This window comes from Abrus precatorius, unplaced genomic scaffold, assembly GCF_003935025.1.
Source record: "Abrus precatorius isolate BTA unplaced genomic scaffold, Abrus_2018 Scaffold5, whole genome shotgun sequence".
Classification (NCBI taxonomy): Eukaryota; Viridiplantae; Streptophyta; class Magnoliopsida; order Fabales; family Fabaceae; genus Abrus; species Abrus precatorius.
The window spans coordinates 397,669-507,759 of NW_020874395.1; the positions used below are offsets into that span (position 1 = coordinate 397,669).

Below are 110,091 nucleotides of genomic sequence, written 5' to 3' on the forward strand. Positions count from 1 at the left end.
TTGGTAAACGTAATAGTGCTTAAAATTATATATTGATCAAGTCAACAATTATAAACAGGAAGGAATTTTTATAATGACTGAAAACGTATTTGAACTTTAATAAAATAGCCATGTTTATCGCATTGACATGCATTTGAACGAGGTAATCTCAACCAGTTTATGTTTGTCTCTGTGTATTTGAGAATGGAATAATGAGTTCAACAGATGAATTTAACTTTTAAAGAAACTAAGGAAAAAATCATTTTCCGTTTCGATAACAAAGCTATAATTGAGTGTGGTCTTTTTCTGAGAAAGAAGAGAATTAGTCAATGATTCGTACGTTTTTATAAGAAAAATGATAATAAGCCAAAACTTTATTAATTATCAAAAAGTTTCGACTCATCTTCCTTTCTTTCAAGAAAAATGATAATCAGACAAAAACTTCATTGTCAAATAGACTACAAAGTTTTTATTAATATGATCAATTCTTCTGATTAATTTTAATAATTAAAATAAAAATTATTAAAAATACTTATTATATATAAATTTAAGAATACAATTACTTCAAATTAACTCTAAAAATTCACGTTAATACAATCGACAGAATACCGATAAAAACAAAAAACAAAATGGATAAAGATAATTGTAAGTAGCAGTTGCCACATTCATTGATATTAAGGCTTCATGGTCCCATGTAGACAACTAATCTCTTATGTTACAGCTAACAAGGAATGGGGTCTCCATGTGCCTCAAAAATAAAGGAAACGATAAAACAACGTGGGAATTTCTTCCCCCTTTTTTTATTTATTTTTACTTTTAAGTTTTAATTTCTAAAAGAATATTTCAAAAATAAATTTTAATAATTAATAATTAATAATTAATATTTCTACAACTTCTGGCTTGGGTACGACCGTAAGTCCTTATTATGATATTGTTAAACTTAAAAAGATATACTATACTTCTTTTAAATTTACAGTTGGGATTCTTTTAAAATTAAAAAACTTATATTTTTTTTAAAAATAAATCATTAACTCTCACTATTTATTATACATAATTAATATAAAATTAATGATAATAATTATTCTACTTATGATAACACATTCTGTACTTTTTTTAATTAACAAGGCATCACAGAAATTATTTATGACAAAAATATATTTTAATAAAAATATATATTTCAAATTAATTTATATACATATTTAAATTATATTTAACAAATTAAAATTAAACTTACACAACCTTACACCAAATCAGACAAGTCAATGTGAGTATTGCGTATCTCACAGGTACAAATCCATTGTCTTTTTGGTTGTCACTCCTAAATTGTGTGGTTGTCGACCAAACAATATGGTCTGAATAACCACACAGAAAATATCAGAGAATTTTCTCAACTGCACCTCACAGGTAATAAAGTTTAGAATTTTATTATTTGTATTACTAATTTTATTCATTTTCATATTTAAGTTTTATTAACTAATATTTTAAGAGTATTAGTTAAAAATTAATAAATAATAAAATTTTATAAAGCAGACGAACGATACGATATAAATACGAAATATGATAAATTTTACAGTTATGAGACGATAGTACAACGTAAAATTAATATAAAATAAAAATGTAAATTATAAGAAAAAGAACTTATGCTTTAAAAAAATCATCATAGACATATTTAAATGTTAAATTTTATTTAATTATTATGATATTTTAATTGATATATTTAAAAAATAAAAGTAAAATCTGTTAAAATAGTGTAAACAAAATCTTTATGTTACAAATTATTTATAGTTATATGTTAGAAATATTTTCGAAGAAAATTCAACGTACACTTACAGCAATCAAATTCAATGATAATAACATGCATATATAATAGCAATATGCATTCAATGTAGTCTATAACGACCTGGTATTCAAATGAAAAATCTTTTGCATCTATAAACACTGCCAAATAATTTATTTAATCCATTGGTAATTTTTCGGATTCTTTTTTGATATATAGTGTTTAAAAATTATATATATTAAAAGAGGATGTTTTTGAAAAAAAATTATAAAAATATAAAACACAAAATGTACAAATACAGTAATATTCATCAACTAAAAGTTATAAAATTTCAAAAATTATCAATAATAATATTTTAAAAACTTTTAATATTATATATATGTATTTGTGTGTATATATATATATATATATATATATATATATATATATATATATATATATGTTCACATTAATATCTGAGTGTGAGGGTCATTGAAATGGTTATGAATGCCCATAAAAAATTAGGTCTCAGAGTTGGATCTCAATTGGCGGATGGGTGTTCTTGAAGAAAAATATTTCAATACTTAATTAAGTGATTGAAAAACTTAATTTAGTAATAACAATAATAGATCACAGATCAATTAAGTAACAACAAGGATGAATGGCAAATGTAGATGAAGATTACCTCTAGTTTTTAGGGGATTTTATTTTTAATTCTTTTATTTTTTTTATATAACTTTTTTTTAAAATACATTTAACAATAATTTAATTATTAATTTTTTATTTTCATTTCAATTTTTGGAATAACTTATTTTTCTTTTAGAACTTTACATTTCATTGTTATGCTTTATTATTTTAAGCTTCATTATTCTTTCATTATCACATCTTTAGTGTATTTTAAATATTATAACTTTTTAGGTATTTTTATCACTTCAAGAATTAAAATTTTACACTTCTAAAAATTAATTTTTGGAATTATTAACAAGTTTTAAAAATAAATTTGAAATTAGGATTCTATGTAACGTCCTTATTTCAAATTTAGTACATATAAATAATTTTCCTTGAAGTAATTACTACAATTTAATCAAATATTTCCATTTAAATCAATAGAATAGTGCAATAGCATAAAACTTCCGAAATTACCATAATCAAAAGTAAAGAAAAAGGCTATACATAAACTTTACAATACAATATATTAATTTACAAACTGTATATTTGAGTATTTACAAATGAAAATAATAATTACAACACCAAACACTATAGAAAGGATCCTAGAGCAGCCTCAATTATACTTATCTCCAACATTCTAACTCTCTATCTCGGCTAGGTCTTCGGAGTCTAGGTCATCATCAGATCCCAGATATTCGTCGTTAGAGTCAGCTCTGACCTTTGTCCCCGTGATGCACTCAAAGGTCCAACGAGTAGGTCTTCCTAGAGAGTCGTGGTCATGGTAGGTGTATAAGTAAGTAAGGGCTGTTGGGGTTCTAACTGTACCTTTATACATATATACACATAAGGTTTGGTGTATCCTACTCCTAGGGAAGTCGAATGAAATACTACAAGCAAAATCCATCTCTATAATGACATAAACCCTAGGGTCATTTTCTACTAATACAGCAAATTTAAAATGATTTACACGCTGGTATTTATTAAATACGTAATTTAATCTAAAGTCTACAAAACTATCTATCGGCCTAACTCTTTCCGACGAATTCATCATCCTGATTCCCTGAAATTATTAGTAAGAATGAGCATATATCTTATCATTTAAAACATAATATTACTTTAAAGACTAACATAACAGCACAATCATGGTCATGGAATACAAGGAATCATAATAACATAAATTTCAAAGCAATATATTAGACATACACATATTCATAATTATTATGTTACTCTCTTTCGGATACGCACATTCAGTGCACTGTGATCACAATTATACGATGCCTCCAGCAGTTCTTAAGATCTTACACAATTAGGTAAATAGTCGTCGGTTAACCCATGTATACGGATACAACGTATACAATAACGGGCTCCTTAGCAAAGGTATAGTCAGGAGTCTAGTCAGGAAACGAGTGTGAGGCTATGTGGCGCATTCGCTCTTAGAAAGAATGTGTACACATGCGTGAATGTCGCTCACTACCCTACATTTTTCCCAGATTTTCTATCGCCTCTAGACTCTATACCCTCAGTGTATCTTTGTAACTATTCACACTAGAATCATTCAGCTTCTTACACATATCTCATACTCCCTTTTGTACTAAACTCATTATTCAATAAGAAATCGTGCTTAGTAAAGCGCTTCCAAACTAAATTCCAAACAAACGGACTACTCAAACATATCATTAACACCCAAAATCAGCCAAACATATTTTTTTCATAATAATTCAATGTCTATCAATCATAAGAATCATACTAAAACACATACATAAAGTACTCTCATGGTTATAAAATAATTATTATGCTTAAAATAACAAAATAGAGCTCTCTTTACCTTGAGACGAAGTTTTGAAAGAGATTTTGTGAAGGATTTAAGGTGAAAGGACCCAGATCTTCCTAGATATCACAAAAGAGAACATTTTGAAAAAAGAGAAACTTAGAAAACACCCAAAAAGAGAAAACAAAGCTCCAAGAACTTACTTGGAGTTTATTAATGAAGTTCCCAAGCTTGGATTTGAAATAAAGTTGAGGTTTTGGAGAGATTTTTTGAGAAGAGAGGGTTAAGGGTCGAGAGAACAAGGGAGAGCTCTTAAATACCCCTAGACTCGCGACATTCTCGCTACAGCGAGCTATTTCTCGCTATAGCAAGCCCTTCTCTCGCTGTAGCAAAAAAACTAGACAAAATTACACTTTGCTATCTGTCATTCTAGTTACAGCGAGAGCTCCTCGCTACAACGAGAGAATTTTAGCTATAGCGAGAGAGCATCAGAATGCCTGATTTCTGGACACTCTTCTCGCCACAGCGAGATATCCTGCAACTTACATCATTTAAACTCTCTAAAATTCAAATAACTTCACAAATATAGCCAACATTCAATGCTATAATAATAAATATAAGAACGAGGATGTTACAAAGCGTGCTTAACTTGGAGCAATTATGGGATAAGTGACCTTCTGTAAAGTTTCCGGGAAGTGTGCGAGTGAGGACAAAGCACACTAAAAAGTCTTGTATTGATTTGTGGGGACAGTTGTCAATCCCGAATAAGTTGTCAGGCTGCTACATTCTAGATTTTTTATAATTATTTTTTAGAATTAAGTTTTAAAATTATTAATCATTTCTAAAAATAAGTTTTTAAAATATGGATTCAAAACTTTAAAAATTTAATTTTTAAAATTAAGCTTTTAAACTTTTAGAAATTAATTTCTAAACTTACCAACCATTTCCCAAAACAAAATTTTGAAAATATCACTCTATATTTTCAAAATATAATTTTTAAGATTGATTTCTTACAATTTTAAAAAATAATTTTCAGAATCATTAATTATTTTGAAAAAATAAGTTTATAAAATTAAGATTTTATAGTTTTAAAATCTTAATTGTGCCTACGCAATCCCTTATCATCCTCCTGCATGCAACCACCCCAATAATCAGAGTATGGTGAGATTAAGGAGTAATTTCTAGAATTGTGACGAAAATTCAGTGATCTTGTGAATATGAGTGGTCAAGAATCAGTTAAAACTTTTAAATCGATTAAAAAATCAAAAATAAAATAAATAGTTAATAAAAAATTATATTTGTTATGAGATATTGTTTGGTTTATAATTTTTATATTTAAAATTCAACTAAACTAAACTATAAATATACTAAATTTAATTCGCAAAAAAAACTAAATTTATAGTTACTTTTTATTTATTGTTATATAAATGCTAAATTATAATATATTTTATTAAATATATTTCAATTTTTAAAAATCAAATTATTTTTACTTGTGATTTGTAATTTAGGCTAAGTTGTGATTTTTTTTAAAAAAAATTAATACTTTTAACACAAGTTTCTTACACATTTTTAATGTATTTTTTGAACTCTAATTAATAAAATTTCAGTTATTTTCTATAAGGCTATAGTATTATTCCTTTAAAAAATAATCGATTCAATCTACACTACAAAGGATTTGATGTTATTATCAAATTGATTTCAATTAAACAACAAATTATTTTGTTATGTTTAAATAGGATGATTTTTTATCATATAATTAATCCAAATTAAACTATGAACATTCCAAGCTACTAGTGAAGAGCTACTTCAATTGTGACTCAAAAATGATAAACTTATGAAGAGAATATCGAAAATAAAAAATAAAACATAAGAAATTTAAGAAGTATGGTGCTCGTTTTTAATGGGGGGCCTCTTGATTTGATCTGCCAGGGAGGGAGACGACGCCATGCTTAGAACTTTTATTTTGTTAGGTGACAAAGGACGAAGAGGCCTCAATAATTGTCCTATCCATATTTTGTTCACATGCCTAGTATGGTGTAACTCAGTTGCTTATTTAAACAAAAATATTAAAATATGATTTCAAAATATTATTAAAATCTTTTGCTTAACTATCTTTTTAGGAAACTGATTAAATTATTAAAAATTATGTTCAAGTTATATTAAAAATAACAAACATATTTATTAATAATCTTCTAAGCTTTATTTCGTAATCAATGTATATTCTTAGAACTCATTTAATAGAATAAAATAAGATATAAAAAAAATAGAGACTTAAATAAGATCTTAATCTTCTAAAAATTTATATTTTTTTATTTGATCTCTTATTTTAAATTATTTTCAAACAAATTCTTCAACAATTATCGTTCATTCTCACCCATTATCTACTTATATGACATCTAAATTATCTCATATAATATGACATGAAATTTATATAAATGATATTTAGACTTTCATTTCCTTTATTAACTTACATAACAAAATAAGTTAATAAATTTACTAATAAAAATTAAATAAAAATAAAAAATAATTTTTAGGAGGGTAAATTAGAAAAAAATTAAATAAATAATCATAATTTTCTTAACTAAAAAATATAAATTAAATAAAAAATACGATACGATAATATTCATATTGTTATACAACATATTTTTTTGCCATGTGTTGTTTATACAACAGAAGACCTTGTTGCCCTGTCAACATGGACATGTCCAAGGCCCAAAATACAATGTATCACGGTGGGCTATAAGACAAGAAGTGAAGTGCATGCATCATCGTTAACTTCGAATTACAATAACCACATAACTGTTGTCTCTGAGGGGCCTTTGAAGTGTTATATGAGTGGGGGTGGGTTCTTTATTGGGTTCAAACATATTATACTGAGATTTGCTTTTGTGATCACTGATAAGGGTGCAAGGTTCATCGCAATAAGTATATCCAACGGTCCTTTTCTCCACAATAGCTTGGTTTTATATATGAATGAGACATTTTCTAGCAAAGTTGTTTTATTTTCTAGGATACAATTAATGTTTATATGTATCAGCTTTGTTATGGTTTAAGTTGAGGAAAATGAGAGTGATTGATGTTTATATTTAGGTGTGGGGGTCCTGCTATTTATAGCGGTGATTAAGCTGAGAGTGTTTTTGTGCATGCAATCATGCATGCATGCATGCAAGGTTCTCCACTTAGAGATAAAACGTGCAGCTGTGCTCTATTTTATACCATGTTTCTATACCTCTCTACTCAATGCACAGCTCAAGCATGCAATCACACATGACTACTCGTTACCATCCTTTGACCACGATAATGTTGAGGACACTGTAACCTACAGTGATTTTAATGAACAAATATTTGAATTTTCATTAATAGATCAGCTAATCAGTATTGTAAACCATGGGACTTTTCCTTTTTGAAAAAAAAAAGGCATTGAATGGCTTAGTTGATCACGTAAATTATCACCATAATATCTATTAATATAAAGTTAACAGTGATAATTATTTTATGTATAAAAATATATAAAGTATTTTCTTAATAAGGCCATCATATAAATTACTTATATTTAATTAAAGACCATTCGAGAAAGTTAGCACCCACAAGTCGCTGCCCCTTCCTTACAATGCTATCCTGTTACAAGCTGCAAGCTTTTGAAGATAAGTTGAACATGCATAATCTTGAATTACTACATCTAGGGTCACACATTTAAAATTCTATTTACAAGAATTTATAGAAAATTATGAAAATATTTTTAATTTTTAAATTTATTTTAATAATTTTTCCTATAATTTATTAAAAATTTATTTTACTTTATATTAATATATTTTATAGCTGAATTTATAATATAAACTATTTTTATACAATAATTTTTTAAATAGATATTTAATTAAATTATAATTCAACCACGTTATCTTTAATACTGTAAAAAAAGGTATAGTCCCTGCAATAATGAACCTCTCAACCGTTTGTTCGATATATCCAAGACTTCTTTTGGCACCATCTCATCTAGTAATTGGAATTAAATGCCCACCATCACTCAACTCCACAAAATGTTGTAGTAACGATAGTATTAATTCATTAGATGCATTGAAATTCCGTATATTAATATTATTTTATTAAAAATTATATAATATCATTGATTTTAATGTATTAACAACATTAAATATTACAGTTTTTATTAAAAATTTATTATGTATTAATTTTTTATCATATATTTTTGGCATATATTAAAAAATTATTGTATAAATATGTTGATATTTTTTCAAGTTACGAAGTAAACTTATTCTCTAATGTTAATCTCACTCTCTGGCCGACACCCCATCCCCAGCTCCATATAAGAAAATGGCTTCTTGAAACTATGAACCAGAATTGATAGAAGTAGAGATATATCCATCAAACATCGATACATACCTAATTACCCTTTCTTTATAAAAAATCTATCTTTCCCCCATAGCGGTAAGATGATTGAGGTTATAAATAGGTTAATATTGAGTCATTTATTTGCAATGAATGATAATCAATCACATAATCAGAAATTTCAAATTGATAAACTCCAATATTTATGCCCATTTGTTTGGGTTAAAAAAAGCCAAAATAATTCAAAACGTACCAATTAATATATAATTAGTCTAGCAAGTGAAGCAATAAATGAAGGATTAATAAACTATTCATAAAGCATGGAAACCAAACTTGTGAACAGGAATAAATATATCAAGCTGTCTAATACAAACTTATAGACTTAATTTTAAATTTTTTAAAAGACTTAATTAATTAAATAAGCTAAATTAAGTTTAACAAAAAAAGTTTATTAGACTCACTAGAATAGCTTATTTAAAATTCATAAAATTTATGATAATATATTAAATAATTTTATATAAAATATAATATTATATTATATTAAATAAATATTAATTTGTATTTATGCTGTCTGAATTATATTTATTATTAGTTTGTTTTATTTATCATCTTTTTGCGACTGTATTTATATTATATATAACCCCTTTTTTATTATTTTTTTAAGTTAACAAAAAATATTTTTTAAATTAAAAATAATAAAATATTTTTATTTAAAAATTTCAATACAAAGTAAATTATTAAAAATATTAATAAATCAAAGTAGAATGCAAATAAACTTAATAAAAAAACTTATGACAAATAATAAATTAAATTTAAACTTTAAAATTATTAAATAAGTCATACCTATTTAAACATAATTTAAACATAATTACATCCCTGATTATGAACTTATGGAATGATGCACCTTATGCCAAAAGATATTTATTTCATTAATATCGATGTAAATAGGAATGTTTATCGGTGCTTGCTAAGATCCTGTGAATTTGAAGAGGTTTTCATTAAATATTTGTCATGTACTATTGTATGTCAGCAATTTTTGTCTATTTTTAAATATAAGATTATGCAAAATATTTATGTATAAGGATTTGTTCTAATAATAGTTGTCTTCTTCTCGTATTTTTTTTCTTGTACCATATAGAATTCTCATGTTTTCAAATTATTATTTGTTTTATTAATGATTTATTATTAGTTTATTGTTGAAGATTGTCTTTTATTCCTTTTTCCTTAGCATCTATTGATGCCACCAGCTATATTTTGAAAGGTCCATGATTTTGGCTTCTTGCATTATGATCACAGTGCTATTCAATTTCTGAACTATGAGGAGATGCCACCACCACATGCATAGTGCTGAGGTTGATTGTGTTAAACTATAAATCAGAGGTATTGGTAATGATAGCCGTGAAAAGATGAATATTTTATAAATGCATTTAAGAAATACTTTCGATAAAGATATCTTTAATCTAAAAAAGCAGTTTAACAAATAAAAATGAATATAATATATATTTATTATTTTTTACTTATGGGCTATTATTTTTTTGTGCACATATTTTAAAAATGCACACAAAAACATATAAAAGTAGGAAAGAACATTGCTCAATAATAATAAAAGCATGGCAAACCTACCGTATGGCCTTACAATACTTATGGACCACTTCCTTAAACGCATCTGACATCAAAGGGATAGCTTTGATATCGAAGTCGGTGTAGCTAAACAAAATAGGTTTTATATTTGTTTGTGTCGATCTTTTGGATCATTTTTAAAATTAAAAATATCATCATAAAATCATTAAATTAGGTATTCTTCCTCTTTCAATTCATGTACTTTGAACGTTAAAATAAAGCATTAATTTCAAAAAAACAAAAATAGTAAAGTTACTTGAAATTAACGATGAAAATACCATATCAACTAAAAAAATCAATAAAGGTATTTCGTGTTTAATTTATATAATCCTAAATGTTATAACTTTTCAAAGAGCCAATAAAAATCTAACAGACTTATCCAAAATCAATATTAATCATTTTGGTGCAATATAAACCAATATAAAACTAGTCTTATAACATATGCAAAATGTCTAACGTGTAATAATTATAGTTGACTAAAATTTAATAGTAAAAACATGACAAACTCACAGCTGGAACCTTGTGGAACATTTTCATAAGCAACAAAATTTAAATATAATACTTTAAATACTGTTGGTGTTATTCTTCAACAAAATTAAAATTTTATTTTGATAATATGAATAATAAATTTATATTAAAAGTCGGTGTATTAGCATTAAAAGTTGACATACATTATTAAAATAAAACTCCAATTTTTATTGAAAAATAGCACTAATAATATTTATAATATTTTATTTTATTTTTTCTTTTACCCCATATATCCTTATTCAAAGCTGATGTATCTGATTTGTTAATTACTCGGTGCAATATTCTCGACTAAGCTAGTAAACATGACAGTTTTTTTTTTCTCTCTCTCTCTCTCTTGAGAATGTTAAATCCTAATTAATTTGAGTTTAACTTAATCTGTTTAGAAAGGTAATTTTTTCGACCACAAGTTTCTGATTCACATAACTCAAACTCGAAACTCAACTTAAAAAAAAAAAAATCAAAATCCTAGTGATTTGACTAGCAAAAATTACTTGAGACAACTTTAAATATATTTGAGAGCAAATATTTTTTAAAAAGAATATCATATATTCAGAAAAAACAAAACAAAATATCTCTTTGCATTTCTCTATATATAGTGACATTACCATACAACGACAAGCCAAGCCATCCACATCTAAATTCCTCTCACTTGGGGCATATCAAGGACAATGGCTATGTTTGGCTATGCAGTCATAATTGTAACATTCCTTAGCTTCCTAAACTTCTTCAAACGTAGATTCTATTGCAAATGTCCCCTCTTAACCGATTATCCTATCCTTGGCATGTTACCACCAGTCATCTTCAACTTGGGGCGGATCCATGATTTTTTCACTGATATTTTGAAACAAAATGGGGGCACTGGGGTGTTCACAGGACCATGGTTCACCAAAATGAACTATTTGGTCACGTGTGACTCTAACAACGTGCAACACATGTTGTGCAAGAGTTTTGACAACTATGTCAAGGGACCCGTGTTTCGTGAGATTTTTGAACCTTTCGGAGATGGGGTTGTCACTGCTGACTCAGAGACATGGAAATACATTAGAACTATGCTCCATTCTTTGATCAAACAAAGAAGGTTTGAAGCGTTTATTGATAAAACCATTCAAAAGAAGGTGCAAAAAAGCTTACTTCCAATATTGGATCGTGTACAACAACAAGGGACTGTGGTGGATCTTCAAGATGTTTTCAACAGGTTCACATTTGATAACATATGCTCTACTGTTGTAGGACATGATCCTAATTGTCTTTCCATTGATTTCCCTGAAGTTGCAATTGAGAAGGCTTTCAACGAATCTGAAGAGTCAATATTCTATAGACACACTGTGCCAAGCAGTGTTTGGAAGTTCCAAAAGTGGCTACAAATTGGTCAAGAGAAGAAGATGACAGAAGCAATCAAAACGTTTGATCAATTCATATACTCATGCATAGCATCCAAGAGAGAAGAGTTAAGCAAATGTAACAAAAGTGAGATGGCTGAAGCTCCCTTTGACTTGCTAACAGCTTTGATAAGTGAAGAGAGAGGACAAATGCATGATGCCAAGTTTCTAAGGGATGTTGCATTTAACTTTTTTGTAGGGGGAAGAGAAACCATAACTTCAGCTCTTACATGGTTTTTTTGGCTTGTTACTACACACCCTTTAGTGGAAGCCAAAATTCTTGAGGAGATCAAAGAAAAATGTGGGGCTAATGAGGGTCTTTTAGGCATGGAGGAGGTGAAAAAGCTTGTTTATCTCCATGGTTCTCTATGTGAATCTCTAAGACTTTTCCCTCCTATACCTATTGAGCGCAAGCAAGCAATTAAAGGTGACATACTTCCTAGCGGTCATCGTATTAATGCTAATACAATGATATTATTTTCTTTGTATGCAATGGGAAGGTTTGAACAAATATGGGGAAAAGATTGCTTGGAGTTCAAGCCAGAGAGATGGATATCTGAGAGAGGAGAGCTTGTTTTTGAACCATCTTACAAATTCATTGCTTTTAATGCGGGACCAAGGACTTGTTTGGGAAAAGATTTATCATTTGTACAAATGAAGATTGTGGCAGCAACTATTCTGCGCAAATATCGTGTCCAAGTGGTGGAAGGTCATCTTGCTACCCCGAGCCATTCAATTGTTCTTCTTATGAAGAATGGTTTTAAGGTTAGCATCGCAAAAAGAGAAATTTGATGGAAGAATATAGATTTGATGTGTACAAGTAATTGTGTGCATGTGTACGTGTTTATCAGCAGTGAATTTATTATAGTATAATAAGATATGCGGTTGTTGAGCTGGGAAAATATCTATGGAAATTACCCTTTTTAGTGAATTCGTGGATCAAAACTTTACTGTCAAATCCTTTATTAGAATAATTGAATATATTTCTTATTTTTATTGACTTGTCTCCATTATTTTATTTCAGTTAATTAGTATTGCTGAGTTTATTAACTATAAATTCTAGAATTTGTAGGCTTTTTAATTCTCGTATAAATGAGAGTTACGCATGTTTTAGTGCAGAACAAAATATATGTGCCTTTTTTAGAATAAAAAAAATCAAACATTTGCTTAGAATATTTTAAAAAAATTGAAGTGCCTTACCACAACGCAATTAAAGACTATCCACCTAAAAGAAAGTGCCCATTCAATTACTGCCCATCTCCTGCAAAATTTATTCTGAGTGGGAAATTTTGAAGATAAATTGTAGATACTGATAAGTAGAATTTGCATCATCTCAGCAAGTTGTTTTACTTATAATACTAGATAAATATCCATGATTTACAAGATAAATTAAGTGGTTGAATTCGCTAAATTGGGAATATTTAAGTGAAAATACCACCATCTTTTTACCGTAAATTTAAGTAACCACAGCAACAAAATTTCTGATTTAGAGTATATTTTCGGCACTACAGTCCCATTTCTGACTCACCATTGCCACCAATTTTGAGTTAACCATCATATATATAATGAAAGAAAAGATCAAACCTTCAAAATTTATGCTAAAAACATACTTTTTTTTATCATAAATTAAAAGTATCTCTCACTTAATTAGCACTCACCAATATCATCTCAAGATACACCTGTGAACGTGACATTATGAACCAACCAAAACTCGAATTTTAAATAATATTAGCTTAACTTCTTCCTCTGCTTCTCTTCCTCGATTATTTTTCTTTCTCACAGGCTTAGGCATGATGATATGGAATCTAATGGGCTAAACAATAATCTTTTGGGCCTGAAGGATGTGAAACTAGAGGGTAATGGGATAAAAAGATGGCAAGAGTCTAATATTTAGAGCTTATGTATCTGTAGGAAGCTCAATTCCTATTCAATCAAGCTGCACAACTTCCTTTCGTACAAAGTCTTGAATTTGCATGCACACCATGCTAAAGTCATTTTGAATTAAGAGATGAAATTTTGATAAAAAGAACTACATCATGTGATTAATCTTTCTATAGCCACTAAAACCACTTAATTTGAGTTAGTAAGTTCATGTTATGAAGATTTTCAGGTTTCTACATAAAAATAGAAAACTATATTGACTTAGGCTACTTCATTTTGAAATAGGGAATGACTCTTAAATCTTCTAAGTGCACGAATTCTCCACAGTAAATTAGAAATATTAATCTTTCTAATTCATCATGGTTCGAGTCAATGACTTCGTATGATAAATAATTCATAGTTTATCATACTTGTTTAAAATTATATTATTTTGGTAATAATCCTCAAATATAATAAAACTGTTTAAGAATAAGACATATGTGAAGTTTTTATATTAATTTTTCTTGTTCAGTAATCAGTATCATTATTTTAAATGAACTATATAATTTTAGTTGTTTTTCTTTAATTAATTAGTACTATGTTTGTAATTATACTTCATTATTTGAAGGGTCTAGTTAATAAGTGTCTTAAAGACATTAGTTAAAGAATTTAAAGTAAACATTTTTCATTAAAAATCACATTGAAATGAAATCAAGAGAGGTGCATTGATAATATTCTTTAATAATTTTTTTACTTGTAATTCCTTAATCAATGTTATAATAATACTAGTTAGCATTATCTTATTTGAGTATTAAAAAATTATATATACAATTATTTTCATCTCTTATTTTATTCATATTTTCAATATATATACATCTCTCTTTTTTTGTCCAATAATATATATATATATATATATATACATCTTAAAAATACATCGCAAAACTAAAAGGAGCAACTTTTGTGGTCCCAATTTCATTGTTCACAAATTTGTTTCTAAAAAAGGAAAAACTTTTAGTTGAATAGTTTTTGGTTCTCTTTTTCAAGTAAATGTGCAAGTTGTTTTTTGAAATGTAGGTAAAATGAAGTCATAACAATCTTTCATGACCAGTTTCTCTTTTCTTTTCTTAAAGGTCATCAATTTAATGACTAAATAATTTGTAATTTTGTATACAGTAGGTAAGTGTTACTATTACTAGGATCTTCGCATGAAAAAGTCTAAATAGCACTGAGATTAATTATTACAGGTTGAAAACTACGAATGACAACTCTGAATTAATCACTTAAACATTAGTAATCAAATCTTTACTCCTGCAAAACGAGCATGATGACCTTCACTCTTTCTACGGTCAAATCAATTATTCATATATGCTAATCAAAACTCGGTAGTGCCAATTAAAGTCAAATACAAAGCTTTTTATAATTGACTTTCTTGATTTAAAAATATATATTATTAATCATTTAAGTAGAATATGTTGTTTTATATTTAGTTCATTTTTTTCCATTTCATTTGTTTTTATTTCACTTCAATATCCAAAGGGTCGCTATGGCAGAAATTCTCTTTCTGTATTACTACTCAAAGTTGCATGTTAAGGGTCGGCAAAACGTGCTACTTAGTACGTATACGGACACAGATTGGGTTTTATTAGGTTAAATTAAAAAATAAACTTTTTATTTAGATTTTAAAATAGAGACTTAAGCATGACTTAAATCTATATTTTGCATTTAAATAAATTGATTTAATTCGAATCTGATTCAGAAAACTCTGGATGGGTCAAACAAACAAAAATTAATTTGAACCCAAAATTACAATGTAATTTTTTTAATTGAAATAGTAAGTTATATTATTTTATACAAGTTGTAGTTTTTTTAATTTATATTTAGGACATAATGAATTTTTATCAGAAATTACAGAATATTACAAAAATCATTGTATTGATAGTGTTAAATAATAATTTTTAATAAAATTACTATTTATTTATTTCTTATTTGTGTCATAAGGCACATATAAAAAACAAGTATATTGACTTTGTATTAAAACTAAATAACTATAAAAATACAATTCAAAAAATTTACTTTCATGTATTTTATATATATATATATATATATATATATATATATATTATTTTTTATGTGTATAAATGATGTATCAATAGTTAATTTTAAATTAATCTAAACTTTTACCTACATGATTTAGGATAAAAAATTAATCTAATTTTTTGTTTTAAGATAAAATTATCTAATAAATAATTATTAAATGATGTAATTAAGAGTGTGTTTAAGGGCCAGAAAGAAAGGATTATGTTTCTCTCGTATTTGGTGGCATTTAAATCCCATGCAATGCTTTGGATATTCAGTAATTGATAGTACCAATCTCTGGAGCTGTTTTGTGTTAATAATGCAGATGTTGGTGACATTTATAGTGCATAGGAACTCTGAAAGAGCATTATTTATTGGCCTTTGAGGAAAAATAGTTGGCTTGAACTTTGGTTTGAATGTGTTGTGTGTTGGAGCTTAATTGGGTCTATATGGTACCCACATTCATTTTACTAGTTTTGGGCTTCACTATTTCTTGTACACATTCTCGTTATTTTCTTTAATTAATTTAATTGGCTTTTCAAAAGTAAAAAATTATTACTTAATAATAACTTATCTCTTTTTTTAAACTTAATTACTTAACCTGTTAAACACGTACATGTGTTTTCTACAATTTTTGTTTTACCCTTTTTCATACTGTATAGTGCCGCTTTTTTTATATATACACAACATTTTAGTCATGAAAAATAAATTTTAGTTAAGTTATTTTTCAATATTTATTTTTATGAAATTATATTCCTCATTAACAATTAATTAACTGCATACGTATATACGAGCATGTGTGTGTAATTAAGTTGTATATTGCACAATAACTAGACCTTTTGTTATCCTCAACTTCAATGTTTTTCATTTTTATTTTTAATTTTAATATAAGTCAAGCATGCCGTCTATGACTAAGCTATGCTTCCAAGTCCACTAAAAATTCTTTTTACATTCTACATAGAAGCATTTGTTTATGTAAGGTCAATTTTCAGGTAAACAATATTAAATAAATTTTGTAATCTAAACTTTTAATTTGTGCCGAAATATAAAGTTCATTTACTATATATATATATTGATTCTTTTAACTTTTATTTGTGTCCATTCATGGTTCATCCCTTCTAGAAAGCATTAACACGGTCCATAAAAGTACAATTCAAATGATGTTGACTCTATTGTTCTAACCCAATTTTTTTTTTTTCCAATAAACATCGCTATATATTAGCACATGGAAGAAGAAAAATTAAATTAGTCATTACCAAAAAGGATTGATCTAAATTATAATGAATGAAGATTATCAGTATGTTTGAATTAGATAGTAATCAACATTACGGGGCATTTCTCCAACCAAACTTCATGTTTTTCTAGAAAAGTAAGTTCATCAGAAAATCAAATCTATATCTTGAAAAATTGGACATATAAAGTAGATGAATATCAGAGTAAAGAGCTAATAAAATCTTCTTCTTTTTTTCATGTCCTATACTGAAATTACGGCATAGTTGATATGACTGTACCAAATTATTACAAATCACTACTAAACATATCTTAACAGTGAATCTTTTATGTAGTTGGTTTAAACTTTAATTATTCCAAACAGTGATTATTTTTCAAAAGTGATGATGTGACCTTAAAATTTTTTTCCTTCTTAAACAAGATGAGATTGTAGCATAACATCCTAGTCCACGGCATGATAGCAGCAAGAAGAATGAAAAGTCCAAGGTGCCAACCACACTCACTCTCTCTCGGTCTCCTTTCCCTCTCATTCTGTCATCACCATTTTCCACCCAAAACCTTAATACAACAAGAGATTCATAAAACTCTTTCTTGCAGAGCAGAAAGAGTAAACTTACAGACAGCATAATAAGCATGGATTGCAAACATGGTTCTCATGATAACAACAATCCATCATATGTTGTTACCTTAACAATCACCACCCTCTTGTTTTTCTTCCACTCAGCACTATCTGATCCAAGAATCACAGAAGTGGGGCGCTACTGTGGCACACACAAAGCACCATCAAATGAAAACTACCTCCCAAGTTTCACTAAAGAAATGGAAAGGCTTTCAGAAGTTGTCACTAACCACAAGTGGGGCACTCACTTTGAGAACATGTCAACTATTCCCATATATGGTTTGGCACAATGCTTTCAAGACCTTTCACACATTGATTGCCTTCTTTGCTTTGCTGCCTTACGCACAAAGCTCCCTCGATGCATCCCTTCAGTGGCTGCACGCATTTACCTTGATGGTTGTTTCCTTCGCTATGACAACTACAGTTTCTACTCAGAAGACACTGACCCTTTAAGGGACACTGTGAACTGCACCTCCCAGTATGGTTCTGTGGTTAGTGAAGCTGAAAGGTTGAAGCTTGTTGAGAGTGTTGGCAAGGTGGTTGACAATGTGGTGAGGGTGGCAGTGACTGAGGGAGGAGGATTTGCTGTTGGAGAAGGTGAGGGTGCTTATGCCTTGGCAGAGTGTTGGAAAACTGTTGGGAAAAAAGGGTGTAGAGAATGCTTAAAGAAAGCTGGAAATGAGGTCAGAGGGTGCTTGCCAAAGAAGGAAGGGAGGGCCTTGAATTCTGGGTGTTATTTGAGATATTCCACTGTTAAGTTCTACAATCAAGGAGGTGAAGCAGGTGAAGGAGATGGTAAGAGTGTTACTCCCTCTAGTTTGAAATTTTTTTACTTGTCTTCCTGGCTGAAAACTGAAGTCTAAATGGGAGTTTTCATTATTTTTTTCAACTATACACTTTCAAATTCCTTTTGCTGTTTATAGAATGTATGATAAATGGAGATGAAAAGAAGATAGAGATGAATTTATTATTCTATCGTTGTGATTAAAATTATTTTCAACTTTCCTACACTGCTAAAACTCTTAGGAGGTTAGTTGGTGGCTAAACTTTTTCTTGATTAGATTCCTAGATTTTAGTTCATGGGTGGTGCTGTGTGAGAAATAAATTGTTCTTTTTCATTTCTGTCATTTTCTCATCAACCAAGCAGATTCATGTTAGTCATAATGTATATGTTAATGTACTTACCTATGTTTTCATTTTTCAGTGTCTTCAAGGAAACAAACCATCATAGCAGCGGTGTTAGTTTTGACTGCAGTTGTTGTGCTCTCTCTTGCTGCCTCTTATGTAGCCTTCACAAAATTATCAAACAGGAGAAAAAGTAATATTCTGAAAAATATTATTGTCAATTTGTCATGCCAATAAGATATATTTTCAAATTATTATTAGTTAATTTGTTCTGATGTATTTCTTTTTCTCCTGAGTCACTCAGAAAACAATTTTGTTCAGATTCCCACATCCTTAAAGAATTCTAGCTTGTATTACAAATATGAAACTCTTGAGAAGGCCACGGATTATTTCAGCACTTCAAGAAAAATAGGCCAAGGAGGAGCTGGTTCTGTATTCAAGGGGACTCTCCCAAATGGGAAAGATGTTGCTGTAAAGAGATTGGTTTTCAATAATAGGGAATTGGTGGATGAATTCTTCAATGAAGTGAATTTGATTAGTAGAATAGAACACAAGAACCTTGTCAAACTATTCGGTTGTAGTATTGAAGGCCCTGAGAGCCTCATTGTGTATGAGTACTTACCTAACAAGAGCTTAGATCAATTCATTTTTGGTAAGTTCCCCTTCTCTCATAGTAACTCCAAATGAAAAGATTGTACTATTTTTCCAGCTAATTTCTTAATTTCATAAAATCAACGAGCCAATATGTAAACTATGGATGAAGGGTACAAGACAGGTCAAATGCTTATATGTAGTTTATAGGAAGTGACACATTAATCTGCTTTGCAGAGAAGAACAAAACAAAGATTCTAAAATGGGAGCAGCGGTTTGACATAATTCTTGGAACTGCAGAAGGACTTGCATATCTTCATGAAGGTTCTGAAGTAAGAATCATCCATAGAGACATCAAAAGCAGCAATGTTCTTCTGGATGCGAACCTCATCCCTAAAATTGCAGATTTTGGCCTTGCCCGGTGTTTTGATGCTGATAAAACGCATCTAAGCACTGGAATTGCTGGAACACTGTAAGTCATTGATTTTAGCACATGATATCAATAAAAAGAAAGTGGCAGTGTTAGGTGAAAAAATCGAAGTTTTGATTCATTTCTCCAAGTCCATAGCATTAAGTTTAACAACCCCCCCCCCCCCGGTGGGTATAAAGAAACCATCCAAGACATAACCTTGAGCTGGTAATTAAAATTTGTCTAGTTTTTGTTTATTTCTTTAACAAGTTTCATGGTTTTAAATGACACTAGCTTTTTCATTTCTTGGAGCAGAGGTTACATGGCTCCTGAGTATCTTATTCGAGGACAACTCACAGATAAAGCTGATGTTTTTAGTTTTGGAGTACTTGTTCTGGAGATTGTAAGTGGCATGAAGAATAATGTCTTCCGTGAGGATTCTGGTTCCCTTTTGAATACGGTAAGACTAGTGCCTAATTGGCATGAAACTTAGGATAAGCCTCATTCATGTTCTTTAAAGCTAATGGATTCATATTTATGATTACCAATGTAGAATATTGTCCTTTTGGCATCAGGTATGGAGACTTTACCAATCAAACAGATTGGCTGAAGCTGTTGATCCTTGCTTGGGACATGATGTTCCTGCAGAAGAAGCATCAAGGGTGTTTCAAATTGGATTACTGTGCACACAAGCTTCTGCTTCACTGAGGCCATCCATGGCTCAAGTTGTTTGCATGTTAAGTAATTCAAATTTGAATGTCCCTATACCAAAACAGCCTCCATTTTTGAACTCTGGATTGGTAGATCAAACAGCTTCATTAGGTTTTAGCACAAACAGTACTTCATCAAATGCATTTAAGAAGATTGGCATGTCCTACAGCTCCTCAGAGTCTAGTACACGCAGCTTAGTTAGGCAATCAAGAAGTGACGAAACAATTGAGGAAGCTTGATTCCCAATAATTCCAAGGTTTTGAGAGCCCCACACACACAAAAAAATGATAGGGTAAACAAGTAAAATTAATGACAGAGAGGCTGCACATTAAGTATATAGTTTAACTAGTTTTATATTTATATTCGGCATGTAAAAGCTTGTTAGAATTCAGATTCAAAACTAGAAGTTAATGCTTAATTACTGGTCCTATATCCTTATCCATGCATCATGACTAGTATTATAAATATTAAAGACGAGTTTTACTTCCCAAATTTACTAATTATATTAAAGATGACATAGTTATATTAATAAAAGGAAATGTTATGATTAATAACATTATTGTACTAGAAACATGTCGTGCATGCAACATTTTGATTCCCTCCAAGCCCCACTTGTCTCTAATAATAAATGTGGGTTGGATACCATTATTATTCTGGTATTGAAGTGAAACAGGATATGGCTGCAGTATCTGATTTTCAAAATGACAATGATGTCGAGCAACTCGATTTGAACAACTGCTAATTCTCATTTCTGATGCAGCAGCTTGTGCGTTACTTGTTGATAGTATAAGTCAAATGTGTAGTTTGGCATGTAAGGCTTGGTTCTGCTCACTTATTATGAGTTATGACAATTTGACATAAGCACGGTCTAACCACCTTGACGGAACAGCAGGTCGAAATTGGTCAAAGTGAATTAGTTCGAGTTGCTTAAAACAATTCAAAATTAAAATCAAACCAAACACAAAAAATCTTAATTAATTTGGACCAATATTTCATCAGACACGTAAAAGGTTTGGGAGGAAAAAACCAGAAGTTGTACTTGCTTATAGGGCCAATGCTATTCTGTATCCTTCAAAAACCAACCAACACACCCACAACAAAACACTACTCTTAACCTTTAGACCATTTTTGCACTCGAGTGGTCAAGTGTAGGTACGTTTTCATTTTCTAAAATGCTAGTTTGGTCGATCACTGTGACTAATACTTGCATTTTTAATTCAACTTATTTTGAAGAAATACTAATTTACTTTTGTCAATTTCAGAAGAAATCATTATTTCTTCAAAAGTAATCTCAACAAGCATGTGCGTCGTCTTTCTAAAAAAACTTATACTAATAATGTCTTCAGAGGGTTTTGTTATTAAAGAATAAATATTACTACTAAATTAAATATTTTGTACCCCATAAACTTAATTTTTTATTTTATTTTTATTGTTAAATTCTAAACAAATGCTCTGTAAACACTGAGTTACACTTAACTCACTTTAAGATTATGCACAACGATAAACAAGATGTCATTAAATTCTTCAACTGTAAAAAATATAAATTCATTTTAATTATATACGGTTAATACTTTTTTTTCACTAAGCGAAGCATGCATTGAAAGAGAAAAACAAAATTAAGGGAAAAAAAAGTGTCAGTATCTTTGGTAGGCCAATTTAATTAGAAGAAATAACCAGTCCTGTCTAATTCATCATTCATCCACTCTAGCAGCCCCATTTTTTCTTCTTCAATGTATAACGTGATTTTAATAAAGCTACAAAGGGGACAAAGCCAACAGAGGATCGCCATATTCCACAACCCCTGAATGATTAACTTGTTGATCACAATAGAAGACTTGGGAAAGGGAAATCCTTTAAAATGAGAAGTACTTCAGTTCAACACAGAAGGACTGCTAAGTTTAAATTAGCAGACTACCTTGCTATGTTGATCTCACCAAGATACTTTCAAGTCTTTTTCTAACAAAAGAGAATGCTTCCCAAGATGATAAATGTGGCAGAGTCCACCAAGTACCAAGAATTCCAACCAAAGTAAACTTTTGACCTTTTACTTCAACTGCAGCCAAGCAAAGAAGCTTATAGTCCTGTACTTCAACTTTGCTGGCGTATAATGACTGTAGATAAAAGAATCACCAGATGTCAGATGCAAAAGTCACCAAGCAAAAGTGTTCCAAGTCGAGATCAGTATTCAGTGCATGAGTAAGATGTTATATGTCCTGTGTTTTGATGTTAATATACACATTACAAATTCACAGTTATGATATTTGTTCTACCGATGCAGAAAATCTAATATTAATATACATTATTGATGCTTAACATGCAAACTATACTGGGAATATATCATATTCCTTTTTTATGCCGCTAAATAAAATCTATACTGGTAATATACTTTTGAAACGGAAATCATATAATAGTAAATAAATAAGCAAAGAAATTTGGCAAATTATCAAATATTGTCAATATTGGATAATGTAAGGGTAACAAGGAAAACAGATACAGAACCGAGTGCGAGTGGATGACCTCAAGCAACAAATAACAACATAGTATAGTATCGTTGAACATGCCCAGTTAGTTTGCTGAAATACTTATGTGATGAAGGTGAAGTATAGTTTCCCCAATTTGCTTTCAGAAGACCACAGATAAATAACAACGCTGGTATAAACAATTGCATTAGCTTTTCTAAAGTGAGAAAGTAAATGCGTATCTACCATTCACATGAATTAAAGTTGCTCATAAACTTAACTCACTTTATATCAACGGTAGATACACTTTTACAACTTCTCACTTTAGAGGAACCAAATGCCTAAACAGTATATAATTCAGTTTTACAGGAATGTCAAAGAAAATTCAATCATTCCGTAACTTTATCATAAAATGATATTAGATATACAAGTAATATTAGTGAAAAAACTGAAATAGTTTATTAGATTTCCATACTAAAAACTTGATCAAATATAAGGGATGGTCATGCACCTACCTTTACTTTAAGAAATCCAGTTTCTTGGTGCATATATTGTTGGCACAACTGCAATATAAGAAATATAAATCAAAACGTTGTCAAGTAAAATAAAATCACATAAACACTATTCAATGTTCTAAAAAAATATTCAAAATATAAGAGACATTAGGTAAAGAATAAGGTCACAAAGATTCTTATAAAATTTACTTTTACCCAGTTTGAATAAACTCCTCAATAAATACTTGTAGGAGTCAAAAATTAAGTAGTAAAATGAATCAAACTCCTCCTATGAGTTAAAATCAACTTATGTTTTTCTATTTTTTTTTTTTAATTTTCATTTAACTTTTCTAAAATTTGATATGTATAAGTTATTTTTAACTTACGAGAGGAATTTCATTCATTTTTCATATTGATTTTTTTTTTCTTATAAGTACTTATCTAAAAACTTATCCAAATTGGGTCTTCGTCAAATAAAACTCAAGTGCTATTGAGAAAAACCAAGTAGAAAAATCTTAAGGAGGTCAGAAAATTTCTGACAGAGATATTCAGGTATATTGTGTTCTACGCTTTCTCAAACTATTAATGTGACATCTGACCTGATCGACAAAAATATAGACAGAGAAAGGATTGGGCTTGGTGCTGATGAGGAATAAGGTAAGTTTAATGAATAATATTGCAATTGGGTCATCCAAGTTTGTCAACACTGTGAGAAAGAAAAAAACAGGCAGCCAAAATTTCCTAGCCAATTTCCACAAGCAGTGCACATTTTCTTCCTCCTCTGAAAGGTACTGCGAGTCATGATCATCCACCAATGCATCCCCAGCTACTTGTTGCAAATAAAAAACGCTGGTTATTGAAAGAAAAATGGGAAAAAGGGTAGGGAGGACAGTTACTTAGAAAATAAACAGAAATACTTTAAGTACATATTACTAATCAGATATGCAGCTCACCATCCATGGCATGAGATATAATTGGCGCAGAAGCAATTGACACCCCTAAAATGCTTCCACTGCACATGTAACTGCCTGGAATATGCACCAACAACCCTATTTAACATAAAAATTGATAACATTGACAAATAATCAAAGGAATGTGCCAACTTTCAAGACTAGCATATTTCTTTTGTGTATCACTTCAAATTCTTACAAAATGACTCTTAGTTGATCACCATTCAATTCACGCACCGTGCTTCGTTGCCACACAAAAGAAACTCATGGAATCAAAACCATCACATATGTTAGCCTAAAGTAAAAACCCTGCCACAGCCGAAATGAAATGATACAAAAATAACCCTGATAAGCATAGAAAACTTCATTTCTAGATAAAGGATACAAACAAGGACTAGTTTTGTATGGTACAATTTCTATTCAACATTGCCTCTCTCTAGAAACTTAAGAACTTCTAGCAAAAACTAATAAACCATATTTAATATTATCTTATCAATTTCTAGTAGAAGGAACTTATGAAACCAAAACTTATATACAATCAACCCTACGTTTTCATCAACAAAATATTCACATTGAAAAAAATCAGTTTAAATTAAAATAAAACGATTCACCCAAACAGTGTATCTCAAAAGCTTGAGAAGTGGAACATAGAGAAACAGTGTATCTTCATGAAGAAATTGAACTGATGAATGGGGCAACAGCATAAGAAAAATAAAGTAACAGAAACAGTTAAATTTACCAGAAAAACGGAAATTACGGAGGTAGTTGGCGGCGAGGGATTGAAAAATGAAGGCGCGTTGGGAGAGTGAGAGTTTGAGGTTCTTCACTTTCAGTAGGGTTCTTACGGAAGCGAATTTCAATTTGTCGTAATCTGAATAAAAAATTCAAAACAAAATGATAAGAAACGAAGAAAGTGAAATCGAAAGCGCAGAAAGTGAAATTAGACGAAGAAGAAAGGGAAGAGTGGTACTGGCAGTGGAAATAGAAGTGAAGTGGTTCAAACGAAAGATTGAAGAATTAGAAGAGTGAGAAGAGACAGTAGCAAATCTAAATACATTTGTTAACTTCATTTTCTTCCTCTTCTTTCTTCTTCCTCTCTTTGCTCATGGAGCACCATTTTACATACCCTCCTTTATTTACAGTTTACATTTAAATTAACTCTTTTTTTAAAAAAAGAAAATAAAATGATGCAAAATCCAAATTTGAAATTAAAAATCTTAATACTAATCACGCGTATAAATATTAAAAAAAGAATACTATTATTATTGAATTGGTACCTATAATATAGATATTCAGAAATTGAACAAAATTACTTCAGATAAAGATACAATCTTCATAATTAAAAATTAAAAGACCACATTAAAGAATGCTAAATTAGTAATTAGGTATCACATTTGCTACCTCAAGAACGATGGTATAGGAAGGCTGTGAGCAGAAAATAAGGTTTTTTTATTAGTAAGTTTAATCATAATAATCAGAAAATAATTAGTAATCGTCCTTTTATAATTTAATCATTCACAAATCATGTTCCCGCAATTTCTCAACTTCGAGGTTAATAATATATTGTATTTATTTCTTAAAAAATGCTAACAATTACCTTTAAATATTGATTAAAAGAATTATAAAAAATAAAAAAAACGTGAAGGTGTTATTAACGTATCCCACTAAGTGTGTATAGTTAATACGAATGTCCTTTTGCAATATCTAGGAGGTAAGGTGGATTCTTTATTTATTTATTTTCTTGCTCAAATCTCGTAAACAAATAAATATAGAGAAAGATGGGTAGTTTCTTGATGATTTGGAGGAAGAAAATATAAAAGCAGCTCTAATCATAGAAGTCATGAAGGACCAAACAAGGGTATCAAGTTAAAGGAATTTTTTATTCCTCCTAGGATACATATTCTTTTCCTTAAAATAGTACTCCCTACTTTTATATGATTATTTCTCTTGATTTAATTTTTGATAAAAAAAAATTAAGGTAGCTGCAAAAGAACATTAATTGATCAAACCATTTCAATAAACAAATTCAACTTGACCACACATTAGGGATGCATTGTATAGTGGATAAGAACATAATGCTCACAGACGAGAAGATGCATGAGCACTCATTGAACAATCAATTTCATGTGTCATTGGCTACATTGGACACTCCAAATCTACTACTTCAACTCAATGTTTCACTACATTTCCAACTGAATTTACAGATTCTCTTGACTTTCAACCTCATCTACCTTTGTAGAAACAGCAATCAAATCAATTTAGTTTCACAAATTAGTAGAGCCTGCATTTTCCAGTCCCAGCACAAACTGAACACTCGTCAGCATCTCCAGCTACATGCTTTACGCAATGATTGATCCTATCATTCACGACATCCTGAAGCAAAAGATTGTTCAAATTCAAAATGACATGTATAAGGGAAAAACTTAGGTGCAATTCCTTAGGGCCTGTTTAGTTTTTAGAAATGTTTTCTGTTTTCACTTTTAATTACAAAACTATCACATTGTCTTCATTTTACTTTTGTTTTCTAAGATTTGTAAGGAAAACAAACCAGAAAATAAAATTTATTTTCGGCATTTCATGAACAAATCTTAGAAAATAGGAAACATAATGAAAAAAGAAACATTTCTTGAAACCAATCAGCCTTTTAACTGCTTTTAGTGATATTTTGGCAAACAAAATTAGAGTTTTACTTCAATAAACAGCACCCCTGGAAGAAACATAGTAAAAAATGAGAAGCAAAGTAAAAATTGACAGATTTAGTTGGGAAATCATTATTCAATCGGTATGGTCAGTTACGTCCTTAGATTTGAAATTTGCCAAAAGGCACATAGTCATGGGCTATCCCTTGGTTGAGGCAGTCCACCAAGCTTCATTCCTGAAGCAAACAAGCCATGATTCCTAAAGCACTCTTGGCATAGCTTAAAGTCACCTTGAAGCAGTATTGTAACACCAAAGGGATTTGAATTCATGCCATGCTATGATCAAATCAAGGCTACTAAAGAGAGAACCTTCAAATCATTAAATACACTCCAATTGATTCATCATTCATAAAAGGTAATTTTAAATAAAAACTTTTTTGACACGACATTAAGTCAAATCAAGCTGTTGGCCATGACAAAAAATACAATCAAACTTGAAAGATAGAACCAGAACAACTTAGTGAGTGCTTTACAAGTTCAACTCGGTATACTTAGTATTTAATAGAACAAATGTAAAAGATTTCATACCACAAGAAGCTCATGCAGTCCAAGGGGTGCAGTTACAATATATGACACACCAGGGTGCTCCTTTGCTGCCTCTGCACTCAAAGATGGAATATCCTGCAGAATATAGTGGGAGTTTAAAATTTTCACCTACTTTCAATCTTCATCAAGTCAAAGAATCATATTGACAATTCATAGACAAGTCAAAGTTCTTTTGCAGACCTACCTGACTCCAATGCCTTCCAGGAGAAAGAAAAAAGGGACTGACAATAATGCGGTTTGCACCTTGTTGAACGCAAGATTGGAAAGCGTCTCTTATTGATGGTTCTGCTAATTCCTGAAAATGTATAACATAATTATATGAAGCACCAAGAATTTTGGTCTATGGCTACAATGGTGTTATGAAGTGAAAAGTGAAAAAGGTGGCTAAATGAACAAAGAAAATTGTGCTAGTGCTATTGTTATCACTACAAGCCAAATCTAGCTTCCAGATCAAAATATGTAAAAAAGGGTAAGAAGCTTAACTCTATTTCCTCATGAAGACAAATCATGTTTTATTATACATGCCAAACAATTCAGGGAAAATGCTAAGAATCCTAACAATAGCAGCTCAAATATCTATCTACTATCATTCACATTCTATATATTTTCATGTTGTCTTTGTTAACTTAACATGAAGGAAAAACTCAACAGAATTCAAATATTACCATATGAGCAGGCTCCACAATCTCGTACCCGGTTTTATTCTTAAACATTTCCACAAATTCATCTGAGAATCAAAAGAAGACAACTTTTAGACATGAAATTAAAGCATCCCCAAGTACATAACAGATTTCAAAAAACTCATTAAAAAAACAATAATTAAGCATAATTTAACTTACTAAGCATGAGATTGGACTCTTTACGACGTGACCCATGATCCACAATTATGACTCCATCTCCACGACCAACCTCACCAGAGTTGCCTCTAAAGCCACCGTTTTGGGTGCTCAGACACAAAAACCTGCTCAAATTTGAGGACTTGAAGGGTACCCATCTCGGGTTTGTACCAATTTCACTTGCAGAAACACTGTAACAGCAACGAGTGGAAAAAAGAAGAAGAAAAAGAAGATTTTGAGATGAAGTATGCAATGAAAAAGAAAAAGGGTATTGGGGGAATCAAATTGAAAGCAGGAAGGGCAAGAACCTTTGGATTGGGAAGGCATGGGAATGAAGTGAGAGAGACTTCATCAGCATCGTTGACCAAAGTCAACACATGGGAAGCGCGATGGTGTGTGCCCCGACGGAGACTCCACCGGCGACGGTGAAAGAGAAGCAGAATCCCTCTGAGAAGACGAAAGATAATGGAATTTTCTTCTTTTGGTATGCGAAAGGTAATGGAAATTTTTAATATTGTAAACTGAAAAATAAATTGAAATATTAAATTATACAAACCACTTGTGTAACATTAAATAAACCTATATTTCTTTATTTTAATTAAAAATTGTTGTACAGTTAATTTTTAAAGTAGTTATTATGAACAAATAGAGATTATTAATGCTGTGGTGATTTATAATTAGATAATAGTGTAATAAAAATATTGTCAATTATTTAAATTAATTTTTTATTATAGTTTGTGTAACGTTAAATGAAATTATGCATTTGTATCATTTTTAATAAATTTTCATTATTAGAAACTATATTTCAGTGTTTTACGACATTATTTCAGAAGAAAAAAAATAGCTATAACAAATTTAGTGCAAACCTAGACAATGACACGCTTGAGGTGGTTCTTAGTCATATATACAGTTTCATTTTCAAGAGTTGGACAATAAAACTCTTCTTGATCAAGCAATTTTGGAATGAAGCCCAACAATCCTTTGGAAATGAATCATGTTAGGCCCAATACAAATCTCCATTTCGTCAAAGGGGAATTCAAGAATATATTACATTCCACAAAAGAGAATGTTATGTACAAAAGCTAAACAATGGTCTCAAGTAGCAACCAATGACTCCCAAAAAATGCAATAAAAGTTATATATGTCTTAAAAAGTCTTCTTAACTATTATTATGAAAATTTATATTAAGATATATTAAAAATTATAGAAGTAAGTACATTTGTATCTTATTTATTCTTTAACCAGTATTATTAACACAATTGTTATCGTTTTTTTTTTATTAAAATAAAGAGTATTCTCTGGAGTAGCAAACACACAACGAAGCCCATTAAGTGAGAGAGGGTTTGTCGCATATGTGAAGCAATGTGTCTAATGGACAAAAATGAAAAAACAAAGTGTGAGGGACAAAGGCACTTCACAAGAATCACTTATAGTGTCATTATATACTATCATTGCTCTCTGTGTTTCTGCCTCACCCTCATCAAATTTACATTAATGCTTACAATTCTTTCTTACTTATTAAATGCTTCTTTGCTTGTCCCACAAATACCATTTTTCACTCGTCATCTCCACTTATTTCCTCCTTTGCTTGCATTTTATGTCAAATAAAGATGATAATCTGAAGGAAAAAAATAAAAATAAGAGGGATATGAAAGGAAAATGAACAATATAAAATAAAATAAAAGTTTGGAGTGACGGTGTAAGAGGTGTTGGCCCATAACATTGATGGTGAAGCTATGAAGAAAGTGGGGTCCAAAGGAGAGGGAAAAGGGCAATTAAGTCAATTCAGATGCCACCCCATGGCCAGTTTTGTTTCTGTGGGGACAGAACAGCCGCCACAGCCCGCAAAATGCGGGCTACAAACATTGTTTGTGTCTGTCTTCGCAGTTTTGGCGCCAACCGACTTTGGTTCCAAAATTTTTCCAATCTCACGGGCAGTTCGGGCAGAGGGGGTACCAGGATGTGACTGAAAGAGGCTCAAACCGCGTCACACCCAAAATAAGCTACAAAAGAAAATAAAAATTAGTCAAATTTAAGAGAGAGAGAGAGACAGAGAGAAGAGTGTGTGTGTGTGTGTGTATTAAGAAGCACCATTCACTATTCTCTATTGGGTTCCAAATTTAGAATCTTTCATATGCTTAGGATTCCTCAGAGACCCATGTGTACGTGTCTCTACTCCTTCCTTTCTTTCATACATTGGATTCCTCCTTCTTTGCCTATTTATCTCTTTCCATTCCCTCCTCCAATTAATACTTAACAGTTAATACTCTCACCCTCCCAATTATGTCCACCTTTACACCCTTCCTTTTACTTCTTTTCTTTATATTTCGCCATACAAATTCAACTTGCCACCAATTATATGTTATATAGTACCATATTCCATTATACTATCCTTTTTCCCTTTTGTTTTGATTCAAAATTCATCCCCGAAGAAAAATAAATGGATTAAACTAAATGGGTGTTTGAATAACAACAATTACTAAAAGACAAGCATGGATACCCCCTTCCCCAAACTAAGCACCCCTTTTTGATGCTTTGGGTGATGTAACCTTGTTCGATCTTTATGTGTCCTAAGGTTCAATTTAAGGTGCGTGGAATGTCTGTGAGTTGCATATTGGTAGAGCAATTATTCAATCAATTCATGGTATATAATTTGATTTACATTAAGCGAAATTGTAATAGAGCATAGCATAATTGATAATTCCAAGTACTTGATTAATTGTTGTGGCATAGACTAGAGAGTAGAGAGAGGACCAGGCTACAATCCGAGGTGACAAGTCACGTCATTGCATATGCTACTAGATTGGGGCTGAGAATCCTGGCATACTGCTAAATGCTAATCAGTGACTCCACTATGTGTCAAAACTCTTCAGGGCTCTGTACTTGCACATTAATTTCACCCATACCATTCACATCTCTCTTGTTGACATCATATTCCTCATAAGTAAATACTGCCACTGCATCATGGACTCCGGTAAGTCATGTGTATGGAAAAGGTAATTTACAAATGCCACCATTTCTTAATTTCTTCATCTCTATTATTCAAAAATTATCTTGTATAATCACAAACCATTAATTGGGTCATGAGTCATGCATAATTTATGTGATTTTTATTTTTTATCTCACGTGATTTACTTTTTTTTTTTTTCTTGTCTTTGAAAATATAGGTATATCCCAAGAACTGGTTTTTTTATAAAATTTATAAATGGCCTTGAATGACATGAGCATGTGTCAGCATCGCTGTCTGCTACTGAGCACAATGAACTCCCTCTGCTACCGGTAGTCATCTACTCGAGAAATGCCAACAAGAGAAGCCACGCAAAAAGGAGCGGGAGAAAAACAATGCAGAGTTTTGCAACAGTTACTTGTTCTGAGCTTTTTTTCTCTCCATAAATTATTGTGTAAGTAATATATATCTCTATTTTTTGAGGTCAAATTACCCTGTAAAGAAATTATTAGTCATTAAACCTTGCAGCCAACTAACAATCATCATAATCGATTATTCAAATTAATTTGATGGAGGAGAGATGTTTCATGGAAGAATAATTCTAAATCTTTTTTATATAATACTCTCTTAACTATCATTAAATTGACAAATAAAAAGTATTAAAATTTTTAACGTTTTAATATATCATTAAAAGTTTTTTATGTTTTTATTTAATATTTTTATAAAGTATTAAGATGATTGTTAAAAAGATGTTAGACAGTGTATATATGCACTTGATGGAAACAAGAGGCCTGTGCCAGCAAACAATTTCCTGTTTCATTTTGTTAATAGTACTGTGTGGTTCTTAGCAATTTAATAAAAAGAATCGTATTACAAATTAACACCCAAAATGGCAGTGATGAAGGTCGTAAACATAAAAGATATTATTGGGTAATGCATAGCATAATTTTGTAATTTATTGATTTGATTGATAAATTAATAGAATTATTATATAAATAAATAAATTAAGAAAGTTTTAAAATTTTAAAGAAATAACTTTTAAAAAGTTGCTTGAAATAGTGTCTAACATCTGAATGCTTACTGCTGATAATTATTTATCATTTTTACCTTTATTTCAAAATATATATATATGAAAAAGAAATTGAATTTTATTACCTAATTATTCATTATAGATATGCATGGTGTTCGAAATATATAAAATTCATCTTAATCCTTCACATGCCTTGGGCCCCTTCGGATACGTGAAAAATCACATTAATTTCTAACCAGGAAAAACAAGTTATATATGTATAAAATTCAAGGTTCGTTTAATGACTAAAATAAAATAAAGATGAATATAATTAAAAATAAATAAATAATACAAATAAGACAAAATTTTCTTTTATCTAGTGTGTGATATTCATATATATATATATATATATATATATATATATGAAAATATTGTGATTGCATAATATAAGGATAAGGGTGAAAATAAAGTGAAGATGTCTATCATATCTTTCTCTTTTCTCAATGTAGCACCCTCTTTACAATAATTTATGACTAACGAACAAAATAAAATAAAGTGACCAGATAAGTTTTTCTTATCCTATTCTGATTCATCAAACAAAATATTAAAGTAAGATAAACTAGCTTATTGGTTAATAGAAAAATATTCAAGGTGTAAGACTTACAAACTATATTTATTTTATATATATCAGTTTTCATAAATTTATATTTAAAATTGTTTTCAAATATAAAATACTTTTAAACCTTAAATTAACTATTTAGAATATTTAATTGGTCAATATATATCAGCTGGCGATAACTCATTCTCTATATGTGCACCAAGCTAAACTTCCATGAAGCCGAATTCCTAGAGCAAAAAACACAAGTAATTGAGATTAGAATAACATAAGTACAATATATAAGAATGAATGGTAAATCTCATCTCATAAACATGTCATGTACCAACACATGTCCATTTGTGCCAATAGTAAAGTAATGCAAAGGTTAGATTACGTGTTGGGAATAAGATTTTATTCAACAACAGTGTACATGTGCTTTAAATTTCTATTTTATTTTTTGTCTTTGGATATATTTTGGGTCCCCCACAAAAGAATATTTAGCTCAAGGTCGTATAGCTCCAAGAACTAGTTAAGAACTTTTACAATATTGACAACCACTAACTCACTTCTCCGGAACTGCAAAAACAAAATTCAATCAACGATGGACATTATACTTCAGGAGTTGTTTCTTTGATGAAAAGGACTGATTGGTTACTTCCAATTAGGAAAAGCGAAATCGAAAGCTACAAAAATGTTCCTTTCTAATTTCTCTCATGAAAATCACTAGTATCTTAGCATGTGAACGTACGTGCATGTGCTAATCAATCAATTTGTTGCCAATGGTTGACGAATGGTTCTTATTTGTCAATCTAATATTGCAAAAATAATATTCATAAAACAAGATCAAACCCATGATAAAAGAAGAGTTGAAAATTATTATTGTTTTTCATAGGGAAAGAATCAAAGAATGTTGGTTTGTCTATCCTTTTAAGTGAAGTAGTAAAAGCTCACATTATAGTTGTGGGGCGCTAGCTATTTTGTAGACTTAATTGGAATTTAAATTAAGGTAAATGATTTTGACAGTTAGCAAACATATTTATTTTGTAAAGTTATAACAAGGTTTAATATTATAGTCATGCTAACTAATTTGGCGTGTTACTAAGAATGTAATCTCATAAATAAATAACAAAAACAAAAATTTCATTAGACAATGAGTTGCTTCCCGGAAGGAAGCAAGAGGCAAAGTCAAAAGTAACATCAAAGATAAAATTTTCTAAGAAAGCATCAAGAAACTGCCTCATGTGGTGCCCATTTAGGCCATCATGGTAGAAACACCATTGCATATCCAATTCTAAAATGACCACAATGTGACAAAGTAATAAGACCTTAACATTTACTACAACTTTACTGTGTGCTTTCTTAAAAGGATCCTAATCCCTAGAAACCTTTCTTATTATACAATACCAAGGAGAACCTCAGATTAGGTAAACTCTATCATCATCACCTTTTAAACAAATCCCTTGGTCATGCGAACCGTATCCTGTCTACTCCTTAAACTATTTGAGATTCTGGTACATGATAATAACATGCACAAAAATCTTATCCACACAAATCTAATCGTACCTAAGATCAATCACTAAATATATATATATACAAACGTCAATGGCATTAATTGCAATGCTTAAACCATTTATTTTGAAACAGTAACAATCACATAGGATTCTAATGCACTACCCTTAAGTATTTTTCTCTTTTAATAATCTGAGGACTATTATGAGGGACTTGACCTTAGCCGTGGCACGCAAGGCTAAGCAAAGGTGTGTGGGGGCATGGAAGAAGATTAAAGGAAGAGTGGCATAAATGTAAAAGGAACATCAACATGGGCCTAATAAGGTTGGAAGAGATTGATTTGTCAGTCAATCAATTTGTGCAACATATCTTGGCCATTAAAAAGATTTTCTTTTACTATGTTTAAGGCAGCTTTTGGCTAAATAGCGAGACATTTTGACCCGTGTACAATACACGCTTGTATCTGTGACTTTGTGTATGGGGCTTAGTGGAGAAAAAAAAAAAAAAAGTTAAGAGCCCCTAGAAGTAGTAGGAAAAAGGTAAGAAGTTGCAATTTTAACATTGAAAAAGCAAAACCCTTGACATTTTTCAATGAAAAGATTTGTTTATTTTGTGTAAAAATGATATTAATCAAACATTTTAGTTTAGATAACTTTAAAAGAATATTTTGAAGACGTAATTGTTACTAAATTTATACACTTAATATTTATGTATCTGGGTTAATTAGTGTTTAAAATAACTTTAAAAAGCCTGAAAGAATTTTTGCTAGAAGAAATTACATCACTCGTTTCTCGAGATATCTGGCAGTATGTTGAAGGAGAGAAGGATAATTTGTGACGCAAAGAAAGAATAAATCAGAAAAAGCTTCTGAAGAATAGAGGGGTAGGGCACGGCATGTTACAATAGTACGCATAGTCAGAGGAATGGGGATGCACAATTTCATCAAAATCAAAATTTGTTAACTAACTCTGGAAGAAACTTTTAGCTGTCAAAAAACAAAACATGAACTTCCTTAGCCATGTATGTGAGTGTTAATGGTTAAGTAAAATAAATTGGGGCATGAAAATATTAAGGTTGTAAGATTAATCCCTTTTGGTCTAAACATACCAAGTTAACCTAACATTTTTTTTATCAGCAAAAACAATGTTATTACAACCTAGAGTACCAGAAGTACTAGAAGGAATACACAGGAGAAATAAAAACAAAGCAACCTAACAATTAGGAGTCCAGCAGCACAACAGATTTAATTAACATAAATAGAACCAACCTAGGTCAAAAACAGAAACAAAAGCTGCACAGAAGACACTCTTCAAAAGTAAAGATTTGCACAAGAATGGAATCGCTCCTCACAACACAGAAGTGCAAGTTAACACTGCACATAGCAAGCACCAGAAACCCAGAACAAACACTTTGGCCATGGCTCAACTCTCACTCTATCTCCACGCTGAAATACTATTAGAAGCCCTTAAATAGTCAATATGGTTAAAAAAATAAGCAAAATATTTAAAGCTTCTCATTAACCAAAAACAGAACTGAAAAAACTACATAGCCTCTAATCAAAATCAAAATAAACAAAAACAAAGCAAAAGACTAGCTTTCTAACTTCTAAATATCAAATTTTTTTCCTCCTTTATACACAAGTTCTTGTTTCATCACCTAGATAAGAGGAGAGAGAGAGGAACAAATAATCAGCATTTGAGAGGAAAATACAAGTACATAGAAAACCAGAAGAGAACCCCTCAAACTCAAACCTCCCATTTTTCTAAAACCTTGTTTGTTAGTAGAATAAGCTCAAATCATTTAGCTTTTTCAACATGGCACTTGAACACGGTTTCCAAATCAGGAGGTGTGAAGAACTCTCTAACACCACCCAAGTTGTTACACCTCGACGGTCGCCGCTTCCTCGGCGCCGGCGGGCACGGCAACTTCTCAGGTATCCGAGCCTCTTTCGCAGTGGGCGTCGTTGAACAAGCTTCTTCTTCATCATCACTAAGGTGCTTCGTGTTTATGGGCTTCAGAGACCGAACCGCGATGCCCGCAATTACCCATTTCTTAGAATCCGAATCCAAGCCACTCTCCATCTGCGTCTTCTTTGAAAACCCCATCAAATCAGCGTATGAAAGGTTTCAGCTTTCGATTATGGGTTGATTCAAACAACCGAAAGGAAAAGTGGGTGTGAGTTAGAATATGAAAAGGGTATGAAAAGAGGGAATTTTGGGTGGGAATCAGAACAAATGAGGAGGGAAAAATGGATGCTAAGGAATCAGAGGAAGAAGAAGGAATAAGAGAAAAGGGTTTTGTCTTAGGTTGTTTGGTAGAGAGAAAGAGAGAGAAGAGTGAAAGGTTTGAACTTTGAATGGAGGAAGCAACAAAGGGAGAGAATAAAAGGAGTTTTGAGTTTGAGTTTCCGTGGGAAAATTGAAAGCAATTTTCCAAGAAAAAATAGAGAGAGAGAAAGGAGAGCCCGGGATTTTACGGGCAGCCCAAATGGGGGGCTGAAGGTGCATTTTGGCGCCAAAATTTCATTGGTTTGGGCAGCAACGGCTCTTTTTCCCGCCTTTAGTTTTTGAGTGAAATTCCAGTTTTAGCCTTCTATTTTCAGGTATTTTAATTAAATAAAATAAATTTCTAGGGAGTGGTGTTGGGGCAGACAGTCTGGGCACGATGACCGGCGTGACAGGGTCAGGAGGGAAGGAAGGCCGTGCGACGTCGTTTCCGCAGCTGATAACGTATCTGTGTGAAAACTTCATACCCAAAGTGGGTCCCTTTCCTTTAATTAACTGTAGAATATACATTCATCACTCAATGAATTACACATGCACGTGCCCACCAACTATGATATTCAATCACTCAATTCAAAGCAACACATCTTATTATGTTTTATAAGTTTTGCAATATGGTAAACATAAATTAAATACTATTAATTATTTTTACTCCTTTACAAAATGTTTACTATTAATTTCTGTATTAATACTAAACCCTGATAAACAAGAGTTTAAGCAACAAAGTAAACCATTTTTTTAGCAGGAGGCATGACAAGTATGATAATTATCTTCTATATGTTGAGAATTTTAACAAAATAAAACAGTGTGTCTAAAGAATTCATGATTACCAATAGAGGCAACAAACCAACAAACAATTTTATATATAGTCAAATGATTAGGTTCTGAAAAATATCAAATGAGAGTGGATAAAGTAATTTTAGCTGAGTTTTTTTATTCAGAAAATCATTAACATGTTTACACTAGCTTATGTTCTCATTTGCTTTCCTTGTTAATTTAAATCATAACAAAATTATTTAGTACTTGACACATTATTTTAATACATTATGTTATTACAAATTGCAATGGTTATACTATCTCAAATAATATATTGCTTCTATTTTTATTTATTTACATATAAATTTAAAATTATATTAATTATTATTCATTTGATAATATATATTTACTTATTTATTAACATGTACAAAAGTGTACATAATATACACTTATATATAATTTTTTTAATAAAAATCACATAATTTAATATGGTTCAATACATTGGTATTATTAAATGATGTCAAATTTAATTAAAAACTTATTAATTATTTTTTTGATAAGTACAATTTTGCACAAGTTAAGAATTTTAATAAAATTTTTACAATTTATTAATTTCAAACTTTATGATAGAGTTTAGATATCTACAAACAATATTTTTTTTATTACAAAAATATTTATTATACTCTGATATAATAATAAATGTTTATTTTTATGAAAATTTATTTTATGTAGATTTAAACACAATAATTAAAGTTGATAAAATTGATTAAAATATCCTATCTAAATATTGTTATTGAATATATTTTTTTAATAAATTAATCTAAAATTTATAAAACTCTTTTATGTATATATTTCTTTCGTAATATAAAAGAGAAAGAAATGAAAGCAGTTATTTGTTTAAAAATAATTATTTGTTTTTTCTTTTTTTTTATCATTTTTTATTGATATATAAAAATATATACAGCACGTAACAATAAAAACAGCTCACTGAATTTCAACCAAAAAATAAATATAGGGCTTAATTAATCTCTTTACTGTAATAAAAAAATATTATATTTAATATTTTTTTTTAAATAAATTATTAAAATATAATTCTGAATGAATTAAACAAATAAAAATATTATTTTTTATTAATTTTTATTTTTAAGTGATTTCAATTTATTAGAGTACATGTCATAATATAGTATAATTTTATCTTAATCAGGAAATAATATTTAAAATTATTTTAAAATAAAAGATAAGTTTATTGTTTATATAGAAATTACTATATTTGAAATTAATCCTAAAGAACTTTATTTAAACTTACAGTAAGAAAAGAAATAGTGTATTAATATTTATTTATTAATTATTAAATTAACTAACAATTGTATTAATTTAACCATATTATATGTCAAAAACTTAACATTAAGTGCAAAATTGTCATGACAGGGATATAAACTTTAAACCCAAACAATCATGCGCCAGCATGGCCAAGCAAAATATATTGGTGAAACCTGTGCATTAATCTTTATGTCTCAGCTTCTCCATCATCTTAATAATTTATAAATTAACTTTAAATGTAACATTTTTTACATGCATCAAACTTGTATTAAAGAAAAAAATTTAAACATGAAGTTATAAAATTCATATATTTTATGATTTTATTAAAAAATATAAATATCTCTAAATATAATATATTAGTAATATTAAATATATATATTTTTAGCTTTTTCATAATGTATTGTTTATACACATTACAAAAATAATATAGTTTATAGTTATCAACCCTAGACATGTATAATGTGAAGATTTTGGCATATGTGCGAAACCTATCTTGACAAGGAGTAAATGCCTACTACTACTATGATGTAGCTAGAAACAATGGTGTCCATTTCAAATAGATCATTAGCGTGTTGTAGTATATATATCCAAACAAAACAAATGGAAGGTTTTATAAGGTCGATCACGTTTCAATAAATTTGGGTGGTCCATTATACACAAGACCTGAAACACCTTCTGCAGCCACAACAGCAGCTGACAAAGCATGTGGCAGTACAACGAACCCATCCCAGCTTGATCTACTCCTTAGACGAAGCAATAGAGTCAGAAGCTAAGGTAACATGGAAAATTTGAAATTTCAAGACACCTCAACTTTTCAAATAAACAGTGCATGAAAGAGGAGATGAATGCGGACAAATTAATTAGCCAATTGATTGCTTCCTAATTAATCATCATTATAATTGAGACATACCCCGTGTTAAAAGTTGTATGATAAAGTTGGATACAAGAAATCTCCTTCTGTGTTGAGTCAAAGGTCAAGCATTCAATCACTTTAGCTAAGTCTTCACATTTAAAAAAAAGTCAATCATCAAAAGAAATGATTTCGTTTAAAGATTTACAGTATTGCATGTAATGATAAATTATAAAATTTAATATGTTTCCATTACCTGCATCTTCTTAAAAAGAACCATACATTTTGAGGAATGGATCCTCTCACATCACACCTACACTGTTGAAATAACTAAATTGTTTATTGAAAAAATTTATTAATTATCAAAGGTCAGATTTTAAGACTGTATCATGTCAAGTTTCTTCTACAACTGAGAAAATCATGATCTGATATTTTGGTATGAACCAAATTGAAGGGACTGTACTGTAGTACACTATATTTTTGATAATCTAGCTACTTAGCTAGCAGTATTGCCCCCACATAATTCGACATGACATTGGTTTGGCGTACCGACCAGAGGAGGCGACGCGTACGGTGGAGAAATGCTTGTAAATTGTAACATGTAATTTAATACTCTCATTTAATATTTTCCATTTATTAGGGATATTTTTACGTGTGCACCTCGCTGTTAAACAGTATACTCTGATTACAAACGAAATTTACATGACATTTCAATCAATAACAAAGAGGTAACTTATAAAATACTCTAGTGGCAAAATGTAGAAAGTTGGACATGTGTCTATATAGGAGTTTGTGAACTCCAAAAATGGAAAACTCAAATATGAGTTAGTCCAATCAAATAACTTAATCAATAGTTGATTTTGAGGATGGGTGATGGAAGCAAGCTTATGATGAAAATAACATACATAATGAGGTGAATGAAAAGTAGCTAATTAAACAAACAGTGTCAAATTAAGAGGGTTAACAATAGCATTAGTTTGATGTCCTAGGGTTGCCGTTGCAACCCAATGATCCCATAATTCTCGGATAAGGATGACATATAGCCAAGTGGAATAGTCCGAGAAAACAACTAGATTTCATCGATCATTATTTTAGCAAGAAAACAAACTACGAATTTCCATGATCAATGTTTTTGTCAAACAGATTTCTAATCATTATAAAAAAAAAGGGTTTGTTGACTTAATTAGAATGTGGTTAACAGCTAGGTTTGAGGTAAGTATCTGGTTGTACATACATATATACATATCAATTCTATAATACTTTATAGAACATAACAACGAGACACACTCACAAAACATAACAAACCCAATTCAAATACCAACATTTTCTCCTCTCTTTTTTTTTTGAATGACTCAAAATCTTTATAATTTTAAAAAAAATTCATTTTTGGAAATGAGATTCCGTAGTCGAGTTTGAGTTTGTTTGAGCAACCATACGAGTGATTTATAGGATTTTTTAATAGGGTGATTTTGAATTCAAATGAATCTATGTTTGTGGTACATTTTAACTCTATTGTCTATACATTTCTGTGGTTAGGTTTCAATTTGTACACTTGATTTGCCTTTACCTATAAGACCGAGTAAAAGAAAGTACATTGTATGGTTTCCAGCATGGTCCAGCTAACATGAAGTGGAAATACTTTGAACTCCCCTCAGACTATGTTATCCTGATACACATTAGGTTTATTTCCCTAGTTACAAGTTTTTGGTTCATAAAACTTCGAACAATGTAGTTAGGAAACAAATTCTCAGCTACAAAGCTTCAAAGTGTATGTTTGTACTGGTTCTACTAACATATTATTTAGCTATTTTCATCCATAAATTGTTTGAAACAATAAGCATGCGTTGCATCCATGTAATCATATTTTTTTATCTCTGATTCTACAGAGTTTCTCAATTATTAGATTTTTTAGCAAGATTATTACAGGTCTTGATATAATTATACGACGTTCTCTTAACCATATTATCATACCTCACTTAATTACAATAAAAGATTTTAAATAACTATAGTGAACCAAATATTTTCTTAGACGCTGCATGTAAAAAAAAACTTATGCATTCCATCTCCTTGAAAGTTCTTACTAATTTGTATACTAATTTGTATCTATTTCTATAAGTTTATAAAGATATTATATAACTAACTCGTTATTTTCTTAACTAATAAAAGTTTCACTAATTTTCTCAGCAGTGCACAATAAATTGGAGTAAATTACTCCAACTAAATAACATGTCGACTCATATTGGCCTAGTGGGAATTCATTGTCCAGTAGGTGATATAATAATAGGTTAGAGTTCATCTAACAAGTGACTTCTATTTCTCAGCATGAATTCAAGGTGTCAAAATGGACAACCATTTGAGGTAACTCGAATAACCTAATAGTAATATACACTGCGTTGGCCTATTTTGCATTTTGAACTTCTCATGTGGACCACACCCATCATGATAAATAATTGTCAAGAATTTCATCAATTTATAAAAATATTAGATAAAATATATTAATGTAGGAACATGGTAATTGTAGACTATTTTGACTCGGATAAAAGCTGGATTGGGCTATAATATATTGTTGGCCCATGGCTAATCCCAAAATAGAGCTCCAGCACGCTTGTTGGGCCGTTGGACCTGTTTGTTGTTTCCGAGCTTCTTGGGGCAACATTCTTTTTTTTTCTTTTCACACTCTTCTTCTTCTACTACTACTATTATTATTATTATTATTATTTATTTATTTTAAAACATTCCTTTTTTTTATCACAAAACAATACATATTGATTGATTTTTCATTATTTTCAAATTTAGTCTGAAAGTTTGTGCTTCTCAAAAATTATGGAAACATACATAAAAATGGTTAATTCTAGAGGTCTAAAATTCTAATTTTAGAAGTTTGTTTTCATAAATAGTTCAAAGTTATAAAAATATTTTTTGAAAGTATAAAAAATTAATTTTAAAGTGTAAATTTTTAATTTTAATTTTAAAATATAAAATTTTATTTTTAGAAACTTATTTTTAAAAATAGATAATAATTCTAAAAATTAATTTTTAAAAGTGTATACTATTTATTTTGGAATTTTAAAAAAAAAAATAGCTAATAGTTCTGAAAATTATTTTCCAAATGTGTATAATCTTAATTTCAGAAATGTAGAATATTAATTTTAAAAATATATTTTTAAAGATTAATTTTCATATGTATGGAAACCTAAATTTAAAAAATAAAATTTCAAAAGTGTAAAATTTTTATTTTTTAAATTTATTTAAAACATATTAATAAATTTGGAAAATAATTATTGAAAGTGTTGAAAAGCTAATCTTACAAATTAACTTGTAAATGTCTAAAGTATTTTATTTTAGAAACTTATTTTTGAAATAGTAAGCATTCACAAGTCGATGAAAATATTTTTTTAATAATGAATCAAACTTTCTATGATACAATAAATGTATCTAAAAAAATATGAATATGTTTAAGTCAATTAAAAAAGTTAATGAAAATTAATCTATCTTATAAAGAAAGCCTTAAAAATTATCTAATAATTTATATTTCCTTATAATTTAGGGGAAATGATAATTATGAATGGAGAGGAACATGAAATTGAATAAAAGTTGTTCCCGCCAACAGAGGTAAGTAAGCGCTCTTGTGTTTCATGTAATGGCGCCTAAACGGTACCAAATATATTTCTTCCCCTTTTCGGATTCAAATCCCTAATTCCCATTCTCAATGCAAATGAACACTCCAAAATCGCGATCACTCTTCACTCACATCAACTCGAGAGAGCTCAATGCTTTCCCAGGTTCTCTCTCTCTCTCTCTGTAAAGCTCAACTTCTCAGTAAACGACATCGTCGTTTTCTCACTGTGTTTCTCTTTGCAGTTCGCAAACGACCTCGCATGGATGGATTCGTCTCTGGCTTCAACGAGATCGGAGCCGTTGCCGTTCAACACAATGCCGAAGACACCATTCCCCTTTCTCTCTCCTTCTGTAAGGTACTCGCTACTAAACCCCATTCTCAACCTTCATTTTTTCACAATTTCTCTATTTATTTATTTGATTTTTTTTATCAATGTTCTCGCAGACCTCAAAATTTTCAAACATCCTCGCTTTATCCGATGAGGATGGATATGTGAGCTTGTTCGATACTCGACGTCACTTCCCCGTTACTGCAACCTTTGAACAAAACGCAGGTCTTTTTCTTTTATTGTGTTTCGTTGTTTGTTTGTTTATTTTGATTTTTAATGTGTAATAAATATGGAGGTCACGGAATTTTGTTGAATCTCAGAGGAAGCGAAGATATGCGAGTGGGTTTCGCATCTTAATGCTGTTTTTGATGTCTGTTGGATTAAGGTTAGCCACTGTTTTGCATTCATAACACGTTCACTTTGAGTGTGTGTCAAATATGAGTGGATTGAGTTATTTGTTTTCTAGTGTCTCAAATATGGTTTACATTTCTTTGCAGGATGATACCCAGATTCTCACTGCCTCTGGTGATCAAACGGTGAGTCATCATGTTATTGTTATCAGTTGTATTCTCGCTTCACAAGCTATTTGCTAGATTTAAGTAGTAGTTGATTGTTGGCATAATATTTTACAGAGCTTCCAATAGATACCGATTTCATCATCTTTGTAATTGGATATATAGTGTCTTGTAAGTAGTTTTCCTTCAAGCTAATTTTGTTTTGAACGCTCTTATGGTGCACCTTATAGATGAAGGTATGGGATGTTCAAGAAAAGAGATGTCTTGGAGTGTTGACGGGGCACACGGGAAGTGTGAAATCTGTGTGTTCTCATCCAACTAATGCTGGTAATTATATTTAACTTTATCCGCATCTATGTTTGTACACAACTCTTGATTTTCTGAATCTGCAAAGTGATGTATTAGCTATTAATATTCATTTTAACTCTAAAATTTTTCAGATATTATTGTCTCTGGTTCAAGAGACGGATCCTTTCGTCTTTGGGACTTGAGATGCAAGTCCACATCTAGGAGTACTTGCTTCTATAGTTCAATGGCTGTCGTCAATGGAGCACATCTTTCATCTCAAGCAAAACGAGTTAGGAGGGGAAAGGTTAGTTTCTGATGGTTTATTGTTCCTTCACATTTTGGAAAACTTACTTTTCTAATAACTTTTCTTACTTGGCAGGCTGCTTCAATGAGCATTACATCTGTTCTTTGTCTCAAGGACCAAGTTTCCATAGCCACTGCAGGGGCAGTGGATAGGTTAGTTTGAAAAATTACCCATCAAAATAAAGATTAGATTTTCTGAAGCATTTAGTTGAATTAATTGATCTTACTAAGCAATTGCTTTATTTATTTTAGTGTGTTGAAGTTTTGGGATACCAGAAATTTGAGAAGTATTGTCACGCAGACATGTCCATGTCCTCAGTCAACTGAAAAGGTTAGTTGGAACTGTGCTTTAAAGTGATGATATGTTTTCTTTATATACAGTTAAGAAGTTGTCAAGGGAATAGGATAAATTGGACCATGATTTCTAAGTTTAGTAAGAGGTTATATACATGATTATGGTCTCAATTATCAAAATCATAATCACCATATCACTCAAAATGTATGTAGAAGTGGTAGAAAATGCCATTAGGATGTCCGGACAGTGTCAATTTTCTCACTCTTTTTTTGTGTTATATTGGAAAGCTTGAAATGATATGGCCCTGAGTCTCATGAATGCATTGTTCATTGTCATTTCAGCAAAGATTACATGGAATATCTAGCTTGTCCCAAGATGACAGTGGACTTTTTCTTTCAGCCTCCTGCATGGATAACCGGTATCATCCTTTGACAGATAAATATTTTATTCTCGTGAAGCAAACCGTGAATTTAATGTACAACAAAACATTAAGTATTCCGTTTCTTCCCTTTTGCAGAGTTTATCTATATAACATCCTTCAACTTGAAAAGGGGCCATTGAGATCTTTTTCTGGATGTCGAATAGAATCATTTTTTGTAAAGGTAAGAATCACACTTGTATCTTGGAATTTTCTGCATTCAGTTTCTGTCACTACTGACTCTTTTTGTCTAATGTCTGTAATTCCAGTCTGCAATTAGCCCTGATGCATCACACATAGTGAGTGGTTCTAGTGATGGAAATGCCTATGTTTGGCAGGTAATGTTTCTTACTCAAATGAGCTACTGTAAGTTTGATACTTAAGATGCAGCTGTGATCAAATTTCACGTATCTTTCAAAATTCAGGTTGACAAGCCTTTGGAAGAACCTACTATTTTGAAAAGTCATGACGGTGAAGTTACAGCAGTTGACTGGTAAATGGGCAATCTAGCGTGGTTCTAGTTCTCTTTTAACATGTGTTTCTAATCTTGTTTATTTGACAGGTGTTGCTCTGAGGTTGGCAAATTAGCAACGTCTTCTGATGATTTTACAGTAAGCAAAAAGCTGTTTTCTATTATTTGCCTTGAAATCGTAGTTGAAACCAGATAGTGCATATTATTTGCGATGTCTTTTAGTTTAGTATTGTCTATAACCCATTTTTCTAATGGTGCCTCAAATCGTTTCCTTCTGCTTTGTAACTTCTCCCAATGTTATTTTTAGGTTCGGATATGGAACAAAAACAGTTATATCTCCAAAGCAAAGTCTGCTTCTGCCATTCGAAGAAGGGTAATGGCAATGCCTAGTATAGAGTGCAAAATGCTTTTAAATAATGAAGAAATGTGCCCCAAGTCAAGTAACAATACTTTTTTGTCCAATGAAGCCCCGCAATGCTCAATTAAGCCAGCCAGTCCAATCACACCACTTAAAATAAATGTATCAGAAGACCATACGAACCAACTTTCATCCGGCTTAGATCTAACTGCACCGTCCGAAAAAACTCCAGAATCTGCTTGGAAGAGCCCCTCATCTGTATTGAACCCTCCATCCTCCCTAAAACGAACTATCCGGGACTACTTTTTAGCATCCTCATGAATCTTAGAGACTTACTAAACCGACAAGATTTTGTTGTCAAGTAGCAATTTTTGCACATAATCCTCCTGTTTTCAGGTCGCATGAGTGGCTTGGAATTTCTTCTACTTGGGTAAGGTTCTTTTTCTTAGGTTTTAAACAACTTTTGTCTGTAATTTTAAACTTGTGGTAAGACATTTGTTGTCGTTTCTGCAGGTTATTTGAAATGTAAAGGGCATAGATTGTCGTTCGTTATAGCAACAATATTTTAACTCCCAAATTCGGATAAAGCTGGGGAGGGCATGCAAGCAAAAAACATAAAAAGCTGGACAAATGTTTGCTTCAGCTGTTTTGCTAGAAAAAACGTGGTGTGTGCTGTATTTGCTTCATGTGATTGTGCATATAAATTCTGATTGTCAGGTTTTGAGAAATACAATTAAGATAAAAGGCGATGCCCACTCAAATACAATTTATAATGTGAATTAGTGAACTGTATGAATGGAAAAACATGACACGGTATAAGGAGCTTAACTTGTGCCTTTAGCTTAGTAAGATAACTTAATCCTTGTAGGTGCAGTATACAGTGATGAAAGCACTGATTCGTAAACATAGTTTTGGTTGCCAATGTTGGCAGTGATATTTCATGAATAGATATATTTTTCTTCATAAACAAAGGTCAAATTGCTCAAATGGGTCAGAGCAACACCTAATCTATCTAAAGGGTGGATGTATGGGGTCATTAGGAGCTTGTTTGTGGCATACGAAAATCATGAAAACCGCACTAAGTTTGATCAGAGTATCGTTTCAATTAAAAGCTTCACTAGCACATGAACTGCCGCTGACAATCCAATGGCAATGTTATATCATCTGATTAAATGTGAGAAATATTAAGAGATGTCCGCAGTGGCTTTCTAATGATTACAATGCGTTATAGCCTTTAAACAAGCCATAGTAACTCTACCCAATGATAAAAGTGATCCTCGCTGTTTAAGATGAGGAACGGTGAAAAATTAGACGAGCATGAAATATATAAAGATATTAACTAATTGGTACACTAACTCTTCATTTTTACCATTCATTCTCCCACTTTTCGGGAAACAGTACAATTATTAAGGTATACGAGTCTTTCCTACTTTGAGTGCAGTACTTTCATTTTTATTTAAATAAAAATATAAAAAATAACAAAAGTTTTGTAAATTTTGTTTAAGTGAATTTAGAATTGGTGAAGGGAATGGGAGAGAGTGGGTAGGTATGGGAGTTGGGTTGAAGAGAGGAAGAGGAGAGTTGGATAAGAGGAAAAGAGGTTGGGACAGGGAGCATAAGAGTAGAGAATGGAGACATAAAATTTACTTAAGCTAATTTTGTGTTTTTTTTTTTTGTTATTTTTTATATTTTTGTCTTTTAAAAAAATTGAATTGAAAACTTATTTGTACCACAATAGAAAAGAATTTGAATTCGTTATATACATTTTTTTGGTCACACTGTAATATACCTTTATCTAAATGATAAACGAGATTTTTTATCATACATTTGTAAAATTACAATTTAAAGGTTAAAGTAAAATTTGATGAAGAGATGATTATTTTCCCTAAAAACATAACATGAGAACATAAATATATTTAGTTTTAGAAAAATGTTAATGTAAATCTTTAAGATTAATTTTAAGCAATTAAAAGTGATAAATTTTTATTTTTTAAGTTTTTGGTCACAATTTATTTTTTTTCATTTGACCCTTCAGTTTTCATAAAATACTCTTTAATTACAAAAGTCTCTTCTGTTTTTTTTTATTTGGTTCTTCTAAATATTATAATTTTCTGTTTAATCCCTTAATTTAATAAATAAAATGAAAAGTTCATGCATTGTAGAATAATCAAATGACAAATTTATGATATTAGAGGCTAAATATAATTTTTTTATCTTAAAAAAAGCAAAAATCACAAAAGAACCACTAGTAAAAAATCTATATCGTAAAAGAATCATTTGAAAAAAAAAAACAGGATTAAATAAAAAAATCACAAATTTTTGAAGAACTAAAAGCTTAATTAAGTTGAAAAAAATGTTGTAATACTAAACTATAATCAATAATTTCGTTTTTATTAAAAACTTATAATTAATTGTTAATGCTTAAAATCAATTCAAAATTCTAATATTAATAACATTGTTAATTTTAAACCAGTGCCAATTTATTAACGGGAGAATGAAACAATCAAGATAACTTGAAGTGATTCTGGGACATATAAAAATAGTTGTAACAAAATCACTTGTTAAATGCAAGTCAGAATTCATCTTCACTATTAACTTTCATACAATAATTACATGGAAAAAATTTTAAATGTTACACCTTCAAAAACAGGATTCTCTCGAAGGCATGATACTTATTGGTCAGTATCTTGGATAACAAGATTCTGTCCAGTTCATGATACATCTTGTAAGTGTGTTGAATAATTACTATCATAATGACACCATAATATAACACATTACTGGTTAATGTACAACTCTTGCTTAACTATGGAGTAGCATCCAATAAAGTTGGTTGGTTCCACAACGAATTGTTCATGAAATGTACCCATCCGCTTGCTAGGAATATCAATTTCAAGATCCTTAAAGTTTGGCAAGCCCTCTACTTGAATGCCATCTCCACATATGAGGAACTGATTTCCAATTATAAAGGATCCTGATACCCTGATTGCAACTCTGTCTTCGCCGTCAGCCCGGCATTGAAGCCTCTCAACAACATGCACCAACTTTTCAGAAGGCCAGTCACCAACTAATGTAGTTCTAATACTTGATAGAGCTGTAAAGATATTACTTGGACCACAATGTTGTTCCCCAGAGAAACTACAAAATGTAAGAGATGATGTTAGTGAGTTTATAAAAAGTCCTCATCCATTCTACATATTCTAAACTGATTAACCATAATCTACTAAGTTTGACCAGGCCCTTAATATAATGCAACTTCCATAAATCAATAATATAAATTTATTTTTAGATACATACCAGAGCTAAATTAAGAACAAAAATAGCTGCCCATATGGCTGCAAGTATCTTTCAAGTGAGTTTTTATTTTCTACTTTTTTAGCATGTAAAAAGTGTAAACTGTTACAAATGACAAATTTTCTTGATGCAGACATAAAACATGCAAAACTGTACACACCTGAATATTGAGCTTTCGCTGTATAAGCTCTTTGTATGTTGCCACAAATCATCAGGTCCATCAAATAGCAAGTAATAATGTATTGTCAACATCTAGAGAGTAACAAAAATTATTGTAAGTACCAATTGAAATCTCTCTAAAACCTTGAAATTTTAATTTTTCTCATTGTGAAAAGAATGCTGGAACTAGTCATTTCATTTCGACAGAGTTTGATGGACGACTAAAAACATATAAAACCATTATGTAATGCCTAAAATAATTATTATAAGCTTTATCTCAGTCTCATTAAACCAACCTATGAAAAGTGAAGCTTCACAGCAAACAACATAATAAAATAATTGTGTTTTCTCAAATAATATAAAGTGGCAGCCACTTACATCTGCCAAGTCCTTCATTCTTTGTGTAGGATCAAAAACACTTCGAACAAATCCTGCTAAATCTACCTCGGCATTCTCATACTTTGTGATAAAGGGGTGCAAAAGCAGCTGCAGAAGGGAACACCAAATTATCAAGTTCAAACCATTATGTAATGAGGTATCTAACGACAAGATTGACTTTGTCAGTTGTATGTAGCGGTTGGAACCAATATGTTCCAGAGAAAACATGAAAACGATCAACTTTCTACCAGGAAAGAATGGAAATGATGAAAAGAAAGTAACCCAAAGGAAATAAATGCATGTACACCAAAATATTGGTGTTTTAAGTAGAGTGATAGACAAATCATTCGTCAGCCTGCCCTCATAAATAGCATACTACAGATGCTAGACACCATGCTCATATCATCATATTAAGGATTATCTCATTTCTCTCACCTGCTCTGCTGTTGGCCTGATATCTGGATCCTTCTGTAGGCAAGCATCAACAAAGGAGCAGAATTCAGGTGAAAACTTGTTTTTTGATGGTGATGGTGATGGGTCATCCAGGATCTGTCACAAAATTAAGTATAGTTATTTGCAAAGAGAAGAAGTACTAGTGTGCAATCAGATTACAGAAATGGAATAGCCATTCATGGGTATCCACTAATTTACCATGTACAGGAAAAGAACTTGGCATTTATAAATGCAAAATTGGAAGAAGTTATTTTGAGAAGTTTGGATGCTTTACAATACATATCATATGAATTATCTCAATTTTCTTAAATTTATGGCATTGTAAGAGTTCTAAATTAGATATTTTTTATGTTTTCTTGTTTGACAAGTGACATGAAAAAGACATGCAAAATAAAATGGTCAGCAAGGATGTTCTTCTCAAACAACATGCATATTCAAACAAACAAAAGGAAACAAATAATATCAATAAGCCACATTACCTGCAACATAAGATTTACAGGACCTTCATTAGCCGTGTATGGGAATTCCCCTGTCCCACACTCAAGAAGAGCAAGACCAAGGCTCCAAATATCAGCAGGATAAGAATAGTTTTCATTTCGAATTCTCTCAGGTGACATATATGTAACAGTTCCAACAAATGTAGCACACTGCAAAGTAGAAAGTTTTTATGAACACGAACTACTCAGAATGGTTGTAATAATGACAAAACAATAAAGTTTACATTTGCAAACAATTTTACAGAAGCAATAAGTGACAACAAACTAAGACTGATATAATTTACTAACCATTGCCACTGAATTCTCTAAGCCAGCACTAATGCCAAAATCAGTAATTTTTGGCTCCCCCTTGAGATTTACAAGTAGATTGGCAGGCTTTATGTCTCTGTGTACTAGATGTCTGACTCCATGCAGATAGCTTAGACCCTTCCAAAATATAAAAGGCCAAGTAGCATATTTTAGTGTTTTCTGAAATTAAGAATTCAAAATGAAAATATAAGTTTATTTTCCTTACATGTAGGAGTTTCTGAAACATGGATGATAGAATAGGCTCAGGTATCCTTCTATGCATTCGCAAGATATCTGCAAGTGATCCTCCATCCATGTACTCCAAAGCTATGCTTATCTGTCCAGAGTCTGGGGTGTAAAATGCCCCATGAAATTCTACAAGACCCTGATAACAAGGTGCTTCACATAATGTCCTTATCTCAGTAAGGAGCTGCTGCCTTTTCTCCTAATTGGCACAAAGAAGCGCAGCCATTAGGCAACATGTGATTATTTGGCCTTTTAAATTTTTGGGAATGTTGAAGGGGCACTAGAGTTTGATATCATTAATTATTGCCACATTGCTCTTTTATCCATTTAAAGGCAGACATTACCAACAAAAAATCACCCAATAAAGTGTCTAGAACCTCCAAATAAAAACAAGACAGATCAAAGAGTGCATTACCCACCATCAACCATATACCACATTTTAACACCCAGGTAACATCTCATGTGGTGGGTACTACAGTTCATGCTTTAGCATCAATCATAATTAGGACTATAAAGAATTAAAAGCAACATGAAAAGGCACAGTCCTATACCAAATAAGAATCAAATTAAAATTTTACACGATGAATTATGGCAAAATGCAACAAGAATTAAGGGCAGGGGGGAATACCTTCTCAAAGATGTTGATCTTCTTCAGTGCTAGAATTCTATGAGTTGGTATATGAATAGCTCTCTGCACAACACTACTGGCACCACTACCAATTGCTCCAAATATTCTCATCTCGTGGGAAGCACACCTATACGTTTTCTCACTGTGATCAGTTTCATCCACAGACCGAGAAGTGCACTTCTGCAACCCAAGCTCATTGATGTTGTAAACACCATATGATCTACTCAACAAGTTCACAGTTCCACCATCTGATAGCTTCTCAATTGAATAAACCAAAACACCCAAAAATTCAAAAACATCAATCATCTTAAACAAAACCATTCACACCCATTTCATCATTATCAAGTGTACTAGCATGTTTGAAACCGCATTTAAACACGCTTTAATAAAATCACGTTAACGTAGAACCTACAATTAGTAGCGTTGGAATAAACGTTTATCTATTACCAATCAAATTTGAATCCAAACATATACTACAATGCCTAAAAGCCCAAATTCACACTGAAGAGTAGGGAGAGAGAGAGAGAGGCTTACTGTGTAAGAATCACAAGGGTCCAAGGTTGAACTTGATGAAAACCCCTTGTCAGCATCAAACAAAGGTGCAAGCTTTTTTCGCAATTCCTCCAACCCAGACATTGTTACGAGTATTCACATAAAAAAATCGAATGTTGTCTCAAAAAGAAACGAACCCAATGTGCCTCTGTTCTTTTTCCGCTTATGAATCTAAGGCGAAAAACAAAAAGAAGAAAAGGGAACTCAATTTCAAGTTTGCACATGCAATTGAAGGTTTTTGCGCGTGTTATTAGGGTGAAAAGGAAAAGGGAAAAGAGAGTTCGTGAGATTCAAGGTAGTATTTCGGAGAATAGCAAAGCGATGTTGGCAAAGTCGTGGATTTCTGTCTCCAACACAAAATCGAATATTTGATATTGAAGGTCGTTAGTTATTCATATTATGAGTATTTTCTTTCTTTTATCTTTCTAATTCTAAATTTAAATGCATGTTTAATATACCATTTTCCACCACCAACCTGTAGTCGCTGATACAGTGTAATATAATAAGATAAAAATATAATAGATTTTAGTCTTATTTTATAAATGATATATATTAAAATAATAAATATAAATATATTATATTATAGTATATATTTATAATTTAGTCTTTTTAATAAAATAATATATAATAGAGTAAGATAGAATAAGTTTATAATTTTTTTTAATCATATTTTGTCGGTTAAATAAATATTACCGTATTTTCTTATTCAACGAACTTGTTCTAAATCTTTTACTTTGTTAATTTAAATTTTAGAATAACTAAAATCTGATGCTCTATAAAATATATAAATTTTTTTTATCCTTTCATTTTGAAAATATATTTGAAAAATGAAGGAAAAAGTTAAAATTGTCTATGAAAAGTATACACAAACATTATCTATATGTATATTTTGAATAGTTTTGTCAATCGAACGAGTCTTAATTTGTTTTAAAGACTAGTACAATAATTTTCAACTAATCCTTAAATAAAAATTTAAATTTTGGGATGTAACCTTTTTTTATAATTTTTAATATGTTATGAAACCTCTTATATGATCTATATACATATTCTTTTATTATGTCGTAAATAAATTTATCACTTAAGTTAAATTAATAAAAAAAATTAGTTTTTTTTTTTTTTTTTTGCCTTGAGGGTGCAAAGGCACATGTATTACTTTGTTTGGATCTTACATTTGGGCTAAGAGCTAAATTAGCCAACTTCATAAGAGAGGTTTGGAACTACTTGTGAGTTATCCATGACAATCTCTTTTTAAATCCCCCTTCCTCCTTTTTTGGAATTTTAATCCTAAAAATTCTTCCAAAAATTTATATTTAGAAGGGATTTATAATTTTTTTCAATTAAATTTTTTATTGAATATGTTAAAGTTGCTTTCAAAAAATAAATTCTGTAAATAATTTTAAATTATTTTTGAAATTTAATTTCGGAAGTAAAAAGAAAAAGTTATGAGTGGTGCAAATAAAAAAAAAATGGGGGATGTGAGAAAAATTGGCCCTTAGGTTATGATAGATTATAGGACTTTGTTTAGGTTTTTTTTTTAAGTGATTTATGATATTATTTGAAAAATAATCAGTAGTAATTAGGGAGATGAACCCTCCACAACAAGGCATATTGAAGCTTAACATTAATGCAAACTGTTCTAATGGTAGAAATTTTAAGGAATCATAGTGGGTATATCATCTTTATATATATATATATAAAATTCAAGACTTTAGTTATCTATATCGGTAGATTTCAATTTTTACATTCACCTCTAAAAGTATGTAGTAAAACATATTAAATATTTCTTAACTATCGCATATAAAGTAAAACCCATTATCATGTTGAAAGAGGAAAATTCCTAAGTCACTATAGAGTGCATGCTAAGAAGGTATTGGTTATGGAGCATTACAAATATTTTATTATTTTTTATTCAGTAAATAAATTTAATTTAAAACAGTGCAAGTGACACATTAATCCTTATAATTCACTTCAATTAGATCAAAGGCCCCTCACCCAATCCAAAAAGACCTAACTTTGTGATCACTTTCAAGAAATATTATGGATCCAAAGCATCATCTCTAAAAGCAACATACCATTTATACGTAACTAGATAAATCAAAGAACAATAACCCAAATTATGCACCAAGCCTATTTTACACAACCCCCCCTCCCCCTGATTTAATACCTGAAATAGACCACATATATCCTATTAAGTGATTCCAATTACTTTAACAAATTTAATATTAAATATTTTTTTTAATATAATAAATACTTCAGTCAATATAAACAGAAAATATTTTTATTTTCTTTATTAATAACTTAGGACTTGTTTAGGGTGTGAAAAATGTTTTAAGTGTTTTTTAAATATGATTTTAAAATAAAATATGTTCAACTAACAAAAATTTGAATTAATATTTAACTAAATTTCAAAACAGTTTTACCTCAATTTAAAAAAGTTTCATTTTAAAATTTAAGTTAAAAAAATTATTTAACTATTATTTCTCTTAAAAAGTATATAATTATCGTAATTATTAGTAGTATTCCACAATCCTCACAATAAAAATTATTTTTGTTTAATTATAATTTTTGTTATTATCACTATTATTTCCATAGTTACTATTATCATTATTACTACTGCTATTATTGCATTTATCAATATTATTGTTATAATTTCTGTTATTACCTTCTTTCTTTCCTTTTCTATTTTTTTTTTCACTGCTAACGAACTTAAATTTTAACAAATAATAGTTTATGTGATTTAAAATTAACATTTAATATCATAATTTAAGAGAAAAAAAATTAAAACACACAAAACTATAAAATTAACAACTGATTTTAATTAAAATAAAAACTGAAAACAGTACATAATAGACCTTACACAACAGGGCCTTTATTAGATAATATTTGTCAATTCTTCTATAGTAAAGCGAACCACAAAATCTTTGTTTGCAAAATCCTGACAAGCACGCATGCAGGAAGAATAATGAAAGAGGGTATTCCACACTGTTAAATATTATAGCTTTCGAGAATGATAATCGATAGTGGTGGACTTTACTTCACAGATAAATGGGCATTGATTATTTGATGAATCATATACTATTGATTGCTTATGACGAAGCTCTCCATTTCTTGATGCCCATTCATGGCATGGCGGCAAAAGATGAACAACCAAACATATATAGGAGATGGTGTATGATAGATTACAAAAGTAGATTCATGTATCTTATTTAAGGATCTAAAAAAGATGATCAAGAGTTTAATAATTTAAGCTTAAATTCAGCAATCATATTACACCGACACGCTTTAACTAACTTAGATATAACAATGACAATAGTAATTAATAAACAAAAGCATTAATTAAATGGTTGAGGGCTTAATCACAACATGGGTGCGAATTTAATAATATCGAAGAATAATGATTGTTATTTGAGTATGTTCAAGTGGTCAGCTCACAAATCCATGATCCAATTTCTAAAACCATATTTCTTCTCTCTGTGATTGGAGAACATTTCTACCTTTTTGGCCTTTCGGCAGTGTCAAGTCGTATTAATTACGGTCCCTTTCAAACCCCTCTAACAGGAAAGAATGAAAAAGGGGAGAAAGGATCAAAGAAAATTATTATGGATACTTTTTTTACGTCGTGTTATGGTTAAGCATATATTGTAATAAAGTACAACGCATATTATGATTATTATGGCACTTATAAGCACATCAAGCCACTCCTGTGCCTATAAGTTTCTTGGTTGGTTTTGCTAGTGAATAGTTTTCAAGAGTATGGAGCAGGTAGACATTGATTATTTGTTAAATTATGTATAATGATAATCTACCACCCTATTAAATTTGGACTATTAACTAAAGGTTGTGAAGTATTATTATTATTAGGGCTTGCGTACGTATAATATTATCAAATAATGGGTGAATTTACTTGCTTCAATGTCGGTAAAGTGATATATATCCTTTATAATTTTAGTATGGACTATATGCAAGGGAATAAAAAAGTAATGTATTCATATTTAATTTGATTCAATTTATTTTCTAAAAAAATATTATTATTTCTCTACGATTGATCTTATTCAAACATTAGTTAAATCTCCCTCTGCAAATTTCTGAAACATGAACTTTTTTTGTGAATGTATAATCTTAAATATGGTTTTTCTTGCATGTGAAGTAACCTTAAACATTTATCTCGAGTTTCATTTCAATATTACAGAGAATTTTAAGTGTCACTAATAAAATTGCAAATAAAATGTGAATGAAAAATTTTCACATAAAAAATAAAGAAAAGTGCTAAATTAGTGTCTTGAGAGTATGACATTGGTTTAAGAAATAAAAATAAAAATATTTTATTGAAAGACACAAAAATTTACTCACCATCATATTTTTTTAATACATTTTAACGTGTGATTTAATAAAAAAAGATTAATTAACTATCCTTAAATAAGAATATATAAACTTACTATAAATTTTAGGTTGAGACTTAGTGTTAAGTTTACAAATATAATTTCTTAGAAGTTTAAACTTTAAACTTTAACCTACTTATTGAGTTTTCATAACAACGGTATATATATATTGTTTCTTTTAATTTGTATACTAAAACATACTCAATAAGAATATATGTATGTTATGTATTTTTTATTAAAAATCATAAAATATTACATGATCAAATATAATAATAAATACTATAATTTTTAATCATTTTTTTTATTATGTATATATCCATAGATACCCATTAAAAAAAATCGACAATAGTAACAATAACAGAAGGGATTGTGATTTGGAATAAAACTCCCAAAGTCTATTCCAAGAATTTCAGTTCTGAACTCATACGAGAAAACATAAATTGGCTATCAGCAATATTGTTTATGATATTTGGCTACGTTGAGGAATCTGTTTGCTGATAGATGAAGTGATGAACAAGTGATAATCAATAATGAAAGCTAAACAGTCATTTTATTTTCTATGAGCTATCAATAATTGAGGACAACAGTATATAAACAATTTCAGAGTCGACAGAGATTTCCATGAGATATCTTGGAATATCTTTATAGAAATGAATCCTTAAATGTGTGCCCTACAAAAAAGAAGGACGGCAAAGGGGAAGAACCTAATTTAGTATGTACCATCTCATAAAATAGTTAAAAGTCGATAATATTCTCCCACCATTATTTTGGCTTGTCATGTTTGTTTGGATATCCATCAGTCAATGTTATGGATGCAATGAAGAACTATGGCTTCACGTTTTGCACAGTACAAATATATGTACCATGGGAAAGTTAACGACTCTATATCATATTATGTATATCTATATTATGTATATCTAATAGCTAGCTTAGTAATTAATGTGTGTTTAATCATAAAATATTGAGTATATCCTTTTATTCTTATATACATTAATTACTAAATTAATGTTTTAAAAAATTTATCATACCTCTTAAAGATTTTAAAACGAAATTAATTATACTAATTCATCAAAGATTATTTTGCTTTACTACTTAAGTCCACTATAAAGATAAATCTGAAGTTTTAAATCTTTAAAGAACTAGCTACTTAATTCACTATTTTTTTTTTTAAAAAATAATATGATGGCATTTTAAATTTTCAGTTTTTCACCCATTAATTTAATAAGCAAATTTTGTTGTAGAATCAATGTGTGTTACTTGCTTTCACTTTCAATTTCCTACTTTTAAACTTTTCTGATTTAATGCATAATCTCAATATTTGTATAATTTATCTAAATATTAAGTCTCTTAACATGGTCAATAGTCGAGCAATGGCCGTGCCAGATCTTCAAGTCCCAAAAATATGTCCAGACAAAGACAAGGGATTAGACTAATTAACCTAACTCTCGCCTCATGAATGGCAATGCCTCTGATATCAGATGATTCAGCTTTAGTAAATTGTATATACCCACTCTTCTTTTTATGACTTTTGATTTTAATCCAGCTTAGGGAACCTAGATACCTATATCTAAAGTATGGGGGAACAAAGGATGCATGCTTCCAAACTGAAACATCCTCGAAATGTTTCATTGCCTTATTTATGAAAAAAAGAAAAAGAAGAATATGGAAGAAAGGAAGAATAACAATTACTATCTGCGTAACGATAAATAAAATGAAGAAAACTTATGATACATGACGATCTTATAAAAGGTAAGTTTTTTGTTTTTTGTGTTTTTTTTTTCATTTTCCAACTCTATCACTCTCTTTCTATTCTCTTCACTTCAACATGTAAAAAGAAGTTTGATTTTAATATAATGAACTTAATATTATTTTTAATTTTTAGTTTAAATACATTTGCAGTCTTAATATTTAACATTAATTTTTAAGTTGATTAACTTACATAAAAAAATTATAAAATGATCATTGTATGAAAAATTATTTTAAAATGATCCTTGCTTTTAGTGGATGTTATAATATCATTATTGTTCATCTCTCTTATCCTCTTATTGCTATTTTATTCAAAGCATCCATGGCTTTTACTACCGTGAATGAACCTAAGGCTAGTAAAACAATGTTCGTGGAAATCTTTATGATCATGGAACTTCACCCCTTTTTCACGAACATAATCTTTCCAAATTCTAAAGCTTGTTTTTTACTATTTTTTTTCACTCACAATCTCTCGAAATCTATATAGGACATCCTTCATAAGATATTTTCTTACTTTTTTCCCCCTAATCTCCACCACCATCCCTATCGCTCCTTCATAAAAAAAATCATCTTATCATATTGATAAATGAATTTATTTGAAAGTGTAAAATAGTTTTGGGTTGCTTTCTTTGTTTCTTGTAAGTGATGTTTGGTATATGATTTTAGTTGTTAATTTAATTACTTGCAAAGCTAGCTAGCGAGGAAAGGAAAAGGTGCTCTATTAATGGAGGTTCTACAATAAAAAAATATGTGTTGATAACTAAAACTCTATTTACTATACTTGAAGAGCATTGATTCTGTAAACAATTCAACACAATAGGAAAAATGTGAAAGGAGGATGATTAGTATACACGGTGAAGTTGGTTATTGATATGCGTGAAAAGGACATTAATCGAAACTAGTTGAAAGATAGAGGAAATTTATCAAAACATGAGTTGCAATGACAATGTTAGAAGGTCCACTAAAGACAATGACTATTTTGAATTTTTTTTTTATATATATAAGGACCGTTTTATAATTTTTTCTTATGTATAGATCAACTTAAAAGTTAATGTAAAGTATATAAATAAAAAATGTATTTAAATTTTATTTTTTTATTATGATGTATAATTATGTCGTTTAATAATTTTGTAGTCAAATTTTGTTATTCAACTTTTCATTATTTTTATCATTTACTCAATCAATTAGATATAGATTTTTGAAAAAAAAAATATTGAAAACTCAGTTTTGATGATGATTGATACGTTTTTTTAACATGAACAAATTTGTGTACTAATTCGAATAAATTACATATGTTTAAATTATTTATTTAATTTGATTTGTTCAAGTTTAAAGTTTTGATTGTGATTGATTTGTTCTTAATGATATGCTGCAACTAAAAGGGTACTCCATATGTTAAAATTTAAGTATTTAAAATACTTAATTTTTTTACCAACAACAATCATTTGTATTATTTAATTTAAATATTTATATCACTTGATAATCAAGAAATACTTTATGGTATTGCTTTATTTAATTAAAGAATATCTTAATAAAATATAAGTAAATTTTATGTTGTATCAACTATAGTGGAGATAATTTCTTTTACTTTATCTTAATTAAGATCCAGCTTTAATGAGAAAAGAACTACTCTCTAACTTTTAGAATATCCCAAATATGTTAATATGTCAAAATAGTGTAAACCAACAACTACAGTAGCACGTATCAGGCGAGCTAGCAGCAACTACCATTTAGAACCAACAATATTTCTACTATTATTACTACGGATTACATATTTTGGAACCTGAAAATTCCATGAACTAATGAGGTTGATTTCTAAAGCCTAATGTCATTCTTACGGCTATCAAAAGTCATGAGACATGTTGCCTATAAATAGGAGATATCATTCAAGAATCATATGCGTTGGATGGGAAAAAATCATGCAAGAGTAGTTCAATCCTTGCAACACCCATTCTTCTTTTCAAATATTGAGAGTTTTACACTTGGCAGTTTTATTCTAGAGAGTTGAAATATTGAAGGTTAAATATAAGAGAATTCTTTATTTTAGTAGAAAAGGAAGAGAGTATAGATAGTATTTTAAAAACCTTATTTTAATAAAAATATTTACTTTTTTTTTTTTTTTGTAAAAATAGAGGAGAATTTTTGTTATGCCACTCCTTAGAATGGAGATAACAAACTATTATATATTTTGCTTTGTGTTAAAGTAGAGAGGGATTTGTCGGAATTATTGTAAACAAAAATTTGACATGAAACAAGTTAACAAAATCTCAAATAACAGCTTGAGATTGGACTGAAATTGGATAAACCAATTATGCATATTTTTTCTCTTTATTTTGTATTATTTTGTTGTGTGCATATTATTCTTGGTTTATTTATATTAAAAAATTTCTTTATAGTTTTTTCGTTGTTAAAAAATCAAATTACCCCTCTTTGTTCTTCTAAAAATGATTTGAGAATTTTTGAAGTCAAAATTTCAATAAAATTTAGAAAGCTTAATACTAATACAGTGAGATTAAGAATTTGAAGAGAATAGAACTTAAAAATTTTAATTTTTTCTAAAATTATAATGTTTTGATCGATGAGTTGTAAGTAAAAGAAGATGTTAAATAATTTAATGGCTTTATTTTCTATTTTCTTTTAAATAAGAAGTTAAAAATTTATTAAAAAAATAAAGAATATATTTTTAACAATGAAAAAGTTGAAAGACTAAATTCAAGTAAAAATTATTAAAAAATTAAAATTACACATTAATCATAATAGAAGAAGTAGGATAATTATGCTTTAAATATATATTATATTTTAATTTCTTATTGATACTTTATCAAATGTTTATTTACGTTAACATTCAATTAAATGAGATATCAAACTTAATAAATAATATAACATGTCATTAAATGTAAATATAATTTTTTATAAGACCGTACATCCAAATTACTTTGTACCTCTTCATTTTGTTTCAAATGGGAACCTCAAATTAATGAGCCAATACATAAAAATTTACCTGAAGATAAGACGCATTTTTTTTTAAATTTCAAACCAGGTTAGATACACCTTGTTTTGCTTTCGATTACATACAGAAACTATATATGTATGCATATTATTTATACATAAACTAGCAAGTGATTAAATGGGGTGGATTATTGCAAGTTAACCTTGGATATTCTTGTACAGTGTTTGGTATTATTATAAAGTTTTCGTCATAGTCATTCTTTTTCACTTTGTTTCCCCATTTTGCTTTCTTTTTCATTCATTGTCACTGGAAATGCTCTTTGCCTCCCTATGCCCTCATGTCGTTTTTCTGTTGTCACTGTATTAATTTGCGGGTTTCTCTCATCTTGTCTTGCAACTAACTAGGGTTCCTCTATGAACTCTCACATCCAATAGTAAATTTTCAAGAATTCTCTCTCAGCTGGGTGGTGGCAGACTTTTTCTCTGCCAATATTAAAGAATTAATAGATCTTGAAAGAGCAACCCTTCTGCATTAAGGTAAAGATCGAAATTACACATTGTTTGTTCAAAGAAAGCTAGCTTCACCAGGTATAGTTTTTGTTCCAATTACCTCCTTTTTCTTGTTTTTTCTTTGGAAATTTGCCAAATAAATTAATGTTCTAAGGTTGGATCAGGGCTTTTAGTTTTTGAAATTTTCGGAAGGTATGAAATTCTGGGTGATTGGTGTACCATCCAACGGAAAGAGTTGAAAATAGAGAAAACTCCACATGTCCAATCCATTAACTAAAAAGATACCCGGTTGGTAGGTGTACCTTTCTTGGCCTTGTAGCCACTTCCAATTGAACATCAATTACCCCACAGAAGGCTACACCTACGGTGGATCGGTAAAGAAAAATTAAGAAAGGTTAGGTTAAGGAAAGCAATGTCCAAAATAGAGATTGAACTTGAAGTGAAACTAAGAACAATTAATAAAACTTTGCCATAGAATTATACTTAATATTTTATTTTTATTTTTATTTTCCTCCCTGGTCCTTCTGTCCAAAAAAGGGAAAAAGAAAACAAGAAAAGGGTTCTGGGTATTGAGAATCTATTAATAGTGGCATCCTGAATCAACGAAGACCGCTTCGGCACAAGAAGTTAAAAAACATAAAGTTGATTTGAAAAGTATAGCAGCAGCAAAGTGCTTTAATAACCCAAGCAAAGTCATAACCCTAAGTTTAATTAGATGTATTTATGGGAGAGATTAAAACTCTTAAATAGGATTATTACTATGCAATTAAAATTCAGACTGACAATAATTATTATATATTCCCAAGTTTGAAATAATTATATTTATGCTGTGGATATAGATTTATGTATAATAGAGTACCATTGTTTTTAAAATATCATTTAGAAGCTTGAATGTTGAGAGTACTACTATAGTTTGTAATTAAGTAGTTGTTTGATTTAATTGAATAGTATACACTGGATTTTGATTGTTGGGCAGTGAAGATCATGGCCTCTTCTAGCTACTCCAATTCACCATGTGCAGCGTGCAAGTTTTTGAGGAGGAAGTGCATGCCAGATTGCATTTTTGCCCCATATTTTCCACCAGAAGAGCCTCAAAAGTTTGCAAATGTTCACAAGATATTTGGTGCAAGCAATGTGAGCAAACTCCTCAACGAGGTGCAACCTCATCAAAGGGAGGATGCTGTGAACTCTTTGGCATATGAAGCAGAAGCACGAATAAAAGACCCTGTCTATGGTTGTGTTGGAGCCATTTCAGTCCTCCAAAGGCAAGTCCTTAGGCTCCAAAAGGAACTCGATGCCACAAATGCTGATTTGATCCGCTATAGCTGTAATGAAATGCCAACTACTCATCAAGCTGGAGGTAGAAGGACGAGTGATGGAGTAGGAGGTTCCTCTCATGGTTTTTATTATCCTTCTACTACTTGGAACAATGATCCTTGTGGAGACAGCTACCCAAGAGGTGATACATAACACACATAACAGTATGTGAGTTTTCAACCCTCCCTATATGCATCAATTATGCTAGTGATCAGGTATTATTAAATTTCAAGTTAGCCATTTAGGGTTTCTATAATATATATCTTGTAAATTATATATTGGATGAAGGGATCTTAATTATTCTGTATATATCTATGTCTATATATTTATATATGCAGTCAAGGTACATATATATGAGAATATAATATGGCATGTTATTTAACTGGACTTCCCTCTTAACTACGTACCAAACCGATGAGTGAAAACTTGTCTTAATTAGTTTCTCATTGGCAGCGTGACATATTATGTTCTTTAATTTTCACCCTTAATTTCATAATTCTTTTCAGAGAAAATTAAATAACCTAAAATATTAAAAATGCCCCCACAGATTGCAGTCCATACATACTGATTGGCTTATTTAAGTCTAAGGTGTTAGCCAAACAGAATCTTATTGGTCTACCATTTTTTTTTATTATTATTTTTATCTTCCACAATATATATATTTGGCCACCTACCTTTTCAGGCATGCACTGCAGTTTCCATGTACCCATAATATGAATTTATTTATTCTTTAGGTGAGGATCTCAAAATGGCCTTTACTAGATATCTAGAATAGCTACACAACATGTGTCTTATATACTCATTACATATCTTAAACTATATATGTATAAAGGCTACATATGTATATAGCCTACATAAAAAGGAAAACAGAACTTAACTTACCTTCCATGTTGTGTTTCCATTTTCCGATGTTTTCCTTAATATAAGACTTAAGAACAAATATTGGTAGTGGGTACATGCCATTCTTTCTACCCTTAATTTGCTGTATATATATAATTCACATTCTGGCTACGTCTAATGAGTGTAGTTTACAATATTAATATATCTAGCATGAGGGAAGTTCATAACACTAGACATATGTAGGTAATTCAACAAGATTGTGGCTAAAAATTTATGCTTAACTTATTTTTAAATTATAATACGAAAACTAGCAAGAAAGTGTCGTGACTTAATTCTGTTGATAAATGAAATTTATTCTTTCTCAATTGTAATTAATTATATAAAATTTATTCGGTAATTTGTATTATCTAGCATTACTCTATTTAAAAACTGATTCAAGAAAAGATGCTTGTTCAAGTTTTATATGAGAAGGATTCTGAATCTATTGTTACTCTTTGAGACATCTTAATAATGGTCAAAGAACTGGAACTGTTAATTTGTTGACTTTCTATGTGTCTTTTTAACGTGCTTTTTTTTTTTCCTAAAAAAGGGTTATAAAAAAAAGAAAAATATTATTGATATGGGAGATGTTTCCGCAAAAGCATTTCCATGTCCTCCCTCTGTTTCAACATTATCATTGTAAGTATCCAAGTAAATATGAGTGGCACATATGCCAAGGAATATTGGATCCGCGAAGGGGAGTGTTCACGCATGTGATCACAATTGGGTCATTCAAGTTTCAACCTACTAAGACAAGTAACGTGCATGTTGCTCATATATTGCCCAAGTTTCTTTTTACAACACTGTGTTTTGTAAAATTTGTATACTTATTAAAATTAAATTCTAATGAACAATCTTTGTTGTCATAAGTGACCATAAAGAGCTTGGTTCAAATTGGGGTAGTTACATGTTAATTGTATCACATTAAATGGATCTACTTAGATCGATTTATATATTAGTTGAAATTTAATGTAACTTTTTAGTGAGTCTTATAAAATAAAATGTTATTAGCACAATCATTTACGTTACATATGAATGCATCAAATAATTATGCTTATAGTTCTGTTTTGAATTTGATAAGAATTATCAAATTTAATCATATATATGGCCGGTGTCTATATCCATGGGGAAAGAGGAGATAAGATTTATCGTCTCTCTTTGGTAATTTAATGTTGACTCCATAAAACATTTAAAAACCTATAAGGGTCATTCACCAATAATTAAGTCGAGTAATATATAACTAATGATTTAAAGTGCATATTAGGTTTTACATTGACCCTTTAATAATTGTCTAAATTTAATTTTATTTGGATTATTGTTTAAATAGTGTAAATAATTATTATCGGTAATATTTTTGTCATATTATATTATAAACTAAATGAACAAACTTTTTTAAAAAAATTCATAGACAGAAATCATAGAGTTGTCTCAATCCTTATTATCGGATAATATCTTTTTTAACATCAATCAACATACGCAGAAGCAACTGACAAAAAGTAATTATAGGGGTGTCTTTTTTTTTTTGTCAAAAAGATATGTATTAATATTTGAATTTTTTTCTAGTGTTCATTATTGAAAAGGGTTAATCAACGGTCTTATTTTAGAAACTAATTGAAATTCGTTTCATATTGCAATTTTGCCTATGTGAATGTTTGACAATTAATCATTTTCTAATTTAAAGTTAGAAACTTACAACAAAAATACTAACTTTGCATATAGAAAAATAGGTGGGAGGAATTAATGAGAGAGTTTAAGTAACCTTTTGTTGTTGGGCTGTCAATCAAATATCGAGGTTTGTCGAATTGAATCTGACTTTGACTATTGATGAAAGTCGAGGGAGGGTTCTGTTCTTAGTCTTTCGGTCGATGTTTGATGTTTGGTGGTTTCTCTTTTGTTGTTTGTCGACAAGTGTTAAAGCTAATATTAGCCACATTTTGAGGATTATAAAAAGTGATTATGGCCTTAGCTCTTAGGGGAGAGTAGAGAATAGAGATAATAAATCATCTTCAGAACCAAAAGATGCCCACTGTTTCTCTTTGTCCTCCAACACCCACCACGCCAATATTTACAAAACCTTCCCTTTTATGTTAATTCATTTCACCAAAACCAGTTAATTAGTAAAACAAATGGGTCTCTGAGTTTGTAAGCTGCAACATTTTATCATCAAAATTATATAATTTATTGATAACATGGCAGAAGCATTTTTTGTTCTTGAGTTTAACAGTGAAAGTGATATTGATAGCATTCCCTCACAAGATCAATGGGCCACCATATGTGTGATTGATGGATGAGACATAAGACATGCAAAAAATTAAAGCCCAACGAGGTTAGGGACGTGCCAGATGACCTATGAATCCTTTCATGGGGTCCCTCCTCTTATCATCTCATTTTTTTATTCACTTGTGAGTAGAAAAATTCACACGTCACAGTAATCCAATAGTCAATTTACTATTTTCTTTATTAGTTTTTATAATTTTTATTAAATACCATAAAGTTAGAGGAATAATATCATTTTTTAAAATTATTATGGTTTAACCCCACTATAATATCGACTACTGACACAATGGTCTTTAATGACACTTAAAGTATGCATAAATCCTAATATTGTGTTACCTATGGACATGCTGATTTTAATAATATTGAGTTTTTAATTTAACAATTGATATATACAAAGATATATGATTAAAATTAATTATATTATTAATGACTCCAAATAAATAATACATATACACTAAACACTAAAAATACTCAAAATCAAAATGTTTAATATAATAAAAAAATAATATAAAAGATAAACTGTCCTTAAGTAAGTAGATTAAAAGTACTCATAATGTGTATGTTCGTAACATGCTTCTTAAATTTCATGAGCCTAAATAATTTAGTTTAGGCATGAATTAGCATGTAATTTATATTAATATACTTAATAATTAATTATTTTTTACAATTAATATTTTTTGCAATAAAAATACTTTAACTCCAAGCATTTAACACTAGTAATTGTATTTTGTTTTTGGTAAAATGCAAAGTACTATCTATTATCACAAATAAATTTTCAGTGCCTTAAATAAAATGCATAGTACAATATCGAATTTCCAAGTAGCACGAGTAGTAAAAGCAATAAATTTTACTTATACCGTAATTTTGACCCAAACAACTATTGACATAAATTATTCTTTTAATAAATTGTAAAAAAAATCATAATCCTGAATTATTTTTATAAACTCTCCATTTCTAAGAATACTCTTAATTTTTAGAATTTGTAGCATCAGTCAATTTGATTTCTTGATATTATAAAAGATAGTTTAATTCATATTTTTAATTGATATTATATTACTAGTTAATTTAATCTCTAGAATTTTTATTATTAATTTCTCAACGTTATCAATCGGTCAATATAATTCCTAAATTTTACAATTACCGCTATATATATATATATATATATATATTATTTTTTTATTTTTATTTTTAGTTTGATTTTGGTCAACAGAGTAATGGTTAGGTAGGTAACACAACCAAAAGAAATGAACATCCGAGCCCAAAAGGCCAAAAGAGAAATGTGGGTATTGTAACCTCTCACTTCCTTCACAAAAAGCCATGCCAAGCCCAATTTTTAAAAAAAAATTCCATTTTTTATTAACTCATTTTATTAAAAAAATAATAAATAAACAACGATAAATATTTTTACAATAATTTCGGCACAATAGTAATTTTTTTTAAAAAAATTGTGAAATATTTTTAAAATATATAAAGAACACATATAATTGATATTACACATATTATATTTCATTAAGATAAATGTTAATTAATACTTTTATTTAGTTAAAAATTAGAGATATAAATTTTATCAATATTTTTTTTATAATTTCAATTAGAAAAATTTTAAATTTTTTAAACGATATTTTAAAAACATTAATCAACAAGAACTTACATAATTACAAAAACAATACTGAAATTTAACTCTTGTCCTCTATAATGTCATAGAATTTAACCAAAGGCAACTTGAAACCTGTTTCTCATGCAAACCATCTACTCACCATGTCACATGCACGTGTCAACACCCCACAACTCCACCGTTCTATAAAACACCACCACCTCATCATCCTCCTCCTCAAACCCTCACACCTGCATTAATCTCTTCCATCACCCAAACCCTTCCATTGAAAAAAGAAAATCTTATTCTTCTCTTTATCATCAATGGCTGAAATACGTACACAACCCCATCAGGTGCAAGTCCACACAACAACAACACACCGTTACGAAGGAGGTGCCACCACCCAACCCCGTTATGAAGGTGGTGTTAAGACCCTCTTCCCTCAGAGAGGCCCTTCCACCTCTCAAGTTCTTGCAGTTGTCGCCGGTGTTTTCATAGGTGGCACACTGCTCTTTCTCTCCGGCATTTCGTTGATCGCCAGCCTAATTGGGTTGGCGATCACAACACCGCTTTTTATCCTGTTCAGCCCGGTGTTAGTTCCGGCCACCATCACCATCGGGTTAGCGGTGGCCGGAGTTTTAGCATCAGGCGCGTGCGGGTTGATGGGGTTAATGTCATTCTCGTGGGTGATAAACTATGTGCGGCAGACGCAAGGGACGGTGCCGGTGCAGCTTGATGCGGCTAAGCGGCGCGTGGCGGATATGGCAAGTTACATGGGGCAGAAGACAAAGGAGGTGGGGCAAGACATTCAGACAAAAGCACAGGAAGCAAAGAGAATATGAATGATAATTTGAATATGACGAGACAAGACGAGAAAATGGTTTCAATTTAGCACGTGTATATAAGTGTGTGGGAATTAAATAAACCGTAGTGTAGATGAATGTATCTTTAGTGCTTTTGGACTTTGGAGCTAGTCTTCATTCGTGTTTATAAGTTTGTGTTCTAGTCATTGCTTGCTTTGTCATGCATGCATGTGTCTGTGTTATTTAGTTCACTTGCATTTAATTGTTGAATTTAATGTGCCATTTCTTGCGTTACCACAATTTTCTCACCTTCTTCTCTGGAGATTAATCTCATATGGACAATATTCAAGACATATATTTAGTTTCTTTTTTTATTGTTAATTACCCATTTCAGAGTGAGATAGCTAGGGAGATTTTTTGAGGGAGGAAACAAAAAATCTTTGAATCTCCATTTAGCTATGCACATCCAAAATGTGAGAACACTATGACATGACCTTCAATTCTTCAAGAACAATGTTCCACCAATATGTGCGTGTGTTGTTGCTGCTCCAGCTGAAGGAAAGAAGGCCCTTAGCTTATCAATACAACATAATAAAATGAAATATATGAAGTTATAGACATCTTACCTGATATCGCAGTGCTGAAAACTTTGCAGTCATGTGTCTTCGGGTTCTTTAATGCATAGGAATATTGAATTTTTAAATTCATATTTAATGCAGTGGACATGAATATAATGGAATTAAGTATTGCTTTATGGAATGGAATGAGATGTAATTTTATAGTACTTTTATCCCAGATGCATTAATTTTAATTATTAAAATTTTCTATACTGTTAAATTCTATAAATGTCATGATAACATATCAGAGGAATAATACAATTTTTTTTTGAAAGAGCAGATTTTTAAATTAATATTCATTTAGTACTTGAACGAGTTGTTCTTTATAAATATTTTTGTACATTAGTTGTTCATGATTTGTATATCCTGGAAATTCTGTTTCTAAAATATTTTTCTTTTTTCAATTTCTCCTTTTCACTGAATTGGGAGTTGAGTTTGTAATTCCGTTTCAGGTTGAAGGCAATCAGGCTCTTATTGTTTCAATTTTAATGTATTATCTACACAATTACAATTTATATTAAAGGGTGAATATAAATATGTGAATTGTTTCTCTTCGAGTAGTTCGTCACCCCTTCGATTGCTGGATATGAGACCGTGAAGAGTGAAGATAGATAAGTGGTCACATCTCATTTACTGCAAAATAATTATCAGTCATTAGTACTTTAATATTAAAATAATCTTTTAAAATTATTGATATAAATATTTAAAATTTGCATTAATACAATATATTATATTAACAAATTATTTCATTAGTAACTATAAGTTTAATCCTAAAAAAATGGAGATTAACCTTCAAGGGGTCTCTCCCAGGTCCCCATCCTTCTTAATTTTCATAGTTATTCCTTTGTTGTTAGATTTTTATTTGTGTAACCAAACTTTTCTTTACTAAGAGAATGATGTAATTTAGTTGTTGAAAATATTTTGACCTTAATTTAGTCATTCTAGATTTTCAATTTTTGAATATCAGTTGTTGGCTTAATTTTTTTGGATGTTTGATCACCATTTAAATATTGAGTTTACCTATGTTAATGCCAGGAATTCTGAGTAAAATATGTACCAGTTTCTTTCAAACATTACATCATTTAAGGACAGTTTTACTAATGTGGTTTTACTTAAATTTCATAGAACTTAATAATCCTATTTTGTTAATTTGATATAAGAAATTAAGCTTATTATCAGTGTTTAAGTAAAGTTGTTCCACCAAAAGAATTTAGATTATAACAGAATTAGAAAGCTTAACCATCAATGAGAACATTAGAATTAAGACCACAAATTAATCAATTAAGGTGACTCAAACGATGCAATTTCTATTTGTAAGGTACTTGAATTTATACTTCATAAGAAAAAGTAAATAAAAATCGTTTAAATTGTGAAGTAATAATTGTAAATAATTTTGTTTATTATAAATAATAATTTTTTAGTCTCACCTTTCTACGCTTCATATAACTTGAAACAAATCCTAATTAACATATTTAAGAAATTTAATTACTAATTGATTGACATAATATTTTTACCTATTATATTCTTTTAAGAGGGAATATTGTGCGAGTCCTTCTTATGCTAATTGGCGTGTTGGTGTTGTGAATGTGAAGACGAAGCAGAGAGTGAAAGTGATGGAGTCTTACGCTCCTCTTCTGGAGAAGACCCGAGTCCCCCAACCGGGGCTCCAAAAGTTGGCCGTCGATTCAATATTTTCGAAGCTCCGATCAGCGCCCAAACACCTCGACCCGGAATCCGAACCCGGAAGACACGCCATTTCTCACTGCCTCAACTCCTCTTCCCCTCACGTCGTCGACCAATCCGTTCGCAACGTGTGTCGCCTCGTAACCGATTCCGTCATCTCCGTCTCCCGCGCCTTGCTGGAGCTCCAATCCGCTCTCGAAGGATCCGACCCGAAACTCGTAACCGTTTTCGTGAAGGGATTGGGCTTCCTTGTTCGCTACTCTTTCCGCAGCAACAATGCCTCTTCCGACTTCACTTCTACCCTCACTCACCCCTTCGTTAAGGTCTGTAACTCACCGCAATTTCCACACATTATCTACTTCCATATGTATACACATATAGCTATGTATCTGTACGTGTATATTTCACTTTCATATTTATTGGTATATTATGCAAAAACAGGACAAAAGATAGTTGAAAGTTACAGTAGGTTTGAAATCACGTTGAAAAACCTCATAACGTGGATTTAACGCAGAAGTTACAGCCAGTAACACTGAAGTATATGTGTATCTATAGACATTTAAACATGAATTTAAACAAATTATTATTATTATTATTATTATAAATCGCTAAGAAGAAAATTGCAAAGAATTTGGAAAAGGAAAATGATACTTTCATTACGACTTTTGTAAATAATATTTATTGGCCATAAAGAAAAAGTTGCGTTGGGATGGCCTGGAGTTTATCTTGCATGAGAGTATGGGAGGAGTGTTTTGAGTAGTAGTTTGTGTAAGCATGGTTTTGCTCCAAGAAAAGGCAAAGCAAAAATGACAGAAATTTGTTATACTTGGTTCTTGGTGTGTAAGTAAGCTGCTGATTCTTGAATGAAGTGTGATTTATCTATTTTCTTACCCTTTTTTAATGTTTGGCAGGTGTTGTTGTGTCGGTCGGAAGTTCAATCTGAACTCCTGCGGCAAGTGTTGCTGTTTATGTTGGAGAATAAGCGTCTGGAAATGGTGCAAGTTTGTGAAATTTTAAGGCCCTTGTTGAATTTCTCAATCATAAAGTTTTTAGCTTTGGAATCATCATCCTCCTCATTTGCGATGCAACTGGTATCGTCTATGGCAGCATTCTGTTGCTCCTTTCCGCATGAGTCCATGCCTGTTTTTAAGCTGCTAATGGGGTCCCTTAAGTATCTTCCACACGAGACATGTGAAGTAAGTGTAATTGTGAGAAGAAGCATTGGATGTGTTGTGTTTTATTAGTTCTTCATTGTGGTCATTGTGTCTTGTTAGTGTAGTGATAGGTGAAGTGAAATAATTATCTTATTGCAGTTTTCTTTTTGGACCTTCTCAGGACTACAGGAAATTAGTATTTGTTATAGAACATATGGTGGAAGCATATATAGTGGTACTGAAATCTTTGGCTGGAAATAAATCAGTATGTCCCTTGTATTTTACTGTTCACATTTGTGTTCGTTACTTTCACAATGTTGTTTCCTTGATACATGTAATTTATGCCTTGCTCTTGTATTGTTCTTTATCCCTGTAAGCAGCTGATAACTGAAGCTCAACTACATGCTGTTGAATTTCTGGAAACAATTCTTTCTCTATCCACATGTCTTCAGTGGCACCCTGGTGGCTATGAGCCCATATGTGAACTCTTTAAGCGCTTGTTTTCTGTACAGAAAGATCTTGGGTTACAATGGTTGCCTGGTTTGTCATCGACCATGCTGTCATTATTCACTATCCTTATTCAGTCAGAACTTGAACATGAACAAATTTCTATATTGAAATTCCTTCTCTTAATCCTGAAGTGGAAATGCAATAACAGTAAGTTTTCTGTAGCTGTCCCAACTTTGGGGGTTTATGCATCAAGTTGAATACATGCGATCGGAAGTATGATATTCTTCTTTTAAAACCGCAACATTTATTTTTGTGTATTTTCCTTTGAGTTCTAACTTAATATCTGCACCAATGGCATTTATGTGTCATAGAAAAAAGTTTATGAATTTTTTCTGGATACTGGTTTTGCATACTCTCTTGTTGCTTCATTGTGATGAATTGGGTTCAGGTCTTTAGGTGGTTAGTTTGTTAACTGTTTGGCAAGTAGGCTACATTTGCCTTATACATGCCTGATGCTAGATTATTTTCCATAATTCCACTGCAACATTTCTTCCTGCTGTCAAATGCTCTTGCGCAAATTCATAAAATAATATCTGTACTTATGCTCATTTGATAATCCCCTTAATATTATCATTTTAATTATTTATTCTAATAGTTTATGGTTACCAATGCAGATGATGCTATCAGCAGAACTAAATCCTCTTTTTTTGAAGAGACTTTGTTTCTTCTTCCTGTTGTTAGCCTCATGTCATCTTCATCCAAATCTGTGAAGGGACTGGCTATTGATTTGCTTCTCCTCTTGGAAAAGCTCCTTGTCAAGATGTTTGTGGCACTAAAAGATAAACCAATCGTTGAGGGGGGTGTTCATTATCCTAGCACACCAGGATATATAGTTTTGAGACTTTTACGACATCTGTGGTACCAGGTTTTTTGTCTGTCTCATAATATTTTTTCCTGTGTAAAATGTTGCATGTATCATCTACAAAAATGATATTTATTTTTAGATGGAAGCTTTGATATGCTGTAGTCCTGAATGAATATATCCCAATTTACTATTTATGTGTCAAGAACAGGGGCGTTAAAATAATGAGAATTGTAGCTATTTCAACTTTTCTATCTCAGCAATAATAGAATTTTAGAAATTCTATGCTTCTATTGTTTCAGGATGGAGAATCTTCTTACAGAATTTCCCTTCTGAAGTTGGCTTTAAAGGGCATGAATCAAAGTGAAATAATGCATGATAGTCCAACATCTTGGGTTTCTCATGTAAGAGGGTTCTGTTTGTCAATTGTTGACCAACGAAAATCTTCATTACCTCTCTCACATTTTCAGGAAGTATTTTTGAATGGTATAACCCACTAGTTTTTGGGAAATGGAGTTATAATTGTGTTAAAGGATGCTAGAGATTGATGTTATCTCAATGTCTTGCTTTGCAGAGATACCCTTGTTACTCAGTGCTGTTCTCGGTGTTTTATTGATACAGCCATTAATGGGCGCTGCTGCTGTCGATTCTTTGTCTTCCATTGCCATTATGGATCCCAAAATGGGAGTTCCTTTGTTGTTAACCATTATGTTTTACAGTAATATATTCACAAGACATGATGTCAATCACCATGATATGTTGGTAACTTCTCTCTTTCATACTAGAATTTATTGCACGGCATTACCTTGTTCTTTTGTCTCCCATTGTATGTGAAGTATTTTTTCCCTCTCTTGTTTTTGAACTGTTTTTGCAGCTAAAAGTTTTTGAAATGCTGCCATCACTTGCTTCACACTCCGCAATGATTCCACTTGTAGTTCAAACAATCTTGCCAATGCTTAACAAAGATGCAAAAGTGTGGGTACTCTGATAGATTGTGTATTTTGTTTGCTTCTTTTATTTCTCAAACTAGTTATTGTATTATTCTTGCTTTGTGGTATCTTGTTTTTGTTGGAATAATGTTATACCATTATGGTCCCGTTTTTAGCATTCTGACTTTGAGTATTGATCTAAGTGTTTGAACTCTGAGCTGCTATTGTATTTAGTTGGAAAAAGGACCATATGACATATAAAAGCTTTTATGTATAATTTCTGATTTTCCTTTGCATTATTTTCAGAAGTCTTAATGGCTTTTAATATTCTTTGTAAATGATATATCCCTTCTGTACTTGTGCTCATAAATCTAAAATAGTGCTGTTACTAATCTAGCACTCTATATATGGCTGCTTAACCTGATTGAACCTTCACCTCATCACATAGAGGATGCTTGGTTTTAAGATAGAAAATTTATTCTGGTCCTTAAATGTTATTTTGGGCTTGAAGCTAAAATTTGGCCCTTGTGCATTCATCAAAATATTGAGTATAAATGCAATTTTCTTTAAATACTTTTCTCCTCACTTGCAGCTCATTATATTCTACAGCAACTAGATTGCTATGTCGAACTTGGGAGATCAATGATCGAGCTTTTGGGAGTTTGCAAGTGAGCTTTTCATTCCACAGTTTCTAGTATCTTCTGCTTCCACCCATTATTTTAGGTGGACATAAATAATTATTTAATGAAGAAGATGAGATTATTTGGACAGTAATTCATTAAAGAAATAGAATTGTTAACTTAATGAATTTAAATTTTAATTGTTTATAGAAAGCTCTCTTAAAGAGGGTTGAGCACATTGAATTAGTGCCAGGATTCCATTCTTGAACTCTTTGTTATTTGTTGAGATGCTGTGTTATGTTGCTAATAGAGTCATGGTGTAGTTGATTAATATTTCCTTAGTTCTTAAGAGCAGGATTTATTGTACCATGTCTTGAAATGGATGATGCATCAAGGACATAAGTTATTTGTAGATAAATATAGTAAATAACTTAGTTCCTAGGCTTTTACTAATCTCAGATTGTTGATAATCTGAGATGACTCCTGACATATCTATATATGGCTTGTCCAAACAATGTTTTTGATTCTCAAAGCTAGCTGCTAAAATCTTTTTATTGTTTTTTTCTCCTTAAAATTGTGTGCAATGGTATAATTTAAACTTTGTTCGATTTGTAGGGGATAGTTTTGGAGAAGCAAGAATTTTAGTTGCTTTTTGGCCAAAAATGACATTACATCTTTTCTCATTTTTTTTGGTGAGGGCATGTTCACCCTAGCAGAGCTCAAACTTATAGCCTTAAGATTTTAATGCAATTAATGCAATATAAACAATTATTTATTCATGCAAACACACTTTTTCTGCATCATGATATTTTCTGGTGAATCTGTGCAAGGTCACATCAAAAGGTTTTCCACAATTTTACACGATATCTGACAACTTAGTATTGTTTGTCTCATTTTATCTTTTTAAGAATTGTCCATACAGAATATTTTAAAGAATTTTATTGTTAAGAATTGAGATGCCAATTTGCTTTACTCTTTTATGCCATTCCTTGCTGTGTCTTCATGATCTTTTACATTTTCTCCATATCTAGGGTGTCTTGCTCCCTAAAGCGTTTACTGATTTCACTTCAGAGAGAACTATCTGCATCAGCATGGCTGCTTCCATTCGAGATGTTTGCCATAAAAGTCCTGACAGGGGTGTTGACCTCATCTTGTCTGTATCGGTATGCCCTGCCTGTACTGTTTTCTTGCTTCTACTTTTCCGGTGCATGCTTTTATGAGAAATAATGGTTGTGTTGGAATAAACAGTCTTGCATTGAGAGCCAAGATCCTGTAATTAAAGCTCTTGGCTTGCAAAGCCTTGCCTTCCTTTGTGAAGCAGATGTGATTGGTAATTTCTTTTTTGTGTAAATATATTTAATAGAGTATACTATACTAAGGCATACTGGCATAGTAAGTTATACATGAAAAATAGTCTGACACTAGATCATGTTTCATTTAGTTTGTTGTTGAATGTAAATTCAAAGCATTCTGATTGGAAATACTATCTTCCTTGTTTAGATTTTTACACTGCATGGGATGTCATTGCAAAGCACGTGCAAGGTTACCAAGATGACCCTATTCTTGCTCATAGGTATACGTGTTTAAGGCTCTGTAGTCAATTACATGTTGTTGACTTAAATTTTGGTAAGGATGGTGGTGATGTTTCTTCTAGAAAAAGAAAAATTATAAATTGTAGCCTAAACTGAATATTTTGAACTCCTGTCCTTATGCATCCCAACTCATCAAGTGGCATTGAGAAGAGTTTTTTGTTCTTGGGGATTTTGAGTTTTTTAAATAAATATTGCTTTAGACATATATCTTCTTTTAGTTCATTCTCTTGTCTCAATAAAAGTCACCTCCTGTCTTGTGACAGCCTTTGCCTTCTGCTAAGGTGGGGTGCAATGGATGCAGAAGCATATCCAGAAGCATCAAAGAGTGTGTTGCAAATTATGTGGGATGTAGTTACCTCTGGTCAGGAGACACTGTGGGCAAAAGCAAGAATTTCAGCCCTGGAGGCACTTGCCCAATATGAAGTATATCCATCGATGCGAACCTTGCCCTGCATGCGTGGATAACACTTAATTAAAAAAAAGTAATTTACACTTCTTCCATTAATATTGTTTTGTTAACACTTTCAGGTGTCTCAGCTTGAAAAAAGTATTCCTGATTTCAAGAAAATGAATTTGGAGATGTTCTTTTCTGAGACTAATCCCAAAGTACTGACGGTTATGGAGGAATTCTATGTCAAGATAATTACATATGAGCACATGTAACCATTGCATCCTACAATTAATTTACTGACCTCTTGAATGTGATAACATCAGTATGATTGAATTTGTTAATTTTCTATTTATTTGCTTTAGAAATCGCCGAAGACTTGTCAAGGAGAAAAAAGTTACAGGAAGTAAGATTGAAAAATTGATGAATGTATTTCCACAGGTTATGTTCTCTTCAGGTATGGTGGTATCAGCTGTTCATTTTGTATTTTTTTTATCCAGAACTCCTACAGGAAGAAAATCAGATCTGAAAGTGGAAAAAAATAAAATAAAATGCTTAAACTAACTTTTCTTTTTATCCACAATATCTCTTTCCTGAACTCAAGGTTTGTTACTGCCAAAAATGAAGGAAAATCAATTTATTCAGATTTTGCCAAAATCTAAATGAAACTGAGTGGTCGTGGTTATGTTGACAGGACATGACTTTTTTCATATGATTTATAAACTGAATGGTTCCTTCAATGGGATAGTGGAAATTCTCTCACTATTTGCTTTTTCAAACTCTGGTTTAATATAGTAATTTTCTAGTGATATTTGTATATGCCTTGATATGTAAGCATTCTATTTGCAGGAAAGATAAGTGAGGCTAGGGAATTACCTGGTGCAGCTTTATTGTGTTTTTCTTTCCCTCGTAAAGATGTGAATGAATATCAAGCGTCAAAAGTAAGATATTAATAGATTAAATATATTCTGATTAAATTTGGCTGCACTTTTGAATCTGATATCATAAGTATTCAGAGGTTAAGAGATGTACACGCTGGGTATGCAAATGCTCTAGTGGAAGTTGCTACTTCTCTTCAGCTGTCAAGAAATATCTTGCTTGCACTGATGGCACTGCAATCATGGAAAGGCTTCATGCGACATTGGATGAAGGCTTACACTTTGTCCTATGATGCTAAGGCACAATCAAGTGCCCTAGACAAGACTTCTAAAGCTGCTAGTGAAATTTTAAAGGTTAAGTTTGGTGTTTTGTCATTACAGAATATCCTTTTTGTTCTTTTATCTGCATTCACTGCACAAGTTTATGCTGTATCTAATGTAGGTTGTTTTGCACATGCATTTTTTGCAGAGTGTGATAGCAATAGCAAATGAGGCTATACCTAGAGCTGCTGAAAATATTGCACTGGCTATTGGTGCACTCTGTGTGGTGAGAAGATTTACTATGGTTACGCACTCATTTTAAATTTCTATGAAGTTTAACTGATTATTATCTGGGCTGCATATTGGCATCTCAACATATAAACTATTGTTATGATTATGAAACATGTAATTCTATGGATATTTATTTATAACCACATTTTATATGACCAATTTTACATAAGAAATGATCATGAAAGTAATTTAGCCTCATAATGCCACATATCCCTCAATCTGATATCTGTTGCAGTTCTATAATTTTGCTTAGGGTTATGCTTAACTAGAATGACATCAAATTAATGAGTCAACTCTCTAATAATTTGTTTATTAATGTATCTTGTGTGATTAGCATAATAGCCTTTTAATCCTCTAGATCTCTGGCCATGCTATTGTCAGGTTTTGCCTCCATCTGTTCACACTGTTAAATCTGCTGCTTCAAAGTTTCTTTTGGAGTGGTTGCTCCAACATGAACATGAACACCGCCAATGGTCTGCTGCAATTTCTCTGGGGGTAATCTCAAGTGGCCTTCATGTAACGGATCATAAACAGAGATATCATAACATCACGGGACTTCTTGAGGTATTCTTGTTCTCTTCTTTTTTGTGTATGTCTAAGTTGAGATATTATGTAGATACAGATATCCTAGGAGATATGATACAGATTTAATTCAGATGATTTTGTCTCTACCTATATCAGATTTGATTTGTATTTATGCAAATAGCCCTTTGTTGATGAGATTTTCTGTACATTATGTAATTAGGACCAAATAAATATCCTTTTTACAGTTTCAATCAATAAGAAATACATATTTTTCTTTCTTCTAACTTAAGATTTAGATTGTATTCTTTCTATTCCCTTTTTTTATTATTAAAATAAAAATCTGATGAAAACAATTTTGAAGAAAAATGAAAGTATATCCTTGTTTATGAATTTCTCTTAACAGTTTAGATGAAATATAAGTGTTTCCAAAACATTTTTTAACTCCACTTTCTCCCCTTTCCTTATCTTTTATGAACTTTAATCAAAACCATTTTGGAGAAAGAAATTCACACCTTTATGTTATTAGATTAATGCTGTATCATATTTATGACCCTATTTACCTTTGTAGTAGTATAGTTGAGAAGGAAAATGAAAAATGCTATTACACACACTGAGAGGCTAAAATCACGAGTTTTCATTGGGTCCTCTTGTCATTTTATTATTAATTTTTTAATTGGCTTCACTCTTGTGAGAACTTAGTTGTAAGATTAATTGGCATTCTATTTCACTGATTGTGTGAACTTCCAGGTTCTCTTCGTTAGCAGAAGTTCCCTTGTAAAAGGAGCATGTGGTGTTGGATTGGGTTTTTCTTGCCAAGATCTTCTTACCAGAGTTGAAGCTGCTGATACCTCTACTGTTGAGAAGGAAACAGAAAAGGTTCCAGAATCTGAATTACTAGGAAGAATTGTTAGGGCCTTAGCTATGATGATACAGCACAGAACTCAATGTTCTTGTGATGTTTTGGACAGTCTATGTTCATGCTTTCCACTGGGTTCATATGATGGGAATGTGAAAGTATTTGAACCATTATCTGAGAACAATGAAGACTTGGAAGAAGATATCTGGGGTATTGCTGGACTTGTTCTTGGTCTAGCTACCTCTATTAGTGCAATATACAGAATTGGAGAGTTAGAGGCGGTTATCAAGATAAAGAACTTGGTAATATCATGGCTTCCACATGTCAATTCACTAGGTGAAAACAGTAGTTTCAAGGGGGAGGAATCTAAGATTGTTTTGGCACTAGGATCCTGTATTGCACTTCCCACAATAGTTGCTTTTTGCCAGAGAATGGAATTGATGGATGATGTTGAGTTGGACCACATTGTAGTTGGCTTTAAAGAGCTGATTTCTGAGTTAATTTCTGTGAAAAAGTCTGGTATTTTGCACCATAGTTTGCTGATGGCATCATGTGTTGGAGCAGGGACAGTACTTTCATGTGTACTGAATGAAGGTGTTTACTCTGTTGAGATTGAACATGTTAAATGTTTACTGGAACAGTTCAGAAAATGTTACTTGAATCCATTCCCTTTTCTTGTCCATCTTGGAGGCATGCTAGGAGTTGTTAATGCTATGGGAGCTGGTGCAGGAATTTTGGTCAATATGAACTTTCCAAATTACACTAGGCAATCTGGTTATCAGAAGAAGGTAATTGACCTTTTTAAAGAGTTGCCGCCAGCTATCACTCTTGTCATATTTGTTAGTTTCTTGTTGTTTCATATTTAAATATCTCACTCTGTAAACAACAGGAATCTTCTTCTGTCATGGGTCCTCTTCTATCAAGTTCTGATTTTGAATCCCACTTGACATCTTTGGTGCAAGAGATGTTTCTTGTGGCACAGAATTCTGATAATCATCAGCTCCAACAGTTTGCTTCTTGGGTGCTTGCCTTCCTTCGACATCATTTATGGTCCAAGGAACTTTTGGGGGTTGATGAAGAGAGGAATGTGGCCCAAACTAATTCAAAATCTGTTTCTCAAAGTTTTTCTGAGGACAGTCTGGTTCTGAAACTCAGTTTGTGGCTTATGGATTTCAAATACACTGAGGTAGATCTCTTGCCCATATTTTGTGTAAATTAAGTTCTTAATCTCTAGCTGACATGTGAACGCGCACGTGTGCATATTTCAATATTTTTCTTTCATTTTTAGTTTCTGTTAAAAATCATATGGTACATCAAATCAATAATTGAGATCATTCATGAATAATTTGTTTCAGTTTGATAAATTTTGTTTTTGATCCTTTTTGAAATGTAATAACTGTGCTGACATCTTTGAGTGCCATTGGTTTTTAGTCCTTGAAATTATGACAAAAAAACTTTAGTTCCTAAAATTACATAAACAAATTTTAGTCCCTTTGACTAGTTTTGTTAAATTTGTCTAAATACATGTTAGATATAATAAATTAAGTGTTAATGCGATATTTATATGACTATCAATGATATGACAATTTTAAAATAATAATAAAGGATGTGTTGATGGCCTTGAACTTCCTTGTTCACTTCAACTTCATTCAAAATTTTAAAAGCATACCAGACTAATGCTTTCTTATCTGCAAAAAATTCTATTTTACAATTTCAAGGACTAAATTGAATAGTGTTTATAATTTCAATGACGAAATTAAATGATGTCTATAATTTTAAGGAGTAAATTGATTGGTTTCTTATAATTTTGGGTATTAATTTTTTTTATATAATTTTAGAGACTAAATTAACAGATATCTATAATTTCACGGAATAAATTGAGTCGTTTCATATTTTTATGGACTAAAATTATCAATTTATAATATTGAGGGACTAAATTAATAGATATCAATAATTTCAAGGACTAGATTGACTGATTCAATAATTTTTGGGATTAAATATTCTTTTCATAATTTTTAAGGATTGAATCGATATGTCTATTATTTGAGTGATTAAAATGAATTATTACTCCATTTTGTATGTGCTATTGTGCTTGAGTCAGTTTTAATTACTATGCTTTAACAACAAAATGAGTTTTAATTTTTGTTGCTTTTGGTTCTATGATCTTTATCTTTGTATTACTCGATCTTTGACATTCTTTTGTGCTTTACAGCTTCGTGAAACTATATTCTATATTATAATTACTTCCGCTTCCCCTAATTAACTCTCTATTCTTGATTTTGGCATGGATGCATGTGTATAATAAACTTCCAATATACATCCTATACTTCAAAAGTCTACTACAATAACTGTTATATGTTTCCTGTTTGTCTCTTCTCATTGTTCTTATTTTGTCTTGTCCAAGTTTAGCTGGGTACTATGATACACATTGGCACAGTGGTTGCAGTATTAAGGTGCCTTTCTAGAGCTCCCAGGTTGCCAGGCTTGGATTGGGGGTCAATTATTAGGCGTTGTATGAGATATGAGGCCAAGGCTGCTGATTTGTTACCAAAAGACTCTGCTTGTAAGAAAGAAACTCTAAGGGAGGAGTGCGTACTGTTTGCAATAGCTCATGCAAATCAATTTGATTCACTGCTAACTTTTCTGGATGAGCTATCTGATTTTTCTAGGTTCAGGACACTTGAAATAAATCTGCAGGCATGTCTGCTAAATCATCTAGCAGATCTTGTAAAAGTATATTCAAACTCCAGGCTTGAGAAACTATTTGGTGATGTGAGTAATCACTTATCTTTATTTTCCTCATCTGAAAAGTCTAGTACCTGCCAGAAAAGACTGTTATGTATTTCATGCTGGAAGGGTCTCTATGAGTGTCTAGATGAAGTTTCTGTGGACACATCTGGTCACATATCCCATATTGAGAGGTGCATGGAGGTTCTATTTAGTATATTGCCAATGGTGCAATCTTCTGGAAATGTAGAATCAGGGGACATAAGTTTTGCAGAGGAGTGGTCCAAGGCTGTAAGATGCTTAGGGAAGGCTCCACAGAGTTGGCTATTGGATTTCCTTAAGGTATGGTATGCATACAACATTTTACTGTATCTCTTCCTCAGCTTTTCGCATCAAGAAAATTATTTTGAAATCTCTCTAATAATAATCTTTTACGTTATGTCATCATTTCTGTTGTTCAGTACCTTCCTTATGTAGATCTCCTGTTATTTGCTTAAAGTTAATATTCCTTGGTGTTGATTCAAATTAAAGTTACTATACATGCATTATTCTTGCACCTGACTTTTCTTTTTTGTTGGCATGTTGTACATTTTATTTAATTTAATGTTCAGAAATATTAAAACCGCAAATATGTAAAGAAAACTTCCATAATTTATTTAATTTTTAATATTATGTAATTTTTGTATATTACAAAATTATAATATTAAAAAGTTTTCATTCAAATACAATAAAGATAAAAACAATTTAAAAAAAAAGAATATAAAATTTGTAAACAAATAATGTCTTTTTAACTTGGATGAAAAAAATTAAAGTTAGATTAAAAAATTATAAAATATAGAAAGAAATCATCAATTTGAATTTTTTAACATTATTTAAAGTTGTATGATGAAAATTAATTTAAATAATTTTTTTATCTCCATAATTATTTGATTTTTATTTTTTAAAGTCGTTCTGAAATAATGAATTTGTAAAAATATGTAAAGAAAATTTTCCTTAATTTGAAATTAGAAATTATTTTATAGTTTTTATGTCAAAAATTATAATGCTAATATTTTTCATTAAATAATATAAATAATTATGTGAAAAATAAGAAAGCATTTTCTTTAGATTAGGGGAAAGAATTGAAAAAAGAAAACTCTCTAGATGGGGGTGATCATAAAATAAATATAGAAAGTTTTCCTCAATTTTACTTTCTATCATCATCTAAAATTTCTTATATCAAAAAGTTAGTTTAAATATGTTTGTCTCTAAAATTGACTTTTTTGAGTTAACTTTTTTAGTCACCATGTATAAAATATTTATGTTTAGTCCTGACAAGTGCCTTAAATGGACTATTCATTAATATTTATGTATCATTAATTTTTTTAGTCCACAATGTATAAAAACACACTTTTTATCAAGTATAAGTATTATAAAAAAAGTAAAACTGGACTAATTCTAAAAATTGTTATACTTGAGCCAAAAATATATTCAATTCCTAAAGGTTATAATATTAATAATCTATATTCAATAATGATACATACACAAGTGTAAACATGTGCACACACTTTAAAAGATACATCATGTTAAAATTTTATACTAAAAATGAAATAAGTAATTAATAATAAATTTCTATGCTAATAATCAAATTATAGACAACTTCAGTATGTAGTGCTGGCAATAATACTTCTTATCTACAAATTTAAGTTAATCCTCCTTAGCATTTAAACCGTGACCTAAGGGGCCATTTGTAAGCACAGGTTTCACGCGAGGAGTTTGTTCAGACTCTTCAGAGTACTGACAAATCAATTGAAGTCCTAAAAAAGGTTTGTGCTAAGATCAAGCTAGTGAAGACTGGTTCTCTTTCACTGATTGAACTTGGAAAAATGAAATCCTACATATTGAACTCCAAATCACAAGGTTAGTTTTCTCCTCTGTTACTCTGTATTACTCTGCTTTTGGGCATAGGAGCTCAGATGAATTTGGGCTGAAATAATTAATGGTTCTTACTTGAATTAGAGTTGCTATTTATTCACTTGTAAACTGTTTGGAACATGGAAGCATATTAAGCTGGAAATGCTTCACATATCAAATGTCAATTCTAAAGATTTAACTTTTGCAGGACTCTGGGATATACTCTTTGAAGTTGTTGCAGCTTTGTACCATGCAGAGGGAAGTATCAAAAGACAGTGGCTAATTGATGCTGTTGAAATTAGCTGCGTATCCAGTTTTCCTTCCACGGTAGGAACTTGATATTGATACCTTTATTACGATATATTTGGTAGTAATTATCATGCAGATTTTGCATGGAAATTTTCAAAAAATAAGCTCAGCAAGAATTAGTGTGATATTTTCTTTATTTGAAAAGTATATAATACATTAATTTAAATACATTTTAATAGGAAACAAAATTATGTTGGTTTGTTGTGAAATTTCATGTGCACAATGTTCATGATCAAACTCCCATTCACATGGTGGATGATGTGAGAAATTCATCCCGTAGAAAGAGTTACTCATTGTTATATGATTGATTTTAATTAGTGTTGATGGATCTTAACGTTATATTTTTACATATATAATTTTTATACTCAGTTTTCGTGAGGTAGAGAGAAAAGTGTCCTTTATAAGTTGTCATCAATGATATCAATGACATTGTTCACATGTTACAGTTTTTTATGGGTCTCTATCAAAATTGCTGAACTGTGAATTATTATTATTTGTAAATAATGTAACATGAAAGAAGCTTCTGTTTCTATCAATTTGAATGCCATAGACACAATTATTAGGTTTCTTCTTATGGAGTTCAGTTTTCACTGCCCAAATTTTTCTGTTGATGCTTATTGTTCATACTGTATTGTGCCTGATTTATTTGTGTGACTAGCATATACTATGCTACTGTTTGCTATTAATCGGCCCTGGTATAATTCTATATCGAGAGAGAAGATATGTTTTACTCCATGATAGATGATAACCAAGTTGAATTTGTTATGAAGCTCACTTCATTTATATACATCTCTTCATTATTCTGCAGGCGCTGCAGTTTCTTGGTCTGTTATCTGCTACCTGTTGCAAATATATGCCCTTCATGATTGTGGACCAACAAATGGTGCTGAATAATCTACCAGTCACCCTCGTGTCTCTTCTAGCAGATCGAAGCTGGAATGTCGTAGCAGAAACCGTTGTGTCCCACTTTTTTTCATCTACAGAACGTATATACAATTGGGCTGTTCAAATAGCAGATGGTTCTTATATTCCTGGTTCGCAACCCATTGATGAAAGTGAGAATCACATGGCTGTTTTTCTACCACGAGTGATGCATCATACGTGTGTATTACTGAAAAGCTACTTGCCATTAGATAAGCAGCTTAGGCTCGCCAACATGGTTATTGCTTGAGATGCAAACTACATTCTTGAAAGTATAGGATTATGATCACATTAAAATTGAGGCACGTCCTCATAAATTGTTTGCTCAAAGGAACGGCACCATCTTGCCACGCGTAGCACGATGGTGTTTGGGAATTATGCTTTGTTATTCATGGAATGCGGATAATTCTGTGTTTTTCCTGCACTCCCCGATTCGTTATTCCAAAGTGAATTGAGAGGACACAGTGTTGAGCAGAAGCCAACCGTGTGGGATGTCTCTTGCAAAGCATGAAGCTGTACATACACTTGTTCAATCCGATGCACTAAAATTCAGCAGAAGCAGAATGCATGTTGTACCATTTTCTTTTTTCCCTGTATACAAGTCTGTTGTATCATATGCTTATATGCAAGTAAAAACTGAACAAGATAGTTATGTGCCAAGACCCAAAATAAACAAAGAAATTTATAATCATAAAATCTTAAATATAACTTTCTTTAGTAATTTACTCTATTTTCATACAATTCCTTATTGAAAAACCTATTAAATTTGAACGGCATCTATGAGTAATTTACGTTTGGTAATATTTTTGTCTTTAACTGAATATTTTCGTATGTATAATTGAGAAATTTACTCAACAGAAATAATAGCCAAGTAAAGTCGTCTCTCAGTACTAATTTTAGGATTTAAATTTTTAATACTGCAAATAACATTTGTCTAAAGTAACATTCTGCTTTTATTAATGTTGTTTTGTTTTAACTTTAAAGTTGTTACTATTTTTTCAATATATTCCTTAATGGGATAAAATTTCATGTTAATCTTCATATTAAATAACAAGTAAAAATCATTTTTTTATAAGGCTAGCAAAAAAAAATAAAAATCTGGACTATAATTTTAAACTGGTTCTCGAAGGATAAAGAATCTTTTCATTTGTTTTTAAAAGAAAAAGAATGTTAAAATTAGTTGGTAAACATGTGGTTTATCCTTCTGTTAGTTAATTTTTACCAAAACAATAATATAGTACCTTCAGATGTTTTAACTATGGTAATTTAAAATGTTACAATATAAAATGTTTTAAAAATATTTTATTCACCTTATTAAAATATATTGCATTGCATTTAAGGTCATATGATACATTAAATTGATATAATAACGAATTTAAAAAATTAAAATAAATATAAAATCATACGTTCTGTAATTAATTTTAATATATTTTTGTAAGACTAAATTACATGATTCCTTATCTTTGTGGACAAATTTCAAGTTTTAGTCATTCATAATTAAGCGCCCAGGATCAATAAAAAGTGTTTACACAAAACACCACACATTTTCACTTGACAGGGGCACTCTGTTCCACCGTCTTTTGCCGGAAACCTGGTATGTTGTTATTTTTCTCTCCTATTTGGTGGCTACTTCTTACCCATCACCATCATCAACATGATTCGTCGACCTTCAATCAATGGGTCAATTCTTTCAGAACCGTTCTCCAACACAACTTTCACGAAAATATCATTTTCTTCTCTAATCACCCTTCAGGATTCTCACCCCAAACCCATTTCGAGTCCCTTTTACAATCTTCTTCCCCCAACCCAGAATCCCAACAACATCGTCAACCTCATCTCTTCTGTCCTCAAACACAAAAGTTCTCACCTTTCACTTCAGAACGACATCAAAGGGATTCTTCCTCACATGGGTGCCCATGAAATTTCAAGGGTCTTGCTCAGATGCCAATCTGATTACTCTTCAGCTCTCACTTTTTTCAATTGGGTCAAAACTGATTTGGGTCTCACACACACTGTGCACAACTACTGTATTATTGTTCACATACTTGCTTGGTCTAGAGTGTTCTCTCAGGCCATGAAATTTTTGTCTGAATTGATACAATTGGTTGAGGTTGAAGGTGTTTCTCCAAATGAGGACATTTATCACAATTTGGTTGGGTGTAGTGAAGATTGTAATTGGAATCCTGTGATCTTTGATATGCTTATCAAGGCTTATGTGAAGGCAGGTATGGTTGAAAAGGCATTGGCAACCTTTAGAAAGAACGTTGAAGCGTGTTTTATCCCCAATGTGATTGCCTGCAATTGTTTACTGAGTGGATTGTTTAAGTTTAATTATATTGGTCAATGCTGGGAAGTGTATGAAGAGATGGGAAGAGTTGGAATACACAGGAATGCATATACTTTCAACATTTTGACACATGTTTTGTGCAAAGATGGAGATACGGATAAGGTGAATGGATTCCTGGAGAAGATGGAGGAAGAAGGATTTGAACCTGACTTGGTGACATATAACACACTCATTAATAGCTATTGTAAGAAAAGGAGGTTAGAGGATGCATTTTATCTATACAAGATCATGTACATTAGAGGTGTGATGCCTAGTTTGATTACATATACAACCCTGATGAATGGTCTTTGTGAAGAAGGGAAGATCAAGGAAGCTCATCAACTTTTTCATCATATGGTTCACAGAGGGATAGATCCAGACCTTGTGTCATATAATACTCTTATATCTGGCTATTGCAGAAAAGGTAAGATGCAAATGTCTAGATCACTATTGCATGAAATGATAGGAAATGGGATTTTCCCTGACAGTGTGACATGTTGGCTTATCGTGGAAGGATATGCAAGGGATAGAAAGCTGCTTTTGGCCTTGAATATGGTTGTGGAGCTTCAGAGATTTCGAATTAAGATTCCTGAAGATGTATATGATTATCTGATTGTTGCTTTGTGTAAAGATGGTCGACCATTTGCTGCTAGAAGTTTTTTGCAAAGGTTATCTCCGGATGGCTACATGCCTAAAATGAGTACTTACAATATATTGGTTGAGTCTCTATGTAAATTCAATAATGTAGAAGAGGCATTAAATTTGAAATCCGAGATGGTAAAGAAGAGTAAGAAACTGCATCTTGCCGCCTATAGATCTATTATAAGCTGTCTGTGTCGAGTAAACAGGACTTTGGAAGCTGAAGGTTTGTTGGAGGAAATGGTTAGTTTGGGTATTCTACCTGATCTAGAAATAAGCAGGGCATTAGTAAATGGATATTGCGAAGAAAATAATGTTGATAAGGCTGTGTCCTTATTGAAATTCTTTGCCAAGGAGTTTCAAGTGTATGATACTGAAAGCTACAATGCAGTTGTTAAAGTCTTCTGTAAGGTTGGTAATGTAGCTCAGTTGATGGAGCTTCAGGATAAGCTACTCAAGGTGGGGTATGTTCCAAATAGGTTAACATGCAAGTATGTAATCCTTGGATTGCAGAAAGCTATAGATCTAGATGATGAGATGTTGGGCCACAATATGCTTGAATAACACTAACCCAATGTAAGACTATATTCAAAATCTCACCTACCCAATTACTTGGGCATGGCATATATATAAGGATCAACAAGCTATGAAAGGATTTCTCCTGGCAGACAGTTTATTGATACCATACTTTATTTCACTGAAGATGAGCTAAACAGGAAAGCCTGCTTTCTTCTCGTCCATCACAATTGAATCATAAACTGCAAACTCTGTAAGGAGACTTAATATATGAGAGCAAAGTACAGCGGAGTTATCTGAGTAAGTTGATGAAAGATATCCAATATTTTCTGTGTTGCAACTTTCCTAACTGAGGAAATAAAAATCCAAGAAGGAAAAATTATGTTGGATTTTTTATTTCTGGTTCTAAAATATATGCTGAAAAATCCATTAATCATACTTTGGAGAAGAGATGAAGACTTAATGCTTGGCTTTTCTACATTGGATGTGTTTCATGGGGATAAAATATAATTCATAAATTAGCTGCAGGACACTTAGTATTGGTTTTTTCTAATTGTAAGTAATTTAGTTTTATTTTCTCAATGTGTAAAAAATTGGATTCTATTTCTAAATGTAATCATGCTTGATTTACTTTGGAAATAAAAAGATGTGAATGGGTTATTTAAGAATTGAAGTTCTTAGTTTACCTTCGTGGAAGATTGTCTTTTCTCATAATTATTAGCATTATCTTTATATTTCTAGAAAACATGGGCACTTCAAAACATCAGCTTAATATGCATGGTAGAGCTAGCACATTGGGTCTGGGCAGGCATGAACCCATCCGATAAAATACAGAGTTTGAACTTCAAATTTTGAGCCCGAATTAAATCTAAGCCTTTTAAGCCTGATCCAATCAAGTTCAATGCAGGTTAAGCCTTAAAAAACTCCTTAAAAGTCAGGCTTTATCGATTTTTGACACTATATTTTTAAACTCGAATTACAAAGTCTGTCACTCACCATAGGCCCGTCTAAATGGGCCAGGTAGCCCGTTTTAATGGCTCTAGCAAGGCAATTTCGTTATGAACCATTGGATTTTCAGCACTTATTTCTCAAATCTTTGATGTTTATTTCCATGATGTGCAGATGTATGGGTATTATGAATATAAGTAGTACAGGAATTAGTTTCATAACTCTCATTTGACAAGGTGATTGAAACATAACGTTTTCTGACTGGGATGATATGTTTTCTCCTGCTTTTGAGATGCGTATAGGATTTCAGTTCACATATTTTAGAACTGTTGGATACATTTATCTCTTCTTCTTTTTTTAATGACGGTAGTTAGTTGTAAACCTTGATTTGTCAGGGGAATTAGGAACGCGAGGAAAATATAGGCTTTTTGACTAAATTTGAAAAAAAAAAACCATTTACTTAAATAATGCAACAACAAAATTATCTGTTGGGGTTGTTTTTGGACACGTAAAATAACTCTTGCAGTACGTAGTATGCGAATTGGGTGCTTTCTCCTCAACATTAACAAGTTCTGAAGCAGAACCATCAACACATTACATATGTATACGCCATGCTTCTAACCAGCAATACTAAGGACATTAGTGTTGCCCCAATCCAATAAATTCAAATAAAAGTCATCTAAGTATATTTGGAGCATACAACGTTTGTGCTTTTGATGCCTTCTCTCTCTCAACCAATTTAGTATCTCCACGGTTCATTCTTTCTAGCTTTCTGTCTCCCATGATTAAAAAATTAAAAGATAAACATATATATAGTCTTTACCATAATCCCATGATTCATAATTTTGTCATGAGTCAAATATAATTAATACCCTTACGTACAAGAGTTCAGTAGAATAGGTATTTTTATAAATTGACCGCTTCTACCTTCCTTAATATTCGAAAAAAGTTAAACAATACTTATGTTCTTTTTATTCTTACTATCAAATTTTCCCAACAAATGATGATATATGAATGTTTTCTAACATTAAATAACCTTCATTAATATCCACATATCAACATTAAGAAAACTTGATGACCATGATATATATATGTATATAAACATTAAATTGTTCTTTTAAAGTATTTATATTGCTTCGTCTTTCTTCCGCAAATGACTTCATTGGTATAAAATAGGCGAAAAGATTAAACATTAATGGCGAACCAAATCATATTAGCAAATGCTTCTTTACTAATTCTGACGATGTATCAAATCTAACAAGCCAAAAATAAACTTACGTACAATTTACAACTAACTTGAGCTAAATTGTGTAAATGCTTGTCGTGTGCAAAAATATAACAACCTACTTGAGACCCGATAACCGAAGAAACTCGCACTCGCCAAGAAAAACCTTTGAAGTTAATCGCGTGAGCATCTAATAACTGTAAAAAATTACGTTAAAACAAGTGATAAGTTTAAAAAGTTTTTTAAGAGCTTTAAAACATAAACAAGGACGACCTTAAAAGGTAAAAATAACGACTAAATATTTTAATGAAACTGTTTTATTACTAGTTTTAGATAGCATGTGCCTAAATGGGATAAAAAGCAAAAGCACTCAGTATCGTAAAATCTAAAACATTTAATATTTGCTTCTGTAAATAATTAGGATAATATAATGAATAATAAATGTTTCCTCACCTATATCACATGGACACCCATTAAGTTATTAACAAAATTCTATTAGCATTTATAAAAGAATAAAAAATAATGAAAACTTATAAAACCTTCAAATAACCACTCATAAATAATAATTTCCTATTTATAACAAACTTTATATCATGAGCACCAATAATTATTATTATAATAATAAAATATATTTAAAATGTTTTCAACTAACTCCTCGCACAATATAAGGTCCTTTTTTCTGGGAGGGCCTTGGCATCACAGCAGCAGAGGAGGGGAATCCAACCGGATGATCACAGTTCACACTATGCCGTTGGCTTAATGTCTCAGTTTGAGTTTATACTTATAATTAATTTTCATTCAACGATTTTTATATATCACTCAGTTTCGCTTTGAAGAGTATTGAAGCAAACTAAAAGAATAAGTAGAAATGAAACAAGCAACATATCAAGGATAATGGAATCAAACTATGCGACTAACCGCTTCAATTATATTTTTACTAACTAATAACATAAAGGGAAAGGTGTTTCCGAATATTTGTTATGTAACCGTTCAATGGCTTTTAACAGAATTTTGAACATCAAAACTTTTATCCTAGGAGTGAACTATCCAAGCTCAGAAACAACATGATGCACCATTCAATTAATACCACCAAATACAGGGGGCAGCCAAAAAGAAGAAAATTTACATGTCTCGAGCATTTAAAAAAGGAACATGGAATAATAAATTTTCAGAAATTGAAAAAATAGGCCCCTGAAAATTAGAGTTTGATAGATTTAAATTTTTACCTCGCTGTACAAATCTGGCCATTAGTAGATCCTCAACAACCATTGCCCTCAGGTGATTGTTTGTCAGAAGCAACTTGCCTTGGGGTACACTGGGGATCTTCACACGGGTCCATTTCCATAGGCTCCAAACCATTTTGAGTTTCAGAGTTTTTATGCTCACCACTAATGGCTTCTTGATTCACAGAGTTTCCCAATTTTTCTTCGGAATGGTCATCTGTATCTAAGGGCTCCTTGGGAGCAGATAGAGAACGTTCTCTACTACCAGTGGCATTGCTCAGCCACATGAATTTCAGATTATGTTCTTTCCAGCTTTTACCATTAATAAATGCCCTCTCAGCTGCCCGACGAGTGGCGAAAGTTATATGTGCTTCTTGTTGACTACTATCATTGACTTGCACATCTTCTAGCTCTACAGCGGAAAGTTCACCATACGGTAAGAAGTGTTCCTTCAAAACAGCAACCTAAAAGATAGAAGTAGTTGAGCAAAAATAGAATAAGATGAAACTGATTGCCAAATTTAATAACGGTATGGTAACAAATATAAGACAACATGATCGTAGAGGAGAACACTGTTGATAATGAGAAAAAGAAGGTACAGAGAAAACTAAGGGAGAAGGCAACCACTATTAACTATGATCTTAAACAGCACAGATACCACTAACCGCTTATCCTTAATTTATGCTAGTACTACAGCTCATAAATGAAGCTGATACCCTTTGATTGGAGTATAGGTAACTCTGACTCCTTAACCTCTAGTTATGCTAGAACTATAACTAATAATTGAAACTTGTAGCCCTTAAGTGAAGTTCATTCCAAGCAACTACAGTTTAAATCATGATATTTATCAGTAGTTAATATTTAAGGTCTACTGTAGGCAATTGCACGTTACCACAGCTTGGTCAAACATATGACCAATAACATTTTCTATTGTCAAAGAACCAAACAAACAACAATTAGATTTTATCTGTCAAGTGTTATTGTTAGAGTCTACAAGAGAAATGACTCTTAACAATAGGATAACCAATTTTCTTCACCTAATAGCTTAACCTTTTGGTATAGCATGTTCATGACATGATATCAGTTCAATCCTGATTGCCCCGTGTTAGAGATGTAATATAAAGCCAATCATGTATCTTCAACTGATAACTGCTTTTGGGATAGTTGGTTTATGGCACATATCATACTTGTTAATAATGCGCTATAGTAGAGCTATCATGCCGGTGCGGCGGCCACCATTGCCACCACGTCGCAGGGCATTTAGCATGTCGCAGCAGGTACGGGTGTTCTCGGCCAGAACAGGGAGATGTTCACAATGCAATCGCACGATTTGGGGAAAGAAAGAAACTCTATTCTATTTTTTATAAAATGCACTGTTTGAATTATTTTTAAAGGTAGAAAGGTCATTTACCCTTTATCAAACATATATGTTGATCTCATCTTTCCCACGCTCTCCTCTCTTCGCAAAAGGTCCAAGTCTCTGCATTTGGTTTCTCCCCTCACTAGCTCACCCATTCCATTTCGCTAGATAAATCCACTAGTCTGGAGGCTCACTTGCTCCATTTCGCCGGAGGAATCAGCTTCTCTAGCGTATCCTCTGTTTTTTGTTCACTGTCTCCCTTTTTTTACTATTCACCAGAAAAATCAGATTCTCTAATGTCTCCTCTGTTTTTCTATTCACCAATCACTCTTGCTTCTACTTTATCATATGAAAGCATTTTTTGTTTAATATAAAATGTTTTGCACTTTTACATGGAATGATGATTTATGTGATTAATTTTGAGAATTTTTTGAGCATTTATACTAAAATTTTGTATACATAACATATTATATACGTATATTATAAATTTTTAACTAGTGGTCGCAATACTTTATTCCATTACAGCGTTTTAGGAAACAGCTGCTATTTGCTGCTATCTGAAATTGACAACTATGGCACATACATGCTTGCACTTATCTATTTTTTTATGTCTCTTCCATCAATTTATATCCTACATTTCAACCATTTTCTTCTGCCCTAGGTTCGATTTCACATGCTTTTTAACCCAGCTGGAGACATGCTACAGGAAGAGAATGTTGGCTCTTGAGCAAAATGAGACATGGGATTTGGTATCCTTGGGAAAGCATGCTACTGGATGTAAGTGAGGTTATACTACCAAGGTAAATCCAAATGGTTCCCTAGCTCCATTGAAAGCCTGGTTAGCAGTCAAGTCATAAGCACAAATGCATGGGGTTGACTACATCAATAGCTTCTCTTACTGCTAAACTCATATTCCAGGATTGGTAGATTTAGTAAAGTGGTTATGGAATTAGGGTTAAGAAGGAGCAAATGATAATTTAGTTTTCTTCAAACAAATTGACAATGACTGCATCTTGCTAGTGGTGATCACAGGGACCAATAACCTGCGAATTAGTAAACTAAAGACATTCTTCCAAACCATATATGGGCATTGAGTTCATGCATTCAAAGAATGCGATCTTCCTTTTACAAAAGAAGTATGTCCTGGATTTGTTGGATGAGATCTAATGGGATCTAAACCATGTGAGACCCCTATGGTGCTAGGTATGAAACTTACAACAAAAGGAGTTCCTTTCTCTAACACATAAAAGTATTAAGAGGTTAGTTGGTCAACTGAGTTATTTTATTGTCACGAAGCAACATGGCTTTGTCGCAAGTCAATTCATGTCTACCACAACGGACAGTTGTCAGGAAATACTGATGAAAGTACTTGATGAATTCTCTGTAAAAAGATGTTGTGTACAAGAATCATGACAACTTGCAAGACGAAGCCTTTTCAAATATAAATTGGGCAAGACCCCTCATGAATAAAAAATTCACCCCAAAATACTGTCTCTGGGAGGTGATTCAATGACACATAGAATAAGAAGCAAAATGCAGCGGTAGCAATATCAAGTGGTGAGGTAGAATACCATGCTATGCTCACACTACTTGTAAACTTATGTGAGTAAAACAGATGTTAGACAAGATTGGATTTGATGGTATATCCCCTATAAGATTGTGATGTGATAACCAGGATGGATTGCCATTTTGTCCAAGAGAAAATTAAACAAAACCTTATATCTAGCACCCATGTTAGAGTTATTGTTATTTGTTAGTGTCAAGAGTTAAGTGCTAACTTTAGGTTATTGAGAATATATGGGCATGACACAAATGCATTTTGTACTGTGCTGTACCACACTCATACCTAGTGCTAATAGCATATATACATAAGGAGTCTATGTTATACAGTTTAGCCCATTACAGCATAATTCTTTCATACTCTCCTTTACCCTCTCCACACCATCTATGGTGGGAGACTTTTCTGTAATAAGGAGTAGATAGCATATCCTCAACCTCAAGAATTGACATGAAATAATGTATAATAAAAATCCTTTCAATTGACAACGACTGATTATGCCACTTAAGTGATGAAGCATAAATAGTAAACAAGACAGTACAAAGACGTTGGGAAATTATGCCTTTTTTAGGTTTGTGAGAATGCAAAAAAGACCACAAGTAATTCAATAGGAAGGAAGGACAAGAACGTAGATGACAGTCATGAAACATTCCCATTATTTTAAATTTAGAATTATAGAAAAGAAATTAACGATCAGCAAATATCTTTGATTAAAGGATCAGAGAAAATGGGAAGAAAAAAAAAAAGACAAATAAATAATGTCAACTTTATCAGGTTAAGTCTGTTCTCTTAGAATAATCATGGGCCAACAACTCATCAGCCAACCCCAACTACCCCCCCCCCCCAAAATAAAAATAAGAAAAGCTGCATGGGTGGGTTGAAAAATACAATTCCATGTAAGTCTGGCACACAGGATTGGGGATTGAAATTGAAGTTGGATCTTTGAATTGAGATTATGATGTTTAGTCCTTTAAGAATTTTACGGTCCTATTCTAAAGATTTCTAATATGACAAATTAACAACTAACATTTCCCAATTCTTAACCCTTATCCTCTGAATTATAATTCCTAATTTTAACCCCCACACCCCTTGTCACTGCAATTATTATCCCTATTTTTACCCCTCTCACTGCCACCCCTACTACTAACTGTTGCTACCACCATCACCATTGCTGCTGCCACCACTCCCTCACAGTACCACCAACCTAGTCATCATTGTCGCAATCACTGTCTGTCATCACCAATCATTGACAATGCCACTACTAACACCATCATTGATCATTACCACTCCCTCCTACCGTTGTCATCACCACCACCCCCTCACACATTACCAATATTGTGACCACATGTGGATCAAGTTTTATTACTCAAACTCAAGGTAATCTTACCTATAACTAAACTACCCCTAACTACTCAGAGGTGTCAAAATGGAATTTAGATTCAACTTTGAATTATAATGCTATACTCTTTTTCTTTGGATCACCCAAACATAAGAATTACGATTCCAAACCAATTCCAATATGACAGAATCAATTGGAATTACAATTCTAAACTACAATTTCAATTCCATGCACCAAACAGACCCCAAGTGTAATTAAATCAAGTTGTTCCCCTTCCCATCACTAAATGATAACCAATCAAATGATTGAGGTCAAACCTCTACCTTGGTTTTATAGATCTCTCACCCTATATAATGCATAAGGTATAAAAAGTAGGAACTTAACACCATGACTATTGAATTTGAAGTATGACGTCTTATGTGAGCGTGTATTTAACAGAGAGAAAACACTTATCATAATTTGTATGCAATATATACAACTCAAGCACGAAGCAAGCATACCATTTCCAATCAATTACTACTATTCCTTCCTCATTTCTATGTAATACAACCAGTGTTTCTCTTCCATAAATATCCTAAAACTGGTCAGACTTGGGAGTTTGGAAAGATGACTGAGAAGTAAGAAGAGTCACAGAATACAACACTAATGGGACATGGGTCTTCAAATTGAAAAGTAAAAACCTTATTCAATATATATGGACATATATTTGAATCTAATATTTAATATTCTCACAAGTGAGTGTATGTATAACTCCAACAGGGGATATGTCTTAGTCAAGTAATAGTACGAAAAACAAGTGCATAAACAAGGTGTGCCATTGCAAAATTCTCCTTTCCAATGAGTACGGAGATAGAAAGACTCAGAAAATACTTACATTTGCCAGACCCGCAGGCAAAGGTGGTATGATTCTAAATGCGACAGGACGATTGTCTAATTTGTATCTATTTACAGGCATTAATGGTTGAATTGGGTGCTTCAAGCCTGTAGATTCTTGGAGTCTTGTTGCTGTACTTGCTCTAGGACTTTGGGATACGGTATTGACCAACTGTTTATTTTTATCAGATGTTGTCTCTGCATGTGGAGATGTCCCCACATCAGCATCCGACGACTGAGGAGAAGCCAATTTGGCAACATCAGATGCTGGGCCCGTTTTGGGTCTCTTGGCAGCTTGCTCAGTAACTACTTCACCCTTCAATCCAGTAGCCTGTAAATAATCAGGGTTCATATGATTAGAAGAAATGACCTCAATACAAGAAACAAGACAATAACAGAAGGTAACAGGAAAATGATTATGTAGAGGATAAATTATGAAAACCATTTCATTAGTTGCTACTGCCTATCCTTGACTTGGACATAAGGCAGCTAATGCATTGTTGACTCAGTGCCTGTTACCTGACACTAAATTAATCACATTACTTACTAAATCTATAGCCTTTTAAGCTTGTAACAGCCAAAAGATCATAAGCCTCTATACCAGTGTATCATCAATAACAAATAAAATACAAGGGGCTTCAGATTTTACTTGTTTCTCAAGTTTGTTCAACTGGCGCCTGAACTCATTTCGCTTTTGATCCAGCATTTCCTGCTTCTTGCGCAGTTCTTCCTTTAGATGCTCTATGTTTTCAAGCTTCTTTTGCAAAGGAGGAACCTTGGGTCCATCGGCAATGACAGGCCTAGGTTGATCAGAAGGCGATGATACTTCGAATATAGTCTTTGAAGCATCAGCCTGATGAATGTCTTTTCCCCTATCACTGACAACTTGATGAGATGGAACAAAAGCAGGTGCTTGCCCACGGGGGGTTACAATTACACCATTCCCACCTGTAGTACTATCATTGCGAATGCTATCACGATTAGCCCACCATAGCTTGATAAAACGATTACCCATTACAGCATCTGGTGCCTTCAGAGCAGCTTCAGCCTCTTCCCTCTTGGAGAATTGAACAAAAGCTCGTTCACTGTTCAATGGAATATAAATGTCAATAACTTTGCCAAACTTCTTAAAATGAGCAAGAAGAGACTCTCTCTTGTTACTTTTCTGTGGTATCCCATTTACAAATAGAGTACGCAATGCCTTTTGTGATGGTTTACGTATGTTACGCATACTATCACTTTGTGCTTTCAAGGAGGCTTCCAATGCTTTTGGGTCAGCATCGTCTGCTATGTTTTGCTTTACTTGACAGGAAGCATTGAGACCACCAAGTAATTCATCATTATCTTCCTTTAACTGATTCTCAGGATATTGAAAGGAGCTCATGGTAGAGTTAGTTTTTTCTTTCATGTCAAATCTGTTTTTTGAACCACCAATTCTGGCCCAGACAGATGAACTGGCACCCTGTGAACTGACACAAGTTCTGGCAGGACAATCACTATCTGGTGCATCATTAGATATGGGCTCAGTTTCATCAATCTTGGATGACTGAAGAGTTAGGAGTGCATTTGAAGACTCCAGACCACTATCATTCCAAAGTGGTTGGTCAGGATCATAAAGATCAGCTCCGCTTGGGCAACCAGGACCAGTATATGCACCATCCAAGGGCAAACCATCATCACTGACTACAGACTTGCTAATTTTTCCAGGTATACATTTGTTGTTCATTGAAGTAGTTGAAGCATTTACTGAATGTAAAGATCCAGATCCAGCAGGTGCTCCAATTAGGTGTGCACTTGGAAGTGAAACGGGAAGGTTAAACTGTGAAAGACTCTGAATTGTGACAACAAATTGATTAGTGAATTTAACAATAAATCAAAACCAATAAAAAGGAAAGTATGCATCATTGCATCTAAGCTGAACTAACCAACAGTGTATAATTATGATAAGTTGGAAAATCTGGGAAGTACAACATAAGTTAATAAAAAGCATGCAATAAATATTAATATTAAATAATTGAAAATTCTATGAAATGCAAGCTCATGACATGAAAACCCAATAGTTTTATGAAAACATTCTATAAAAAAATGTGCAAACATGACAAGTTCAAGAAGGAATATGCACATAAGCAAAGAAAAAAAATACATATCTAATTTTCCAAAAGCAATGCCTCAAACAGACAGCAGGAAGGAACATTTTCATAAAGAATATCATTTCATCAAATTCCCCCCTGCCCCCTCCCTATAGAGATACTATCATGCATAATTTTATTCTTTATACAAATAAAACTTGAGGAATGATACCAACTTGATAGGAAGAGCAATCTTTTAAAATTATGAAACTAATTATAAATCATGTAACTTCTGTTAGCTAAACAAGAAATATCGTTAGGAAAAAAAAGGTACCTGAACATCTTCAATGACAATCCGGTTAACACCATGTTCCATAGGGCACATGTCCCCTCTCAAACAAAATCCACGTTCCTCAAAATCTCTACACCGTTGGCGAGTAATATTCACATTCAAAGATGAATTAATAGGTTGTCTGAGTGTTCCTTGTAAACCCATTGGATGAAGCATATCTAGGCCACCATTGGGCACTGCTGGAACTAAACCATATGTATTCCAGGATACATTTTGTGCATTTGAAACATTGGGTAACCCGCGTCCAGTATAAAGGCTTGGAGGAATGGACCCTGGCTGAACCATTTGTGAAGCAACATCCATTGAGCCAAACCTAGATTCACGTTGATTCCAAAAACCAGATTCCCTGCCTCTTCCCCTGCCAGCACCAGGATCTCCAGTAAAAGATTGGTTTGCCCGTAGTCTTTGATTCATATCCAATGGTGTTCGAGGCACTGAAGTCAAGCCAGGGCGCCTTCTATCAAACTTGGAGTATAATTCTTTATCTGTGGTGGCATCACTGTAAGTTTTCAGTGGTTCAAAAGCTTGAGGTTCATTTTCCCTGAAAGGATGCCTATTACCAAAAGTTTTGTTACGCTTTCTGAATGGCCTACTAATAACAGGATCTGAAACATCTCTCTCCAAAGATTGAGAACGTGCTTCCCGCCTTCGATGTTTATGATTCCTATCATCGTCATCGTCATCACTCACTTCCTTTTCCTCAGGGTCACTGATGCAATCAGATGGTGCAACAGACTCTGGTTTTGGAGATGAAACTTTCAGTTCCATTAATTCTCTTATAATGCAAGATTTACAGTATCTTCTTCCAAACCCCAACTAGGAACGAAAAGCCAGCTTATGCTGTCTGAAACAGGTCCAGAAATACAAAGGGCCTACAGCAATAGAAAATATAGGAGATCCAATATGAGATAATATGATTTCATAATCTATATATAAAGAATTAGCACTCTTACCCATAGTAAATGCACAATGCACTGGCTACTAATATGTGTTATGCTTGCTTTTAATGGCCAGTTTTCCTAGTCATGTATAGTTAAACTCAGTTGCAAGGAATGTGAAGAATGGTCAAATTGCAAATCTCAATTAACTAAAAGCAGAGACAAATTGTGATGAAAGATATTCTGAATTTCCACAACCTAACAAGCAATAAAGTCAAACAGATGCATGAGAATAAAACTAAATGATATGAAATCCACAATCTTCCGTTCCAATTTTAGGGAGTAAGAAATTCTTACAAAGTATGTGAAATGCTTACAAAGTCTTAAGCAATAAATAAGAATTTGGCATGTCCCTACAGTACCTAGTATGTGAACCACGCAGCATTTATGCAAAATAAGAGGACAAAATATCAATAATTACTTGTAATCACTCAAAAACAAACTGTGGTTGGCTCATTAAATAACAAGAAAATTATCCAAGTTTTGTGGACACCTCCAAAGACTCCAAAAAACCAACCATAAATGTAGCAGCTGATTCCAAATCAGAACAATAGAGCACAATCACATTAGGTTGCCCATAAAAGTATGCAAAAGATCTCCAGCTACCCAACATCGTCATCTACAACAATAATTTCACCACACTAAGCTAAAACCATCCAAACCCAAACTCACCAACAGCTCAAAGCTGCTGGTCAAATCACAAATGAACCCTCAGCAATCCAGAAAATTACAAAAAAACTAATAAAAAAAATCCACTTAATAGCTAATACAAAAGATCTCCCACTATCCTTTGCCCTAACCACGATTGTCGCTCACAACATTTTCTCCCCCTTTGAATCGCCGAATAACAACCACTACATACACTGTGCGTCTACCACGCGAGAGGGTTATGCCAATAGCGACGAAGAAAACCACCGAAATTACAAATCCCTTTCACAACACAAAAATTCACTGAAAAAGAAGGAGGAAGCAATCGCGTGTGTGTGTAGCTATTTCATCCATTTCTTCAATTAAGATAAGAGAGAGGCAAATTCGTTCGAACAAAAGCAATTATCATATCCACATAATTAGACAGAGAGGGAGAGAACCTGAGATAGAAGGAGTCGTGAAACCACGCGCGACGGTGGCCGACGGCGATTGGACGGAGGAGCTGAGAGTGAGAGCGTGGTGCGTGCGCCTCTCTGTCTTGAGACTTTGTAAGAGAGAGAGAGAGAGAGGTTGGAGGAGAGGAAACAAACACACACCTTAATCAAATCAATTCCTTTCTTCTTCTTTTTTCTTTTATTATTATTATTATTTCTCCTTCTTTGCTTCCCCTTTTTGCATACCAAAACGTTCTAAATGTAAATTCATATTTCATACTATGTTCATAAACCTGAAAATAAATCACAGTGTTACAGAAATATTAGAAGGACAATTAAGTTAATAGTAAATTATCTATAATCTAGAGTAAACATTTCATTCTAACAATACCTTATTTAATTTACACTTTTTCATATAATTTTATTAAAATTCAATTGAAATATATTAATAATGTTTTATACTGTGATCTAATTTTAAAGTATTCCACCAGTGTAAATTATACATTTAAAAATTATATTCAGGATATATTTTAATTTATTAATAATGTATTAAAACTAAACTCAGTTTATTAAAAACAAAATTTAAATACAGTATTAAAGATACAATTGTGTTGTTCTCTTATTATAATTTGAGTTTTAATTTTTAGTAGTTAAAGTTTTATACCAATATTAAAGGGAGCATGTATTATAAAGATAAAATTTTAATTTTAATTAAAAAATAGCATACCATAGTTTTGTCCTTTTATTAAAAAACACCAATAAAGATTTATTAGTTTATCACTTCTAGTGAAATATAAAATATTCAGTCATACTCTAATTATAAAAAATAAGAGATACACCAAAATTATTTAAAAGGTTGTTCCCACGTAAAAGTATGTAATAGGTTAATGACAAAAATAATAGCATAATCTCATCACATGATTAAAAGTTATAGTAAAAACCATCAGTTATGTTAAACGTGTTATGATAACTTTGTTTTTCGTTTAAAGCTTATGATATGTTTGTATTTTAACGATCAAATAATGCATTTGATGCAAAAGTCAGAGATTAGATTATCCCTAAAATTCATTTACAAGACAAAATACACACACATAACCATTTAGGTAGTATAGTATATTTTATACCAAAATTAGTTAAGGCTGTTCCCACATAAATTCATGTAGTATAAACAAGTTAATGAACAAACTTATAGCACAATCTTATCGCATGATTAAATAATAAAACTGTAACTTTTGCATGTATACTATTCTAGTTCGTTATTATTTATGAACGAAAGACAAATGCAAAATTCAAGCACTCACATGTACTCGCCATTTTTTTCTTACTTGGCGTTCTTTTGAATCATAGTAATGGCATTGTAAAGATTTCTATAATTTTCTTATTAAAAAATAATAAAGAAACTATAGATATCTTATAATTTCTTTATTATTCGGTAAACTACCCAGGTGTTATAAGAATTTTTTAAATATATTTAAAAAAAAATAGTTCTAAATTACTAAATGTAATTAGACAAAATCTCATCACTAATCTAATAGGTTTAAGTTAGAAAAGAAGAGAATTAAATAACCATTAAAACTCAACTCAAATGTTGCACTTGCGGTGCAGTATTTTTCTTTCTTTTCATATATTTTTCTTCACTTCTATTTGAAGAATAAAGTTTTTATCTCTCCTATTAACGTATAAATTAATAATTTAAGTATTATAATATTTGGTCACACTCTAATTATAAAAAATAGAGAGATATATCAAAACTAATTATGAATTGTTTCCACGTAAAAATACATGTAATATAAATAGATTAATAGCAAAAATTATATCACAATCTCATTGCATAATTAATAGTTAAAATCATTCGATTATATTACACGTGTCATTTCATGAGAAGTTCATTTCTCATTTAAAACTTATGGCACATATCTATTTTAATGACAAAACCATGACATTTTATTTTGCTGAAATTTGTATAACTTTTGTCTTTTTAACCCACGACTTTCGCATGTATATTGTTCTAGTTTGTTATTATTTATTTACAATAAACGCATCGTACTGTTCTCATTATTATTCGAGCACTCATACATACTCTATTTTCTTGCCACTCAACATTCTATTGAATCATCAACCATAGTAATGACATAGCATTAAATTATATATACAATTTCTTATTAAAATATATTAAAAAATTATAGATACCTTATAATTTCTTTATTATTTGATAAAATACTCATGCGTTACATGAATTTGTTCAAATACATTTAAGAAAACACAGATCTAGATGGCTAAAATGAAATAGGAAAAATTCCCAACACTAGTTCAATAAGTTTGAGATAGGAAAATAAAATAAAATAAATAAATAACAATTAAAACTCAACTCTAATGATCCTCTAATAATGCGTTTAATGCAAAGGTCACAATTAGAGTGAGAGGGTGAATTGACTGAATTACCCCTAAAATCCATTTACAAGACAGAATACCTCATGGCGAATCATACTAACTCATACGAATGTAGATGAACCATATATCGTATTGGCCATCTGCATGTGTACGTTTGCTTGCTGCTTGAGTTATTGTAACCGTTCTAGTTTTCTCGCTTCTTCACTTCACAGAAGAAAGGATCAATGACAAAATCTGAGCATATCATCTACCTGACGTATATATATGCTATCCCCAAAAAGGAGGCAAGGAACAGGCATGAGACCAAGCCACCCCAGAGTACCACAACAAACATTTGGTAAATTAATTATAGACCCTTGCAGCTCCATGTCAATTAATCAACTCAAAATCAGATTTTAAGCCAAACCAGGGTTGAGGCTCAACAATCATTCACAACTTAGCCATCAATATCAAGATCAGGATCCAAAACATTGCAGACAGCACAACAGTTTCTCCTTCCCCAATGTCCAAAAGTCTTCATGGCCTAACTATAAATAATTACTTGCAGAGAAGAAGGATATGCATTGAAGATGAAAACAAAAACATCAAGATAATAAACTCCTCGCATGAATTGCTTGTCCAACTAACTAATAGTACATGTCAACATCGATGAAATAAAATATGAATACAAAGTGCCCAGCATGGTAGGTGAACAACACCTACATAGAGGTAAGTAGCACTGTTCCATGCCCAAAGGGATTCCAACCAGTTCCAATAGTCACCAACATTAATACCATAAGAATCTTCAAATGCACCTTTCAGTAAAACAAATGCAACTGGAGGAAACCCAATAAGACCTAAAGCAAGATTGCAAGTGGCTCTTAGTAAGGTTCTCCAGCTCCTGCCTTGAGTATCAAGCTTCAATGGTCTAGCCATCAGACAAATTGGGACAATAAATAAAGCCCCAATTTCTGCTGTGGCAAAGTTAATGACGGACATGAGTGACAAACCAATGAAAGTAGTTGATATTGTTACAGACTTTAAGCTAGTCCATTCGCTTTTTTCAAATTGAGATGCAGAACCCAATATCAAGTACAAAATTAGGAGGCTAAACCCTGATAGCAAACCCCACAACATAAAGTTTGTTGTTGGAGTAGTATTGGGTATTCGACAAAGGAAATAAGGGAGTAAGGAGACAATAACACCCCATAAATGAATGACCAAAACCTTTCTAGCTGAATTCAACCATTTCCAAGACTTACGGCTAGCATCAACTTCAAAGGCAGATGTGGCTTGGGGAGTGCATTTGCTAGCATCAGCATGGAGATATGCTGCAACTATTGGAAGTGGTGCAACAAGTAACGCGAATGGAATCATGTAAACTCCAACTGACACAAACTTACTAGGGGATGTCAAGAGGTATAAAAAGAATGACTGATGAAACTTCTCAAGAAGATTGTTTATTGAGCGTATAACTCCTTCAACTAACCTGCAACAAGTATGAAACACTTTGCTCATGGTGTTCAAACAAAGAGAAAAATATTCTGACTATGTACGTTAATACAAGGTACATAAGCAGTAACAAGAAAACTCATAAAATGTTAAAGCCAAGCTGCATTCTATAGAATAAAAAGCTTTGCCTGCAACAAAAAGGATACAAACTCACTACTCAATGAAATTTTTCATACTAAAATTTCATGCACAAGTAGATATAATAAATCTCTAATAACTGAGACTGAAACGAGCCTTCAACTACCTAGATTTTTTCTAACTTTCTTTGGTTTATAAAAACAGGTACAATATGTTCATATTTTTGCAATTTCTTGATAGTAAATGGAAAACATAAACAGGACATCACCATATAATTAAGAATTAAAAGTTGTAAAACTTCTGCAAAAATTCGTCTGAGCGTGACATACCTTCCACCACGAAGAATAAATTCATTACGCCTGATCATTTTGGTAAGAGAAACTTTTGGTGAAATTTCCAGAGTGATCGCATCAACTTGATAATCACGGAAGGCACCATGAGGACCAGTAGGAACACCCAAACCCTGAGAGGAATAATACACAGATAAATGTATATAAAGTGGTCACAGGGAATCAAGCATATGATATACACATTTTAGATGGGGTAAAAGAAAAACACCTGGTAGTACAATGAACTTGCCAGAGTAGCAGCACCCTCAACATACTCAGTAGCAGGAATACCAAACTTCCACTGAGGATTTAAACTTCTAGCAATTTGTCCTAGGGATTCAAATATAACACCCAGAGTATTGAGCCACCTGGAGCTAACAAGAGACCACATCTTTTTCACTTTTATCCGCAACCCTTGTTTATGGACTGCCAGATAATTTACAATATTGATGAGGTCGAGGTTTGGCATCTGACCATTGGACGCCTCCGCATAAATATTAAGACTGTCTTCATAATGGTTACCTTGGTCAGCTACTTTAATTACAAGAGCTGCAGCCATAGTTCCAGCACGTCTAAAACCACCATATAACTTTCCATCCAAATAAAGACTCTGTCCAAGTTCATAAAAAATGTTGCTTCCATTACATGTTTCACTATTAACCATCTCAACTCCACGGAAAACAGGGGCTTGATATTCCCTTAGCCAAGCAGCCACAGCAGAATATTCTCCATACTGTGAATCAGCCACAAGCCATACGATATCCTTGGCAAGCCAAGTAACCCGCGAAAGCAGCGAGACCACTGAGTAAGCAATGCCCAAAGAGAAAGCCTCGCCCAGACCAACTTTCTTCGGATTGTAAGGTGTCACCAAAACAATAGCTTCCTTGCCATCCCCGCGCGGAGCTCTGATAATTCCAACAGTGTTGATCCCAAACGACGAACAAGTAGCATTTTCTGAAATTATACCTGAATCAGCACTGGTAAAGAAGTGCAGTGGATGAAAATGATTCAACTGAGGGTAGAACTTGTGAAAGGTAACTTCAGCATCCAAGGCCGACATATACTGTGCAATAAGTTTTTGACTTTCGCTGCATCAAAACACAGAGCAAACATTCTTATCCCATTTCTTCTTCCTAGAGAATCTACATAAAATCTCTTACGACAACAAGAAGGAAGAAAGTCCTTACATGGGTGAGGCCCCCAAATTAGTTAAGTCCTTGACAAATTTAGTTGCGTCCGAGGCATGATGAGTAGAGAGCATGTTGTTTGCAGAACCTGTGGAATCAAGCAACAATGAGAATCAGCAAATCAAAGAGGAAAATGTTGATAGAAAATTGGAAATGGAAGTGACCTGGCATGAGGGCATTTTCGGAAATGTAGGTGTTCTTGGCAAGGACAGGGAGAAGAAGAAGAGCCACCACCCCTGCCACAAAACAAACCACACTGGAAAGGAAAAATTTCAATCAAATTCAAATCAATCAATCATCATCACAATAACAACAACAACGATGATGATGATGATGATGAGAAGACTACCTCACAATGTTGCTGTGAGAGACAAGGAAAATCCCTAAGCGTACAATTGGGCGCGCTCTGGGTTTTGCACTATTGCTCTCACACTCCCCCATGTTTTCCCTTTCTTTCTGATTCACAAATCACAGTGTGTGTGCGTGTTAACATCAACAATTTTGAGATTGGATTGTTAAAAGGAGTACCAAACTGTGATTGTAAAAATTAAAGTGTTCAATGAAGAAGCATTTTGCAATCACAATAACACCTACAAAATCAAAATCAACAAAATGAAAGTAGCTGAGTAGGTTGTGATTCGGCCCCAAATGCGAACGGCGGCGACGGATCTCTCTTCCGGTTCTGATTTGGGTTCGATTTGGGCATTTACTTTCCTTTTTTCCCTCCCTCTTTCCTATTCATCAAAACTACGTCGTTTTTATGCTCAATCTCGAGGAGAAGAACAGAAGAGTATTGTTTGAATGGTGTGTTTGATTTATTGCATCTTAATTATCAGAATTTTATCAATATTGTTAAGAAATTAATACGCTTTGAGATGGGATAATCTAAAGCATAATTAACTGATATAAACGGCAAAATTCTTTTTTTAAATATAAAAAAATATTATTATAAAATTAATAAATTACAAGAACAATGTATATATTTGACAATTTTTTTAAAAATTTAATTAGTGAATCATACAATAAATTATGGTAATTTTTATTTAATAAAATTTGTATCATTCTTTCTCTAATTTTACCATATTATATGGATAATATGAGATAATTCAAATTTTATATATATATATATATTCTTAACATTAGTTCTAAGGGTTGACTTTAAGTAATTAAAAGTAATAATTTTTTTATTAAAAAAATACATTTATTGTGAACGTGTTGTAAATGTTTTTTTTTTTATAAAATTATCATGTTATTAGTTATTTAAACTCAACTTTAAGTAAATATTTTTTTTACTTATTTTTAAATCAACAAGTTAAATTATATTGTATATGATATAATATGTTAGAATGAGAGTGAGACAATTCTAATCATACTTACTTAATAAGTCTCAGTAGGTATTTTTTTTTATATTAAAACTGTGTATTTATTTCAACAGTATGACTATATTATGTTGGTTAACAACATCAAAGGATTTAAATCCTTACAAATGTTTTTTCACCCATCTTTTGATTTGACAACTTTATTTCTAAAGCAATGACCATTGTCAACAATATAAGTTTTCAACACCTTTAGTGATGTCATTCTTGGCAGTTTGATATTTAATTAATAAAATTTAACAAAATATAATTAATGTTAGCAGTCGTATTATCAATTTTGTTTAAATTTCTCTATTAATCTTATTAACGGTTACTAAAGAGTGGGTATTGCTTTTATTTTTCTTTAATATTTTTTACTCAAAATTTGGATGTTA

The 110,091-nt window shown here is 31.5% G+C and overlaps 13 protein-coding genes across 19 annotated transcripts; 7 read left to right on the forward strand and 6 right to left on the reverse strand.

Moving 5' to 3' along the window:
• Positions 1-11,332: 11,332 nt before the first annotated feature.
• Positions 11,333-12,835, forward strand: LOC113867565 (alkane hydroxylase MAH1-like). Its single transcript, XM_027502957.1, has one exon. It carries the CDS (start codon positions 11,333-11,335, stop codon positions 12,833-12,835), a length of 1,503 nt encoding a protein of 500 aa, XP_027358758.1.
• Positions 12,836-18,028: 5,193 nt separating this feature from the next.
• On the forward strand, positions 18,029-20,903 carry LOC113867566 (cysteine-rich receptor-like protein kinase 42). Its single transcript, XM_027502958.1, has 6 exons — positions 18,029-18,623; positions 19,033-19,146; positions 19,258-19,605; positions 19,782-20,016; positions 20,269-20,413; positions 20,529-20,903. Exons 1-6 carry the CDS (start codon positions 18,029-18,031, stop codon positions 20,901-20,903), a joined length of 1,812 nt encoding a protein of 603 aa, XP_027358759.1.
• Positions 20,904-22,290: 1,387 nt separating this feature from the next.
• LOC113867887 lies at positions 22,291-25,668 on the reverse strand. Of its 3 annotated transcripts, XM_027503393.1 has the most exons (7): positions 25,535-25,668; positions 25,307-25,438; positions 24,571-24,645; positions 24,217-24,443; positions 23,639-23,686; positions 22,599-22,775; positions 22,291-22,515 (listed from the first exon to the last, which is right to left on the reverse strand). In XM_027503393.1, exons 1-7 carry the CDS (start codon positions 25,635-25,637, stop codon positions 22,486-22,488), a joined length of 792 nt encoding a protein of 263 aa, XP_027359194.1. In that variant the 5' UTR covers positions 25,638-25,668; the 3' UTR covers positions 22,291-22,485. The 3 variants fall into 3 exon arrangements, with proteins under 3 accessions (XP_027359194.1, XP_027359195.1, XP_027359193.1); XM_027503394.1 differs by having other exon boundaries at positions 22,291-22,775; positions 25,538-25,668; XM_027503392.1 differs by having other exon boundaries at positions 22,291-22,775; positions 24,571-24,666; positions 25,538-25,668.
• Positions 25,669-26,572: 904 nt separating this feature from the next.
• On the reverse strand, positions 26,573-29,136 carry LOC113867821 (sirohydrochlorin ferrochelatase, chloroplastic). 2 transcript variants are annotated; one of them, XM_027503310.1, is made up of 6 exons: positions 28,957-29,136; positions 28,652-28,839; positions 28,478-28,539; positions 27,997-28,107; positions 27,795-27,887; positions 26,573-26,940 (listed from the first exon to the last, which is right to left on the reverse strand). In XM_027503310.1, the coding sequence occupies exons 1-6, from the start codon at positions 29,004-29,006 to the stop codon at positions 26,839-26,841; spliced, it is 606 nt and encodes a 201-aa protein (XP_027359111.1). In that variant the 5' UTR covers positions 29,007-29,136; the 3' UTR covers positions 26,573-26,838. The 2 variants fall into 2 exon arrangements, with proteins under 2 accessions (XP_027359111.1, XP_027359112.1); XM_027503311.1 differs by having other exon boundaries at positions 26,619-26,940; positions 27,993-28,107; positions 28,957-29,117.
• Positions 29,137-36,507: 7,371 nt separating this feature from the next.
• On the reverse strand, positions 36,508-36,816 carry LOC113867567 (cyclin-dependent protein kinase inhibitor SMR6). The gene has a single exon (XM_027502959.1). It carries the CDS (start codon positions 36,814-36,816, stop codon positions 36,508-36,510), a length of 309 nt encoding a protein of 102 aa, XP_027358760.1.
• Positions 36,817-43,634: 6,818 nt separating this feature from the next.
• LOC113868112 (denticleless protein homolog) lies at positions 43,635-46,836 on the forward strand. Its single transcript, XM_027503678.1, has 15 exons — positions 43,635-43,701; positions 43,781-43,893; positions 43,983-44,091; positions 44,187-44,251; positions 44,364-44,402; positions 44,612-44,708; positions 44,822-44,973; positions 45,049-45,125; positions 45,225-45,303; positions 45,609-45,685; positions 45,785-45,869; positions 45,955-46,023; positions 46,111-46,178; positions 46,248-46,296; positions 46,465-46,836. The coding sequence occupies exons 1-15, from the start codon at positions 43,635-43,637 to the stop codon at positions 46,834-46,836; spliced, it is 1,518 nt and encodes a 505-aa protein (XP_027359479.1).
• A 2,140-nt stretch (positions 46,837-48,976) lies between these two features.
• On the reverse strand, positions 48,977-53,400 carry LOC113867694 (mitogen-activated protein kinase kinase 3). The gene is made up of 9 exons (XM_027503124.1): positions 52,990-53,400; positions 52,456-52,710; positions 51,808-52,026; positions 51,582-51,719; positions 51,276-51,443; positions 50,779-50,892; positions 50,344-50,451; positions 49,967-50,058; positions 48,977-49,650 (listed from the first exon to the last, which is right to left on the reverse strand). The coding sequence occupies exons 1-9, from the start codon at positions 53,089-53,091 to the stop codon at positions 49,290-49,292; spliced, it is 1,557 nt and encodes a 518-aa protein (XP_027358925.1). The 5' UTR covers positions 53,092-53,400; the 3' UTR covers positions 48,977-49,289.
• A 10,175-nt stretch (positions 53,401-63,575) lies between these two features.
• Positions 63,576-64,061, forward strand: LOC113867568 (LOB domain-containing protein 25). Its single transcript, XM_027502960.1, has one exon. The coding sequence runs from the start codon at positions 63,576-63,578 to the stop codon at positions 64,059-64,061; it is 486 nt and encodes a 161-aa protein (XP_027358761.1).
• Positions 64,062-68,981: 4,920 nt separating this feature from the next.
• Positions 68,982-69,500, forward strand: LOC113867571 (P24 oleosin-like). The gene has a single exon (XM_027502964.1). The coding sequence runs from the start codon at positions 68,982-68,984 to the stop codon at positions 69,498-69,500; it is 519 nt and encodes a 172-aa protein (XP_027358765.1).
• A 2,183-nt stretch (positions 69,501-71,683) lies between these two features.
• Positions 71,684-87,072, forward strand: LOC113867573 (protein RST1). The gene is made up of 25 exons (XM_027502967.1): positions 71,684-72,084; positions 72,673-72,957; positions 73,097-73,180; positions 73,296-73,572; positions 74,040-74,290; positions 74,530-74,713; positions 74,802-74,989; positions 75,102-75,202; positions 75,749-75,824; positions 76,808-76,939; positions 77,025-77,106; positions 77,277-77,349; positions 77,632-77,791; positions 77,897-78,027; positions 78,122-78,213; positions 78,606-78,697; positions 78,773-78,988; positions 79,104-79,181; positions 79,568-79,750; positions 80,459-81,355; positions 81,457-81,753; positions 82,977-83,636; positions 85,034-85,193; positions 85,396-85,514; positions 86,305-87,072. The coding sequence occupies exons 1-25, from the start codon at positions 71,692-71,694 to the stop codon at positions 86,665-86,667; spliced, it is 5,574 nt and encodes a 1,857-aa protein (XP_027358768.1). The 5' UTR covers positions 71,684-71,691; the 3' UTR covers positions 86,668-87,072.
• Positions 87,073-87,950: 878 nt separating this feature from the next.
• On the forward strand, positions 87,951-90,188 carry LOC113867808 (pentatricopeptide repeat-containing protein At5g40400). The gene has a single exon (XM_027503291.1). The coding sequence runs from the start codon at positions 88,072-88,074 to the stop codon at positions 89,944-89,946; it is 1,875 nt and encodes a 624-aa protein (XP_027359092.1). The 5' UTR covers positions 87,951-88,071; the 3' UTR covers positions 89,947-90,188.
• A 1,806-nt stretch (positions 90,189-91,994) lies between these two features.
• Positions 91,995-103,116, reverse strand: LOC113866959 (zinc finger CCCH domain-containing protein 41). Of its 4 annotated transcripts, none has more exons than XM_027501794.1 (6): positions 102,872-103,116; positions 100,828-101,717; positions 99,074-100,255; positions 98,426-98,755; positions 93,298-93,758; positions 91,995-92,268 (listed from the first exon to the last, which is right to left on the reverse strand). In XM_027501794.1, exons 2-5 carry the CDS (start codon positions 101,611-101,613, stop codon positions 93,330-93,332), a joined length of 2,727 nt encoding a protein of 908 aa, XP_027357595.1. In that variant the 5' UTR covers positions 101,614-101,717; positions 102,872-103,116; the 3' UTR covers positions 91,995-92,268; positions 93,298-93,329. The 4 variants fall into 4 exon arrangements, with proteins under 4 accessions (XP_027357595.1, XP_027357592.1, XP_027357593.1 ...); XM_027501792.1 differs by lacking the exon at positions 91,995-92,268 and adding an exon at positions 101,799-101,864 and having other exon boundaries at positions 92,970-93,758; positions 102,872-103,039; XM_027501791.1 differs by lacking the exon at positions 91,995-92,268 and having other exon boundaries at positions 92,959-93,758.
• Positions 103,117-105,054: 1,938 nt separating this feature from the next.
• On the reverse strand, positions 105,055-109,124 carry LOC113867113 (glycosylphosphatidylinositol anchor attachment 1 protein). Its single transcript, XM_027502141.1, has 7 exons — positions 108,936-109,124; positions 108,691-108,797; positions 108,506-108,597; positions 108,342-108,429; positions 107,384-108,242; positions 107,155-107,288; positions 105,055-106,724 (listed from the first exon to the last, which is right to left on the reverse strand). Exons 2-7 carry the CDS (start codon positions 108,780-108,782, stop codon positions 105,896-105,898), a joined length of 2,094 nt encoding a protein of 697 aa, XP_027357942.1. The 5' UTR covers positions 108,783-108,797; positions 108,936-109,124; the 3' UTR covers positions 105,055-105,895.
• Positions 109,125-110,091: the final 967 nt, after the last annotated feature.

What these genes read in the sequence shown, in the direction of transcription:
- LOC113867565 (XM_027502957.1), top strand. Translation starts at nt 11,333, where the DNA reads ATGGCTATGTTTGGCTATGCAGTCATAATTGTAACATTCCTTAGCTTC.
- LOC113867566 (XM_027502958.1), top strand. Translation starts at nt 18,029, where the DNA reads ATGGAAAGGCTTTCAGAAGTTGTCACTAACCACAAGTGGGGCACTCAC. An exon ending in ATTATCAAACAGGAGAAAAA is followed by an intron (nt 19,147 to 19,257) that starts GTAATATTCTGA and finishes TGAGTCACTCAG; the next exon opens with AAAACAATTTTGTTCAGATT. An exon ending in CTTAGATCAATTCATTTTTG is followed by an intron (nt 19,606 to 19,781) that starts GTAAGTTCCCCT and finishes TCTGCTTTGCAG; the next exon opens with AGAAGAACAAAACAAAGATT.
- LOC113867887 (XM_027503392.1), bottom strand. Translation starts at nt 25,637, where the DNA reads ATGAAGTTAACAAATGTATTTAGATTTGCTACTGTCTCTTCTCACTCT. An exon ending in CCGTAATTTCCGTTTTTCTG is followed by an intron (nt 24,667 to 25,306) that starts GTAAATTTAACT and finishes TATGTTAAATAG; the next exon opens with GGTTGTTGGTGCATATTCCA. An exon ending in TCTATATTTTTGTCGATCAG is followed by an intron (nt 23,687 to 24,216) that starts GTCAGATGTCAC and finishes CTTATATTGCAG; the next exon opens with TTGTGCCAACAATATATGCA.
- LOC113867821 (XM_027503310.1), bottom strand. Translation starts at nt 29,006, where the DNA reads ATGCTGATGAAGTCTCTCTCACTTCATTCCCATGCCTTCCCAATCCAA. An exon ending in TTGTGGAGCCTGCTCATATG is followed by an intron (nt 28,108 to 28,477) that starts GTAATATTTGAA and finishes ATACATTTTCAG; the next exon opens with GAATTAGCAGAACCATCAAT. An exon ending in CTGGAAGGCATTGGAGTCAG is followed by an intron (nt 27,888 to 27,996) that starts GTAGGTCTGCAA and finishes TATATTCTGCAG; the next exon opens with GATATTCCATCTTTGAGTGC.
- LOC113867567 (XM_027502959.1), bottom strand. Translation starts at nt 36,816, where the DNA reads ATGGGGTTTTCAAAGAAGACGCAGATGGAGAGTGGCTTGGATTCGGAT.
- LOC113868112 (XM_027503678.1), top strand. Translation starts at nt 43,635, where the DNA reads ATGAACACTCCAAAATCGCGATCACTCTTCACTCACATCAACTCGAGA. An exon ending in GTCCTCAGTCAACTGAAAAG is followed by an intron (nt 45,304 to 45,608) that starts GTTAGTTGGAAC and finishes TTGTCATTTCAG; the next exon opens with CAAAGATTACATGGAATATC. An exon ending in TAGAATCATTTTTTGTAAAG is followed by an intron (nt 45,870 to 45,954) that starts GTAAGAATCACA and finishes CTGTAATTCCAG; the next exon opens with TCTGCAATTAGCCCTGATGC.
- LOC113867694 (XM_027503124.1), bottom strand. Translation starts at nt 53,091, where the DNA reads ATGTCTGGGTTGGAGGAATTGCGAAAAAAGCTTGCACCTTTGTTTGAT. An exon ending in TGTTTCAGAAACTCCTACAT is followed by an intron (nt 51,720 to 51,807) that starts GTAAGGAAAATA and finishes ATATTTTGGAAG; the next exon opens with GGTCTAAGCTATCTGCATGG. An exon ending in TCAGGCCAACAGCAGAGCAG is followed by an intron (nt 50,452 to 50,778) that starts GTGAGAGAAATG and finishes TCCCTTCTGCAG; the next exon opens with CTGCTTTTGCACCCCTTTAT.
- LOC113867568 (XM_027502960.1), top strand. Translation starts at nt 63,576, where the DNA reads ATGGCCTCTTCTAGCTACTCCAATTCACCATGTGCAGCGTGCAAGTTT.
- LOC113867571 (XM_027502964.1), top strand. Translation starts at nt 68,982, where the DNA reads ATGGCTGAAATACGTACACAACCCCATCAGGTGCAAGTCCACACAACA.
- LOC113867573 (XM_027502967.1), top strand. Translation starts at nt 71,692, where the DNA reads ATGGAGTCTTACGCTCCTCTTCTGGAGAAGACCCGAGTCCCCCAACCG. An exon ending in ACCTCATCTTGTCTGTATCG is followed by an intron (nt 76,940 to 77,024) that starts GTATGCCCTGCC and finishes TGGAATAAACAG; the next exon opens with TCTTGCATTGAGAGCCAAGA. An exon ending in AGGCACTTGCCCAATATGAA is followed by an intron (nt 77,792 to 77,896) that starts GTATATCCATCG and finishes TAACACTTTCAG; the next exon opens with GTGTCTCAGCTTGAAAAAAG.
- LOC113867808 (XM_027503291.1), top strand. Translation starts at nt 88,072, where the DNA reads ATGATTCGTCGACCTTCAATCAATGGGTCAATTCTTTCAGAACCGTTC.
- LOC113866959 (XM_027501794.1), bottom strand. Translation starts at nt 101,613, where the DNA reads ATGGAACTGAAAGTTTCATCTCCAAAACCAGAGTCTGTTGCACCATCT. An exon ending in TGAACAAACTTGAGAAACAA is followed by an intron (nt 98,756 to 99,073) that starts GTAAAATCTGAA and finishes GATTATTTACAG; the next exon opens with GCTACTGGATTGAAGGGTGA. An exon ending in TGCCTGCGGGTCTGGCAAAT is followed by an intron (nt 93,759 to 98,425) that starts GTAAGTATTTTC and finishes TCTATCTTTTAG; the next exon opens with GTTGCTGTTTTGAAGGAACA.
- LOC113867113 (XM_027502141.1), bottom strand. Translation starts at nt 108,782, where the DNA reads ATGGGGGAGTGTGAGAGCAATAGTGCAAAACCCAGAGCGCGCCCAATT. An exon ending in AATTTGGGGGCCTCACCCAT is followed by an intron (nt 108,243 to 108,341) that starts GTAAGGACTTTC and finishes GTTTTGATGCAG; the next exon opens with CGAAAGTCAAAAACTTATTG. An exon ending in TTTATTCTTCGTGGTGGAAG is followed by an intron (nt 106,725 to 107,154) that starts GTATGTCACGCT and finishes TACTTGTTGCAG; the next exon opens with GTTAGTTGAAGGAGTTATAC.